Source organism: Telopea speciosissima, chromosome 9, assembly GCF_018873765.1.
Source record: "Telopea speciosissima isolate NSW1024214 ecotype Mountain lineage chromosome 9, Tspe_v1, whole genome shotgun sequence".
In the NCBI taxonomy this organism is placed as follows: Eukaryota; Viridiplantae; Streptophyta; class Magnoliopsida; order Proteales; family Proteaceae; genus Telopea; species Telopea speciosissima.
This window is the reverse complement of record NC_057924.1, coordinates 5819280-5942897: the sequence shown is the minus strand read 5'-3', so window position 1 is coordinate 5942897 and position 123618 is coordinate 5819280. Positions and strand designations below refer to the sequence as shown.

At 39.6% G+C, this 123618-nt stretch overlaps 5 protein-coding genes across 11 annotated transcripts; 3 read left to right on the top strand and 2 right to left on the bottom strand.

Moving 5' to 3' along the window:
- The first annotated feature begins 12182 nt into the window (after positions 1–12182).
- Positions 12183–13562, top strand: LOC122640007 (ATP synthase gamma chain, chloroplastic). Its single transcript, XM_043833082.1, has one exon. It carries the CDS (start codon positions 12240–12242, stop codon positions 13368–13370), a length of 1131 nt encoding a protein of 376 aa, XP_043689017.1. The 5' UTR covers positions 12183–12239; the 3' UTR covers positions 13371–13562.
- A 17585-nt stretch (positions 13563–31147) lies between these two features.
- On the top strand, positions 31148–39516 carry LOC122640142 (reactive Intermediate Deaminase A, chloroplastic-like). 2 transcript variants are annotated; one of them, XM_043833293.1, is made up of 6 exons: positions 31148–31370; positions 36469–36584; positions 36708–36752; positions 38116–38189; positions 38313–38362; positions 39087–39516. In XM_043833293.1, exons 1-6 carry the CDS (start codon positions 31181–31183, stop codon positions 39179–39181), a joined length of 570 nt encoding a protein of 189 aa, XP_043689228.1. In that variant the 5' UTR covers positions 31148–31180; the 3' UTR covers positions 39182–39516. The 2 variants fall into 2 exon arrangements, with proteins under 2 accessions (XP_043689228.1, XP_043689227.1); XM_043833292.1 differs by having other exon boundaries at positions 36463–36584.
- Positions 39517–40452: 936 nt separating this feature from the next.
- LOC122640141 (OVARIAN TUMOR DOMAIN-containing deubiquitinating enzyme 2) lies at positions 40453–86626 on the top strand. Of its 6 annotated transcripts, none has more exons than XM_043833288.1 (9): positions 40453–40458; positions 43092–43175; positions 43260–43305; positions 46827–46935; positions 48403–48494; positions 48589–48651; positions 49168–49286; positions 86162–86237; positions 86337–86626. In XM_043833288.1, the coding sequence occupies exons 2-9, from the start codon at positions 43111–43113 to the stop codon at positions 86391–86393; spliced, it is 627 nt and encodes a 208-aa protein (XP_043689223.1). In that variant the 5' UTR covers positions 40453–40458; positions 43092–43110; the 3' UTR covers positions 86394–86626. The 6 variants fall into 6 exon arrangements, with proteins under 6 accessions (XP_043689223.1, XP_043689224.1, XP_043689225.1 ...); XM_043833289.1 differs by lacking the exon at positions 40453–40458 and adding an exon at positions 42308–42369; XM_043833290.1 differs by lacking the exon at positions 40453–40458 and adding an exon at positions 42394–42474 and having other exon boundaries at positions 43089–43175.
- Positions 86627–100248: 13622 nt separating this feature from the next.
- Positions 100249–101151, bottom strand: LOC122640443. Its single transcript, XM_043833643.1, has one exon. It carries the CDS (start codon positions 100985–100987, stop codon positions 100322–100324), a length of 666 nt encoding a protein of 221 aa, XP_043689578.1. The 5' UTR covers positions 100988–101151; the 3' UTR covers positions 100249–100321.
- A 13704-nt stretch (positions 101152–114855) lies between these two features.
- On the bottom strand, positions 114856–118587 carry LOC122640442. The gene is made up of 3 exons (XM_043833641.1): positions 118124–118587; positions 117103–117231; positions 114856–116568 (listed from the first exon to the last, which is right to left on the bottom strand). Exons 1-3 carry the CDS (start codon positions 118559–118561, stop codon positions 114988–114990), a joined length of 2148 nt encoding a protein of 715 aa, XP_043689576.1. The 5' UTR covers positions 118562–118587; the 3' UTR covers positions 114856–114987.
- Between the last annotated feature and the right edge of the window lie 5031 nt (positions 118588–123618).

Here is a 123618-nt window from a genome sequence, read left to right as displayed (position 1 = left end):
TGAAACCCTCTAATGTCTTCTGATTTCTGTATTTTTTGTTCAACCGACATCTTAAATCTCCCAAACAGAGATGGAAGAAGATGAGAAGAAGCCCCAATATCTGATTTATGGAAAATAATGCAATTTTCTGCATAATTAAGCGAAGACATTGCGATCTATAGTATAAGGATTGAAAACCCAGAGTTCTCCTTAATTAGCTTTCATCTCTCTTTTATGGTTCTTCAAATCAGATTAGTCTAGGCATTTTCAACAAATCTGAATGAAACTACAGAAAGCAAGCACGATTGTGGCAATCTGGTCCCCATTAGCGGCCTTGAGAGAATAAAACTGTCCATTTGGGAAGCAGGATGGAAAACGGCGAAAGATGTCCCTCTCCGACATCCTTACCCAGGTACAAATCTTCTTCTCTGATATTCAAAATTTGATGATGAACGACGGCAATATTATTCGTCCAACTCTCCCATCTTTTTACCCGATTTGGGAGACTTGCACAGAGTAGTCTCCAATAACCCCTTTCTTTTTCAAAGCCTTATGGCCGAGGGTACCCTGTGAGAGATGAGTTGCAGGTTTTGGGAAGCTTAGGGACCGCACGAAGGGATGGGGCTGAACGACGGTGATGGTGGTGGTGGTGGTGGTGGTGGTGGAGGTATTGGGTATCTACATTTGTAAAAGAAGAAGAAGATGGCATTGATGTCATTTTACCCCATCAAGGGTATATTGGTCATAACAGGATTTCAAAATTGCTACCATTAGCAATTAACGTGTATAGTTAACAGACTGGGTGTTTTTGTTACTTAGGTCAAACCCCAGGGGAGGTATGTGAAATTTTCTAAATCTCACGGGTGAAAATGTAATTAGGTCATACCTCAGGGAAGATATGTGTAGTTTACCCAAAGAAAAACAACTCTGAAGGGTAGTGTAGTCCCTGCGCCCAGACAAAGGGGACACAAAATGACTACCTCACCCCCATGAAAGGAGGTGCTGGTACATGGGTCATGTTGTCATGGGCCATGTTGTCTTTCAGGAAACTCTCTCCCAAAACAAAAATAAGGGAGAGGGTTTCTCACAACTTCGTGGGAGGAATCTGCATGCCACACCTAAAGGTGTCAATTAGTTTGGTTTTTGGTCGGAGTGATCCACTTTCAGTTAACTAATAGGTCAAATTGAAACCAAATTGTTAAGAATTAAGACAAAGTTCGGTTTCGATTTGGTCTTTTATCGTATTTACTTAGCGGGCTTGTATCGCTCCATTATCATATTGTTTTTATTTTTGGCAAGTCCATTATCATATTGTTATATCCACATGCATGGATATACATGGAATTAGATTCTAAAATCTAACAAATGGTTAATCTATATCATAAAGGGTATTTGATTGAATTAGACTCTAAAATCTGACACATGGTTAATCTAGATCATGTCCTCTCTATTTAACGATCGGAATGGATATATTATTTGTCCACATGGCAAAATAAATGCTTTGATATATGAAAAATCAACTGGCCTTTATTACAATAATAATTCACCAAATAAAAATTACTAGACGAATGGACCTAGATCTATCATACAAATAATGATATGACAATTCCAACCAGTGGATATACTTTGAATAGTTTTGAAACTCAAATTCAACCATATACCCTCGCATGTATTGGCATGTATTTTTTTTTTGTAGTTCTAATATTTTCAATGCCTTAATTTAGCATTTGTAGTCACTTTTGTGTGGCCTCAAACTTAACATGTTGAGATGCATTTATCTACAATAGTTCGGTTCCATCCAATTTGTTGTGTGGCATAATATTTTGGATAATTTACATGTACTTCTCCTGAGGTAAGGCCTAATTATAGATCCACTCATGAATTTTGGACATTTACATATACCACTCTTGCTTTTCAAAATATTTAATAAGTAAACCCACTTCGTTAACCTGGGACTAAAAATGTTAGAATTTATCATATATTGATCAAATTGCCCTCAAAGCCATGGTTTTCGAAGGCCTCTTCTAGCAGATATGCAAGGATGTTAAGAAAACAACATCCAGGAGTAGCAATTTGCATAAGAAAATGAAAATGATAAATCACACAATGCACAATGCAAAGGGATTTATGTGGTTCACCCCCAAGATGGGGAGCTACGTCCAAGGCCGAGCAACAGAACGAGTTTCGCTGTCTCTGGAAATGTTACAAACCTTCAAATTTTACTCACACACCTCTCAAAGAGATAAAGACACTTTATAGAAAATCCCCTAACCGAGAAAGTACAGAAATGCCCCTAAACCCAAAAATTACCAACCGAACAAGGTTGGACCAAAACATAACATATGTCGAAATACATAGATGAGCCCAACACAACTCATCTCTAGAGACCCTAATGTATCCGCTTTTTAGGCTATCCAAGCTCGTTTCGAGACTGGCCCTCCGAAGATCCTCTAAACCACTTTCTAGACCGAAATCAAGCTTCACCAATAACAAGGGATTCTATTCTTCTTATTCTCTCTCATTCTTTCTCCTGTAAAATCTGTCTCTAAAAATTAAGTTTGTATGGAATGGATGGAAATGATGAATCTTTCCCTTACTTTCGGTTTCAACAGCCTTTCATGCTCCCTGTCTATGGCTACAACCTTAGTTTGATGGAATAAAGGAGAAACTAGGACCTCTTCTACCTGTTGTTTTGACAGAATATGATGATCTAGCCTATCTTCTTCAACTTCTTCAAATTCTATGAAGACTATTGTTGCTGCCCCTGTTCTGGGTGAATTATGTTTACTATTGAAGCCTGCTGATTCTCTTAGCTGCCTTATCAGATTGCTTCTAGGCTTTGGGGTTTCTCACTACATCTACTAAGGCTCACTCAGATCCATATTCTAGAGGTTTTCTACTACCAGATTTTTTTCGGGATCTTATTTGTCTGCACAAGGGACTGCTTCACCATTAATTTAGGGATCACTTTTCCCTGCATGGTATTTGTTTCAATCGTCTTTCTCAGGTCAATCATCTGGCGAAAGTCTCCTCACCTCTTTCAAGACCAGGAAGAAGAAGAAGAAGAAGAAAAGGACAATAATGTCAGTCTACCTTATTAAGGGTATATTGATCATAAAATGTCTAAAATACTCTTACCTTTTGCAATTAACGGGAACAACTAGCGGAGTGAGTTTACTCATTGATTATTTTAGAAAACAGAGATGTATGCGTAAATATCCAAAACTCATGGGTAGATCTGTAATTAGGCCTTACTTGAGGGGAGATACATATAAATTATCATAATATTTTATCCATAATTTTGTCGCATGATCTCTTGTAGTTGTAGTTAAAGTCCCACTCAGTAGTTAGATACGATGGAGAAGGGAAAAAAAATTAGGGTGCCAGTTGGTCAGTTTGGTATAGTTTCAGCTAGGTTGAGTTGGTTTCAATCTGTATTGGGCCAACTAGAATCCAAACCTTTAAGTTGAAGTTTGTTCTCGATTCGGTTTCAGTTTCAGCCCAGTTTGGTATTGTCTTTGGTAGGGTTTGCTGAATAGCCTCTTACCAGGCCATTATTAGTTCAATTTTGGTTTTCCATATATAATAAAATAATGCAAAACGTTTATATTTTTTTTGTATTTTTTTAAAAATTTTATTTGTCGTCTTTTTTATTGGTTTTTGTTTGGTTTCGGTTGGTTCAAATCAGTTTCAACTTACATCGTTTCATAAAAACCAGCTCAAAGCCGAACCAATAACGATTTGGTTCGTTCAGTTGGTTCGTATGGTTGGACTGCCATTTAACACCCCTAAATGAGACTCCAAAAACCCCAAAAAAGAACGATTTCTAAAATATAATTAAGAAACAAGTTATTTTGTCTACGTAGCTAGAGAACCATACAACCATCGTTGGCCATAAATATCTAACCCTATATACGAATGGTCGAAAATATCCCTACTATTGCACAATACTGTATGAACACCATTCGGTCAATGGAGAATCCATTTGATCCATATAATTATTTCCAATTGTCATGATTCATTAAATTTTATTTTTTTTTGGTGGGTACGCAAAGTATGGCATGTAATCTTAGGATCGGATCAGTCAATTTGGGACTGGTATCGACCGAGGTTGATTTCAAATATTGACCGATCCAATACCGATCCATTGGTACAACCCAAGGTTAAAAAAAATAATAAAATCAATTTTTATTAAAAAGCAGGCGCAACTCCATCAAATTAGGACCAATTCAGGGCAATCTGGATAGTATCGAGACCGTTCTCGATCCTCTCATTGTACTAAATTGTATTCTGAAGGCGTCACATGTTCACTTATAGAGGATAATGAAATAAGCATGGGAGAACACTCGATGATACATATAGGACCAACTCTCCAATAGATGAATGTCATGTGATAGGGACTCAGGTTTGAAGCCACATAAGCAAGTTCGCGCATGATTGGTTTGAGACCACGAGAAAACCATTAAGACCAAGATTCCTCACACCAAACTCATGATCATAATTAGTAAGTTCGGGCATGACAATAATACGGGAACGGATATGTACGACAATTAATCAGCCCACAGTCATCGCAGCCACCGTTGCGAGCCAAGGTTGGCTATTGGCTTTGCCTTTTCATCTCATGTGTTTCTTGACTGAAAGAGTTGTCGAATTATTTTTTTGGACCAAGTTTTCCTTGAGCCACGGTGAAGGGCAATCCCTTGACTGTGGCTTTTGGATGGGCGAGAGAATGTATTGCGCAACAATAGGAGGGTATTATCAACTTAAAATGTCCAATAGGGGGATGTTTTAGGACCCAAGGGTGGTGGCTAAACCCTACAAATCCAAAACCCAAAGGACCACTGTAGCTGCCGTGGTTGCTTCTTATGTGCCTCATAGGTATAGCCACCGCCCAATGAGGGTCATTAGTAGTTGTGTGGCCGGAGGTGGTGTTGACTGAGGACTATTGTCTCTGATCCCTGTTCGGTGCTCCTATGAGGGTTGGGAGGATAGATTCCTACTCTATCATGAAGGGTCTGGAGGTTTAAATTTTCTATTCCTATGATTGTGTTGGGAGCACGGATCGAAAACTTGACCGAAATCTATCGAAACCGTCGAGTTGTCTTGGTTTCGACAGGTTCCGAAACGAGTTACCGTGTAACTTTAAAAAATCCCAAAATTTGACATGGTTTCGACCATTTCGATCAAGTTTCGACCGAAACTGACAACTCGACATGGTTTCGACCGTTTCGATCAAGTTTCAATCGAAACCAATGGTTTCAGTTGAAACATGTTCAAACCGGTCGAAACCATAGCCTTTTGAATACCTTTTTCCTTGACAGAACCTTATTTCCCTTTCCTATCTTCTTTTCCCATTCAAAGCAATGACAGAAGCTCTCCTCAAACGACAGAAGCTCTTCTTCTTCTATCTTCTTTGGCATTCTTTAGGTGGATTTGCTCAGTTTTGATTGGAATTTCTTCATAACCTTGCCATACATTTTTTTTTGGGGGGGGGGGGGGGGGAAATACACTAGTAAAAGGGGTGAAAAGAAAATGCAATATCCAATGGACAAAGTGATTTTTCTAAAAGGTTTGGAAGAAGGTAACCTGTGATTCCTGCCATTTCGTGATAGTCCAAATTATTAGATCCACCCTCCATGTTGCTTAAATAAAGGAAAACCTAAACAAGATTGATTGAATTCATCTAGAATGACCATGGTTTAAGTTCATGGTATTGGTTCCAGGATCGGTCACCCTAGAAATCGAAATGAGATTGGATAAAGATCGGATTGAGCTCCTCTCCAAGGAGCCCAGCACGCCCAGGGGGGCATCCAGTCGTTTGGCAGTGCCGCACACATCCCTAGGCATGCACCGAGATGTCTGTGGCACAGCCCAACCCTTAGATCCCCTTGGGCGTGCCTTGGGCGTTGAGCTCCCGAGAGAGGAGCCGGATCCATAAAGATCAGTGTATCGGCCGGCATCGGAAGTTTTTTTATGGAAAGTTTTGAGTAAGGATTTGAGTACTAAGGTGAGAATTCTAGAATTTTAAAGCATATTGATACTTTGTAGCGTGTGAAAAAACAGATTGGCATATTGATACTTTGTGTCTGTATCGTATCAACGCATATGTTAGTAAACTTGGATCAATAACCACAAGTACCATTTTCAGTGATTTTTTGATGAAAGTAATTCATGGATTGTGTTTAAAATGTGGAAAATAGGCAACCTGTAAAAATCAAACCTAAAAAACCTTGTTTTGGGATCGAAACCTTGGTTTCCCCATCAATGGGAAAAAATCCTTGGGAAAAAACTCGGTTTTAGCCAGGTCGAAACCCAAGTTTTTTGTCCTTGGTTGGGAGATTAATTTTATGCATTCCCATGGTATTTTTTTGGGTAAGGACTCCCATGGTATTTTGGGAAGTTAGTTTTTGTACTCCAATGATGGTTTGGGAGATAAATTTTTTGTACTCCCATGATATTTTGGAAGGCTGATTTTCTGTACTCTCATTATGGTTCGGGAGAATAATTTTTTCATGTTTTTATGCTCTCTCAAATACATTTTAAAAAATCCGGCGCAATGAAACACATATGATAATAATTCGGTACATGTTTAATACTTGTTTTAATACGGTTGCTTTGTAAAAGCCTGGGAACAAAAGTACGGGTTTATCCTAATAAAAATCAAGGAGTAAATTGATTTTTTTGCAACTAAATTCTAATCGCTCATGCCTTCATGAACACTTAAAACTAATATGGCTTTCCAATTTGAAATCATTTCTCATCTTTTTAGATCTCTACATCTAATATTAATTAACTAATTAAGTTTAACCATGTCTATTAAAACAAATGTTGATAGGTAATCCATCAACCACATTCTATCATAGCAAATAATAGCATATATCAGTCAAAATAATAATAAGAATACTAATTAGACAACCATTTAACAAATCTAAATATCATCATTGAAATTATCTCATCAAACAAGAAAATCCACAAAACATTATCTATAACAATATCTATCTATATATATATATATTTGGTCACATAAGCCATAAAATCCACAAAATATAGTCCATGCCATAAAACAGAAAAAAACATCAATTGTTTATATCTGATGGTGCTTGTGTCTCTGAACTATATATAAAAGGAGTGTTAAGAAAACAACGCCCAGAATGGCGATTTGCAGAAGAAAAACAAAAATAGAGAACAATCAACACACAACACCAGAAATTTACTTGATTCGACCGAGCAATAGAACGAATTTCACTATTCTCTGGAAATGTTACAAAACCTCTTTTACAGTCCTCTCAAAGATAAGAACATTATATAGAGAAGCCCTAACCCGATGAAATACAAGAATACCCCTAGACCCAGAAATTGCCAAACCAGACAGGGTCGGACCAAAACATAACGTATATCCCATAATATACTGTTTCGAAGATCTCGACGAGCCCAACACAACTCCCAGCCTTTCGCAGGGATGTTCGCCATTTTTTGGCAATTCGAGATCGTTTCGAGGCCGAAATGGCCCTTCGAAGATCTCAACCGCATATTTTAGACCAAAAATTAGGCTTCACCAATAACAAGGAGTACTAGAGATATTGAGCAGCTGACTTAGAGTGCCACTATAGACTAGATTGTTAATATCATCAGAGTCAAATGCAGATTCAATCCTAAGTTCTCTATCAGGCAATGTCAGATCATCTTCCATTCTTGCACCCTCCTTATCTTCAACTCCAACTTCATAATTATCTATATCTGATGGAATCACAAGAAGTTTATTTCAATTAATTGAATCCCTATTGAACTTCTCAATGTCTTTTGATTTGATTTTCACAAGGGAATTCACCCTTATATAAATCAAATCTTCCAACATGTCAGGAGAGAGTTTGCTTCTTTTTTTGGTCTGCAATGCTTAAAAACACTCAAATTTCTCTCACATGATGATGAACTACAAGATTGACTCAAAATGCTAATAGCAATGTTTTGGGGGTTTTCTCATGCTCGACAAAGATTTGCTTGGACGATCGAAGAAGAAACATTTCAGGTTTGGGGGTTTTCTCACGACCTTTTGGGATTTTAGGTTTTTTTTATTTTATTTTTTAACTAAAACTCATAAATCCGTATTAATACACGATTAAACGTGTATAGTATGACATGTCCTCAAAGTCCCCTATAAATCCGACTAATTAATATAATACGATAACAGGCGACATTGATTCCTATGGTTGGATACGCGTATTAATACGGCAATTAATTCACGAACTTACTAACTATGCTCATAACTGAAACTTTCCATGTGGCCAGCCAACTTGAGACTCTCCACGATGCCAGCTGCAAATCAGTTCAATGATTCACGCTCAGATCTCTTGCCTAAACTCTAAAGTACGTGTTTCACATGAGCTCAGCACCACATGGACTTGAAGCTTACGTGAACTCAAGACATTCCTTCCTCGTCCTATAAATATAACTACAATGATCAAAGTACACATGGAAAAGCATATTGTTATACCCGCATCCGGGAGTATAATTAATTATTAATTCTTCCCCGTGACGTGTAGTTATCACTACCACGATGCTTGGTGAGTTGTTCTCACCGGTGGTCAAACCACTATATTGACCATAGTACGAGGTTGCTGTGGAAACTAGTCGGGACCATGGAGGTTGCCCCTTGACGTGTCGGGGGTAAGTAGTTGACCAAATTTTATTGTGTGCTTACTCCCTCTCAAAGCCCTCGAAGTGTGGTCCAAAGGCCCCGACCTCTTATGGTGGGAACCACCTTCCTACTCGCATCGGAGGCAAGGTTGTTGCTGCCTCCGACCACGCATCCAATGCCGCTAATAAGGACCCTTGTGGGTGAGACCTGTGGCTAAGGTACTATTGGCGCCCGCCATGTTTGACCCTACCCAAATAGACCCTAGGGTACACTATGAGGCCTTATCCAAACAGGCCATTAATAGTGGTTTTCTATTAGAGAGAGGTGGGTAGGACTATTCATTAGTCTTGGCTCATTTCTACCTAACCTAACCTAACCGTGCTTGAGAAGGGAGTTATGAAGAGAGGAGGCGGCAAGGAGGAGAAGGAGGAGAAGGAAGGGAAGAAGAAGAAGGAAAGACTAGCTGGGTTTGGAGTTTTAAAGAGGGCACATCTTGTGTATCTCGGACTGGTAAGCCAAGTGCCCCTTTCCCCCTTTTTCTCTCTTTCCCCTTGCTCGTTTGAGCTTGGGTGGTTCGTTAGGTAGCAGCCCCAAGATGGGGTTTTCCTTTTGAAACCCAAAGGGTTAGCTCGAACCATGTGTAGTTTCCCCTTGTAGGATGCTATCCCATTTTCATTACAATCCTATAAAGACCTCTATTTGACCTCTTCTTTGAATCTATTTGATTCTAAAGCTTTAACCACCAAAGAAAACCCCAAATCTGGATTTTTGAGCTTTTGATCCTTTAAACCCCCTTAAATCTTTGGATGTTGGGTGTTTCTAAGACCCAAATAGACTCCAAGACACCCCTCCCTTGTCCCTTGAGGCTTAGAGAACCAAATGGGACAACCCCGGGCTTTTAAAGACCTTGAAATCACACTTGGGTTGCAACGGAGGCAAGGCTGCAGTGGTCCGATGTTTGCCTCCGATGTGTCCACGAGCTGCAGGGAAGGTCGGAGGCAAGGTCGGAGGCAAGACTGCGTGGAGTCCGATGTTTGCCTCCGATGTGGCCTAAGCTCGCAGAGAAGGTCGGAGGCAAGGTCGGAGGCAAGCTGCTGAATCCGACGTTGCCTCCGATGCGATTTTAAGGCTTATAACTTATGTAAACGTGGGGTTTCTCTATGAGGCCTCCCCTACACTCTCTCACACTCTTATTCACTTCCATAGGAGCCAACATATGTGCAATGGAGTGATTTTGAGCGAATCGTTGCGCTTATACAAATTCCATTTGAAGTAATTGGTGAGTGGGTTTGGGTGACTGTTTGAGCTTGTTTACTATTGCTTATTCATGCATTTATGAATTATATTGTGACATTATCATTCAAGCATGATTGCATATTTGCATTTATTCTTATTCGATGATGATGATTTGGATGATATGGATTTGTGTTGGGTTACGGTGCTGGGAAGTATGGCACGGAACCCCGTGAACGTGGAATTGTATATTGCATCTCATTCTTGCATGTATGCGCCGTGTTGTCTTGGTACCGGGTGTTAGATGGAATGGGGCGTTGACACACCCGGATGTACCTCTCAACACGATAGGTTCATGTAGTATATCGTGGTTAGGCTCGAGTTCCTATGCTACGACCCTTACCAACGAGGGGTTTAGGTGTTGGGTAGCCAGGCACTCTTGCGCGTGGAGAGTTAGAGAGGCCAGGCGGTGGGTAGTAATGGTTATCGGGTCGCCTGCGGGTGGTGATGACTACGACCGGCGCGGCTCCATAGTAATAATTGAGGTTGCATTGTGGTGAGAATGGAAGGATCCACAATGTCTTCCCGAGTTATTGCGATGCATATACCCATTGACTTAGCATTGTGTGTTAGGTGGTAAATGAATTAATAATAGCATGCACCATGGACTATTTGTGATTGTGTGATTGTGCATCCTCTTTTCTCTCTCACTAGCTCGGTGGAGCTAACCCCGTGTACACATTCTTTTTAGATTTGGATGCGATGATTCTTGTGGAGCCAGAGGCCGGATCGAGGATCATGGCGATGGTTGCCCATGATGATTGTGCCCTACCGGTTGTATGCTATTACTTGGGATCGTTCCGCTTTATTATTATTTTAGAGCATTTTGCTTTGTATAAACTTTTATGTTTTACCTTTTTGGTAGCTACTTGATGGTCATAGGAATTTTGTAACTATGTTACTTATTATCATTAGCCAATGAACATCTTATAATCATTTCATTTACGCTTGCAAACTCGACTGTCTTGGAATGTAATATTCCTTTGTCTTTCGTACTGATATTATTGTATTTTAATATTGGTTTATATAGAGTTGCCTCGCATCGAGATCCCCGGTGAGGTGGGATGACGCGTGTCACCCCAATCATACCCGATATTGTATTCTATCCCTTGTTGAGATAGGGTGTGACACATATTGTCTTAAGAAGCCTACAAGTTTTCTACTCGCTCCATTACGTTCTCGAGATTTGACTTAAGCATGGAGTCCCCTCCCCCCACCGAGCTCACTTCAATTAGCTCTTGGTCATGTTTCTTGGCTTCGCGTGCGGGTTCACCTCAAGAGGATCTCAGTGCAACACTCACAATTTTAAATTCCATAGCTTTCTTGTTGGTTGCTATTAGGGTCGCAAGTTTGGCCTCGTGCCTATACCCGCCCTAGCTCGCGCTGAGCCGAACAGGGCTTGGGCTAAGATTTCGACCCTAAGAGGCGGATTAGGGCCGAATTCTGGCCCCGAGTCGGTTGAGAGCTCGGCTCATGACCTTGATTTTTTACCCTAATTTTGGCCCTGAAGAAAATTATTTATTTATTAAAAAATAGAAGTTAGTATACATATAAACAAGTGCTTAGTGCACTCGGTAGTTTGTGATGCTTAAAAGCCAATTGTTACCAAGAGGTCTTGGGTTCAAACCTCCTCTTTCACATCTTTCCAACACTTGTTATCTTAATTTGCTTATTGCAAGGCCAATCAGGGCGGGTTTGGGCTGGGCTTGGCCCGTCAGGATCAGGGTATTTAGGCCCTGAGTCAGTGTCAGGGCTGGGCTAGGGTTTTAAAAAGCCTGGCCCAACCTGACCCTGTTGCAGCCCTAGTTGCTACAGAAAATTTCTCTTGCAACTAGCAAGTTGTTCACTGGCTATTTCTAAAACAGTAGAACTTCAAGTGCTATGGACTTTCACAGCTGCAGGTTAATTGTGAAAGTGAAAACAAAATATCAGGTTGGGTGCGAAATTGTAGTGCACATCCATTTATATATATTCGCATTTAGAGAATATATGCCTTTGGCAATTGACCTCTTCCCTCAACCATCCAAATTCCAATCTCTCTCAGAAATCTCAGCAAACAACAAAGATGATTTTATGGACTAAAACACCCATTCCCCAAATCCCAAATCAAAAACCTTTTCCACCCACAATCTCAAACTGTCAAAATCCTTATCCCCAAACCCAATCCAAATCCAACCTTCCATGCTCCTCCGCGCCTTTCATTTCTCTCCACTCCTGAGCCTATGGAGTCCCTCCATGTCACCAATGAAACAAGACAAAAGGAAGAAGAGAGCTCCTCTTCCCTTCTCTGACTCCATCTCTCTGAGTCTGAGGAGTTTGTTTCAGCAAAACCATGTCCTGCTCCAATCTAACAATGTGGGCATCGTCTAAACCTTCTCTATCTGATCCTTCCACACTCTCCTTCCGCTCTCTCCTCAACCCGTTTCGTCACCCTTCTCATGGTTCCATGACCAGTAACCCCTCTCGCCCTCATTCCACGAACCCAATTCAATGTGGCCTCCGTGATCTTAGAGACCGTATTGGGTCCGTGACGAACACCCAGAAAATCACAGAAGCGATGAAACTTGTGGCGGCAGCTAAGGTCCGAAGAGCCCAAGAAGCCGTCGTCAATGGCCGACCCTTTTCCGAGACCCTAGTCGAGGTTCTCTACAACATCAATGAGCAGCTCCAGACTGACGATATCGACGCTCCTCTTACCAATGTCCGAACTGTAAAAAAGGTTGCCCTGGTTGTTGTTACGGGTGATCGGGGTCTCTGCGGTGGATTCAACAACGCAATCATCAAGAAGGCCGAGGCCCGGATGAGAGATTTGAAGGCTCTTGGCGTCGAATTCACTATTATCAGCGTTGGAAAGAAGGGTAATTCCTATTTCCTCCGCCGGCCATATATTCCGGTAGATAAGTTTCTTGAAGGAGGGAACCTCCCCACTGCGAAAGAAGCTCAGGCCATCGCCGATGATGTGTTCTCGCTCTTTGTCAGTGAAGAGGTCGACAAGGTGGAGCTCTTGTACACCAAGTTTGTGTCATTGGTCAAGTCTGAACCTGTGATTCACACTCTGCTTCCGCTCTCCCCTAAGGGCGAGGTTTGTGATGTCAATGGCAATTGTGTGGATGCTGCAGAAGATGAGTTGTTTAGATTGACAACCAAGGAAGGGAAATTGACAGTGGAGAGGGACACCATGAGGACAGCAACACCTGACTTCTCACCCATCTTGCAGTTCGAGCAGGACCCAGTTCAGATCCTCGATGCTTTACTGCCTCTCTATCTGAACAGTCAGATTCTGAGGGCACTGCAGGATTCACTGGCTAGTGAGCTTGCAGCTAGAATGAGTGCCATGAGCAGTGCCTCTGATAATGCGAATGAGTTGAAGAAGAGCCTCTCAATGGCCTACAATCGGGTGCGTCAAGCTAAGATCACGGGCGAGATATTGGAGATTGTGGCTGGGGCTGATGCTCTTACATAATTTCAATGATTTGGAGGTGGTTATTGCTTTCCCCTTTTTGTTGTAATCCTGTAATCTTATTCTCCCTTTTTGTTTCCTGGTGGATATTTTCTGATTCATTCAAATATCCTTGTTTAAGATACTTAGAACAGACAGCTTCTTAATTGAATAACAGAGCTGCTTTACAAGGAGAATTGCAAGGTAATTTGGGACTAAACAAGATATTCCATTTCACTGTTACCGTTTGCTCTTGTTTATATTCTTAGCAGTAATACTTGTATCATTTGATTTTGGAGTTAATCTGCTCCATGGATAGTATCCATCTCACTTTTATCTGTTCCAATATTATGGTACAAAAGAAATTATCCAATTGTCAAATCTATGCATGATTCAATACTGCCTTTTCAGCTTATTCTTCATTTTCAATATTTTTTTAATCCAACTGTAAGATGGAGAGTCAGTCTTGTTTGATTGTCTACTTTTAAACCAGATCTTTGGCTCTCAGGAGTTATTTCCCTTTCCAGTAAGTTGTTGGAATGATGACTATACAAATATAAAATTTAGATACCATTTTTAGTTTCCTAAACACGAATTATGAATGTCAACGAAGGTATTTGATGGATTAAACTGGCTAATTTCCTGTAATCTGTTTGCAGTTTTGTAGATTTGTTCCCCCTTGCATATTGACTGTTTCTGTGAAAGTTGATGTACTTCCTGTGGAACTTAACTAGATTAAAGGACAGAGTAGTTTTACAACTTTTGTGCATCAAAGAAACTAGTCTATTATAAATTCAAAATGTTAACTGCAAGATTCTTGTCTTTAGTCAAAAGAGAGGCCTAGGAATTAAATCCTCACACTCTAGCTTTGTATTAACATGAAACCGTCTTTGCCAATCTGATGGCTCATAAAGAAGAACTTCCTCTCATGTGAAATAAGGTTGCTCAATGGATCACAAAATAATTGTACCTTTTAAAACTGCTCTCTCACTCTTTGTGTGTTGAGAGGTAGTGGAAAGGGGTGCTTTGCTATAATTAACATATTTTACATGATACTCCCTCTGATTAAAAAAAAAATTCTGTTTGGAATGCATATAGATTGTTTTATGGAATGAGACAATGAAAGTAAAATTCTCTTGAGTGGTAATGTTTCCAAGCATCTTCTTTTAACCAGGAGATGTAGCAGTTCTTGTTAATTCAGATGGTCAGGAATTGATTCAATTTTACATTGAATCAGGTGAAGATGATCCATCAGCATCATGGGTATTGCATACTTTTACCTTTCAGACCAGCCCAATGATCATATTGAGTTGAAACCTTTCCCATCTACTCCAATGGAATGCAAGAATTGTCAAACATCGTTGTTTGTCAGAATCTGAACACGTAAGGATAAAGCTTAACTTAATTATTTAGTATCTATCTTATAATCATAGAAACTTCAACTTTGATCATCCAAGGATCTACTCAAGCATAACAGGAGTTATGATGAGAAATTCTCGTCGCAAGCACGTAATTATATCAAAAAGGCACTTATTGCCTACTGTTGTGCATATGTGCTAATGTTTTTGACTATTTACATGCTAGGATTTCATGGGATGTTAACAACTTCAACATCAGATTTGTTGAAGTCAAAGCACAAGATAAGCTGTGCAGTAAAGCTCTAGTAGGCTTCCTGCTTAGTGCTTTGGTGATCCTAGTTAAACAGGTTCTCTTTAGTTCTTCAAAAGAATCCAGAACTTATATTTATTCATTAGTTTCTTCTTTTAGTAGCCAGGGAGATCGCCTAGTTCTGTAGCTGTCATAGTTTTTTCCCCCCCTTCTGATTCTAAATATAGACAAGACTAGGAATAATCAAGATATGTATAAGCTTTTCATCTGCTCGAATTATAGCTTATGTTGTTGGGCAATATGTTTTGGATAATCAGGTGGATAGTAATGGGTAGAAGATGGTTTGACAACATGAAATGTGCTTATGGGTTTAGTTTGCAGGTTTACTAGTTTGACAAACCAAGAGAATGGCACTTAAAGGTACAATTCTTTCAGACGAACCAAAAGCATTACTTCCAAAATAAGCGATACAAAAAACAGCAAATGGAACAAGCATGAACTGAAAAACAATGTTAAGTGAAATATTTTTGTTTGTACTTTCACATGAGCGAATTTAAATGTTAATATCCAAAATTAGGGAGAGGGTACTCTAAGCAAGCGGAATAGAGGAACTCACTAATGAGGTACGATTAAAAGGGCAGCGAGGTCATTTCATGTGCGGAGAGAGAAGACCCTGCCCTGTTGGTTGGAGAATCTTTTCCCTAAATTTATAATCAATCATAACCTAGCCAAAATAAGCTTTCTCCCCCTCCCCCCAGAAAATAAAATGGCACCTGCCAAGAAACACTTACTATTCAGTGTTTGTTTACAGGCACTTATTAGTTGTTTGGTGGAGTGCGTAGACCCTTTAGGGCAAAATTAGTGATATTTGCATTGTCACATGTAAAATGGAAAACAAAGGGAAATAATCGTATATAAATAAAATTTTCTTATGCATTTTGATTAATTTTTTTTTAAGAGAGATGGGGTGTAAAAGGGGTTACTAAGCGTGGTTGGAACAATTTGGATCCTCTACTGCTGAGCTGCCAGGCAGGATTGTGTTGCCCAGATACAATGCTCCGTGCAATGACCGTCTTACCCCCACTCAGGCAGGGGTAAGGCGAAGGTTGCACACAGCACTGTGTCTGGGCAACATGTTCCTGCCTAAATGCCTTGCCCGAATGGGGGTAAGGCGATCATTGCGCACAGTACCGTGTCTGGGCAGCATGTTCCTGCCCAAACGCCTTGCCCGAATGGGGGTAAGGCGATCATTGCGCACAACACCGTGCCTGGGCAACACGTTCCTGCAGGGCAGCTCGGCAGTAGAGGATCTGGATCCTAATTTCCCATGAGCTTATTCGGGAGTTTGAGGAGAGGCCTCACTTTCATTTTGTTCTTTGGTGTATTGTCTTCTTTATCATGTATCTTTCATATCTATTTAATTTTGGCTTGAGGTATCTGCCAATGACAATGTCGAAGATGGATCTATAAGTCAAAATTTAAGTGTCTTGCACTCTGTTGATGGCCGATAGGTAGAATTCAAGTTTCAGTGTTTTTTGTTTATAAGAATCCCTGGTTTTACTCTGTACATCTTGCATATGGTTTTATAAAATCTTTTGTTGGTTTTTAACAAAAAAAAAAAAAAAAAAAAACCGTGTCGTCATAAAATACTATATATGATCGTTAAATTCAACTTTGTGACCACATCGTTTACAATTGGGATTGATTGGGATATGTCGCCTGAGAAGGCCTTCTCCCGATACAATTCCTTCTGCACACATCCTCCACATTAAGTTTTTTTTTAATCGTCGGGAGAAATTTACAAAACCATATACACTTCCAAGCTTCAAGAGTTGGTTAGACTTTAGAGGGGTTTGAGAATATGGAACATTGGATTAGGAAGCTTGGAGTTTCTTTAGATTCAACATATGATGTTCGATGCCTTAACGATGATTCTAATTTTCTGTGGAGTGTATTGGGCTTTTGAAAGAAACAAACAACCAATTTCTCTCTTTGTAATAATATATGCTTGGGAGAGCGTTCTATGTGGGGGAGCACAAGGGCTACGCGCGCGGTGCAGCCAATGAGAGCGTGTGTACTGGTATCTCAAAGGGTGGAATTTCTGCCTTTCATGGGGGTGGGCGGTTATTTCATCCCTGCTGTGTTTGGGTGTGGCCACGGCCCCCATAGAGAACATTTTCCCTATATCCTTTTACACATGCTGACCAAGTAAAAGGGAATGGTTCTCTGAACCTATGACGTTTACTACACCTCCTCATAATGGTATTTCTTATTCACTTTTCAAAGTAAAAGAAAAAATAATAAAAAACACTTATGTGAGAAGACATAGGGGACACATCTTAGGTTTAGGTTGTTTTATTTTTTTGGAAGGGAGGAGGGGTTACAATTTCTTCAAAGTGTAAATGAGATTGTAATGGGGCCTCTTGATATTTTAGGTGACTTTGGAAGATGATTTTAAGGGAGCCCAATATGCATGCATGTAAAAATCTGTTTTTTTATATTCATTAAGGGAAAATGTTGCGCACGCCTCGAGGATTTCCAGCAGGTGTCTTGCTCTCTCCTCCTCCTCCTTTGGAAAAGACTCTCTTGCCCTCTCGTTTCCAGCCTTATGATTGATGTATGCCGTTAGCTTATCGAAATCTGGCAACATGTCCAACTCTCTCCCATTCATTAATTATTTATTAGAAAAAAGATTGGCATGCCGTTAGTGTATAGTTTATCTCTCACATGATTTTATTTAGTAATTTTTGTAAGGTTTATTTTTTGGGTGGGCTAGTATAGTCACACCTCCTTTCGTGTTTCCAAAACCAAATTGGTAGTGTTGCCTTTAGGTGGAGTTGGACAGTGAACCTAATAGTTAAGTGATCACCGTCAGGTTATTGGATTCTGTTATGTCACGCCTTAATGGTATGAAATATATTGTTATGTGTGGACTTAAAGTATTATTCCTTTAATGGGAAAGAAAACCCTAATTTCCTTTTGTAAGGTTGGCCCCTACTTCACTTATTATAAATAGTTGACACTAGCACATTAAGTGATCAACACAAGAAAACCCTAAAGTTGAGTTGAGAAAAAGGTAGACCAGAGTGACATTGTTCGTGCTATGGAGGGAGCATATGAGAAGTGAATCATAAGAGAAATTGTTCTTCTTCAGTCATGGATTTAGGTATGCCATTATCCCCTCCGTTTTGTTATTGCATGCTTATTGATCTTCATGACTTGTATTCTGTATAGTTTTCCATCAATGGTATCAGAGCTTGACATGGTAGAATCATGGTTCACTTTGGTGGAAAACCAAAGTGATTCCACCAAAATGAACCTTATCAGAACCGAATCAGGACTGAATCGATCAAATGAGATTCGGCCACAGTCACCGGTTGACCCGATTAACTGTCAACCAAGTTGGGTCACGGGTCAACTAAACAGGTGAATAAGTCGGGTTGGTGGATCGGCCCGATTCGCGACGCACGTTACCACCACTTAGTAGCTCACGTTAGCGCTGACCTATTACTTAATTAAATAAAATTTTTTTTTTTTAAATGGGGAAATCTGGAGGGGGAATTTTACCTCACATGATTTTTTTAGTATTTTTCTCTCAACTGCTCTGAAAATGTGTACCCCCATACATACGATACATTTTTCAAGAAAACCATTGATGTGTCTCATAACAAAAAAAAAGACACCCATTGGTGTGGCGTGCAAATTCCTTCCCACACTGGCAACATGGGGAACCCTCTCCCATTGTTTATATAATAAGCAATCCTACACGATTTGTGTGGAGGGAACTCTCAACACTAGCCGACCTTCTTAAGCCATGTGGAGAGCATCTATTGGTCAAATTGGTATGGGAAGAACCCCTTTGATTAGCCATGTGTTGAGTTTCGGATTTCATATTCCCTTATAATCTCAGAAATTTTCATTGAGCAGTCTCATCTGTGTAAAACTTAGGAATTATTCTTCTAACTCGCCCAAAATGGACGGTATGGCAAAAAACATAAAGAAAACGAAAGGACGAATTTGTTTAAGAACTAAGTTTTTCCACTCCCCCAGTCAAAGATGACCAGTGGGTTCGGATGGTGTCCATAGGATATAAGGGGAACAATGAGGATTATTATCGATCATTCGTAAAAGACATTGACAACCATTGATGGTTGTAAGGAAAACTTTTTTTCCTTTGTTTAATAGTAATAAAAGGTGCCTTCACAAGTTTATCCCTATCTCAATTGGCAGCTCCTAGTCTCATCATTTCTTCTAAACTTCCTTGGTCGTCAGCCTTGATTTGTATGAGGTAAAAACTTGTCCCATGAACAATTTGGTGGCCGAGGCCAGCCCAATAGTAATAATGTGATTTAGGTCAACTAACACAAAGAAGATAGTTCACTCGAAGATTGACATGTTAAGATTTGGGTATAAGGTTTGTACAACGTTAGTTTAATTTTCAAATCGCATGCGCAACCCTTCATAAGACTCAGATTAATGTAGCACCACCTCCTATAGAATGACTCATATACCCCCTATTTTTAGTGTTTTCTCATAATACCCCTCCTCCAAGGCATAAAGCTGCACATTGTTCGTTTAGAAAACCCTCTCCCTTAAGATTTTTATGGTTTGTAATTTCAATGGTAGAAGGCATTATTGCAAAGCCGCCAAAGTTTAATTTGTATATTTCAATGTCTTTATATCTTCTTGTGGAACAGGGAGAAATGGATTACGTTGAAACTTTTCAAATTGATAAATGTCGATGCAACATGTTCGTATAATTTAATTGAAAGAACTAAGAAGTGATGACCACGACCATACTGGAAAAATGTTTTTACACCATTTTACATCTTGATCATGTGGATCTCGTATTGACACGCTCATCCCTGATTATAGTAGGTCCTCTATTGGAGGAAAATGTTCCCTATGCCATGATTGGAGGTAGAACATTTACCAAAAAATTAAAAAAGAAATTTGGTAGCAGTTATAAGGTCCCCCCACCTTTGTGGACAGCCATCTCCCCGCTCCCCCCACCCTCTCCAAGGGGGGAAAAGAAAATTCTTACATTTCCTTTTCCCGCCCTGTTTCTCACCCTTGTGCTTTGCTTTGAGTCTTTGGGTGCTTTTTGTTTGCTTTTGTAATTTTCACTCTTCAGGCTCTTTTTACTTTTCAACTTTCCAGTGAGTTGGAGCGATAAAAGAGTAAGGGCTTGAGCAATGACGACACCTGCCCCCTCAGATATCAGATTCGAAACCTCCCTTTACCACTTACTATTTTGGATCTTACCAAATTGGAATCAGTGAGATATGTTTCAAATCCCAATGAATCATTGTGCTCCAGATGGACCCCATGTTGGGACCCATTTAGTCATTCCAATCTAACGGTGGTTTGCTGCGATCCTTTTAATAAATGATAAAATTAATACATCATGTATGCTGCACTAGCGCGGGACTAATAAGAGTACATGCATGAACATTTAAGTGAATACGATTTTTTAATTCACTTAAGGTTGAGCGGTAATTTTGTGTGGTCCTATACTCCTATGTCTAGACGTAGGAACCACATGTTATAGTTCTTTTTCCTTGAAAGGAAAGGAGAACACCACTCGATTGCACAACGCATGCCTGACACAGGGGCACTCGAAATGAGTGTCGCATCCCTTGAAATCCCATAAATAATCGAGACGTAGGGACGGCGTGTCTGGCATGACCAGGTGGCTCCCTAATCCCATTCTATACCTCGCTCTCCGCTCCACGATTCAAGCCCCTCCGTTCGATCATACGCTCGAATTACCATTGATCTATAATGAGATGGTCATTTGTTGATGCAAGGCATAGATGCACATGAATCAAAGCTCCAAGATATATACACGAGTTGAGCTCGTTTCTAGTGAGCCCAGCACACCCAGGGAGCATCCAACCGTTGGGTTGTGCCGCACACATCCCTAGATGTGCATCGAGATGTGTGCAACACAGCTCCACCCTTGGATGCCCCCTGGGCGTGCTCTAGGCACTGAGCTCCCTGGAGAGGAGTCGAATCCTATATATAGCAACATACCATTAATAATTCCCCCAAAACCTATTTACCATTAATGCCCTGAAATGAGCCACGTGCTCGTCAAGGTTTGCACAGTTGGATACACTTAATAGGGCTATTTCCGTCAAATAGACACAGGTGGAGTTTGTCTATTGATTCCAATCGGACGGTTTAAATCTCAGACGTTAATGCTTATGTTTCCATCTTAACATTTCTCTATCAGTAAATTCGGTTTTCTTTAGACAAATCTGGTTCAGGCTCGTGACTAGAAGCTGTAGCGAGCGAATCCCGCCCAACGAGCCTCGTTTTAGACTTTCAGCCATGGTTTTGTGTTTTCAAAAAACAAAATTTTATTTTTCTCTCTCTTCTTTCTCTTCCCTCCCTTCCCTCCATCACTCCATTTCTTTCCCGCTCTCTCTTCGTCCTTAAAACCCTTCTCCCAATCTCATTCTCAACTCCCTCTCATCTCTCTATCTCTCTCTCAGCCTCTTCTCCTGTGCTCTAGCCACATTCGTCATGAATCGTAGAGTTCGAAGTTCCTGCAGATCACCAGTGAAAGGAGAGGAGGTTTTCTACAGATACCTAAAGCCAGGGGCACTTGCCCAACTTAGGGATTCGAGAATTAATGCCAGATCTCAGAGACGGGACTTACAAACTCAGATCCATCTTTATCGAGTCACTTCGTCGTCTTTGGCGTTGTCGACTGGAACTAATATTCAGCCTCAGGTAGCCACCATCGATGGCTTCCCTTGTTTTGTTGGGAGGACCTATGGCCCTAGATGCCCACAAAGAAAGAAGCTTGTTGCGGCTAAGTCTTTCTATTTTTTGAATTCTAACCCTTCTAGTCCCGTCTCAGACTCTCGAGATTCTCTATTGGATGTATTGAGTACCGATCTTCTTGTTTCTCATTGAGTATAGGATTTAAGATGTTGGCGGCTACATTTTTCTATGTAGATTGGTTTCGATCTTATGCTGGTCGATTATTCCTTAAATTTGTAATGGAAAAATATGCAGAAAGTTTAGAATGATCTTAAATGAATAAATCTCGTTATCACCATTTCTCATTGCACATTACTTGACTTATTTCTGCTATTGGCTTTTGTTTTACGGTGGTCGATTTGCATTGTTATGTATAATGTGCAGAACATCGAACAATGCAACAAAATTAACAATCTAATTATTGTCATTCCTGTTGTAGAGTTTCATTTACCGATCCATGTTAATTTTGTAGCAAAATTGTTTCTTTTTCTCAGCGTTTTTTAGTTCTAAGAAACCCAATGGTTGATCTTTGATTTCTTAACCAATCTTTGCCATTTAGATTCGTTTTCTAATTATACACACATGCGCACACTTACAGACGCAAAGAGATATTGTTGTTTCTGGATTGTGTTTGCGATTCTCTCAAGTGATAAAGAGATTCAAGGGGTTTTTCTCTTATATAGTTTCGAGTATGGATTCTCATCCCCAATACCCTTGAAAGTTTCCCTTTTCCTTTAGATATATTTTATAAGCTTCCTTTAGAAATTTTTGGGCGTCCATGCTTAGATCTGATGGAGGGTTATCTGAACTAAATTGTTTTAGATACATTGAGCTATGAAAAATGAAAATTCCTGTTTAATAATTTTAACAAAATAATAGTTTTTAGGAGTTCTTCCTTGGTTCTTAACTAGTTTGTCATTACATATTATCTTCCTTAGCTCAGCATGTATTTGATAATTTGTTCCTGCTTTCCCAGTATTGCATTTCAGTTCTCTTGGATGGTGTTTGCAGATCTTGTTATATGAGTTCCATCCATCATTGAGTAGCCATAAACTTGTTATGGTAAGTTGGGTTAAGTAATATCAAGCTCACTGAAATGATATATTTGATAGTAGTCTCCTACTTTGCCATGCTTCTATTTTTGGATTTCACGCTTTGTTAGTTCCTTTATGAAGAACATAAAAGGGTAGTAAAGGTTCGATCCATCTTCCAGTTGGTTTCAATTTTATCTGTTTCTTTTCTGTTTGCTTGGAGTTTCATCTAATGTTGTCAGGATATTATTTTTCTTTCAATCAATGTTCAACTGATGAAGTGCATTTGAATGGCTTTGTAGTAAGCTGTAAAAGAATAGATTCTCTTTATTGAACGCAATGACTGCTTAAGATAAATAGGTTTCTTTTACTGTCAAAGATTTGTTAGTTGATTTTAGGTTATTAATTGATTGTTGTGACATTCTTTTTGAGGAGCTCACATTACTATCAAGTTAAACTAGGAAAGAACATAGTGTTTCCATTAAGTTCCATAGATCATTGGGTTTGAATTATATGGTAACTAGTCTGAAGGTTTTGTTTGTACCATACTTTTTTTAATCTTTTGCCATACAAGTTTTCATTAGAATTTAAAGCTGAAGACTGGTCTTTCAGTTAGGCATGTGCAATTATTGATATTTGGGTTACTTACACCTGATTAAATGGCTGTCTACTTTTGGGTTAATTTCTCCTCAGTACGATCTAATTCATATTACCATATATATCATCAACATGGTGTAGATTACACATTGCAGGGGTCTTATGGTACTTGAACAGGGGTTTCAAGAAGAACTAAGGTGCTAATCATAGTTGTCACAGTGTCTAGGCGACCCAAGGTGTTGGAGGGAGCCTGGATACAAGGAGACAACAATAAGGTTTCTAGTTGCCTGTCTTGGTGACCAAGGCACCAGGATGCCTAGGCAACACCTTGACAACTATGGTGCTAAGCTGGTGTATATTGATAATATATCTCTGGTGGGTTCTGTGGTGGAGTTGGTAATGTGAACCTTTGAATGCCACTGAATGCCTTGTTTGGGATCTTATTTTAGTCTTGTAGTTTGAGCCTGTTGCATTGGTAGTTTGCCCCTGCTAAGTCTTCTTGGCATCAGTTTCCTGGAGTCGGGGATTTGATATTTGCTGTTACCAGTCACCAGTCACGTTTCCTTTGCTAGTTGTTTTGCCAACTTGGCCTGTCAGTTCTCAAGCTGATTCAAAGCTATTGTGATTGAGAATTGCTAATCCCTTTCTTCTCGAGTCCTTGTCTCCATAACTTTGAGGAGTTGGTGATTCCTCATTTCGTCTTGTTTTAAACTGTTGAATATATGTCACTTCTATAGGCAGTGCTTTCTTAAATTTCAAATGATAGAGAATCTAATGATTAATCAAAATATTTTTCTTGCTTCTCTGTGTCCTCTTGCAAGGGGACTCTTACTACAGCTTTGATGGAGGAAAACCAGTCTGTTTCTTGGTGAATCAGAAGTGGAAGGTATTAATGAGATAGATATTTGGAAAAAGAGGAAATTGGAGGTATATATATCAGGTAATCTCTCAATAGTAGCTTTGATTCTGATGCCAAGAATGTAAATCAGGGAAGCTAATAATACAAAACTAAATAAGAAACAGAGTGAATATTGAAAAGCACAAGATAATGCTGTGTATGTCGCATGACTTTTTCGGAACTAACAAGGGGTGTATTCTATTGCTTCATTTATAACTTAATGGTGATTTGTTGCACATAAGGAAGCTGATTTTTTAGGCTAACTTTTGGGATTGGTCGTTTGTTCATTTTCTTGGAGCTTTGGTTTTGTTTTATGTGTTAGGGGACTTCAGTAATTTGTCAAAAAATTTTCATTTAGCCTCTAAATGATGATATGTTAAAAAATTAGACTTGGAAAATGTCATGGTAATAATCCCTAGGGAGAGGGTTGGGCATGCTGCTGGCTTTTCTGGAGCTAACGGCTTTGCCCAATGGAGAAGGGTGGGGTGGGGAGGGCAGGGTGATCATTTCCTCTAGTGGGTGGGAGGGAGACAAGACACAGGCCGGGCACAGTAATGGCGTCCCCAGCCTTTACCCTAATCCTCATATGCACAATAAAACATTTTGTTTTCCAGCAAAAGCTGTTATTAAGTATATTTGGCATTTGATATGCTGTGAAATTCAAGAATCTAAGCTTTTCCTCATAAAGTTCAAAATTATTTTTGTAATGTTGATTATGAATCGGAAAATAGGGTCTTGGTGCACCATTATGTAGTAACAAGTATTTGGATTGCAAATCTAATTTTTTTACAGTTAAATACAACTTGGGTAGAACAGTGGAAGAAAATGGCTTTGTACTGTCACAACATTCTCTTTTTGTGGCAAGTTTTCAACCCATCAGCCATTGTCAATTTGTCATATGGTAGGAAGCAAGGGAAAATTAAAAGTGTATAATACTAAATATGAAAGTAAAAGAGAAAGAAGAAATATAACAATAAATAACTTTTGTATTTAATCTTTTTTGCTTGTTACATTATTCAGGGAATTTGGTTGCTAATCATATATTCACTTCACACTCTGTTGTATTAGTTCCTCTGATTGTTAAGCATGTGAATGCTATCACCTGCTAAAAAGTCCACAATAACTATTAGAAAAAAGAAGAGAGGAAGCACATCTTTCCCATAATGTAATTGATTAATACATTGAAGGGTAGTACTACTCACACCAAGAGATTTTACAAGAGAGGAAAAGGGAGGGAAGCCCATATAATGCAAAGGGTGAAGCATAAATCATTCCCCGTTCTTTGTTGAAACTAGCAATAGTGATTGCTAGCTAAGCTAGTTGGCAACTTCTTATTAGTTCAAGCTACTACTGTGTAAAGATAAACCAAAAGCTTAAGGTATGAGGTGGAGAGGGCCAATAGGTATAAGAAGAAATCCAAAGTCCCAGGTTTAATCAATGTGAGACAATTCTCTACATCTCCATGTGTGGGTGGAATGAGATTTTTACCAAAAAACAAAGTGGAATGAGATTGCATTGCATATGTGAAAACTCTTAATATTTTACCTCATATAATTTGAGAGGGAAACAAGGAATGAATAATAGAAGCTTTGGTATCATGTTAAAGAAGTTCAACTCAAAAGCTTAAATTATTGGGCATCTCTTAAATCTATACGATATCAATATGGATTGGCACAGATTTGCTCTAATTGGAGAGTTTGCCCCTATTTTTCCTAAATTGGAAATTTTTTTTAACAATTTTACCCCTAATCCGTACCATTCCACAGATGGGATCGGCTAGGTATTGGTATTGGCTTGTGCCGATGCTTTTATAGATCATCATCTGATCAGTTACCGATTCCTCAAACCATGTTCTTGCATAACTCCTTTCTCCTCCACTATGAAAATGAATTTTACCTGATCATTTTAGCTTTTTGGAGCCCTAAAATTTTTTTTTGGAATCCTAAATCAAGCTAGGTGAGAGAACGCCATAGGCTTACAATGATATTATAAGTTTTTTTTAAAAATGTAAAGAAAGATATAGCATATTCGGTTCCCTCAAGCCTTAATTAAGCTAATCCTCTTTTGAAGCAGGAGAATTGATTCCATGACCTCTTGGGTCCTTGCTACCTTTTGGTAGTAGGAGTACCACCAACCATGTTAGTAGTTTGTCTTCAAAATGCTAAATTGACATTCCTGACCTAAACACACAGGACTGACTGTCCAATAAATAATTGATAAAAAAAAATAAAATAAAATTCCCAGTCCCAATTCCCACCTAATTTTGTGATTTTTCTACAGAGGGTTTGGAACAAAGACAGTCAAACCACCTGTTAGATGGCTGGATTAAGATCCTGTCTCATTCACTCTCAACCTTGTATTAGATAATCAAAATGTTGATCATGTGGTCAAGTTTTGCCCACACCAAGTCCTCCTTAACCCAAATGTCAAGTTTAAAACCAAATAGAATAATGCGAAAAGGAATGCCACGTGGCCGTGTGCTGTGGCGTGTATCTGTGCCCAGACACAACCAGCTGTGAAAAGACAGAGGTGTGCAGGTCATTTTACACTCTGTTGTGTCTGGTGCAGGTACACGACAGGGTGGTGTTCTTTCTCCCTAGAATTATTTATAATTGTAGAAGTTGAAAATTTATTAAACTTACATGTAAGGAAAATAAAGTTATCTATATACCAAAAGGAAAAAAAGAAGACTCTCCGGCTGCGTGACACATGCCCAGACATAATAAGAAGGACGAAATGATTGCCCTATCCTAGTGAAATTAAAAATTCTCAGACCTATTGGATGTCCCACATGTACCCTACAGGGCCACGCGGCATGGCACCAATCTCCCTCCCATATCAAAATTAAAAAAGGGCAAAAGATCATTGCATGGTCATGTAGCTCTTGCACTAACGCATGGCCAATGAGAGCACACACGGAGGCATCAGCCTGGATGAGATTTTTTATTTCATAAGGGGTGGAACAATAATTTCACGTGCTGTTGTATCTAGGAATAGAATCCATGCAAGCAGACAGCTTTCTTTGTAAACATGCCAAACCAAATTGGACCAGATAAAACTTGATAATAATACGTTTTAAAATCAATAACAAATCAATTTGAAATTGAAACAGACAAAAATGAAAACTTCCTTAGCGATTTGGTTTCGGGTCGACTCAGTCACAGACCAAAACCAATTCAATATAATTGAAACCAGACCGATCGACACCCATAGTCATTGGTATAAAGAGGCCAACAAATGGTTTGAGGAATTGGTATTGGATCGGCCGTATTAGTATCGGTGGAGACTGATACAGATTCTTGATCGATCCCTTATTGATGGATCGATATAAGGGTAAAAATTTTCATTTTTTTTAAAAGGAAAATAAGGGTAAACTTGTCCAATCTAGATCGATATCAGCCAAGACCGATACCAATTATTAAAACCATGGGCCCCACATGAGAGAGTGTGTGTTGCATTGCCGGGGCTGGGAGGGTACACATCATTTTCCCTGAATATAAAGAAATATAAATAAGCTGGAGCTCCTGGACTTTGGAGCATTGGAAAAACAGGTTTTGACTTGGGCGAGTCACCCGAGTCGAGTCAAAATTTTAGAAAACCCGATCAAGAGTCATGTAAACTCGATCGGGGTTAAAAATGATTAGACTCGATCATGAAACGCTTGAGTCAAATGAGACTTGGTCTTTTTACCCGAGTCACCATGAACTCTGCGAGTCTGGTTATTTTTTTTAATAAAACATAGTTGACTACATAATTGATTAGTAAATAAATCAATAAATGTAATAATTACTAGCATAATTGAAAAATTATATTCTTTCTTATAACTCATAAAAGTTTTTTCTAACAAAAAAAAAAAGAAGGGGTAAAATACACGTACCCCCTATAATGCACCCAATATTTCTCGTAGCCCCCTAAGTAGCTCAATATTTCACATACCACCCTTCAATATTTCATGTACCACCTCTGCTTTACACCCCAAATGCCAGATAGGTCCAATCCGTTAAATACTACCGTTAGATGCCAAAATTTTGACTATTTTACCCTTTGCTCCATTTTCTTAAATCTGAAAAAACTTAATTACCCTCACTTATTTGTTGCCCTAACTAATTGAAAATGACCATTTTACCTTTTATTTTATTTTTTTATAAATGAAAAGACCTAATTGCCCTCATTTATGAATTATCCTAACCTAATTTGAAAATACTATTTTACCCCTAAATACTTGTTCCTAAAAACCCCAAAATGCCCTCATCTTCCCCAAATCATCATCTTCTTTTACATACCCACCACCACCGCCACCCACCATTGGCTTTGGGTTCTAAGACAAATGAGAGAAACAGAGTGAGGCAGTAAAAGAAAAAAGGAGCACTGAGACGAGAAAACTCGAAGCTTCCCTGAGCCGGGGTAGAAGACTCTCGTCCGACATCGTCTTCTTCTTCTCCACTCCTCCTTTTATTTTGATTTCTTTTCTTACCATCTCCATCGCATTTCTGAGACCTACCAAATCCATTTGTTTTTTGTTTTCCCATCTTTAAACCCCAATCTCCAATACCCTATTCTCCCTTCTCCATCTAAAAACCCATCTCTGAGAGATGAAATCCCTCTTCTAATCTCCAGCGAACCCACTTATTTATCTTCAATTCCTATTTTCTAGTTTTTATTCCATATCAAACCCCACCCATCTCTTTTCTCTTTCCACTCAACCAAACCCAAATCCAACACCGGAAACCTTTTTTATTTTCTCTTTGATTACCCCAATCCCATAACCAGAACTCCATCGTCCCATCTTCTCCCTTCTCTCATATTCTTCACCCCTTTTTTATTTTAAGTATTAATATGTCTGTAATAATTTATCTTCTCAGCAAAGGTGTTCTTCGTCTCAGTGATCGGTTGTTGCAAGTGTCGGATCGAGGAGAAGCAGGCTTGCAGGGTTTCAGATTTTATTCAAAAAAGGGTTCCCTTCAGTTCACGGCGGCAGCGGCAATTATTGATTGTCGATTGTCGAGTTGGGTGGCAGTGGTGGTGGTGGCGGTGGCGGTGGCGGTGGTGGTAGCGGTGGTGGGGATGTAAAAGAAGATGATGATTTTGGGAAGATGAGGGCATTTTGGGGTTTTTAGGAACAAGTATTTAGGGGTAAAATAGTCTTTTCAAATTAGGTTAGGGTAATACATAAATGACGGCAATTAGGTTTTTTCATTTATAAAAATAAAACAAAAGATAAAATGGTCATTTTCAATTAGTTTAGGGCAACAAATAAGTAAGGGTAATTAAGTCTTTTCAGATTTAAGAAAATTGAGCAAAAGGTAAAATGGTCAAAATTTTGGCATCTAATGGTGGTATTTAACGGATTGGACCTATCTGGCATTTGGGGTGTAAAACAGGGATGATACGTGGAATATTGAAGAGTGATACATGGAATATTGAGCCGCTTAAGAGTACGAGGAATATTGGTGCATTATAGGGGGTATGTGTACTTTACCGAAAAAAAACTCACAAAAGCTTCCAATAATCTAATTTATTCTTTTTACATTCAACTATCTCTCACTCTCCCTAATTCCCTATATATAGTTGATGATTATTTATTTGCCTTCCCAAGAAAAGCTTTTTCAATTCTCTCTCATATGTTAAACATATGTTTCATGTGTTCAACAAGTTGATGATTATTTATTTGCCTTCCCAAGAAAAGCTTTTTCAATTCTCTCTCATATGTTAAACATATGTTTCATGTGTTCAACAAGTTGATGATTATTTATTTGCCTTCCCAAGAAAAGCTTTTTCAATTCTCTCTCATATGTTAAACATATGTTTCATGTGTTAAACAAGTCTGAGTGGTTAACGTCATTCATTGAAGTGAATATATGAGTGATGAAGACTCTCTGCAGTTTTTTCCTCTATTTGTTTTTCATGTATTTCAAAGGATCTAAATATTGTTGTGGATATCTTGGCGAGAAAGGCATTACCTCTTGTGTGTGAGACAGATTGGCCAGTTTTCATTCCATGGCTTCATGATTTATGTAGAAATGAGGTCATTGATTGTACACACCCTGCTAATCAATAAAATTCTCGTTTACCAAACAAAAAGGACTATATGAATGATGAACGTCATTTATTATTAACATGCCATATTAAAAAAATGTGAATAAGTTAATATCATGCCATAGATGAGTGCTGCTTTCTCATACAGAATTAAATTTTGATGGTTCTACTTGAGGCTTATTCATTTTTTCATTAGATATTAAAACTTAATAGTATTAATTAATAAAAATATAATATTTTTATATTTTATTAAAAAAAAATGATTCACTTTAATTAAATTTGATCAGACCGAGTCACCAGATTTCCTGAAAACGAGTTGAGTTTCCAATAATGCTTTGGAGAGGTCTCTCCGAATCCGGACCCTCTCCTAGACTTAAGAGAGAGTTCGGATCCTCTCTTGGACCAGGTGAGTTACTCTCCTAGTACCATAATAAGCCGACGCATGGCAGAGATAAGATGGGATACCGACTCTTCCTTATTCTTTTGTTCTATCTTCCACTCTCTCTTTCTTTTATTACAATTTGTATTTTATTTAATCAATTTTTTATTCTTCCAATGGGATCCATTTGCCTTCTTTAGTTTATTTAATCAAATTTTTAGAAGATGTCTTCAGATTAATTAAATAAAGAAAAAATTGTAATGGAAGAAAGAGAAAGTGGAAGAGAGAACAAAAGAATAAAGAAGGAAGAATCGGTATCCCATCTTATATCGGCCACGCGTCGGCTTATTATGGTACCAAGAGAGTAATTGCTCACCTACTCTAGGAGAGGATCCGGACTCGCTGGATCTCTTGGACTTTGGTGAGGTGATCTTGACTTGTCCCTCTCTCTCTTTTCCCCATCCTCGGCACTGAGAGTAAACGAAACAATACTAATAGGCGAAGGGAGAGAATGGCGTGGAGTGTCGCAAGATTTTTCTCTGTGCCGGCTGCGGTGGTCGATCTGCGCGCACTGCGAACTCGTGCTCCCCTCGCAATTGGCTTGGGCTGCGCTTCTCTTGCCGGCTCCAGCTTGTGGCGCTCTTCATCTTCCTCGCTATCCCAACAGCCCTTTGCTTCAATGAGCGTATCTACTGAAGCCAGTGAGTTTGTCGTCACTGCCTTCGATCTTTGTTTATTCATTTCTCATCAATTCTCCAATTATTTGCTGGGTTTTATTTTGTGAATTCCAGATGATAGGTGTTGGTTGATTTATTATTCATCTTAATTGGGAATTCTGGGATGGGGTTTGTTTTGTGTGCTGTGCTGGAAGCCACAGAAAAATTCTGGCTGGAAGAATTGGGGCCCGGTGGTAGAGAAACTACGATTGTATTGTTTACTGGAAATTAGAACTCTGACTACTTAAATTGATGTTCTTTTTGATACTTTTGCCGTGAGCGAACTGAGACTAGGTCTCTCAATCTGTCTGAAACTCTAGTTCTCTAAGTCTAGCTCAGAAGACAAGTAAAGGACTGAATTTTACGCTTGATTTAAGTCCTTCGGTGTGAGAAGGTTGGGGGGAGGGTGGATTTTTGCTGAACTGCGTCGGTTCTGTATTTCCTGTATACTTCAATTTTCTGTAAAGAAGGTTGGTTGAATTAGGTTTCTTTGAGGGCCGTACTCGGTGAGGTCAATTTTCAATTGGGTTGAAATTATTAATTGGGTTTTATTCAGATAGATTATAAATTAGTTAGTCCAGAAAATGGGATGCTGATTGGTGAGTGTGCTAATGTTGAAGTTCGAAATGGAGTTTGGAGAGAATTGGGTTGCAGACTATTGGGGTGAGTAGGCCGAGACATCCTTTTTAAATGGTTTCACAAATTGCATCAGAGAGTGTTGCTTGTAGAAGTTAAAACACTGAATGCACTGCATTATTTTTCTGATTATTTGCAATCATCAGGACAGGATGATTTAAAATTAAAATATTGAATGTTTCATCCATTATGTAAATGCATCGGTACCTTATTAGCTGCGTGAAGTGGATCATTGTCACACTACTACCATGGCTCTTTGTCAATTGTGGGCCTGTGGTCCTTCATTATCTCTGTCCCAATCCATGGTGTATTTTTTTTTTAACTTCCTTTTGGTTGTAATACTTCAAACTGGACCAAGGTTTTCTGAAGTGAAAACCAGGAGGAGAAAACTAGCAAAGCTGAAAAGAAATTTGCATTAACAGATGCTTGCATGCCTTGCTTTGGCACTCCATGTATAACTGAAACTATCCAATTCCATCTAGAACTCAATTAAAAAGGACCAAACTGGACACACTAAACAACTGATAAAACAGTTCTGAATTGACTAGGAAAACAGAAGATTGAAATCTATTGATGGTGGGACTAGTTTATGAGTGGTAAAGGGCCGGTTAAGGAAGGGGAAGATTCTGAGAGGTCTCAGAATTGCAGGGAGGTAGAGAAGAAATTGCACAAGAAGGGGGAAGGGGGGAGAAAGCTCGCACACAGCCTGCTGTCTATTCAAACCATAATCAACTATTCCATTCTATTCAATCTCTGATTCTTTGATAGGTGCCAGCATGCATATAAATAGGAAAAGAAAACCCTAGACGTAGTCTAAAACAGAAATAGAAACATATCCAACTAAGAAACTACCAAGTTACCGTCCTATATGTCCTACCCAAAATAAAAGATTACATAATATTTTCCCAAGTATTTAAACTTCCTAAAATCCTACTAGATTCCAAAAACTCAATCTGGACCCGGTTCCTCTCCATCTGGATACCCATTTGGGTTTGGGTCGGTCCAAGGTAGTGTACCTACATCAATTCCCTGGGTGTTGAGAATAACTCGCCCATGAGTTCTGTAGAACGGTAGAAATAAAAACTCACGAGCGGGGGCTATAGGTTCCATGTCTGCAACTTGAAGAAAATCCAAAATATGAAGCTTTGGGGGTGCGTCCATGGCTGGGAAATCATGTTCATGATGTGTAATAACTTTCATTGCACTGGAGTCTGTTGTTACCTTATCCACAATCTTCTCGTCTTCCGTTGCCACTATTTGTTGTTCTGGTTGAGGCTGTATCAATGGTGCTGCCTCTTTGGACTTGGAACAAACATCATCAACTAACCCATGAAGGATGAATGTCTGACGCATTTGAAAAGGATGTGGGGTGCACAAGTTTCCGTCACCATCCATGATGCCTTTTCGTTCTTCCAACCATTCTCGACCCAATTTAATAATGCGCCAAGGAGAATCAAACACTTCACAATATGCACTGGCACAATAATAAGAAACGGATAATTTGACAAATACATAATCCTCAGAGTGAATAATGATCTGGTCGTTCTTTGATAACATCTCTAGCACAGATCGCGAGACAAAATTGTTGCTTTGTCCTTCATCGATAAACAACATAGCAAGCTTTCCATTGGGCAAGCGAACTCAAAACTTGAACACAGAAGAATCCATCGGTATGGACCCAAACAACTAAGAAGGAGACTCAAATCAAGGAGTTATTGGACTTATGATACCAGTGGCAGAATTGTAAATAAAGTGAAGCACAACTGTATGGCAGTTTTAAGACAAAGTACCAGCGGACGATATGGGAGGAAAAAAATTAAATTAAAGGGTAGAATCCAGCTGAGAAAGTGGGGTTTAAAGAGGCAATTCTTAAATAAAAAGGACTCAGGGGGGCAGTACGGGATCTAAAGTACTAAAGGTTGGGGTAATATAGGAAATACAAAGACTAAAGAGGGATAAATCGAGAAGAATGGGGAAGACAGAGGAGGTTTAAGTCGTCTTTAACCTTTGGAGAAAGAACCAGCAATGAAGAAGACTTCGACTTGGACACGAAACCATCAACTCGACTTGGAAAAGGAGATGTTGCGACTTAAAGGATCAGGGAACTGCGGCTTCGACGGAAGAGGTGGAGGGAGCTTCGACTGAGGGAAGAGTTCCTTTAATTTTCCGGTTCTCTGATTCTCGCTCTTTCTCTTCTTTTTGCACCCTTTTTTTTGGGGGGGGGGGGGTTTACCTAGAAGGTTGAATGCGGGAATCAAAGGGAGGGTTTATGATGGGAAATAAAGGGATGGTGGGATGGTGATAGCGCTGGGATTGGATGGGTTGTAATGTCAAACAGAGAAAAAGGGAAGAGAAATGATGGGGAAGAATGACGGATCTATCAGCTCTGATACCAAGTTGGTGGAGGGTCGGTTAAGGAAGAGGAAGATTCTGAGAGATCTCAGAGTTGCAGGGAGGTAGAGAAGAAATCGCACAAGAAGGGGGGGGGGGAAAGCTCGCACACAGCCCGCAGGCTGCTCAACCACAATCAACTATTCCATTCTATTCAATCTCTAATTCCTTGATTGGTGCCGCATACATATAAATAGGAAAAGAAAACCCTATACGTAGTCTAAAACAGAATTAGAAACATATCCAACTAGGAAACTACCGAGTTACTGTCCTATGTGTCCTACCCAAAATAAAAGATCACATTATATTTTCCCAAGTAAATAAACTTCCTAAAATCCTACTAGATTCCAAAAATTCAATCTGAACCCAGTTCATCTTCGTCTGGATACCCATATGGGTTTGGGTCGGTCCAAGGTAGTGTACTTGCATCAATGAGCTTGTGGAAGCTGGAATCTGGATATAGGCCACAGATTGGACTCAAACTTCAAGGATATGCCCTTTCAAATCTATACAGGTCGGTCTTGAACTAGAATAACCTGAACTGTAAGAGAACCAGTTTTCGGAATTCCCTGCTATGCCTATGACTGCCACAACCTTCTAACAGCTTTGGTTTGATCTCTTCTTTCTAACTACTGTGCTGCTAATGATGCTACATCAGGTTGATACCTCAATAACTGTGTGGCAATTTATGACAAACTACCAGCGGACGATATGGGAGGAAAAAAAATTAAATTAAAGGGAAGAATCCAGCTGAGAAAGTGGGGTTTAAAGAGGCAATTCTTAAATAAAAAGGGCTTAGGGGGGGCAATACGGGATCTAAAGTACTAAAGGTTGGGTAATATAGGAAATAAAAAGACTAAAGAGGGATAATTTGAGAAGAATGGGGAGGACGGGGGAGGTTTAAGTCGTCTCAAACCTTTGGAGAAAGAATCAGCAATGAAGAAGACTTCGACTTGGACACGAAACTATCAACTCGACTTGGACAAGGAGATGTTGCGACTTAAAGGATCAGGAAACTGCGACTTCGACAGGAGAGGTGGAGGGAGCTTCGACCCAGGTAAGAATTCCTTCTTTTTTTTTCCCGGTTCTCTGATTCTTGCTCTTTCTCTTCCATTTGCACCCTTTTTTTTTGGGGGGGGGGGGGGGGGCGGTTACCTAGAAGTTTGCCTGCAGGAATCAAAGGGAGGGTTTATGATGGAAAACGAAGGGATGGTGGGATGGTGATAGCGCTGGGATTGGATGGGTTGTAATGTCGAACAGAGAAAAAGGGAAGAGAAATTGATGGGGAAGAATGACAGATCCTTCAGCTCTAATATCAAGTTGGTGGAGGGCTGGTTAAGTAAGGGAAAGATTCTGAGAGATCTCAGAGTTGCAGGGGTGTAGAGTGGAAATCACACAAGAAGAGGGAGGGGGGGGGGGGAGCTTGCACACAGCCCGCAGGCTGCTCAACCACAATCAACTATCCCATTCTATTCAATCTCTGATTCTTTGATCGGTGCCAGCATGTATATAAATAGGAAAAGAAACCCTATATGTAGTCTAAAACAGAATTAGAAACATATCCAACTAGGAAACTATCAAGTTACCGTCCTATGTGTTCTACCCAAAATAAAAGATTACATAATATTTTCTTAAGTAAATAAACTTCCTAAAATCCTACTAGATTCCAAAAAATTCAATGTGGACCCAGTTCATCTTTGTTTGGATACCCATATGGGTTTGGGTCGGTCCAAGGTAGTGTATCTGCATCAATGAGCTTGTGAAAGCTGGAATCTGGATTATAGGCCACGGATTGGACTCAAACTTCAAGGATATGCTCATACAAATCCATACAGGTCGGTCTTGAACTGTAATAACCTGAACTGTAAGAGAACCTGTTCTCGGAATTCTCTGCTATGCCTATGACAGCCACAACTTTCTAACAGCTTTGGTTTGATCTCTTCTTTCTAACTACTGTGCTGCTAATGATGCTACATCAGGTTGATACCTTGATAACTGTGTGGCAATTTATGCGACGCCTGATAAACCATGTTTGTGTTGATTTCATTAGCTGTAGGTTTAAAGGAGGCAGTTCAAACTGAAAAGGCACCTGCAGCGTTGGGACCATATTCTCAGGCCATCAAAGCAAATAATATGGTCTTCGTGTCTGGTGTTCTGGGTCTTGTTCCAGAGGTTTCAGTCACGCTTAGTCTCTGTCATTGCTTAATTGCATTATAGTTTTATATTTTCTTATTGTTTTTGTATTTTTGTGTCTGCAATTGTGCTAATGAATTCTTTTTGGAACTCAAATTGCAGACTGGGAAATTCATCGCTGATGGTGTGGAGGAGCAAACAGAGCAGGTAACTAGATGTGGTTTCTAGCTTGCATTTATAGTTGGTAAAATCATGTTCAACTGCTCACATAAACCTTTACCAAAAAAAGATTCCCTTGATTGATAAGTTGTAAATTCATTTTATATATGGTCTGCCACATGGGGCTGGGTTTCTGGTCCCCTAAGTAAAAGGACACCTGAGGAAGCCAAAATGTGTAGCCACCTAAAAATAAAGTGATCAAACTTCAAAGAGCTTTCTACTTTGTGCATGGTTTTGTGATGATGAATTTCTTCAATTGTGAACCAAGAAACTGTGAGCGGGCCTTGGTGCAACGGTAAAAGGTTCCTCCATTGTGACCAAGTGGTCATGGGTTTGAGTCTGGAAACAGCCTCTCTGTGAAAGCAGAGGTAAGGCTGCATACATTATGACCCTCCCCAGACCCGGCAGTGGTGGGAGCTTCATGCACTGGGTACGCCCTTTTGTGAACCTAGAAACTGTGATAGATTTCTTCAATCGTCCTCTTTTGCAGATCCATGCGAAATGCCTTGAGATGAATCCTTCGTTGTATAGGATCTTCCATATTTGAAGTCATTCAAGCAAGATTTTGATGCTATTAGCAATTTCTGCCCTAAGTTTTCATACATATCCATCCATGTAACAAGGTGGAAATGTGGCCATCAAGTTTCAGGCTTTGGAGCCTGCAGTGATTAGTTTTTCCAGATACACGTGTAGCGATGATTTAAAAAATCCAGACCTTGCATCTGACAGCAACCCCCTAGTTAAGCCATGCGTGTGTCTTCCACATCAGCCATATCCCCATAATATATTGTATTCTCCCAAACAAATATCAACTTATGTGTCCATCCTGGGGTCCACATGGGTTAGAGAAAATTTACCCTTCTTGGAACATGACAGGAAGCAATGGGTTGAAACATACCTTGTAAATCGTGGCATGGGAATCTTAGACTGTTGGACATTCATTAGATTCAAAGCCTGTTGTGTTTAAATAGTGTACCTTACCTCATCATTAAAACTAAAAAAAATGGGTTTGATCTTTATATAATCTCAAGTAGCCTGACCCCATTTAGTTGGGATAAGGCTGAGTTGAGTTTGACTTATATTCTCAAGTATGGTAGCTTACAAAAAATAATCCTCATGAACAGTTTATACTTGATCTCTCTCTCTCTCTGTCATTCAGCTCACCAGTTTCTTCAGTTACCATGCTCCACCTCTTATGTAATATAAAACCCTTACCTTGTTATTTATATTGTTAGCCATTTCCATGTTATAAGGTTTATCCTTCTATGCATCTTGATCTTCATGTCTTCCCTAACCCTGAGCTCCCTTGCCAGTTGCTATCTTACAGCTTTGTGGGTTGGGAATTTTGCAGGTTCTCAAGAATATGGGGGAAATACTGAAAGCTAGTGGTGCTAGTTATTCTTCAGTTGTTAAGACAACGATTATGTATGAATTTCCATTTTTTCCTTCATGATCATGATACATAAAAATCTCAGAAGATAAAATTGTTTTGAAATAGAATAGATAATCTTTAATCTGACAGTTTTCTTCAAACTGATTCTGCTGCAGGTTGGCAGACTTGAATGATTTCAAGAAAGTGAATGAGATCTATGGTAAATGTAAGTCCACCCCCCCCCCCCCTTAAAGCTAGTAGGTCTCTTCTTCCGATCCTTTTTAGACCAGTTGCCCACCCCCAGACTATGGTCGACCTTCTTGCATCGGGACCCAGCTTCCTGCCCACACACACACACACACAAAAAAAAAAAATCTTTCATCAGGATGGAAGTTTGGGAGGAAGGCCTTGCAGGTTTAATGTTGGATCCTGCAATTAACCTGCTTAATAGTTGCCACCAAACTGTATTCCTTACTTTTCACAATTTTTAATATGCATTGTGAGGTCCAAGATTTGTTGATAGAGAACATCTACTTATTTATTGGGTGAGGAGCTTCTCAAGGGGATGTGTAATTGTGCAAATAGGGATGCAATATGAAAGCCTCACATGCTAACTGTTAAATGACACTATTTTATAATTGGAGTGAGGGGAAAAAAGAAAATACATCTAGGACTATGATGCAGCAAGGCCAATACTGGCTTGGCAGTAATCTGAAGGTGTATGTGAGCAGCATTAAGATTCCTTTTAAACTGTTAAGAACAGACTCCTGCACCATTGGCTTATAAGTTTTGGAAGAACTGCTGATTTTCCTTTGACACATCTCTACTCCCTCACCATTATCCATGCTCATGAAAGGTTGTATAGCTTGAATATATCTCTTTCTTAGGTATAACAAAGTAAGAATGCAGAAGCTTACATATTCAAGTGCCTGAGTAATTTTATGTTGCAGATTTCCCATCACCTGCTCCTGCTCGTTCAACATACCAGGTTGCAGCATTGCCTCTGAATGCAAGGATTGAAATTGAATGCATTGCTGCTCTCTAGCTCGCTAGTTTGATATAATAAGGTTGCCTGATTCACCAACAAAAGCTCAAGTCTCACCATGACCATGGGGAAAGAATACTGTTTTTGCTGAACCTTTTTTCTAAGAGTATCTATCAGTGTAGGCAACCTAGATAAAGATGAACTGGAGGTGAAAAGCTCCCTAATTACCTTTCTATGGGATATTCATGCCAGAAATTTTCCCTTGGGCCTTCAAGGTATGAAGAATAACTCTTCATTTTCCTGTTGTAGATTTGCCTGTCATGAGTCATGTTATGAGTCTTATGACCAAGTTCACTTCAACCATAAAGTTGAATATGTTTTTCATTTATGAAGTGTGGAGTTAAATAAAATCATAAGCAAAGGTAGAAAGAAACTTTCATATTTAAATTGCAATCTTATTCCTATTTTTGAAACCTTGGTTCCAATCATGCATTTGGTCAAGTTTCTGCAACTCACACAAGGTGGGGATTAGCCCACAAGCCAAATAAACCAAAGAATAGTGAGTTTTATAATCTTTCAACCATAAAGATATCATTCATTAAGTTTGAAGGATTGGAAAGTGTCCACTCCAATTTTTTTGTTTCTTAATATCTGGTATTAAAGCAAGCATGGCCGTACACCTCTTAACCCATTCAACCCCTTCACAGTGAAGTAGGAGAGTTGATCTCATGACTTGGGACTATTGCAACCTGCTCTGGACTTTAAGGGTTTGAATTACGAACCATTTAAACCAGGTTCGGCAACTGATGTACTAATTGGTTTGGTTTAAAAAAGTGAAACCGTACGGTCTGGTTTGGTTCTGAACTGATACATCGTCAGTCTTGAATCAATAAAACCAATTAGAATTGCTATGTTATCTGAATATTATACATACAAAAATCGATTTTGGAAAAAGACCGGTTAGTCCTTCAAAGAGGCATCTGGTTTTCCAATAAGCTGAGTGAAGAAAATAAGGGGTAAACCTAATATGGTGACTCTTCTTCTTATACCATACAGAGATTTGAGTATCTTTCTAATAAAGCTCCTCCTCTTTTTGTTTCAAATTTGATGCTTTTTTTTAATTGTCAACATGTTGGATAACCTCCTCAGTATGTTTCAACTTTGGATTTTCCTTTTGAGAGAGATCAACAAAGGAGGTTGCATGCCACTTTGAAATATGATAGAACGATTTTCCCTCATTTGATTCCAAACTTATCCTACATTGAATGGGATTCTCATCGACATTTGCAACCCGAGTCACATCATCAACTGATTGATCCAAGCTATCAATCACCGAGGTCTCATTATCGGAATCATAATACTCTAGAGATTCATCCTGCCCTTGGAGAGGTGAGTGGTGAGAGGGGGAAGACTTTTTTTCCTTCTTGTTCTTGAGCTTATCATGATGAGTAAACAACAAATCTTCGATCCACTCATCAGCCTCCTTGTCCTCCCTAACCGATTATGCTACCAAACCTACCATATTAATTGAACTTGGGGCAGCTTGCTTACCTTTAGTTAGTCTTAATGGATAAGCCTGGCCCATTACAAATTTGGAGAAAAAATGGATATGAGACATACCTTTTTTTATGGTCATCATCCAAGTGTGCCGCATGAAATGAGGAAATAATTTGCTTGTTTCGCATTATTCAAAGTAGGTTCTATCAATATCTCTCTCTCTCTCCACTTTCCAAACAAGCTGTCAAAGGAGGTGAAATCAAATTGGTTGATCAACTTTTCAAAGACTTCAAAACCTACCTCATTCTTCACCTCTTTTCCCATCCTTCTTTTTTATACTTTCTTTATCTTTTAGGTTTGGACTCTGGTTTTCCTATTTTGTTTTGTCTGAATCCATATAGTCGATCCCATTAAGTTAGGATAAGACTGAGTTTGTTATTGTTGTTGTTATTATTAGAACCATTTAATAAATGGTTCGATTATGGTCCCTACCCTTCATATTTTAAACCGAATCGAAATTAATCAATTAACTAGAACCAAATTAATTAACACCCTTAATTCTCTAATAGTGGTGGATAGGGGTGCAACAAACCGGGATGGTGGGATTTTTTAAAACACAAGCTCTACCCGAATAATTATCATCTCTAATTTGCGGGTACCTCCAATTCCTCCAATTCCTCTAATAGGGGGAGAGGACTTCGCCTTGGGCAGCGTTTTCGGGCAGTGGGTAGGATGATCATTTCCGCTCTCATGTGAGGAATTGGAGAAATTGGAGGGGACAGCGAATTGGAGGGGATAACGATTCAGCTCTACCCAAGGATCCTAGGTCGGCCTTGGCAAGCTCAATTGTAGTTGATAGTGTAAGCATAGATGTTGTAGATGGCCATAATAAGTTCAAGGGAGAAAGGGATAATTGTAGCATGCTTGTGACTTGTGACACACATGATTAATAACTCTTTTGGATATTTTTTTGCTATGATTCTTTGAGATAAAAATAAAAAAATGCGGGTGATGATGATAGATAATTTGTAAATTATATTTAGTTATGAACTAAGTTTCTCTCTATCCATAAAGGACGGTTCACAAACCCCTCCTAGGGTTTTTGTATATTCTAAAATGTTCTCTCGATCCCTTTCTCGCTTTATGGTGAATGGGTCACCATGAGTGGAAGGAAACTCAGTTCTTTAGTTATTGAGAGAAAATAGTCAGATACAATCGATACATATCGGCATTGGCCGAGACCGATAACCCTGGCCGGAGTTTTTTTGACTACTTGTCGGCGGTCAAATTTAAGCTGAGTCAGCCGGTCCAAAGTCCAAACTCAGCCGCAGCGCCACTTTAAAAAAAGAAAAAGAAAAAAAGTTGTTGTAACGGATAGAAGAAATCGAGACCAACCCTTCTGCCAATGACTCCAATAGGAACCGTTTTAACTGACCAACGTATCTCATCTACCGTTCGTTGGAGTATTCAAATCTGAAGCATCGAATGGTGGACATTTGTCCGACTGAAATCTGGGACCCACTTATAGAGTGGAACCATCCCTTTCATGCCATCCACGTGTCAAGATGCCAGATCATCCAGCGTATACAAGAAATGATTAATAAAGTTATTTTTGGTAAAAATTAATAAAGTTGGGAAGTAAGAGGAGAGGTGAGGTAAGGGATAAGACAGAATCACAAAGAGAGCAACAATGGCTAAATCCTTAAATTCGTCACACAGATTCGTCAAAGCTAAGACAACAAGTTTCTGTGGTAAGACAAGTAAGGAAATTTCCTCCTTTTCCCTTCTCTTTCCCATCTTTTTTATTCTTAATTTCTGCATGTCTTGTACAACTAATCTCTGAATCTCAATTCATTTCGAATTAGTATTGTGTTCTTTACTTGTGAATTCTCAGATTTGTTTTCGGATTATTTTTGTTTGTTTGAAGTGTGATTTTTGACGCCTTTTCCGTGAAATGAAGTTTCCTTATATGGGTAGAATTTCAATTTGTTGTAAGAAAAAGTGGTGTTTAACAAGATTACCTTCTGTTTCCGTTTACTTTCAGATTTGATTTTTAGTGGGTTTTTTCCTATCCTTGGATGTGTTTGTTTCTGATTTGAAGTTCGAATTCGTTTCTCATGTAATTCTTTTTCCTATTTATTTCCCTTACCAACGTGATGTAATTGGTTCATACGATTTTGGGCGGGTTGTTTCCTGTCACTGTTCGAAGCTCAGCCTCTGATTTTAGTTCAAGGGTTGTTATTTAAATCCTGCACTGTTTATTATTGACTTTGTTTTCCATGAGCGGATCTTACTTTGCTGCACATTGCCTTCTCTGTAGCTCATCTTTTATGGATATTTTAGTTTAAACTTTGAGAAGTTCTGAATCTTGTTTTAGAATTTAATTGAGGTGTCCGTTTGGACTACTAAACTAAATTTTGCGTGTGAATAGCATTTTGAACTGAGCGTTTTAGTTGTTGTTACTGTCTTCCAGGTTTGTGTTTGAGGATAGCATGGAAGGTATTATTGTCAGGCGGGTCATTCCCTCAGACAACAGCTGCCTCTTCAATGCCGTCGGGTTAGTTTTCTTTTGTAGTTTAATTTTGTCAGTTACATATGATGGTAAATATTTTCTCATCCTCTCTCTGCTGCTTAATTACAGATATGTTATGGATCATGACAAACACAAAGCTCCTGAACTAAGACAGGTCATAGTCTTATGTCTTTACTACCCTCTGCTGTTTTTCCTTTATATGTAAATTCCCTTTATCCTTTAACGTTCTCACTCATATAGGTGAAAATAGGAAACAAAAAATCCACTCTTCTCCACATGGGTATATATGTTTAAGTGTTTCTTGTTTCCTGCTTCTTTCTAGATGTTCTTCCCTCCCCTACAAAAAATGCTATTAGTTCGTGTTTACACTCTCCGGTTCCTTTTCTGGTAATTGTGCATGAATTTGGATGATTCAGTTTTCCTGGTGATGTATTTGTTCTTTGTGGTATATCCTAGGAGAAATGATTGTGACCATTAAGTCTTGGGATGTGCGACTTGGCTAAAATGGGTCAGCCAAATCGATACTGATACATGGACACATACATGGTAAACATATACAATTTCCAAGTAAGGAAGCAGTTTGACAATCTAGATGCACTCATTATTGATATCCCAAAATGAAACATTGGGCAACAAAACCATTTTTGAGCTTACTCAATGCCATTAATAATAGGAAATGAGGTTGTACTGAAAATCTTGTAATAATATGAGTCTGTAGTTTATGTTGTGTGCGTGCATCAGTAACGTGTACAGGTACACCCCATACGGAAAAAAAAGAAACAAAAGTGTAGGTTAACATTCTGAGGATTCTGACAACTATTCCACACCTATACCCATGCTGTGTCATGTCCGACATAGATACTTTGGTTAAGATCAAGGGTCCAATTATTACTAGAGTAGAAATTAAATTCAACAACTTGGCTTTGCATCAAGATATGCTATTTTGAGGCATAGTTATCAAGGCGGGAAGGCGACCATGGAGTTTTAGAGTGTCAAAAATCAAGGCGACACCGCCATGGCGGCAAGGCCCCCGCCATGGCGTCCAAGGCGAACAAGGAGCCTGGACGCCATGGTGACGCCTTGATAACTATGGTTTGAGGGGAGGAAGGAAGCAGGAGATGGAAGCAAACACCAAGGCAAAAAATTATTCCCTCAAATTTTCCAAAAACTACCCTCTACCAAATCATAACCCTTCGTTTGTAAAAGGCAAATTTAACCCTAAACAATAATGGAAATGACTAAAATACTCATGCTCCTGCATCATCTTACTTCCCAAAAAAAAAATCATGTAAAGTCTACCTCTCTTTTGTATGCCAGCAGAATGAATATAAATCAGTTTCATTGGTGTATTTGTTGCTGTTACAATTGCATAAATAGCTAATTGCTGTTGACATTAATTGTATTAGTACTTTTTTTGGGGGGGGGGGGGGTTCTTGTTTCATACATGTTGTATTACTCTAAATCAATTTAATAGCCCTTTATGGAAAAGTTAGATGAGATTTCTATATCTGCTTCATCCTCTTTGATTTCAGTTCAAGTTATACCAAGTTTTTGTGTTTTGATCATCCTTTTTCCAACCCGATCTCTATTTCTATTGTTTTTTAATTTGTAATATATGACCAACCCGAACTGTGTTTCTATGGTTTCTTAGTTCGTAATATATGTTCTATTATGCTATTATTTGGATTATTTATCTTTGATAGATGCACTATTGGCAACATATTTATCTACCACCAGAAATTTAGGCATTAATCGACTGTGTATGTAGTTCTTCTACAGCGTGGTCAAAACATTTTATCAGACATTGTTAAGAACAATTGATATAATCATAGCAAACATCACAGACCCTTCATATAACAAGGTTCAAACAGCATTTTTGTGAAGCCGCACTATGGAGGGATTTTCTTGAGTTGGGTTTTCTGGTTTGTATTGTCATGAAAAATTGAAACCGCCCCCTTTCCTTTAAATCTACAAAGTGCAATCAGTGAGAAGGAATCATAGTGCATATGGTAATAGTTGTGTTCTCTGATATGTTTCTAATCCTCTGACATAAGTATGTTAGTTGTTACTTTGCTTTCACATCTTTCCCTGCCTGTTTTCCGCTTTTAGGGTACAAGTGGTCTTACTAGATATTCAACTGGTTAACGAGTCTATTACTCAAAAGAAGTGCAAGTTCTTGGTATCTTAGTATCTTGTTAACCATGTGTCAATTTGTTAAGGGCCTACTGATTTAGAACCTTTTAACAAGCTTATTTCCTTATTTGGGTACTGAAGGATATCAATTACTGAGGAAGGAATGGCATATCATTGTGGTTGTAGGTGTCGGATTAATATTTAGTCCTTGTTATCCAGGTGCAGCTGCTGGTGCAGATTTCATTGAATGGCACGGGTCCAAGTGGCATAATTGAGCACTAAATCATTGTGCCAAGTATATGTTAATGATGTCTACTACCTATTTCATGTTACATTTATCTATTATTTTTCTCCCTTTAAAAAACATTTTTAATAAGGAAGAGAGATTAGCTGTTTGTGTAAATATGGCTCTGTCCGTGGGCCTTGTTTTTCTGCCATGTGGCTGCTCAGCTGGCACCAAACTTGTGGACCTATTGTTCAGGTCAGCCTATGGTTATGTGGAGAATCTCAGCCCAAATGCAAATTGCCATGCACAGAAGAATAAAAGTAAAAAAAGTCAATTATTTTGAACCAGGAAAATTGCTACATGGCAGGTCTAGACCATAGCCTATCCATCCAGCTGCCAGAATGGCCAAGACTGCAGTTCACCTGGCAGGAAACTGTGACACATGGAGAGATCTCTTTCTTCCTTTAATGAAGTTCCTAAAATACTTATGTAAATAAGATATTTTTTGTGACTTAGCCATGTTTGATATGGTTTCCATTTTCATAACCATCATGGATGGAGAAATATGTTATGTTTGCTACAAGTTGAGGTCACTCTGATCAGGAGAGTAGGAAAGATTCCAATCTTCAGCAGGCTTATTCATTTTAACTGACCCCTGAACTTCCTCACCATTCTTTCTTACCTTTTCTCAAAGGGAAAAAAATAATAATCTTCCAATTGTTCTTGTATGCTATGAATAAGGGTGACACAAACTTTCTAATCTAATTGTGGAGAAGCTCCTACCCACACTGTGGGACCTCCCAAAATCTTACTTTACTGCATGGCATACTTTGAACTGCAACACTGCTCCCCATTTTTCTTTTTCTTTCTTTCTAGCTGATAATTTTATAAACAAATTAACTAGTTTCTGAGCCTTCTTTTCATTCAGAAAGATGACTTTACTGACTATACAAAATATAGAAAAAAAAAAAAAAAAAATCCCGAAGAATCACTGGTAGATGATCTCCTGATTTATCATAAGCATTTGAAGTTGAAAGCATCTTTCCAAATGCTCTCATATATGACAGTTTCTGTTTGTTGGTCATTTATGTAACTTTCTACTTCAATTTAAGCCGTTTACATATTTCATCAGATTGAAATTTGTTATAAGTAGTGTGCATGCAAAATACAATGACATATGGAACATTGATTTATATTATTACTGATGTGGTGAATCCATCCCTCTATACACCGATGCATGCGTTCGTTCATCTTCCAGTATACCTTTTTGTTTCCATATTTTTGATATTACCACTTTTTATTCTTGTGTTTTGAAGGTTATAGCTGCAACAGTGGCTAGTGATCAATCAAAGTACTCCGAACCATTTCTTGGAAAACCAAATGACGAGTATTGTGCCTGGATTCTTGACTCGGAGAAATGGGGAGGTGTGATCAGTATCAGGTTTTTTATTGATATTTTTAGTCTTTTTGGATGGTTGCCATATTTATACTTCAAAACATAGGCCTAGAAATGAAGTTCAAGAAATTTGCCTTTTTGTAGAACTGGGTTACCTGTCTCTTGAGGTTTCATAACTGCATGTGTCAAATCTCTCTCTAAAAGTAGGGAAAATCCAGAATGCAGTTTCCATAAACTAAATTAAATTACCTGGTTTTGTAACTTAGTGGTGCAATTGAATGTGTCCTTGGAGATTTCAGGAGTTCGTTCATTGACTATTATTTGTCCAGTGCCTTTTGGCTGATGATAATGTTGTGATCTCTAGATCCCAACGGTGAGTTAAAGGGTTGGGGATTAAACTTAAAAAACCTGGTTACAAGATATTGGACAGCTTTGTTGTGTGATTCATAATTTTTCCACCAGTTTAATATTTCTATGTTTTAAAGAATCAAAATGTCGCATGATAGGAATTAATTTGAAGCACATATATGGGACTTCCTTAATCTTAATATTATTTATATAGGAATCCAGATAATGCAAAATGTAATGAAATTTCGAATAATAATAATTTTTAGAAAATTTTACCATAGATAGTATTTTTTAATTACAAAATTTTACCTCCTTGAGAATGAAAAGCAACCACCAGGAGTTAAGAGAACAAGTAATGGCAGTAGAGGAAGAGGAAGCTAGGAAGTATCTCTGCAGCATGTGGTGCTGCTATCGGTATATTATCTTGTTAATTTTATATGCTGGTATTTTGAAGGATGTGAGATCCTAGATTCTGGGTTTATTCCCAAGTGTTTGATTGGACTCAAGTCATCTATATACCCAAGAATATAGCTACTCCTGTGGTTAATCCCCAGTGTCCTGTAGAATACAAAAACACTGTCAAAAAGTAGGATTTCATCAAGAAGAATGGAAGAGAGTGGAGGTGTTCCGGTAGGGGTATGTTACCTTGGTTAAAAATCATTTGTATCAAGTTTAATAAGGCAATAGATGCATTGGTTTTATAATGTTGGTTGTCACATGGTTGTCTTTTTTTTTTTTTGTGCAAAGAGGATTTTGAAGACTAAGAAGACTGTAGATCAAGGTTGTTAGATATGACTTAAAGGTGCACTTGATGAAAATCTGGCAATGTTTAGGAGTACATCGCGTATATGTTATCATTTTTCTCAAATTTTCTTCTGATGGTCCCACCTAAATATCTGAAGTAGATTTTTCAAGGTCTATTTTAGAAAAAATTGTGAGGTAGTGTGAAGTTCTACTATGGCTATTATGTTTGGCCTAAGAAAGTAGGTGGCGTTCTTGATGTCTTAGTACAATCTTGTCCCAAGACAGTTCCTGTGTTTGATCTGATCAACTTGAAGCTTCCTCTTACTTTATTGCACCACTATCAATCACAAGAATATTGGTGCAACTTTCAACTGATGTTAGAATGTTTACTCTCTATCATGTAGGGGCCATTGAGCTTTCAATATTAGCAGATTACTATGGATGTGAAATTGCAGCATATGACATTCAAACAAGTCGATGTGATTTGTATGGCCAGGTTAGTTTTAGTAATATACTAAAGTCTAATGTAATTATTGTTAACCATTTTTCCTAATAACTGAGCATTGTTGTTATTTTGAATATTAAAACAGGAAATGAAATATCCAGAAAGAGTTATGCTGATTTATGATGGCCTTCATTATGATGCCTTAGCTGTATGGCACTTTCCCTGTTCCCCTTATCAGTCTTACATGTGCTAATTTTCGCTCTCTAGGACATAATAAAATAAGAATGTGTGGATAAGGTTAAGATATCCTTCTTGCTTGTGACATTTAAATGGCACACATGCTGGATGTGTAGGAATCTACCAGATGATGGTTCCTATAGGGGGGTCTGCTGGGTCAACTATTCACAGGATAGAATCATCCTAGAAGTTTGATTCTTATATTCCTTTCGGTGGCTAAGGAAGCAGTTTTGACAGGACATTTAGCTGTGGATGGTTTCATGTATTGGATTAGACCAATTCATTGCCCAGATCTCCTCTAGAGGACTCATCAAATGGTGGTTCCTAGGCACTGTGGATGACTGCAATTTGTACACCAGTGCTGTTGAGTATAAATATTGCCATTTCATCCTTGTTTGGCCAGTATAAATGTGGCTTTCTAGACATATACTAAATTTTTGTAGATTCTTCCCTTTATGATACTTGGTTTGCTTTCCTGTACCAACAGATGTCTCCTTTTGAGGATGCTCCGGAGGAGTTCGACCAAACAATATTTACTGTGCAGAAGGATAGGAGTATTGGGTCTGTTGAAAGGCTTGCTATGAATTTTGTTAGGGAAGAACAGAGGTGAAGCTTCTTCTTTGCCTTTCATTACTTACTAATTGGAATCAACTCACTTATGGAAATCTTACTACTAACATCTAAACAAAACCAAACAGAAAGGGGGAAGAGAGGGGGGGGGGGGGGAGATGGTGGATAAAGAAGAAAACTAATAATTGTTGTCCCTTGATATTGGTATGAACTAGGAAACCTCTTGTTTGAAGATTGCAGATCCTCCAGCACATATACTACAGGGAATAATCCACGCTTGCTGCATTTAGCACCAAGGGTTAGTGTGGTCCACCAATCGTGAATGTCCAAATCCAGAATTTTCAGAAGATCCCTTTAATCATTTTTTCCTCCCGTGAGTGTGCATGTAGGACTATCCCTGCAGTGCACATGACAGAGGACATCAACTCTTCTTTTTAGACCTCCCTTGTGAGTGTGGCATGTAGAGATATGTGATACAGATTGGTCAGACCTGATGGATCTGATTGGTCCATTGTAATGGGACCATTAATGGAGTGGAAGAGATACCAATCTGATGCCTAGATGTGGGCCAGATTGGGATCTCTTCCACTCCATTAATGGGCCCATTACAATGGGGTGTAATGGTGGAGATAGAAAGGAGGTCGATGGTAGATGGGGGAGAGTGAAGATATATAAAAAAAAAATCTTCTTAAAATATTATTTTGATGTATAATGGAAAGAGAGAAAATTATGTTTGTTGTGCACAAAATTAAGCAAAGAAATAGGAGAGAAAGAAAGAGAGGAATAAGGAGAAAAAATAGGAAGTAAAAGACAAGAAGGAAATATAGAAACATAATAGCAAATAAAGAGAAGGGGAAGTGATTACCAAAAAGTGAGCTTATTGGCAGTCTTCTCTATCAAGCTGAAGCCGTGACAATTATGAAGATTCCTCTTGCGCTCTTCCCTCATGAGGATTAGTTGGTTTGGGGGGGTTCTAAAGATGGCCATTTCATAGTGAATCCTGCCCATCATCTTCAGTGTAACCAGCAGAGAGCCAGAGACTGAAGGATAACCAGAGTCCATCATCTTCAAGGCTTAGTGCATGGCATAGTACTCCATCGTCTATTTGGAAGTGTCAAACTTTATCTAAAGTAACTTTCTTAGGCGAGCATGCACATCGGGCTTGACTTCGGCTTGGGGAGAGGGGTTGACACAGCGACAAATTCCAATTGATGCTTCATGCTCAAGATGTGGCAGCGTAGTGGAGATTACAACTATAGTTCAAAATCTTGGCAAGATCTCGGAAAACTCCGAAAACTCGAGCTTCTCGAGATGAGTTATTATACAAAACAAAAAAATGTAAAAACTCGATTGAGATTTCGAATATTTCGAGAATCTCGACCTCCTCAGTACTCATAGAGTCATAGTATTGTATTGTTAGGACTTGGGAGTTAAGACATGGAAGACTAGGGTAGTAAGGTGTCTATGACTTATGTATTATTCATTGTACTTAGGTTGGGTGTCTATGTAATATGCATTGTGAATACTTCATTGTATCTTGTGGTTTGTAGTAGAAACTTTAAGTCTTTAACTATTTTTTATATTATGTGCATAATTTACTTGTTATACTTGCCAATTATATCTCATATCATTCAAACAATGTGTAGAATAGGCAATATTACATTAAGGATTCGGCCTTTATTGCCAACCAAGGGTGCAAATCCAAAACACCAAATTGGGTGTTTTTTTTCTTCCCAATTTGAACCTCTAAGTATGTTTATTAAGCCTAAAACAAGCTTACCTTAAAGTTTCGAAGCCAACTATGGCCATATGCCCACCGAAACATATTAAAAAAAAATACACTGTCTCGCCGAGATCTTGAGATCTCGGAAAACTCAACCTGGTCGAGACCGAGTTTTAGAACCTTGATTACAACCCATATCATGTCCTTTTGCTCAGGCAGTATGGTTTGGCAGCTCGTTATCATGCATGGTGAGTGCTTCAGGCAATACTTCCATCCAATCTTGGATGCAGAGTTGGTCTCATTTCGATTGGTATGAATAGAAGCAAGGACGGGAGACCGCGGGCTTATGTGGTTTTATTGTATGGTATATATGGCGAGCGTGGAATGATTTGATCTTTGTGGGGAAGAGTTGGTCTCCAACTGAGGTTATAGAAATTGCTTAAAAGGCTCATTTAGAGTTTCTTTAGGCTCAGGGTCCTCCTGTAGTTACATCTATGAATGTGATTGCCAACTTTAATGCCAAGTTTGGACTCCTCACTTTCCATTCCGGAAACTCAATACTGATGCATCTTGGACTAGTGATCATCAGTAAGGAGTATTGGACTCCTCCTCACTTTCCATTCCAAAGACTCAATACTGATGCATCTTGGAGTAGTGATCATCAGCAAGGAGTATTGGGGATTGTGATAAGAGATCACTTAGGGAAGCTATGTATTGCAAAGTCTGAACCAGCAGGTTTTGTGCTATTCTTCTGGTGAAGGCAATGGGGTTCGAAGTGGTTTGTTGGAGGCTCTAGGGGATTGCGTAGAGAGGTTTATAGGGAGACGAACTGTAAGGAACTTTATTCATATACCGTTGGCACTGGCCCAAATATTCCTTTATCTGTGCAGCCTGTAATTGGAGACATCTTACATTTGGCTACCTATTTTATTTCATATAATTTCTAGTATGTTTCTAGGGATATCAACAGGTTTGCTGATTCCCTAGCCAGGAAGGCGCTGTCTATGACGTGTACGACAGTTTGGCCTAATTCCACTCCGTGGTTGATGGAGTTATGTACCTTGTCAACTACGTGCTTCTCACGTGTTTCTGAATAAATGGCTTTCTACCAAAAAAAAAAAAAAAGAGAGGAGGGAGAAAATATTGAGGGAAGAGGGAGAAGAGCCAGCTTGCAAGTTTCTAAACAAAAGTTCAATCCATTAATTCCAAATTGTGGTGGGAGGGATTGATAACATTCCTTAATTTTTATAGAAACTGAAATAAAATCTCATAGATTGACTCAGCTGCTAAGACTTTCCTAACTAGACATCTAAGCAGGACTCTAACTTTCCTAAACTAACTCAACAATAGCAACAACAAACTCAGCCTTATCTCAACATAATGGGGTTGGCTACATGGATCCAAACAAAACACGTAAGGAAAACTGAGTTCTAACCTAAAGAAAAAAAAAGGAAAGAAAGATTAGAAAAGAGGGATGAAGAAAGAGAAGAGAAATGAAAAATTGAAAATGACAAATGAAAGATGAAAGATAGTAAGAGGAATGAGGCACAACCCAGCACGACATGAGAATCTCAGCTAAATGGGGTTTGCTACATGGATCCTTGCCCCCCAATATGCTCTATCCGAGGTCATACTAGGTACAAGACCTAGACTATGCATGTCTTTCCTCCCTCACCACTTCTCTTATGGTCATTTTAGGCCTGCCCCTAGCTCTTTTAGCTCCTTCAATCGGAATCAGATCACTCCTCCTTACCGAGGCTTCCCTAGGCCTCCGTTGAATATGACCATACCACCTTAAACGACTCTCTCGGAGCTTGTTATTGATCGGGCCGACTCCCAAGTCCGCTCTAATATGTTCATTTCATACTTTATCCCTCTTTGTTTTTCCTCACATCCATCTTAACATCCTCATCTTTGCTACGCATAGCTTATCGATACAACATGGGACAAAGTCCTACTAATAAAATAAATCAAAGACTAATAAATCCTTACAACATGGGACCAACTAATAAAATAAGTATTTTTTTGCACCCGTTAAAACACCTGTTTTGGGCCTTATATATCAGTCCCTTGCAACAATAAACCCAAAAACTATAACCCAACCCAAACCTATACTAAAACTTGGCCCAAATTTAAACCGGGCCTTAAACTCGGCTTGCATTATCCCTCCTAGACGAGTCTTTTAATGAGGACAAATCTCCACCATTCGATTAACTCTTAAGATCGTCAGCTTTGCTAGTACAATGATCCGGAGAGGCCCTTTTTCCCTATGGATATAGAACCCCAAAGGAGGATCATAGGGACTACTTTCTTTCCATAGACGAAAAAAGAGAGGCCATTGACAAATCAATCGAACGAGATTAACAAAGAAAGTAAATGCATCCTACCCCAGGGTAGTAGGTTGGATTGCCTAAAAGCAATTTCCCTACTCTCAAAAAGAGTCTTTTGACAGTTTCCCGACGTCAATCATTCCATCTTGATTTCTTTCCATAACGATTGACAAAGTGGCATAAAAGGGCATTGCACTTTCACGTTGCACATCCAATATCGCTGAAGTGCGAAATAGCGCTGCTTGGCTGCAGCTCTCCTCCCATCCCATCCCCCGTTTCGCTCCGGCCATCCACCTTCTAGAAACTGAAATAAAATCTCATAGATTGACTCAACTGCTAAGACTTTTCTAACTTTTCTACATTAACTCAAAGACTAATAACTTGAGATAAGATAAATCCCTACAACATGGGACCTACTAATAAAATAAGCATTTTTTTGCACCCCTTAAAACCCCTCTTTTGGGCCTTATATTTCAGTCCCTTGCAACAAAAAAAACCCAAAAACTATAACCCAACCCAAACCTATACTAAAACTTGCCCTAAATTTAAACTGGGCTTGCATTATCCCTCCTTGTTAAGACGAATATTTTAATGAGGACAAATCTTCATCATTCGATTAACTTCTAAGATTGTCAGCTTTGATAGTACGATGATCCAGCGCATCTCATGAGTCATGATTAACATCAGCAATGATCTGCTTCCTCACATCCAAGATTTGTGAAGGAATAAGGAAATCAACTGTCTTGATCTCCTTATGAACAATGCCAAGTGGTGTCTCACCAATTGGTATTTGTGCTTAGGGCTCCACATCTTCAATCAAACAGTTAATTAATTACTTTGCTTTAATCTCGTCATCGGGATCATAACCAGGCCGATCTGGATCAAGAGAATAGGATCATAACATTCAGCTACGGTTCTTGGTCGTGGATATTCAAATATAAACAGCCTCTTCATAATCTCTTTGAGTATATGAATATCATCTTTCATGGAAAGTAATAAGTTGTAGATATATTGATCAACCCCCATGATGAAGAGTTTCAGGTTCAGCTCTAATAACAAACTGATGCAGATCGCTCAGATCTGACGGATCTGATTGATCAATGGTAATGGGCTCATTAATAGATTGGAAGAGATCTGAATCTAACGGCTAGATATATGGGCCAGATACGATCTCAGATTTTGATGTTTCAGATTTCAAGAGAATTGAGGCCAAAACCCAATGATTAATACCTAGGAATAAAATCAGAAACAAATTATCCTAAAATATAGGTGTCGATGAGGTGTAATGGTGGAGAGAAAAAGGAGGTCGATGGTAGATGGGGAGAAGGAATATTATAAGAAAATACCTTTCTAAAATATTGTTTTGATGTAGGAGAAGGGGAGGAGAGAAAATTGTGTTTTCTGTCCACAAAATAAAGCAAAGAAATAGGAGAGAAAGGAGAGAAAGAACGAGAAGAATAAGGAGATAAAATAGGAAGTACAGATAAGAGGGAAATCTAGAAACAGAATATTTCTTTTTGGAGTAGAAAGTCATTTATTCAATCAAATGTGATGAACACACAATTGTTGGAATACAAGTTTATTCCAACCATGGAGTGGAATTTGGCCAAATTGCCTTACTCGTCAACGACACTGCCTTCCTAGCTAAGGAGTCAGCAATCTTGTTGACCTCCCTAGGAATAAAGTGGAAAATACAGGAACAGAAATATGATGATAAGTGTAAAAAATATCCTCCACTACCGACTGAGCAGAGAGTGGTGCAGCTGTCAATGATCCTGACAAATAAGAGATTAATTCCTTGCAATTCGATTCCATAATAAGCTGCTCGATTCTATCCGAAATTGCCTCCAACAAGCCACTGTGCATGGCCATAGCTTCGCCTATGATAATGGAAGCGAAAACAATCAGTTCGGATTTGGTGAGGCGAACCTGTCTGTGCCAGTTTCTGATAATAATACTCAACCCATCTTTATAACAATTCGGTCCCAAAGATGCATCACTGTTCAGTTTCCAGAAGGGATGAGAAGGGGCTGTCCAAACTTGAGCAGCTTCACCATTAGATTCTGTCATGAGTGAGGTTGGTTGTAGATTCTGGGCTTGAAGGAATTCAGCTTGGTGCTTGATGAGCTCCTTGAATTACCTGAAGAGGTGTCCAACTCTTGGTCCCAAACACGAAGTCATTTCGAGATCGCCATAAATACCATGCGATAAAACTATATAGACCCGTGCTCTCTACTGAGCTTCTTACCACGATGATCAAATTGGTGCTAGTTTTGAGTCCATTTTTGAATAGAAGTACTTGATGGATTGTCAACTCGATGAGATAAGGAGCAGCCAAACCACACCGCTTGCGCAAAGGAGTATGATAACAGCACATGAGTTGGGGATTCCACCTCCATGCCACATCTCTGGCATAAGGGGTCAATAAGGATTTGGCGTTGAACCAAGCCTTCACAAGAAGCCAAACCTGAGGCACATGGTCGCCATAGGATCTTATTTTTGGCAGTGTTTGGCATCTCCATATCCTCTTCCACACAGCAGGCGATGTACTTATCCAACTTCTGATCCTCGAAGTTGAAGGCTCTGAGTTTTCTATAGGTCTCTATAGATTACATTGGAGGTGCTAAATGGATTTAACAGAAAACGTCCATGTTTTAAAGTACCCTGCACCAATTGATTTTCTCGAGGAAATAAAGATAGAGGGATGGCCAAGATTGTAAAACTGATTGAGGAATGAAACAGAGATTTTTAACGAGTTGTACCACCTAGGTACATGAATGCTGATTTATGAGCTCGGACACCAAAATCACATTACAATCCGCAAGTTATGGTTGCTGTACCATATAATCTGGTAGGGTCAGGGTTTAAAGTGTTGGACCATATCATATGTATCGTATTGGCCGATACGTATCTGTATCGATCGGTACCGATACGATATAGACCGATACGTCTCTTTAAAAAAACATATTGTATCGAATCGTATCGATACGATTGATAAATGGATTTGTAGGTGCATTAATACTTATCAAAATGTATCGATACGTATCGGCTGATACGTATTAATACATACGATACATACCAATACCATCGATACAATTGATAAATGGATTTGTAGGTGCATTAATACTAATCGATATGTATCGATACGTATTGGCCGATAGGTATTAATACATATCGATACATTCCATAAAAAACCCCTTTTAGTGCGTATGCATGAAACTTGTTATATGTTGCTTATTGATATTATTTTTCTGTTCCAAAAATGTATTTCCGTGTGTATCTTGACCAATTCCATGCGTATCCGTAGCGTTCAATACGTATCGCTGATACAATATGATACGTCTCTTAAAATCACCCGACCGATACGATATTCGATACGTATCGTTGATACAATACAATACGTCTCTTAAAATCACCCGACAGATATGATACGCGATACCGATACTTTTAACCTTGGGTCAGGTAGGAATCTACCAATCCACCCAAATGCGGATATTCTCCCCTATGCCAATCTTCCTTAAAAGGTCTTGTAAGAGAATTTTCCTACCTTCCAAAATACTCTGACACGCCCAAGAAGGTTGGTTCCCAAGATCTGCTGTAGAAAGTCACAACGTGGGAAATACACTGATTTCATGATGGTAGCCCAATTGGAATGGGGTTAATGAGACAGTCTCCAAGCCACTTTAGCTAACATGGCACGATTGTGAAGGCTTGGATCTTTAAAGCTAAGTCCCCTAATGTCTTTGGAATTGTACAATCTTTTCCAAGATATCCAATCTTTGATGCTTGGTCGGTTGAACCCCAGAAAAATCTAGAAGACTCCTTACGAGTTCTACTATGATAAGCTAGAAGTTTGAAATGAGTAGCAACAAAGTTGGACATTGAAAGGGTGACTGTTTTCTCCTCCGTGTATCCTATGGCTTGTTCTATCACCGATCTCATGAAATAATTCCACCTTTGATACTCCAATTTCTGCTGGTAGGGCTAGATATTTCCTTGGTCCATCAATTATGAGATCTTTAGAACCCTAGAAAACCATTTTTGAAGCGGGCAGTTGTATTAGGACGAAAAAGAAATTGACGATTTCTTGAGGTTGATTGCTTGACTGCTAGCTCAGCAGTACAAATCCAAGCATTCTTTTAAGTAGCTGAGCTCATGAAGATTTACCTCAGAAAATAGCAAACAATTATGAGCGAAGTGGAGATGTGTAATGGCCTGTCCTTGATTACGCACTTTTATACCCTTAATAAGGTCTTCAGATGTACCACTATCTAGGACACTACTAAGCGCTTGAGAGCATAGAATAAAGAGTGCCAGTGATAAGGGGTCGCCTTGATGGATGCCTCTTGGAGGAGTGAGTGTGCCTCGCACCAAGCCATTAACAAGGAAGAAGTACTTGACTGATCGAATGCATGCTATGATAAGAGTCACAAAGCTGCTACAAAAGCCCATTCTGAGAAGCACTCTCTCAAGAAATGTCTATTCCACTCGATCATCCGCCTTTCTATGTCCAGTTTAAGCACCAAAAATCATTTCTTGCCTTCTTCTGCTTGATGTAGTGGAAGGTCTCATGAGCAGTGGAAATATTGTAAAAAATGAGCCTCTCCGGAATGAAAGCCGATTGAGCTGGTGAAATTAGTCGAGCAAGAACTTACTTTAATTGAGTGGCCATAATCATCATGTGACCTTCATAGTCACTCCATAGAGACTAATAGGCCGAAATTGATCCACCTTTCTGGTTTCCCAATTTTCGGAATGAGACAAACATGGGGTTCATTACAACTGCTTGGAAGAGATCTTGTGGGGGAAGAAATCTACAACAAAAGCAAAAAGGTTTGCATGAATTAAAACCTGGTATTTATGAAAAGTTTGGAGGAAAACCGTCTGGAATTGGTGATTACAATGGGCTCATCCTGAATAAGGCATTCTTAACCTCCTCAAGAGACGGTGGTTGGCACAACATAAGATTCTCATCTGACAGGACAATTGTTTGGATAGTTTAAAAGAAACGTGTATTTTTGTTGCCTCTCTGCAACCATGACACCCTTGATTTTTAGTGCCAAAACAGTTCCTCGCATGAGCTTCTTCCAAGCACTTAGACACCTCATTCCCTTTGGTATGTGAACCCGCAAATGCTGACAGACTTTTTAGCCGAGCCAATTCAGCTTTAAGCTCTTGAATCTTAGTTTGTAAGTGCCCAAATATCTTAGAATTCCATTTCTTCAGTCTATCTTTGCAGTATGATAGTTTCTTATGGAGAATTGGAGAGAGAGAGAGAGAGAGAGAGAGAGGGGGGGTGGGTCTTGACCATGGTACTAAATCTCGTTTCGTTTCGGTGTTTCGGTCTAACCGAAATTTCCGAGATACCGAAATTTCGTCGAAATCTCGGTCGAAATATGGTATTTTTCTGTGGGTGTAAAATGCCAAAAATGTTCGAGATTTCCGAAATTTTCGAAACGAGATGACCAAAATTTCCGAAATATTGCATTTTTTCATATCGGACTTGCGTTTCGTTTCGGACAGGTCGAGATACTCGAAATATTCGATATCTCGACCGAAATTTTGCGAGTTTTAGTACTATGGTCTTGACTGTGGGGTCATCCACACACCTGAGACTTCATGGGCACAACGCTCATGTCGCAATCACATGGCTTCAAATCTGAATCGGCGATGAGCTTTAGATGTACGACCTTGTGTTTCTACTATAATAGAGATGTGGTCAGAACCAATGGAGGCCACGTTAAAACTATTTGATGCAGGTTCATCATAGATATTGGCTTATTTCTTTATAAATAGGCCTAGGGTTGGGTTATACACATGTTGGGCCTTTGTTCCCAAGGGTTTTCTATGTAATAGGCCACTTTAATGAGCCTAAACTAGGGGTACATAGGTTGCATACGGGATTAGCCCAATACTTAGTTTATTTTTATGTTTTCTAATTGAACCGGTTCAAATTGGTTGCATTCAATTGGTTCAATTTAAGTGATCATGTGACAACTTAAGTGGTCATGTGATGTAAGTTGGGCTGGATTAGGACTCTATAAGTCCAGCTATGTTTTGAGTCTATTTCCTTTAGTATTTTAGTTTCCTAGTCAATTTAAATTACCTAATAGGTTAGGGATAGGATTAGGCCTTTCCTTTTTAGTGTCTAAGTCTATTTTTGAGTCTTCTATATAAGTTTGTAAGGGAGGCCAGCATTGTACACGAATTTGATTAATGAAAAGCTTTTGCTTGTTGGCTGCCATTGTTGCTGATCCTGTGCTCCTTGTGAGTGTGCATCCTTGTGGATATCAAGGTGGAAAGGGACTGGTGGAATCCGGTTGACTCCTTATGCCGTGACGGCTGGGAGGATCTTCTTCAAATTCGAAGGTGGCTTTATCCTTCACAACTGTTGAAGCTTGCTGCCAGTGGAATCTCCAGTAAGTGTGACGCCAAAATTCTTCTTCTAATCCTCTAATCCTTTCCCCCAATTGATCCCTTTTATTTTTGGTTTGAATCCCGTAAACCCTAACTCCATTAAACCCTAGATCTTGCTGCCCAGCCATATTTAACCATTAGAATTATTTCAAATTCAATCCACAGCCTCTCCTTAACACCCCCTACACTCAACCTAAGCTGCTGCCCCTATTTGCCTTTCAAAACCCCTAAATTTGACCTAATTTCTAAAACTTGAAACCCTAACCCTAATTTCTGGAATTTTGAATTCTCATCTAAACCTAACCAAATCTAGCTTTCTAAACTCCCCAAAACCTGCCTAGTTTAATCGTATAAACTATATTCCCATTATCCTACCCTAACCCTAGGAATTGACCTAAATCCTAGTGTTGTCCATTCGAACCAGCAGCCCCTTTTGTTATTTGATCCTGTTGTTTGGCTCCTAGTAGGTCTCCTACCTATCTAGGACTACATTACTATTGCATCAACAAATGTAGTTCTCCAATTTAGGTTTGAAAATGCACGGTCCAGTTCAATTCTGATATTGGCTGCACCTACTCGCTTATTAGTCCAAGTGTACATTGGGCCATGAGATCCCAAGTACATGAGGTGACAGGATTCCACAATTGTACGAAATTGCACAATATATCTGTACCCCCACTGATTTTCTCCATTCTTCTCGTGCCAAGAGAGGAAAGAATTAAAATTATCAAACATAGCCAGTTTTCATGTCTACCACCACCCAACTGGATGATTCTTTCTCACATGTGTTGCTGAAGGATCGCACTGGGTCTCCCCAAGGGATCACACTGAGTCTCCCTACACACAAGTCATGTGTTGAAAGTTGGATTAGAACTTGCAGAAATTTTACAATCAATAACTCAAGAATTAGCATGCAAAATGTCCACTGTAACATGGTCCTTCCACAAAACTAATAGTCCCCCCTCCCCCGGGCAGATCCTTTAAGAGCAACCAAAAAAGCACCACCCATTTGTAATTTCCTATTCAACCTCTTCAGCTTGTTATTGCTAGATTTGGTTTTCATTAGATAGATAATGTCTGGCTGCTCAGGCTTGGAGAGGTGCATTAGTGATTGAACTGTCAGGACCTCCCAAACCCTGACAATTCCAACTTACTACCTTCAGTGCAGCCCGTGGGGCTGATCCTCCCAGCCACCATGGGGTTCTGCAGTAGAAAAGGCTCCATATGTTAAGATAAAGTTGTTGAGGTTTTACTTGCTCCCTGCATATTCTTTTCTCAGTTAGTTTTAGGTTTCAATTGAATAGGTTCACTGGACAGTCGATGTCGAGCTTCTTCACCAGTAGTAACTTTTTTGATTCAGCCACATGAAGTTACCAGGATGATGAAAGCTGGCTGGCCGAAATGGGTCTATCTCATCCATAGATTTTGTGAAGGTCTGGTTCAAATCGGGATTCACAGTAGTGCTTAGGATATTGGCAGAAATAGATGGGGAGTGGTGTGTTTGTGCCAAATGTACATGATGAAGTGAAGTCGGGTATGGCATTTGGGTTTCAGATATGTTGGGCAGGGGGCTTGATAAGGTAGTATATGAGTGGGTGGGTTAGGAAGTAGGTAAGCTGATGTGGGTTGACTCAATGATATAAGCAGATTTGGTCCACTTAGGGATATCCCGGATAAGTGAGGTGATTGGGAGAGGAGGGTGGATGATTCGTTATTTTGGGTAGCATGAGGTGGCATGAAGAAAGGGAGATTGTGGGAGGGTGGTGTTATATGGAATTGAAGATGCATTGGGAAGGGTGGATAGTTCGTTATTCTGGTGAGCATGAGGTGGCATGAGAAAAGGGAGATTGTGGGTGGGAGGTGTAAAATGGAATTGAAGATGCATTAGGAAGGTGGGATTCTAATTGATTTGGCTGGGCTGGATATGTATCGAGAACATTTGTTGCAGGATTTGAAGGGGGGAATGAGGTGGCCTACGAAAGTGGACAGGCTGTTTATGATAAGATTACCGATTTTGTTGGAGATAGTATGTGATAAGGAAGTGAGTTTATCAATGGCTGGGTGCCATGTGTAAGGTAGACAGTCGTTATAGGAGAGGAAAGACTCGTGTTGGCAGAATCGTGGGCTAGAAAAGAGAGAATGAGAGAATAATTGCTTAGCTTCATTGATAGGTAAGCCCCTCTATTTATAATAGAGGGGAAAGTTACAAGAGACTAAAATAGGCGATGTGGGATTAAAACCCACATAGCCGACTTAAACTTAATAACATAAAAACTACCCAAAAAGACCGGAATACCCCCACGGTATTCTGGAGTACATATTTCAATACTCCCCCTCAAGCTGGATTATACAAATAATTAAAGAAAGAAGATCCAGCTTGAACTGAAGAAAAAAAGAACTCCATAATAATGCTAATAATGCTAATAATCCTAACACTCCCCCTCAAGTTGGCGCATACAAGGTACTAATGCCCAACTTGAACAAAATGGGAAAAAACTAAGTTGTAGCAGAATCCAGCTTCAAGACGAATGCAGCTCCCAAATAAACCTTCAAGAACTTGAAAAAATAGATCTTCAAAACTTGGGTAGACTTGATCAGCAAACCGGGACTGGAATGTCTTCCAAAAAAGGCAGCTTTCACCAATCATCTATTGCTGTCCAGTGTGAATCTCTGAATGATAATCTTGAAGATAAGTAACTAGGGTAGCGAGCAGATGAATCAGGCAGTGGAACAAATCAACCCAACTGTAGAACCTTATGTAGGCAGGCAATAACCAAACATCTTCAATACTTTAATACTAATCTCCCCCTTACGGCAAACTCAACCCAATAATGAAGGATACCCAATAGCAATGGTGGAAACACTGATCTTCTATGTATTGCACCAAGTGTTCCTGCAAGTTCTGCTTTCTGCAATGGCTGCAGGTGTACTGTACATAATCCCCCCCTCACGTGTAGTGGTACACGTGGACAGAAAACGGAGATGATGTAAGAAATAGTGCAAAGGTATAATATTCCAGAATTTTCCAAAAGGTGCTAAGGCTAATGGAAAGAGAAGAAATGGCAATTTAAAGAATACCATAAACTTCCAAGGTGGTTATGGGTATATGCCAAAGATATGATATGGGAGGTGGTGAAGTGAAAAGAAGCAGTGGGATAATGAACCATAGACAAAGCAACACAATAATCTACAACCTTCTTTTAATCGATCAAACTAATTCCAAAACACCAATCTCCAATGTTCAGATTTGAATTATAAAAAACAGGTCTAATTTGTAGAAGAAGGCACCATTCTTCAAAAACTTGATCGATCTTCACACAAGGAAGAACCAGTGTGCAAAATTCCAAACTATAAACTCCCACATGCAAAATAGAACTGACGAAGATATCTGGACAGCAATTGATGTAAGAAGCTTCAACAAAAACTTAGATCAGATCTGAATTAGTGAACATTGCTAGGATCAAACTCTCAAAGTAAGCTGGATATGAACCAGAAAAGCTTCACATAACTGAATAGGTTCGTAGTTGCAACCAATAACCTTGGAACACACTGTTGTAATCCCAAATAAGCTGATATCCAGGGTAGTAGATTCGAGTCTTCAATAATGAAAAAAATTCAATCTCTAATAGTAGGATACTCGATCTCAATAACAGGGCAGCAGTAGTCCTCATAAAGGCAGCAGTAACATGTCAACCAGTCATGCTTACAAAAGCCAATCAATAAAACTAGTAATATATATAGTAAAGCTCAATAGAACCAACAAATATAAGATAAATAACCCGACAGATCCATAGGTAGTTGAAGTAGCCAGCCACATAGGAACAAGTTAAAAAAAAAGGTTGCTAATTGGAGAAACCTAGCCATAAGAATGAACCTGAATTTTTTCCAAATATAACTGATGAATGATGTTGAAATATGGGTTGAATACTCCTTTGATGGTTATAAAACTCTCCTAAAAAAATCAGCGAGAGAGGACTGCCCTAATCCTTAGATCGATTATAGTCCGGGTTTTGTAAAAAACCCTGAAAGTGAAGATTGATTGTAGGGAAGGAGGCTTCAACAAAAGTGATGATGACTTGTCAAAGGTGATGTCTTCTGGTAATAGATGCTGACCTCAACTGCGGGAATGGATCTCCAGTTCGAATAACCAATCTCCTTGGTGATTGAGACTTGATCTTCAAGTGGGAGAAACACCACAAAGTGCAGAAAAAATAGGGCAGCAGCTATCTTGTGTAAAATAACTTCTTCAAGCCATGAATAAGAAACACCTCCAAAAAACTCCAGAATCAGCAGGTAATCCCATCCCAAAAAAAATCGATTTATGTCAGGGTTTTGAAAAACCCTGAAAGGTAGAGATCGATTGGTGTAGGGCCATCTAGAAAACTTGGATATGTGCAAGATTGAGGTCGAGTGGTCCTTGATGTTGAAGTAATCATCCCTAAAAAAATCAGCAAAAACTGAAACCTGTAACCCTAATTTCGATTTGAGTCAGGGTTTTAACAGGTAACCAAAAATAGCAGGTTGAGAAGGTGTCCAAACTTAGGGCGAGTAGGGCTTGTAGTAGTAGGGAATCACCCCCAAAAAATCAGCTGCATGCCTGCATCTGAAAAGGGAAACCCCAAAATCGATTGGAGTCAGGGTTTTGAAAACCCTGACAAGTTGAGATCGATTTGGGTATGGAGGCTGGAAAAGTTAATAAAAGATGGAGAGAAAGAAAAAAAGGGAAAGAAGACTATGGAATAGGGTAGAAGAGTGCTGGAAAAGGCTGCATAGGAGGCTCCAACAATGGAGGATCAGTCTTCATTAGGTAGAAATCAGATCTCCAAAAATTCTGGACAGCTCCAATATCGCAGGTATGGCTCCAGCAGATTTCGAACAGAATTTTTTTAATAAAAAAAGGTAGAAAGGGAGGGGGGCAGCAACTAAATCATTGATATGCTGTGTTTACCTCATTAGTGCTGCCCCTTTACAAGGTTGAGAGGAAGAAGAACAGAAGAATGAGAAGCCGAGAAAGGGAGAAGAAGGGAGAAGTCAATTGAAGAGATGGAGTAGGGTTTTCTTCTCTTTTTCTAACCTAGATCAGACCAGCTTTGATACCATGTTGGTAGAATCGTGGGATAGAAAAGAGAGAATGAGAGAATAATTGCTTAGCTTCATTGATAGGTAAGCCCCTCTATTTATAATAGAGGGGAAAGTTACAAGAGACTAAACTAGGCGATGTGGGACTAAAACCCACATAGCCGACTTAAACTTAATAACATAAAAACTACCCCAAAAGGACCAGAATACCGTGGGGGTATTCTGGAGTACATATTTCAACAACTCGACAGAGTCAAGTTACCTTCTCCAACCACGGTGGTGGGTAACAGTGGTGAACCGGATGGAGATGTTGATGGGGAACTGCTCTGAGAGACCTTCTAGTAATGCTGCGACTCCATATACAAAAGTGAGGGAGCATTCTCTGTTAACTTTTTGTCTGGAATCTGGCCACTTAAGGCAGGGCCGTATCTACAAGAGCCCCGGGTTTCACCGGGAACATTAACAGTGGTTGAGTTCATCTGGACCGACTCTCGGTCTCTATGATATATAGAGTAATGAAGCGAGATTCCTCATGACCCAACATGCCGCAGTGATCACAGAACATTGGTAATCTTTCATACTTCACAGATAGTTCTGAGCGTACACAAGAGCGACGGCAGATGGGGATCACTGCATGCACCGACTTGGTAGTATCCGGAGTTAAACGGCAACGTAGATACTGTACACCTTTGATTATCATCGCCTTAAGAGGATGGTGGTTGCAACCTGAAGAGCAAATTCAAGAGAAAGGAGTTCTCTAGGAAAATCATGCTACTGGACCAATAATTCTACTTGTTTGAAATTCCATTCTCCTTCATCACGCCACCTTTCAAGGGCCAGATGATTACCAGCCACGCTCCATGGCCCTTCTGCAAGAATGTTTTGAAGAACATTATAATGGAGGAAGCGGAAGAGATACCGGTTATCATCCATTGACGAAACCTCAACCTCGCTTTTAAGATTCCATGCAGCGATCAAGGCTTCAGTGACTACCTGGCGTCTATGAGGTTTTCCTGGTAGAACATAGCCAACGAGAGTATTTTCCCATGTTTGACGGATATTCTCTTCAATACTGTTAACAAAATAGGTTTGTGGAATAATGCTTGAATGATCAATGAGATCAGTTAAGCTCTCCATTTATAATAATAAAAGAGATTACAAGGGAAAAAACACTATTCACGATACTGTTCATGTGAACAGTGTCACAGCCCTAATTACATTTCTACCCTTGCTCATAAATACATAAATAAAGAATAAATAAAACACCCAAAGACCAGAATACCCCCATGGTATTCTGGTGTATTGATGCAGTATTGGATATGGCTGATCGAGTGGACCACGATCGCAACCACCCCAAAGAGCTTAGGCGTTCCACACAGGCGCGCCAACCGTCCCGTCGCCTTCGCCACATCACCTAGGCGCCACATCATCCCTTGGAGCACAAGATATCGGAGCCTAGCATATCTTCTAGATTTTAGAATATTTACCTTCCTATTTATTAGTTTCTATATGGATGTAGGATTATTGGCTTTCCTAGTTACTAGTTTCCTTATGTGCTTAGGATATTTTGTGATATGCAACTTGGGTTGCAAGTTTTAGTAGTTTAGGAAGGTTTCCATTATTTCTAGATTTTATTTTCCAATCTTACCAAATATTTGTAACCAATTCTTGGGCTATAAATCCCCAACCATGGAATGGAATTGAGACAGATTTTGAAGAGAATTATTTGTGCAGCCTTGCCCAGCCGATCCTTGAAGAGATCGCCCCCTTTGGCCTTGAAGAGCCACCCTTGGCAGCCTAGAAGAGCGCCACCCCACGCCTAGAAGAGTGCCCAGCCACTGCCTAGAAGAGCCGTAGCTCCTCACCACCAACCCTCCACCGTGCCACCTTCACACTCCCACCATTCCATCTTCTTTCCCCTCTCATTCTCACCAGCTCACTCTACCCCCCTTCCATCTCTCTCTTTCCACATTCCTCTTCCATCTCTCTCTTTCCACATTACCCTTCCATCTCTCTTTCCACGTTACCCTCTCCATCTCTCTCTCTCTCTCTCACATTACCCACTCATCTCACCAGCCCTCACACGCCCTTTTCCACATAAAATATTAAGCCTTCCATCCCTTTTACCGTTGCACGTGTTAACAGCTCGCCCTTCTCAATCCCTCTTCATTGAGCGATCCTAGATCTCTCTTGAGGAGATCCCATTATTTGGTATCAGAGCCGGATCGAAGAGGAGATTACTTTCATGGCACCACGCCGAGGTGGGCGCACAGCCCGTATCACAGAAGTTGAGACGCGCGATGATGCTGCCCAAGCCGAGTCAGCCCTTCTTCGACGTCAGGTTGCGGAACTCACCCGCGAACTTGAGTTGATGTGCGCTGCTTCGCAACGGACGAGCCAATCAGAGGAAGAAATAGGAGATGGCGATAGCCATTCCTCCACAGATGAAGACTTGGGCCATGTTCGAGGAAGCGGACCGCAGGCCAGAAACACACGCCCCCCCTCAACCTCCACGTGAGCAAGACTGGAACCGTAAGCCAAAAGGGGACATTCCAGATTTCACGGGTAATGAATCGCTTGATGAAGTTGTTGACTGGCTTACCCTTGTGAATGAAGTTTTTGAGCACTGAGAAGTCCCTGAAGATAAACATGTAGGCCTCATAGTCATGCGACTGCGAGGCAAGGCGATTGCATGGTTTCGGCGAGAGAAGCAGACACGTTGGAACGCCGGTAAGGATCCTATCACCAGATGGTAGCACATGGAGGAGAAGCTGCGAAAACACTTCCTCCCCACTAGCTACAAGAGGGAGCTCTACCAGCGTTACCAAAATCTTCGGCAAGGCACCCGCACTGTTGACCAGTACACCAGTGAATTCAATGAGTTGCTTACCCGCAATAACATTGGTGACACCGAAGAGATGCTCGTGAGCAAGTATTTGGGAGGGCTGCAACCCCAAATCCAAGAAGTGCTTGAAGTCCTTGATATATGGGACCTCAAAGATGCGCATCAGCGTGCTGTGAAGGTTGAGAAATTGCGGCAACGGAGACAGTCTACAGGTAGCCAGCGATTACCCTCTTCTAAGGGTACCTACAACCCACTTTTCAACCAAGCAACCGCAGGCCAACAAGCAGCAACCAAAGCATCGCAGACCCCTGCATTGGCTACAGGCTCGCAGATCAGCAAAACTGCGACCCCGCAACCCACTTCTTCTCTCAAGTGCTATGCTTGTGGAGAGTTGGGACATCGTGCGAGCAACTGTCGCACTGTAAAGAATAGACCGGTCGGCAAGGGACTTTTGTTGGAGAATGATCCTGATGCGCCAGAGGATGAGGAAGCCAACTTGGAGGATCCCTAGTATGACAGCCAGGGTGATCCAGAAGGCGAAATTCTCCATGCAGATTCTGGCGAATTCCTCATGATGAGAAAGGTGTTTCTCACCCCCCGTCATAAACCTAATGACCATTGGCTCCGCAACAACATATTTCACTCGGCTTGCACCGTACCTGGCAAGGTGTGCCAATTGATCATCGACTCCGGGTGCTGTGAGAATGTTATCTCTGAAGAAGCGGTTCGGAAATTGCAACTTGAACAGAAAGAGCACCCTACCCCTTACAAGATGACCTGGTTGAAGAACGGTATTGAGGTAACTGTTTCGAAACGATGTCTGGTTGCATTATCTATTGCCTCTACTTACTTCGACAAGATTTCGTGCGATGTATTGCCTATAGATGCCAGCCATATTTTACTAGGGCGCCCCTGGCAATTTGATAGAAAGACCTTGCATGATGGGTATAAGAACACATACTCTTTTATGTATGATGGAAAAAAAATTGTTCTAGCCCCATCCAAGGAGTCCTTGAAGTCCCCCCTAGCCGGATATGGCTCCTCCTCTAATTTACTTACATTGAGGGACTTACGGGGTGCCATGACAGATGTGGACGTTGTGTATGTGTTGCTTAATAAATCTGAAAGTGATGGTGCTTCACATGTTGTACCTGAAGAGGCCAAGTCTTTACTGGCCGAGTTTCATGATGTGTTTGAAGACCTTCCCATGGGTCTACCCCCTATGAGAGATATCCAGCACCAAATTGATTTGGTCCCTGGAGCTCAACTACCCAACTTGCCTCATTATCGGATGAGTCTGGCTGAACATGCAGAGCTACACCGGCAAGTCACGGAGCTGTTGAACAAAGGCTTCATTCGTGAAAGCCTTAGCCCTTGTGCAGTACCGGCCCTCTTAGATCCAAATAAGAACGGCACTTGGAGAATGTGTGTGGATAGCGGAGCGATTAATAAGATCACTATTAAATATCGCTTCCCTATCCCACGCCTTGATGACCTATTGGACCAACTTACTGGTTCCACCATTTTCTCTAAGCTGGATCTCAAGAGTGGATATCACCAGATCCGGATTAGACCAGGGGACGAGTGGAAGACTGCATTCAAGACCCGTGACGGCCTGTTTGAGTGGATGGTAATGCCCTTTGGTTTATCCAATGCTCCTTCTACATTTATGCGTTTCATGACACAGATCTTGAAGCCGTTTTTGGGACATTTTGCTGTAGTGTATTTTGATGATATACTTGTGTTTAGTAAATCTACTGACGAGCACTTGCAGCATCTTACCACCATTCTCTCTGTGTTGAGGAAAGAGCACCTGTTTGCAGCTCCGGAGAAATGTTACTTCTTTCAAACAAAAATCCTCTTCTTGGGATTTGTTGTTTCTGGTGAAGGCATTACTGTTGACGATGCCAAGATCAAAGTCATCTGGGATTGGCCTACTCCATCTTCCATCTTTGATGTTCGTAGCTTCCATGGTCTTGCTTCCTTCTATCGGAGGTTTATTTCACATTTCAGCTCCATTGCAGCGCCACTCACAGCTTGCATGAAGAAAGGTGTATTTGAGTGGACTAGCGCAGCCCAGAAAAGCTTTGAACAGTTGAAGGAGAAGTTGATTTCTGCGCCAGTTTTAGCCCTACCTAGCTTTGACCTTGTGTTTGAGGTTCATTGTGATGCATCAGGTACAGGTATCGGCGCAGTTCTTAGTCAAGGTGGTCGCCCCATTGCTTATTTTAGTGAGAAGCTTAGCGGCGCAAAGCTTCGTTACAGCACCTATGACTTGGAGTTCTATGCGATTTTTTGCACTCTAGAGCACTGGCGTTCTTACTTGATCCACCGGGAATTTGTTCTCTACATTGACCATGAGGCGTTGAAGTATCTTGCAGGACAACATAAGCTTAATTCCCGGCGCGCAAAGTGGGCAGAGTTCCTTCAGGAATTCACTTTCAATATCAAGCACAAGGCTGGCGTTCAAAATTAAGTGGCGGATGCTCTTAGCAGAAAGAAGAGTTTGCTTACCACCATGCGCAACACCACCCTTGGCTTCGATACTTTTCGGGATCTCTATGAAAGTGACCCTACTTTTCTAAGGTGTTTCTTGATGTGCAAGGAAGGACCACTACCGATTTTATCATCCAGGATGGATTTCTGTTCAAAGGAAATCAGCTGTGTATTCCCGACTGTTCCCTTCGCCTGAAAGTGATTGCAGGCATACACAATGAAGGACACTTTGAAAGAGCAAAGACTCTACAACTGGTGGGCTCTCGCTATTTTTGACCTAAGCTTACCAAGGATGTGCAGCGTTTTGTACAGCAGTGCCAGACTTGTCAGACTTCGAAGGGGCAGTCCACCAATGCAGGCTTATATATGCCATTGCCCATTCCTACTGCACCGTGGACTGATATCTCCATGGACTTCGTTCTTGGGTTACCTATGTTGGAATATATAATCCAGAATACCGTGGGGATATTCTGGTATTTTTGGGATAGTTTTATTATTCTTATATTATTAAGTTTATGTCGGCTATGTGGGTTTTAGTCCCACATCACCTAGTTTAGTCTCTTTGTAATTTCCCCTCTATTATAAATAGAGGGGCTTACCTATCAATGAGATAAGCTATTCCATTATCTTATTCTCTCTTTCTAACCCGCGATTCTGCCAACATGGTATCAGAGCAGGTCTGATCTAGGTTAGAAAGAAAGAAAATTCCCTTTTTTCTTCAATCGACTTCTTCCTATTTTCTCTTTCTCACTCACTCTCGGTTTCTCCTTCTGGTTTTTAGCCTCTTTTTTCTTGTAAGAGGGCAGCACTAATGAGGAAAACCTAAACCAATGATTTAGTTGCTGCCCTCCCACAACCAACCTATCGTTGAAGGTGCAACCAATTTTTTTCTCCATTTGCCGTTGATCGAGGGGCTGGAGTTCAGGACTTGCCCTATTTTTGCTCGGTTTCTCTTTTCTTGTCGTGAGGAAGGTCTCTGATTTCTCTTTCAAAGCTATCGTTCTATTGTTGCTGTCGTTTGCTGGAGTCGATTGAAGGTGTTGCTCTCGATTTGATTCTGAAGAACCCATAAATTTGGTTTTGCTGCTATCTATTTGCTGACTGGTTTTGATTGGGAACCTTATTGTTGTTTCTCGGCTCTGTCGAAGGTTACCGCTGGTTGTATGGTTATTGATTTCTGGTTGCATGGGATCCTTTGCTTCTTCTCGATCTGCTGCTATTCTGGTTCTTCTACAACCCTCGATTCATCTTCCTTGCTAAGTTCTGAGATCAACATCAACGAAAGCCTTGCTGATTTATTAATCTTGGTCGATTGGCTCTGAAATCTGGGTTGAAGGAAGCTCATCTACTGGCGATTTTAGTCCCTGAACCTTGGCTCCAGATACTTCTCCTTTGAAAATTTTCGAAGTCTATTTCAGACTTGGTTCTGTTTTACCACCAGATCTGGTTTCAGGTCCCTTTGGTTCCTCCTCTGCTCTACATCATTCCAACTGGTTACTTGTGCTTTTGAGAGGCCTTGGGGTATGGATGTTGCCTTCCAAATTTCAAAACAAAATACTCACAGATGAGAGAGTTCTAATAAGAAGTTTGAAGACCTGTTCCGCCTTGGCTCTGTTGATTAGAGGTAAGGGATGAGAGTTCCTTATCACTAATCTGTTTTCCTGATTATTTAACCTTTATTTCCCTTTATACCCCTCTCTTTCTCCCTTATTCCCTCCTGCCCTTTTTCCCCTTTTTTTTAGTTTTTTTATTTCCTAGTTTACCCTTTCCACTAGTACGATACAAACCATTACTTTTGTTTGGGAGTTCTAGATAATTACAATTCTGCCATCCCATTATAAACTTCAACTTACTTGCAATTCTGCCATTCCCCTATTTGACTACCTAATTGACCCTTGAAAATTCTGATTTATTACCATTTTGCCCTTGGGCTTGGATTGTATTTACAAGTGGATTTCCACCAAATTACAGCCATGCCATCCTTTTTTTCCAACACCGTTCCCTTTCAATAATTCTAATTCCCTTCATATCCCATACCTTAGGTATTTACCCATTACACCTTTGGAAACTTCTGGTAAGTTACAATTTTTGCCATTCCTTCCTTTTTAATTACCCATAGCACTTTTGGAAAATTCTGGAATATTATATTTTTGCCCTATCTCTTACATTATCTCTGTTATGTCCACGTGTACTACACGTGAGGGGGGGGGGATTATGTACAGTACACCTGTAGACATTGTAGAAGCAGAACTTGCAGGAACACTTGGTGCAAAACATAGAAGATCAGAGTTTTCTACATTGCCAATGGGTATCTACCTTGTTATTGGGTTGAGTTTGCCGTAAAAGGGAGATTGAAGTATTGAAGTATTGAAGATATTTGGTTGTTGCCTATTTGAGGACTTTCAGTTGGGTTGATACAGTTTTTTTTCCGCTGCCTGATTCAGTTTGTTTTTGCTGCTTGCTGCTCTTGTTATTTCACTTCAAGATTCTATGTCACTATGACAATTTGAGATTCATCACTGGATAGCTATTGAAGATCGTTGAAAGTTGTCTGTTTTGGAAGACATTCCAGTCCCGGTTTGCTGATCATGTCTGTCCAAGTTTTGGAGATCTATTTTTTCAAGTTCTTGAAGGTTTATTTAGGAGATGTATTCATATGTCAAGCTGGATTCTGCTGCACCTTAGTTTTTTCCAATTTTGTTAAAGTTGGGCATTAGTACCTTGTAGGCGCCAACTTGAGGGGGAGTGTTAGCATTATTATGGAGTTCTTTTTTTCTTTAGTTCAAGCTGGATCTTCTTTCTTTACTTATTTGTATAATCCAGCTTGAGGGGGAGTGTTGGAATATGTAATCCAGAATACCGTGGGGATATTCTTGTCTTTTTGGGGTAGTTTTATTATTCTTATATTATTAAGTTTATGTCGGCTATGTGGGTTTTAGTTCCACATCGCCTAGTTTAGTCTCTTTGTAATTTCCCCTCTATTTTAAATAGAGGGGCTTACCTGTCAATGAGATAAGCTATTCCATTCTCTTATTCTCTCTTTCTAACCCGCGATTCTGTCAACAACCTAAGACTCAAAAGGCCATGGACTCTATTTTTGTGGTGGTAGACCATTTCTCTAAGATGGCGCATTTCATTCCTTGTCGGAAGACGATGGACGCATCTCGCATTGCAAATTTGTTCTTTAGAGAAGTCTATAAGCTGCACGACTTACCCCACACCATTACTTCTGATAGGGACACCAAGTTCCTTAGTCACTTTTGGCGGCAATTATGGAGGAGTATAGGGACGGCCCTGCAGTTCAGTTCAGTTTTTCACCCTCAAACTGATGGTCAAACCGAAGTGGTGAACCATTCTCTGGGAAACTTGCTTCGTAGTTTGATTGACGACAATCCCCGCTCTTGGGAGCGTCGACTATCCTTGGGTGAGTTTGCATTCAATAGCTCTGTGAACCGCTCCACCAGCCTTAGTCCTTTCATGATTGTTTATGGACGACAACCTACATCTGCAGTGGACCTAGCTCCAATCCCATTCCCAGACAAGCCACTAGTACAGGATGAAGAAATTGCATAACAGTTGTGGTGTATTCATGATGAAGTGCACCGAAAGTTGGTGACCAGTATAGCTACCTACAAGCAAGCAGCTGACCAGCGGCGTCGACCGGTTCTATTCGAGCCCGGTGATTATGTGTGGGCTTACTTGCCGCCTGAACGTCAACCAGCCGGTACATATGGCAAGCTCAATGATAGGAAAGTTGGACCTTTGGAGGTCTTGGAGCGTATCAATGACAACGCCTATCGCTTGAAGTTGCCTTCCCATATTCGCACCCATGATGTATTTAATGTGCGACATTTGACCCCTTACCATGGTGATTCCTCCGATGATGGTACTGCGAATTCGGGGACGAATTCTTCTAAACCGGGAGGGAATGATACAGTATCGGATATGGCTGATCGGGTGGACCACGATCGCAACCACCCCAATGAGCTTAGGCATTCCACACGGGCGCGCCAACCATCTCGTTGCCTTCGCCACATCACCTAGGCACCACATCATCCCTTGGAGCACAAGATATCGGGGCGTAGCATATCTTCTAGATTTTAGAATATTTACCTTCCTATTTATTAGTTTCTATATGTATGTAGGATTATTGGCTTTCCTATTTACTAGTTTCCTTATGTGCTTAGGATCTTTTATGATATGCAACTTGGGTTGCAAGTTTTAGTAGTTTAGGAAGGTTTCCATTATTTCTAGATTTTATTTTCCAATCTTACCAAATATTTGTAACCAATTCTTGGGCTATAAATCCCCAACCATGGAATGGAATTGAGACAGATTTTGAAGAGAATTATTTGTGCAGCCTTGCCCAGCCGATCCTTGAAGAGATCGCCCCCTTTGGCCTTGAAGAGCCACCCTTGGCAGGCTAGAAGAGCGCCACCCCGCGCCTAGAAGAGCGCCCAGCCGCGGCCTAGAAGAGCCGCAGCTCCTCACCACCAACCCTCCACTGTGCCACCTTCACACTCCCACCATTCCATCTTCTTTCCCCTCTCATTCTCACCAGCCCACGTTACCCCCCTTCCATCTCTCTCTTTCCACATTCCTCTTCCATCTCTCTCTTTCCACATTACCCTTCCATCTCTCTTTCCACGTTACCCTCTCCATCTCTCTCTCTCTCACATTACCCACTCATCTCACCAGCCCTCACACGCCCTTTTCCACATAAAATATTAAGCCTTCCATCCCTTTTACCATTGCACGTGTTAACAACTCGCCCTTCTCAATCCCTCTTCATTGAGCGATCCTAGATCTCTCTTGAGGAGATCCCATTATGTACATAATGTAATACTCCCCCTCAAGTTGGTGCAAATACATCAATCATGCCCAACTTGACTAGAATGGGATGGAACAATTTCCCAGATAAATCCCTTAGTGAAGATATCAGCAACCTGATCAGCAGACTTCACAAAGGGAACACAAATCAACCCTTCTTCCAGCTTTTCCTTGATGAAATGTCTATCCACTTCAACATGTTTAATGCGATCATGCTGTACCGGGTTGTGTGCAATGCTGATTGCAGCTTTGTTATCACAGTACAACATCATGGGAAGATGAACAGGAACACCAAGATCTTGTAGCAAGCCTTTCAACCGTTGTAACTCACAAATGCCCTGTGCCATAGCCCGAAACTCAGCTTCAGCACTAGAACGAGCCACCACATTCTGCTTCTAGCTACGTCAAGTGACCAAATTGCCTCCTACAAAAGAACAGTACTCAGAGATAGACTTCCGATCTGCAGAACCAGCCCAATCAGCATCGGTATACGCCTCTACCCGTAGGTTACCATTAGGAGACAGAAGAATGCCTTTTCCAGGAGCTGACTTCAAGTAGTGGAGAATCTGAAGAATAGCCTCCATGTGAGAAGAAAAGGGATCATGCATGAATTGACTCACAGTACTCACAGCAACAGCAATATCTGGACGAGTGTGTGAGAGATAAATCAGCTTTCCCACTAGGCATTGGTACCGGCCTTTATCAACAAGTTCACCCTCCTTTTCTTTGAGACGAACAGTAGCCTCCATAGGAGTATCTGAAGGGTGACATCCTAACAGACCAGTTTCAGCCAACAAGTCTAGGACATACTTCCTTTGGGAGAGAAAGATGCCTTTAGAAGATCTGGCAACCTCAATCCCAAGAAAGTACCGTAGCGGCCCTAGATCTTTAATCTCGAATTCCTGCCCAAGAAACCTCTTCAACCGGCTGATCTCATCCCCATCATTGCCTGTAACCACATTGTCATCCACATACACTATAAGAACAGTGAGCTTCTCACCAGCCCTCTTTATAAAGAGAGTATGATCAGCATTATTTTGCTTGTAGCCAACAGATGTCATTGCCTTGTGGAACCGACCAAACCATGCTCGAGGTGACTGCTTCAGCCCATACAATGCTCACTTCAATTTGCACACCTTGCCTTTATTATTGTCAGAAGAGAAACCTGGTGGAATATCCATGTATATCTCCTCACAAAGTTCCCCATTTAGGAAGGCATTCTTCACATCCAATTGTTGGAGATCCCATCCAAGATTAACTGCACACGATAGTAAAACCCGAACTGTATTCAATTTTGCAACAGGGGCAAAAGTCTCCTGATAGTCAATCCCATATGTTTGGGTGAAGCCCTTTGCAACCAAACGTGCCTTATACCGATCCACAGACCCATCAATCTTTTGTTTACCACAAACACCCACTTACATCCCACTGGTTTTTTTCCTGGAGGGAGGGTTACAAGATCCCAAGTGTTTTTTTTTTTCTAAAGCTCTCATTTCTTCCAACATAGCTGCCTTCTACTTTCAATCTGTATATGCTTCCTGCTAGTTTTTAGGAATAGAAACAGAAGAAAGAGAGGACACAAATGCACGAAAAGTGGGAGAAAGAGAACTATAAGAAACAAAGCGAGAAATGGGATGCATAGTGCAAGTCCTAGTACCTTTTCGATGAGCAATAGGTAGATTAGAAGGAGAGGTCTCACCGCAAGGAGGAGAAGGATCTGACTCCTGGGTCGACAATTGAATAGGTATTGGTGCCACAGTGGATTGATGCTGCCCTCTGTCGGAGTGTCTCTTGTAGGTGATGATATTAGAGTTGTCAATTCTCTTCTGAAATTCACTGATGGTTCTCTGGACTGGAGTCAACTCCCCCTGACAATGATCATTACCACCATTATTTCCTACACACTGCCCCTGTAAAGGAGTCCCTACAGATGAAGGGACAGCAGCCAAAGGAGGTTGGGCAGTAGCCAAAGGAGGCTGGACAACAGCGGTAGGAGGCTGAGCAGCAGCGGTAGGAGGTTGGGCAGCAGCCAAAGGAGGAATTTCAAGGGGAGGAAACACAAGCACATCTTCAATGGAATCAGAATTCTCCCCCTGAAGATGTGTAGACTGATAATAGGCAAGACTTTCATGAAAGACCATATCTATACTGACCATAGTACGACGAGAAGGAGGGTGGTAACACTTATAACCTTTCTGGGTTGGAGAGTAACCCAAAAAAATACACATTAACCCACTAGGATCAAATTTGCCATGAGGTTTAGTGTCTCTGGCATAACACACACAACCGAAAACTTTGGGAGGAACTACAAAGGTGGAATTCCCATGTAAAATATCGGCCGGACTGCGGGAGTCAAGAACACGGGAAGGCAACCGATTAATAAGATAGGTTGTAGTAAGAATAGCATCCCCCCAATATTGGGAGGGAACATGGCGCGAAAACACCAACGCCCTAGCCACTTCCAACAAGTGTCGGTTCTTCCTTTCAGCCACACCATTTTGGGTTTGGGTATCAATACAACTTGTCTGATGAACAATCCCATTATCACTTCTCAAGACTTTGAGAGTAGCATTGAACTGAGTTTTGATCATGTTATGGAAATGCTGAAAACAAGAAAAAACTTGACCTTTGGTGTGTAAAAGATAAACCCATGTGTGTCTAGAATGACAATCAATAAAAAAGAGAAACCAATGGTGGCCAGAAACCGAAGTCTTACGACTGGGGCCCCCCAAACATCAGAATGTACTAATTGAAAAAGTGAAGAACTCCTTTTATTAGAAATAGAATAAGTTGAACATATCTGTTTGGCCAGAACACAAGCCTCACAAAAGAAATCGGTCTTATCACAATGTTTGACCAAAGTAGGAAATAAAGATGCTAAGATGCCTAAGGGGGGGGTGACCTAATCTAGAGTGCCACTAATAAATTTCATAAGATACTAAGGAATTCTGATGTAGTGGTAGTAATGGAGGTGGAGTGAGACGTCCATCGTCAAGCAGGTACAGGCCACCATGCACTTTACCCAATCCAATCGTCTTCCCAGAGTCCAGATCCTGAAAAACACAATGGGAAGGAAAAAATGTTACTTTTCAGTTAAGATCACGAGTTATATTACTAATAGAAAAAAGGTTAGTAGTAAAATTTGGAATATGCAAAACATTGGACAAAGAAAGGGAAGGAGTGCAGTTAATGATTCATTTTCCAGAAAAAGGGAACCATTAGCCACCTTGACTTTGTCTTTCTCAGAGGTAGAAGAATAACGATGGAAGAGGCTAGAGGACCCGGTCATGTGATTTGTAGCTCCAAAATCAATGATCCAAGGATGGGAAGCTACAGAGGCACAATGACCACCAAATGAAATACCTGACCGAGTAAAGTGTGAACCTGAGGGAGTAGACGAAGTGGCAGTAGCTGGTGTAGTAGAGGCAACAGCAGTGGAAGACTTTAGCACACGTAGGAATGCCTGTAAATCCTCCTGAGATAGGCCAGTGTCAGTAGTAGGGGCTGTAGTGACAGACTCAGAGTGATTGGCCTTGGTTTTTGGTTTTCGCTTGGCAGCCCGTTTAGCCTCAAAGTCAGCGGGCTTCCCATGAAGTTTCCAACATTTGTCCTTGGTGTGATAAAGCTTATGACAATGCTCACAAGTAATGGTGCCGATAGTAGTACCACCCACAAAGAGAGTGCCAACTGGTGTAGAAGGAGCCGGTGCAGTAGTCCAGAGGGCTGATCTGTCAGGGACAGCAGGGTGCAACATAGCAAGGTTCGAAAACTAGGGTCTCGGAGGCATCTCGGCCCAGCAAAAAACCGAGTTGGGCCGAGATCTCGGCGAGTTTGTGCATTTTTTTTTCCGGACTCAGAAGCCCATCTTGGTGGGTTTTAGACCTCTTTTGGGTCTGAAAATCTGTATACAGCCTATTTTAGGCCATTTAAACACAATGGCATTATTAGATTTTGCAAAAACAAAGTCCAAATAGAAGTTTCAGTTAGTGAGAAAGCAGGACAGATACTTACTTATTCTAGAAACCAGGACAGACACAGGACAAACAGTCTTATTTATGCCTAATATCATTTAAGTAAATGCTTTTGTATTTGTATTTCATTTAAGTAAATGCTTTCCAACAAGTCCAAGATTGCTAAAATCTTATTTATATTGAAAGAGTTATGTACCGGTTAAACTTAATTCGGTGTGTGCGAATGCTGTCAAAATTGCTCTGAATGAAAATAATTTTTTGGACGTCAAAACAAATGAATATTTTACCGCACTTTTGGTTTTTAGCAATGTTTTACCATAATAAGATTTATGGAATTTTTAGATTTGAGAAAAACCCCAGCATTAGAAAGTTGAAAATTACACCTATTGCCGAAAATCCAGTTTTTGTTCTTGAACTGGGGGGTTGACTTTTTTTCCTTTTGGAATTTGATTTTTTAACTATTTTTATTGGGGGGGGGGTATTTGCTTATTTATGAATAATATCTTAAGTAAATGAAATACAAATACAAAAGCATTTACTTAAATGATATTAGGCACAAATAAGTGTCTGTCTTCTCTGTCTTGGTTCCTGGCATAGATAGGTGTTTGTATACCAAGAATTTCCAACAAGATCTCGAGATCTGGCACTCATATAAAGGACCTAGATGGGCATTTTCCTATGTCAAACCGAGATCTCGGAGAGATATTGACATTTTAAGTTTCGTAGGCCATCTCGACTCGGGAAATTGGAAAACTCACGAGATTTAGGACTATGCAACATAGCAGCTCGGCGATTTTCTTCAGAGGAGACCAAGGCATAAGACTGCTCAAGTGTGGGAAAAGGGGAATGGGCCAGCACTTGAACACGAATTGGGTCATATTCAACATTCAATCCAGCCAAGGAGTCATAGACCCTGATGTTATCCACATGTTTCTTATAGGCAACCAGATTAGTAACATTATCAGGTTGGTAATCAGAGAAGTGGTCCAACTGTTGCCAAAGGTTGCGCAGAGTAGCATAATATTTAGAGACTGTTAAGTCCCCTTGAGTAGCATGAAGAACCTTCTTCCTGAGTTCATAGACCTATGCATCATTACCAAGCTGTCCGTACGTTTCCTTACAGGCTGACCAAACCTGAGAAGCTGTATCAAAAAGGAGGAATCCATGTGCAATGTCCAAAGTCATAGAACCAATCAAATAAGACATGAGAACACCATTGTTGGCAAGCCAGCAAGTCAGGGCAGCACTTGGGACAGCAGGCATGGGAACAGTGCCATCAATGTGGCCAGTGAGACCACGGCCAGCAATAGCAAAAGAGGCTGACCGAGACCACAATAGGTAGTTGCTGCAATCAAGTTTGATGGGATTGGGCTGAAAAGTATGATAATATGATTTTTCATGTTCAGGTTGATTAAAAGTTGCAGTGGAATCAGCAGAGTCACCCATAGTTGCAACAAGGCTGTGGAGAATGAAAAACCAGCAATTACATCAAACCAAGAGCTGAAATAAAGGTCGAGTGGGCCAATATGAAGGGCAAAACAGCTCCCAAAAAATCAGTAGCAGCAGAGATCCCTTCCACAGAGATAGACAATGTCAGGGTTTTGGAAGAGAACCCGAAATTGGAGATCGATGTGGTGATGGGGATCCAAAAAGAATTGATGAAGAAGCTTGATCGAATCTGTCCAGGAACCTGTAGAGGATGTCCTTGATGAAGAGAAGAAGCTCCAATAAAAAAAAGCAGCAAACAGCCCAATTCCCAAAAATCGATAATGATCAGAGTTTTAGAAAACCCTGAAAAAGAGGAATCGATTGGGAGGAGGGGTCTTCAACAACCAAAAGAGGCTTGAGGGCAGCTGGTCCAGATCGCAGATGAGTGTCCAATATGCAAAAAACCAGCTTTGATCAATGGTAGTGGCTAGGGCTTCAAAATTCTGGAAACTCAAAAAATCGCAGACAGGAACCAGCAGCGATTGAACCAAATAAATTATCTCATAAAGGGGAAAAACAGAGGTGGGAATAGGAATAGGGCAGCAACTAGATCATATGATCACCTTTGTAGTGCTGCCCTTAGGAAAGGAGGAGAAGCAAAGGAAAAAAAAGGAGAGAAGAAATCGAGAGAAGGGGAGGAAAGAAAAAACGATAGGAAGGGGGTGGGTTTTGAAAACTTAGATCAGAGAAATTTTGGCTCTGATGCCATGTTAACAAAACAGGTTTGTGGAATAATGCTTGAATGATCAATGAGATCAGTCAAGCTCTCCATTTATAATAATAAAAGAGATTACAAGGGGAAAATACTGGGCACGACACTGTTCACGTGAACAGTGTCACAATCCTAATTACATTTCTACCCTTGCTCATAAATACATAAATAAAGAATAAATAAAACACCCAAAGACCAGAATACCCCCATGGTATTCTGGTGGACATAATTTAACAAATACCATCACCCACGATAAACTCCTCCTTTTCATCAATAGCAGGTGGAGGATCAGGTGAGGGTGGAATAGTATCAGCAGCGTGAGATGCAGATGGACTAAGCGGTTGAGTTTCCATGCGTGAGATGTGAGATGTGGTATCCTGGAATGCACTCATAGGAGTCATAGCTCGTTATACCCAGAATCGGGATAATAATATTGAAACAAAGTAGAAAATAAAGAAAAGAGGAAATTATTTCTGAGAGAGAAAGAGAGGAGAGAAAATATCGAGAGGGAAGAGGGAGAAGAGCCAGCTTGCTAGTTTCCAAGCAAATTTCAATCTATTAATTACAAATCATGGGGTGAAGGGTTGAATACAGTACTTATTTTTTAGAAACTGAAATAAATCTCCTAGATTGACGTCAGCTACTAATACTTTCCTAACTAGACATTTAATTAGGACTCTTTAACTTTCTTAAACTAGCTCAAACTAACAACTTAAGATAAGCTAAATCCTTACAACATGGGACCTACTAATATGATAAGCATTTTCGTGCACCCCCTTAAAACCCCACGTTTGGGCCTTATATTTCAGCCCCTTGCTAGAAAACTTTTTGTTTTATGCTGTAATTAATGTAGAACCAATTCAGGTTAGAAGTTGTCCCAAATAACCCAGGAATAAGGCACAGCAGCCCAGCAGTAATAACCCTACAGCAGGGTACAAAACAGGTCTGAAAATAGGACTTAGGGTTCAGATCAAACACAACTTTCAGCCACTTAAAGGAACTGTAACTAGGGCCGGTTGTAAGGCTGAGAATGCTCAGCAAACCCTGAGAACCCCCGCTGATTTGGATGACCAGAAACAGTAGGAACAGGAGGTCACCAAATTAGAAAGTAAAGGGATTAGGTGTAGAAACCAAACCAGCCTGTAGAAGGTTTCCAAATTCTGGTCGAGTGGGATGAGGTTGAAGAAGGGTTGCACTCCAAATTTGAGCCAATTCTGATGGCTAGAAGTTGAAATATGAAGATAATCCCAAATTAGTAAGGTTTGGAAAAACTTGCAAAAACAGCACTGCACTTGAGCTCCAGGCTGGATTGAGTGTAGGGACTATTGAAGGGAAGCTTTGCTGCAATTTTGGTGATGTTCTGATGGAAGGAGGTGGAGTTATGCAGGTGTGCTGAAAATAGAAGGTTTATGATTATGGAAGGTTCCAGCCAAAGAAGGGAGGTGGGAACAGAAAGGGGTATCGAGTGGAGTGGAGGGTGAGATGGAATGGTGTTTTAAAACGCAGCAGGGTTTGATGGAGGGATATGGAAATATGGGACTCAGATGTTGCAGCAACCTTCCACTCGCAGGAGCAGCACAAAGGTCTTCAATCGATGGGTCACAACAGCAGCAGATCTGGAACTTGTTCGTCACTTGATCCTGACTTTCAAGAGGTCCTCACAGCACTTGTAATAACCTTCGGATGGCAGCAGCAGTAAAGGGAATCGAGCAGGGGAAGCAGAAAAGGGAAAAGAAGAAAGGGGGGTAGGGGATGGCCTTCTCAGTCTGGGCCTCTCACCTACAGCTATCTCAGCTGTTGAACATAGAAGAAAACTCCCATAACCGATGGCTACGTGGCCAAAATATTCTTTTCTCTAAAATTGATCATTCCTTACAATAGGGGGCCTATTAATAGCTTAGGCAAGCTTACAAAATAGAAGGTAGAAAATAGAAACTTCCTAAAGCCAAAATAGAAGGTTGTAAAATAGCAACTAATGAAAAATAGAAAGTAGATGAAAATAGAAACTACTAAGGCTTTATAGATCCAGCCTTCTAAACAAGCAAGCAAACAAAAACACAAACAAACTGAAATTAGAAGCTACCTCTATGAAATAAAATAACCTTCCTAAAACTGAAAATAGAAACTAAACTTTGGCAGCATTAGGATGGGATCTTTCTCCACTTAATTGGGTATTGCTCCGTGGACGTAGGCATATTGTTGAACCACGTAAATATTGTATTGTGTGCCTGGTTTTGATATTTGGAAGTGTGTTTGATTGCAGAGTGGGTGTGCATCCTGGTAGGCCTTACCCAGTCTAGGGTTGGAAGGCGGGGATCCATTCTATTGTGTGTTCATTGATATAAGATCACAGTCAAAGTACAAATAGACAGTTTGAAAAGCGAAAAAATATATAAGCACCGATTCACCCCCCTCTCAGTGCAGAGGCCTGTTCAACATAAAGGTCATGTCCACCCAATTCCATTCCCTTTGAAAGGGCAAAATCCTTCTCCTCCTTGGGCAACATTTTGCCAGAAGCCTATACCAAATCGAAGAGGAGAAGGGACAAGCGAAGAAGAGATGATCAACATCTTCCAAGGCATTCCAGCAAAGACAACAGGCTGGGGAGCCTGGAATCTGCCGGTGAATCAGAAAAGACTGTGTTGGGAGGCAGTTAGAGAGGGTCTGCCAAGCAGAGAAGCTGTGGCTGGGATGTGGCCCTTAAACCAAACCAACTTCCGCCAAGGAGAGATAGGTCTGCAAGTTCTAATGAGGTCCCAAGCCGATTTAGAATTGAAGAAGCCTGAACGAGGAGACCAAATAACAATATAACCTGAACCTCTAGGTCTTCTTGGGATGTTAGGCAAGGCACTCCAAATAGCAGCCACATGGGGGGAAGGGAGAGGAGCCCAACCATTATGGCAAAGGGTGTCCCCAACCATGGACTGCTTGTGAAGCCCCGAGCTGTAGATGATTCTGGCACCAACTAAGGGAAGGAACACACCCATAGGGTGCCAGTGGTCAAGCTAGAGACTAGTGGAGGCATCATCCTCAGTCTTGGAGATCGCAACCCCAAGAGAAAGAGATGGAGATTGAGGATCTTCCTCTAGACTGTAGAAGGCTGGAAGCATCTGAACATAGAGCCACAGTCCACCCATAGAGCTCAAGCTTTTCATTAGGCCCTGGACCATGGATTTAGATACACTTAATCTCACCTCATTTTGGGGTGGATATTAGAGGGGGCTCTGTTGGGGTTCCCCATGAAAGCAACAATGAGTAGCCTGATGTGAAGGCTTATAAGGACTTGAGCACCATTTCCTTAATGGCTAGCTTTTAAGCGTGAGATCTACCCAAGTCCCAACAGGTGGTATCAGAGCTGGGGCTTGGTAACTCCTGTGTGTGTTCGAGGATGGAGAAAATCTCGGGGAAGATCTCAGTTTTCACGTGCTCTCTTGTGTGGAGAGAAGATTGTTGGGGTTCCCTGCGAAACCAATGTTCCCAAAACGGATATGAGTAGCCTGATGTCAAGACTTATAAGAACTTGAGCACCCTCTCTTTAATGGCAAGCTTTTAAGGGTTAGTTTTACCTGGGTCTTAACAGGCTCATGTACTGTTATAGGTTGGGCCAATGGGAAAATCTGTTAATGAAGTCTTATTATCCTCCTTGGCTCCTTGCTATTCAAGTTGAACATGTCGTTCACTTGGACTCTGAGTTCAGCATGTCACAATGAGCTTTCAAGAAGCAGAATTCGGTTGTTGATTTGGGTTCTATGGATTGTGGGCTTGAGTGTGAATGGCTTCCTTCCTGTTGGTAGGCTTTGGTTCATTACTGTCGCAGTCTGATTGCCTTTGGATTTTGTGATCCCTCTCTTACTTTGATATGATTTTATTATCATCTCATTAAAAATGCAGAATGAGATTTTAGGACATGGGAAAAATATAGTCTGGGATGTCGAAAGAAGCCAAGTGCAACCTGCCTAGCCAAATTGTCACTTCTTTTGCCCTTTGCAAGAGGTTGATGATAGGAATATTTCAAACTTCTTAGACATTTTTATTTCACTTATCCAGGAAACTGTTCCAGCCCCAACCCACACACACCCCCCCCCCCCCCAAAAAAAAAAAAAATGTATATAGAATAAAATAAAATGAAAATCTACTGCCTAGAATCAGGGTCTTGGCATGAGATTCCTTTTGCCAAAAATGCCTATTGTTAGGATAGGTTGCATAGTTGTCAAAGCGCCTAGGCGAACCAAGGCGAGTGAGGGGGTCAGAAACCAAGCGACACCAGAATTTAAGGCATGACAAAGGCGCCTGGACTCCTAGGCGACGCCTTGACAACTATGATAGGTTGTATCTCTTTGACCATGGTTTGCTCTAGTTTTGGTAACTGTAGGTAAAATTCCCTACTATTAGTTTGTTTGCAATTTTGACATGTCTCATGTGATGGAATTTAATACCCAAGAAGAAATTTGTACAAAAATTTCTATTTAGAGTTTTTCCACTTTTAATAATGAACTGAAATTTATTACATATATTTTGACTATATATAACACAGAATTTATGTATTATGTTTATATGCAATAATAAGTGGGTGCATCTTATTTCGTTTTTTCGAGGAAGAATTACTGAAAGTTTGATTTCTACGGGAAAAAAAAAAAAAAAGACTTAAATTTTCTTCTGTTTATAATCCTTGTTTGTGATTTAGTTTTCTATCTCCCTTCCTCACCCCCCCCCCCCCCAAAAAAAAAACAAAAAAAAAGAGTCGCTATCCATATTTTGTTTGGTGTGGAGCCATATCATGTCTCAATAATCTATATAATGTATGAGCACCTAATTAATAATTTAAAAAATAAAAATCATTAACTATATAAAACTTAAAATTAATTTATAGATTGAAAAATATATATGAAACATGGAAATCCATAAATTGTATTTATCTTCAAGTATTTCTAACTTTGAATTTTCTGGATTCCCATCTAGATAAGAATTTTAAAAGGCTTTTGGATGATATTTGATCAAATTTGATAATATTGTATGTTAGGAAGAGGAGATTTACAGACACTGCGAATTTCACACTACGATGTGGAGTATGCCAAATTGGTGTTGTTGGCCAGAAGGTTGTCTCATTTATCTAATCACTTCTCTTTTTCTTTGGTGGTTCTTGAATATTTCTTAGTCTGATCCATCCTGCAAATACTTCATATGGGAATATGCAGGAGGCCATGGAGCATGCACAGGCAACTGGCCATGTCAACTTTCAAGAATACAGATAGGGATTGCATCTAAGGAGAGATTAAAAAATGAGAGATCCCATTATTCCCTTGGTGAGCTCCTCAAGATAGCTACCTGATTTTTTCTTTTTAATAATAATTTAGACCCTCATTGGATTGGTGGGGTGGAATTAATTAATGGATCCTAATTTATTGGGGGTAACTGTTATTTAATCGAATGTGTTACTGTTTTAGAATACTTATTGTGGTTCAATTCAAACATGTTGTAGCGAATAGAAAAGGAGAATTTAGAAATTTGGGATATTGGTTTTAGAGAAAGAAGTTTGGGATATTTGACTTTGAAGAATGAGTTTGTGGTCCCACCTTTTTTTTTTCTTTCTTCTTTCTTTTATAAGGTGGGGAGGTTGGGGAGAGGTTTTGAGTATTCTTGCTTTTCTAAGGAGTTAAAATGTGTGTTTTGATTGATTGGTCTATTGCATCAAATCCTAGTGGATAGGCCTTGGTCAAAACCTGGACTTGCTAGTGGATGTTCTGCCCTTTTTCAGCATTTATGGTCCAGCATGGTATGATTCATCAATCTTTCCGTTCTAACACACCTCAACAGAATGGTGTGGTTGAAAGGAATAATCAACATTTAATGGGAGTTACTCGCTCTGTTATTTGAGATGAAAGTACTTAAAATCTTTTGGGCTGATGCTGTGATGACAACATGTTATCTTATTAATCGCATGCCATCTTCTATTTTGAAGGGAGAAATCCCTCATTCCCTATTATTTCCTATTGAGCCCGGTGGTTCGTTGAAAGAATCGGTGTTTGATCCGATTGACAACTTGCGGTGGGAAGCCCAAGTGGTTCGAATTGGTTATTTGTTTTCTCCATTGCTGTTACGTTCAAGTTCTGATTTCAAGAGTGATTCTACATCATCAAGCACTGTTCAAGTCTACAACATCACCCCAAGTCTGATCCAATCTATTCTTCATCCACAAGTCTAGAACTGAAAACCTGCAACCAAGGTTTAAAGTATTGGTATCGGGTATCGTTTCGGTCGGGCGATTTTAAGCGATGTATCGTATCGTATTGTAACGGAGATACGTATCGATCGGTGTAGAAACGTATGAAAATTATCAAAATACATATGGAAATACATTTTTGGACACAAAAAACAATATAAACAAGCAATATGTCATATATCATCATATACACTAAGAATTGTGAATAATGTATAACCAGATAAGTGCGGCACTTCTAAATTGTTATAAAAGATGAGATTTCTTACATGTAGAGTCACTCTATTGCCATGAAGAATGTCAGGGTGGATCAAACTCATATCTCTAAGGGTCTTCAAGAATAAGAGCAACTAGGATGATGTTGTATACTGACCGAACATAAGCACAATATTGACCCTTAAAGAAGCTATTTTCAATTTTGGGTGAAAAATGGTGGATTTGAGTTCAAATTTTTGCAAATGTATATAAAGCATGTATTTAATAGTTAGTTGAACCTATTCTCCTTGAATCATAGCGCAACAACAAAAAAAAAAAAAGAAGAAAAAAAAAAAGAGAACTAAAATGCAAGATTTGAAGTAGAAGATCAAGTTTTTTGAAAAAAACCTATCTTTTCCCTTTCAAGTGTTGAGTATGTCTTGTATTTCAAGGATTCGAGTGCGATGTGGATCCAACCCGACCCGACATATTGTGTGGCGCGACCCGAAGGGAGAAAATTTTGAGATTTAGTTCGTGACGCGAAGGGTTGGGCCTCTCTTTGGTGGGGTTCAGGGGCTATGCCCCCGAAATTTTTTTTGGGGGTTTTGGTTCGTGTTTGGTGTAAAATATGAAAAAGGCGTGTGTATCGATACGTACCGATATATTTAAAAAAATAATGAAAAATGAAAACAATACGTATCGGCTATATCGATACATATCGACCGTTTCGTATCGTATCGACAAGTATCGATCAATACATATCGATACATTGTTTTTTTTTTTTTAAATAGATATGTATCAGTATGTATTGTATCGACAACGATCGATACCGAGATGTATCGGTCGATACGGTACGATACGCACCAATACTTTAAACCCTACTTGCAACTATTCTTCTTCCCTTCTAGAAGGTCACATGTAAGGTCTTTTTCGCGAGAATTCTGCATAGCCAAATCTAACCGTTAGAACCTGTTAAAAATTTAATTGAATCTTCCACAAACCCCAAGAGAGACTCGATCCAAATTTCATTACCATCCACCCAGCTGATTGTATGAAATTACACTTTTACCCCTCTCTCCTATCTCTACTAGGAAACCTCTATAACTCCATATTTAGCCATCTGATTTAGTCGTAATTTTCAGCATGTATTCCCCTCCACCCTATCCACATGCAACCTAAATATTAAGCCCATTCCACCACCAGATTTCCTGTTATTATAAACCTTAGATTCCATCATCTTTCACCTTCGAAAAGCCTAAACCTAACTTGTTGCCAATTCATTCCAACACACATTCCTCCATCAAAACTTAATATAACCTTCACTGATAGACTCTCTTACACCTGCCTAGCATAACCAACACCTCAAATCCTAACACTAACCCTAATTTTGACCTAAAACCATATTCTGTCCCAATCGGACTACAAATTCATATAAGATCCTACTGTAGTAGGCTCGTAGTTGGTCCCCTACCAATCTAGGACTACATTAGGTAGTGGGTGGATCAATTAATTTTGAACTAGCTGAGCATTATTGATATATATATGCTTCAACTTGAGGGGGAGTGTTAGAAGTGTTGTGTGGGGCCCATTAATGGGTCTCGGGATTAACGTCTGGCACTAATACCGAGAGCCCTTATGGGTCTCGATTTTTGTTCTTTTCTCTTTTAGTTTTTCCATCTTTATCCCTAGCCCTATATATATATATATATATATATATATATATATATATATATATTTGTAACTCTTTCATTCATTAATTGATTGATCACTTATGGATGCAAATTCTTCTTCTCCTTCTCTTCTCAGTTTTTCGCATGTAACAATGTAAAATCACACCATAAATATGAGTGTTGGAAAATTTTGCTCAATGAAGAATCACCTACAATACTTTTCGGTCATGTGTTATAAGCACAACTCTTTTTTTTTTTTTTTTTTTTTTTTTTTGGATAAAGAAGAATCTAGGGTAGCTGAATTATGGCATCAGTTCTACAGGAACTAGCCACCAAGCAAGACACAAACAGCAAAGAACCCTCAGCAGTCCATCTCAAAACTCCTGAACATAATTGTCAAGCCGTCAACGCCTTCGCTTCCAGGCCACCTCCAAAGCCTTGGGTTGCCTAAACATTGTGACTAACTATGCTCCTGAACCTACTTAAACATCTTTGTTTTGTTTCTTGCAGATACATCAAACAAGAACTAGAAGAATATAGTAACACAGCATTCAAAACTAGTTTTATCAGCAAACTGTACATATACAGCTACAAAGATTCATGATAAAATATATATATATATATATATATATTCTTGAATCAACCATCAACTATAAGGAGATACTAAATCTATCCGTTTTTTATTTATATAAGTAAAGGGGTAAAATGGACATTTCAACTTTGAGTGCTAATTGTGCTTAACGTCAGGGGAATGGTTGATATTGTGACAAGATTTAATTGGTATGTTCATGATATATTGTATACTTACAGGGGGTGTTCGTGAAATTAACCCCAAAAAATATATTCTTGAAGCAACCATCAACTATAAGGAGATACTAAATTTAACATATGAAGGGTCTCTCCAAATGAAGCAATATAAACCAATCACCCCAAATATATTAATCCAATCGCCTGTAATGGACTAGAACACAACCTGGTGGACCTTCAAAAAGCACAGCACGAGGTCGATCTGTTGGACTCAATATCATCATATACTTCAGGGCTATAGAGAGCCAGCTGTATAATGTCCTCTATTTCACTTCAGGAAGAACTAAGAAGATCAATTATTTTCTTTTTCGTTTTCTCTTCGCTTCAGTTTACCAATTAAAATGTTATTTCACTTTCATTTCAGTTCTAACCAAATGGAATCTTAGTGAACTATGAAGACATTGCTTGCACATACTTATCATCACAACTTGATCAAAAGCAAGTAGGCAACAAAACAAATTTGACCACCTACCTTCTTTCCCTTAGATACAACACGGGCACAAGTAGAATCGATAATGGTTTCCGAGCCGAAACTCCTTAAAGTCATTCCATGGAAATCTGTGCAACAAGCAAAACCTCGCGCAAACCCCTTAACACCCTTAGTAAAACAGGTACGGATACATACCGCAATTAAACGGATCAAACGGCAATAATACTTTTCAAAAATCCGATCTAATAAAACGTGTATGGCACTGATACCGTGATACGAGACGTGTTTAATATGACCGTGTAAACAAAAATGCGAGCATATATTCACTATGTAACAAATATTCATAACCTAATAAACAAAATAATAATTTTATCAAAAGAAAACCTCATAACTGAAATAAACGCAATAAATATAATATTCACTATGTATTATGTAACAAACATTTTACCAAAAAAAATTTGTTATGTTTCTCAGTCTGTTTCCTTACAAATCTGCTTAAATAAAAACCAATTTTATAAAGAAGAAATTGAAGGAAAACCAATCCTCTCTACATAAATGAAACGTATCAAATAAAAAAAAAAACAAAAAAAAACCGGTCTCGTTTATGAAAAGAATGAGATCACGGCATCACAACTAGAAGTGTTTCGTAACCCAGTTTGCAGAAGTTATTAGTTTTGGTTAGTTCTTCAACAAATGTTAAACCTTCTGAGAGTTCTACCTCACTCAGGCAGCTGATTGACTACCATAGAATGATTTGAGAAAATACTTGTAGATGGAGACGAAGAAGAAAAAGACTCGCTTTTGGGTTCTCGTCGCTGCAATGACGGAGATGAAGGGAGAAGGGGCTTAGTTGCCGCTGCAATTGCAGACCGATCGGAGATGAAGAAGAACTGAAACCGTGTGATTCGAAATAAGGAGGAGAAGATTGGAACTCTACTATTTTCCCGCCACTGTAGTTGATTGGGAACGGAGACGGAGAAGAGAAAGGGGGCAGGGGTTATTGAGCTTGAGAGGAAGATTCACTGGCGCCGCTGAGCTCCAACGAGGTTGGAAACGGAGAAGATGAATGGGGAGGGACAGCCGCTAGGGTTGTTTTGGGTTGAGTTTCAGTATTCGATCGAGAAAGGGCGAGAGGGTTTTGGATAAAAATCTCTGCAGTGCACAATCTGGTTGTGTAGCCTCCAGTGAGCGCCACGTGGACTACAGAGGATCGTGCGGCTGTTAAACGTTTGTTGTACTTCAAGCAATACTACCCGTTAAGGACCCGATTGGAATATTTGAAATCGGATTGCTTAATGGGAAAAAGCCAAAGTCCAATTGATGGACTCATCTGCTGAGACGTATCATCATCGTCGTCGTCTTCAATGTTCCACCAATTTCCTCCAATTTTTCACATAGGAGCAGAAATGGCCACCCTATTCCACCTTGGGCTAAGATTTCTGGCCTTGAGGGCGGGTTAGGGCCAGAAATTCCTAACCTTGAGTCAAAGTCGGATCGGGTTAGGGTTGAGACCTCAGGCTCAGCGCTACCCTGATTTTGGCCCTAAAAAAAATTCTTTATTTATTATACATATAACCAAGTGCTTAGCAAACTTGGTATTTTGTGGTGCATAAAAACCAATTCCTATAAGAAGGTCTGGGGTTCAAGCCTCCTCTTTCACATCTTCCCTACATTTGTTATTTTAATTTGCTTATTGCAGGGCCAGGGTCGGGGCCAAAAGGTCAAGCCCGGCCCAACCCGACCCTGTTGCAGTCCTAATCTCAAGTGCACTGTACTAACAGAAGGCACAGAGAAGAAAGGGAAACAGTCTAGAACTCTAGAGCCTCGGCCTACATTTGAAAAACATGTGAGATCTTATTGCCTACATTTGAAAAACATGTGAGATCTTATTTTAATGCTGATATTGGCACTCCTCATCGACGTTTTGATGATACACAAAAAGTCAAACTTGAATTGAAAGAATATGATGGCAGACATGATCCACATGTATTTTACGATTGATTATTTGTTTTAGATGATTATTTTGGTTGATATGATTTGGATGAGTCTAGAAAGATGAAACTAGAGTTTGTTGTTGTATAACCTTTGGCTTGGCCATTGAAAGAAAATATTGAGCCCTTCTGTCTCAAACCATATGGAATAGTGGTATCCAACCTTAAACCGAACCACTCAAACCAATTGAACCTGATTGCATAAATCTGAATTGAATCAAACAAATTCCCTATCGGGTTGAGAACTAAATAAATTGAAATTAAACCAAACCGAAACCGAACCTTCCTTTATCAGTCCAACCCAAGACCGGTTCAACCAGACTGAACAAACTGTTTGAACTAAACTCACCATCCCATAAAATTATATCACAAACCAAACCCGGCCACCAGGTTGCAGATATTAGAGAGTCTCAGACCAAGAAAGTAAACAAAACTTCCATTTATTTATCACAAGAACTACACTAAAATAATGGATTACAGAATCTCCTCAAGTTGTTGGTTCAAACTCTATATGTGGTTTACAGCATCTCCTCAAGTTGCTCTACTAAGTACATATAGTGCATAGATAAGGACACAGTGTGGGTTTGGGTTTGTCTGCAGGAATCTCATATATACATATATGTTCAAACTGTGGGACTCTCATGTCATAGGTGGGCTCAAAATTTTTTGACTTCTCCAAGCTTTTGTTACGTCATGTTATGGGCTCTTTATGTCTTAGACTTTATCATTATTTTGTTGTAATAAATTCTCCCCTAGTTTGTCTTAGGCTGATATCATCAAATGGGCTATGTACGGCTCCTCATTGTGAGGATCCTAGGCAACATTTACTCTCTCTCTCACAGAGAAATTTTTTGAAGAAAAGTGGAGTTTCAGATGTTTCAAAGGACATTACACTTTAATATTTCAAGTTTGAACCCACACGCAAATTGAAACAACCACAAGTGTCACAATCAAGTGGCCATATGCACTTATTGAATGTAAATATATATTGACAAGGGGGGCTGGATATCAATTACATCTCATCCATGCATTTATCATTTTTCTTGTTATCTTTTAATGTCATACATTGTTTTGCCAGCCCTCTTTAACATCTTTGCAATGGGAAGATGTTAACAAAAAAAGTTCTTTCTGTCGTAGTCTCTCTGTCACACCCATTGTAAAAACAAGATTCTCATCCTTGTAGGTTTGGGAGGGTGTAGGTTTGGGAGGGTGCAGGGTAAGGTTGTAAATGAATAGTTGAAATCTGTTTTCGTTATCTGTTTAGCACTATTTGAATCAGTCCGAAAGCTAAACGGATACGAATACGGATAGGCTATAGCTATCCAAAAAGCTATATTTATATATAAACGGATAAAATATTCGATCTGTATCCGTGTCCGTATCCATTTAGCACTATCCGAATCAGTCCGAAAGCTAATCAGATGCGGATGCGGATATAGCACTATCCGAGCCGAATCTGATCCGTTTACATCCCTAGTGCAGGGTCTGAGAAGGGTCAATGTGTGCGGCACAGTTCAGCTACTAGATGCCCCCTGGCAGCACCCTGGGCAGTGGGCTCCTTGAAGACGATCCTGGTCCGTTTTTTAATTCAAACTCGTGATCACTAGGTTGTAATGGAACAATCTTACAATTGCGTCGAGGTCTACCGTTTTTTGACATTTCCATTGTATGTTTGGTTAACTTGTATATGCTCTATGGGATCCTAGACTGGTGATGTAGTTAGCATGTACATATCTTCATAATCTTGGTGTAATGAACGTTTAGGAGTAAATGGAAATGAAGAAAGTTTTCCTTAGTTGTGGTTAAAGGAAACAACCACAAATCTAGGGTTAGTATTATTTCTTTCCCTAGTTGGTGAAGGTTCAAAAAAACCTCTTATTGTTCTTGCCATCTATCCAAGGCCACTGATGGCCATTGAGGAAGGAAGAATCATGGGTGAAGGAAAACTCAGTTCAAAGAAAACCATTATATTCAGATGACATATCTTTTATCTACCCCTCCAAATCAAACATCTAATTAAGAGAAGGGAAAGGGTTTCTCAAGCCGACAGTAGCACAAGAAACTGCTTCATCTAGTAGACAAACCACAAGGTCAGAGAAGAGAGAGAATGTCATTACAAGACCCACATGGTCAAGAAGGAGAGAGAGAGCGTGGGGATCTTTTCTCTTAGCTCCTCCTTGTTCTATTGTAAAATTTTCTTTACAAATGATATTTTACATGAAAATTTTTCTCAATGTAAAAATTCTTAGTTTTCAAATTTCTTTTTTTTTTTTATAAATATTTCACACAAAAACAAAAAAGATTAAAACTTTTTCACCTTATTAACATAGAAACTAGGAAACAAATGGCAAAAGCTGCAATGTTATAAGGTATATCAACAAGATCTCTCTTCACAAAAAACAACTGAAATAATAAAAGCAAAAGAGGACACAATCCAGACTCAACCACTAACTAGTTCCCAGTTCCCACCCTATAAAGATTGCTGCTGCAAGCTACACTAGGGGGGGTCATGGGGTCATGAAATCATGGTCCCCTCAGCATTGTTTGGATCCTCTAACTCAATCTGGATGGCAGAAGCAGGGGCAGCAAGAAGTGTATGGCAAGAATTAATCTGGATTTGGCTTGAAGAATATTACTCTCAGGAACAATCAGTGTTATCATTGGCAAATGGATTCTGTTCTGATAGAGGACACTAATTAAATTTCTCTAAGTATAGTTAGTATATTTATTTAGGGATAGAGTTCCTCACGATGTTTGTATGGGAATAATCTCGCACACCACACTAATGGTAACACAGAAAATGGTATCATTCTCATTGGACCCACATGGTCATGACATAAAAAAGATAAAACAATAAAAAGGAAAAAGAAGCTTGTCTAGAAGCATGAGAGCGCACAAGGACATCGACGTGAGAAGCCTCTCCAAAAGCATGAGAGATTGAGAGCGCACGCGGATATTGACCAGGGGAACCAAGGGCACCATAGTCATTTCACATGTCCATATGTTTGGACGTAAGGGCCACGCTCCCCTATAGAGAACGCTCACCCCAATAAATAAAAAAAAACCATGTCAAAGAGTGAGTACACCGGCATTAGGGAGTATTTTGTCCCCTTTGTGTATTATTTGCTCATCATTTGATTGTTTTATAGCATATACTGAATGATATCTTTTCGAAGGGAGAAATATTGCTACACTATCCTTATATACATTCCTTCTTACACTACCCTTGTAGGAAACTCTCACCCATTTTCAAAAATATGTTGGGAATTCATGTATGTTTCACTTTGACTATATTTTCATCTAGCTTTTGACATATCATTCTAAACTATTGCTCTTCTTTTTTTTTGTCTTGTACGTTTTTCGTTTGAGTGACGTATCATGAGTATTTTGTGATATTTTTATTAATGTGTTATGGTGAAAGTTTTTCTTCATCCACGATCAAGGGTTCACCCGCAAATCTATCGTCATCATTATTCACTGCTTTTATTTTGGAGATCAAAAATGACCTTCATTGTTCCTCTATGTTTATTCAGATGCAATGATAACTATCGGTGAAAGAATTCATTGGCTTAAGAAAACTAGGTCAATGCAATATTATTATACTAAACAAATTCATATCCTATTGAAGATAAAGACATGTTTGTAATATGAGCTTTGTACTTTACTTTTATAGCTAAGTTCAAATCCCTTTTCTTCTTTAAAACAAACAATGGGGAAAAGTACCATTGCCCAAAGATGGATTTCATAAACACAAGCAAAAATTCAAGAAAACAAAATCACTTGGGAAAGAACATGAAAAAGTCACAATAACTAAAGACATTCAATAACATCCCTTTAAACATTTTCTAAGGAAAAGCATGGATGGGGATTGCTTCAACAATTGTGGATGAGAGGACAATGAATGTGAGAGCCAAACTAAATAGAAAAGCTAGAAAGCAATGTTGTGAAAGAAAAGCTAGAAAGCAATATACTCCATAATCCATATGGGTCCTATACATGTATACTAAAAGTCTAGTTTTTATGTATGGTGGTGTATGTATACAACTGGTGCTTCAGCCTTTCATCCAAGAAAGGGTCATTAAAAGTCTGTAAAGAGTGGCAGCCGCAGCCCCCGAGGAACATTTTTAGGGTTTACATGAGAATAATTTCAGAAATTGTATCTTTTTGTTTTTCCTTTAAATTTTTAGTAATGAGAATTGTTCTCTATTACTAGTGAAAACATTCTCATCTCATTGTGGACTTAGGCACCTTGTCGAACCAACGTATTCATTCCTTTTGTTTCATTGTACGTTCTACATCGTGCTTAAGTTTCAGTTTCTACAATACACAACCGCGCACAAAACCTATCACCATATAAGAAAGTAAAACTCTGAGACATGGCTTCTTTTCTAATAGGAGATTGATGGAGATGGTTAACCTAACTATGAGAATCAAGACTCAAGAGAACCAGCAACTCAGGACCCATTGTTCATGTGGTCCTTCTTAATAGATTAATGAGACCAAAAATCATATAAATTCCATCAGACATTAATGTACTCTTGCCATTATGTTGCATTTACTAAATTGGAAGAGAGAGAGAGAGGAAAGTCTTGGATGATATGGGAACATGAAATGAATAATAATTGCATAAGTCAGATGGGGTTCATTCAATTGTGTAATTGTCCTGACAACCTAACACAAGTTGCTAAGTTAATGGGACCTAGGTCTAATGTAATGGCTCATACAAGAGGACCCAAGAGGCTATCTTTAGTCAATTAATAGTTTTATAGGTATACACCTTTTTTGCCTTACAAAGAGGGGAACAAAATCCCCTTTTGGTTTGTTTGGGAAAAAATTAATTAATTTATGTGGTCATGTGGAATATTTCTTATTAAAGAAGCAAAGAAACAAAGAAACAAAGAAAATGAAATCTGATTGGAATCTTCAAAAGGAATGGTTATTTTCACTCCTTTTTTTTCTTGGTCAGGTGGAAGATTCTGTTTGAAAAACTATGTGTCCACTAAAAATAGAAAAATGGATTATTTTGACAATAATAATAATATTTGAATCTTGAGATTGAAAATAAATTTACAGGAGAAATGTTCTTGAGTTCACATGCTTTTTATTTTTATTTTATTTTTTTATATTCTTTGGTGGCCATGTGAATTTGAGGTTGGGAATTTGGGATTTAGTACTATTTCTTCACAGTCTTTGTAAATGTATAAATTATGTAACAAGTTTAAGTCTAAAGGCATAGAAGAGATGTAAATTCAATAATTTAAATAATTTATTCATATGGGTCCTTTTAAGTGTCACTATGCTTAGTGAAGTATAACGCTTCACTATTTGTCACTTTGGAAGTACATGGGTTAGTCCATGTGATAGATGACCCAACATCCATTTCAATGACAAAATTTTAGTCTAAAGTAAGCAAGGTATGTAAGTTGTTCAAATTTTGATTCAAAATTTTAGTAAAATTATCAAAATAACATCAAATAGAGATGAATATTAAATACAAAATGACACCTTTTGTAGGTTTAGCTTATTCCTCTACTTATTTTAAGCTGAAATTATACCAATGAGATGCTTGTCTGGTCTTATTACATTGACTAACCAAAGTACTGTCATGTGGTAAATAGTGAAACATTATACTTCACTAGGCATATATATATTGACGGGCCAAAAAGAAAACCCTATTAATATATTGCTGATCTAATTAAATCATAAGAACAGCAAAAAATGAAAACCTTGGCCTATATTTTCTTCCAATAAATGAAAAGGATGGAGAAGCATCGGTTAGTAGACAAATTAGAAGCAATGAAACTTCCTTCTCTCTTTTTTGTCCTTTAACCAAAAAAAAAAAAAAAAAAATCTAAAAGGAATGGATCATTTAACTTGAAAGTGGAGGCAGTGTGACAAATATTTTATTTTTTTAAAATGGATGAATTAAATAGAATAATCTAATTATTTTTCCTTTTTATTTTTTTTCCTTCTCTCTCTTTATGTGGAGGAGGACCTTGGCAGGAGGGAAGGACGTTTTATCGATACAAACAAAACAAAACCCAATTTGAGAAATCAAAAGCACCCATCAATGTCAAAATGCAAGAATCAGGAGAAGAGTCTGAAATCTGAGTTGAAATAATCTTCCTTCTAGAATTGCATTCTTCCATCCACTCTTCTTCTTTTTATTTTCAGGAGAGGGATGGGTATGCTAACGATATAGCGTAAGCTAGCACCTATGTGTGTCTCTCTTCCCCCCCTCAATTGACATGACTCCCTTACCCTCGAAAGGAGGAAAAGAGAAATAGACACATAAGGTGCTAGCTTATAGTATTCCACTAGTCTATCCAACATTTTCCCCATACTTAAATCTGAATTGAAATAATCTTCCTTCTAGAATTCCGTTCTTCCATCCACTCTTCTTCTTCTTACTTACAGGAGAGGGATGGATATGCTAGCGATATAGCGTAAGCTAGCATGGATCGTTATCCTCTATTATCTGTTGTCCGAACAACACCTGCTATCCCCTCACATGGGGGCGAAATGACAACTTAACCTCCCTGCCCATGTGAGGGGACAACACAGTACTATTCAGACGACAACAAACAACAGAGGATAAAAATTCAAGCTAGCACCCTATGTATGTCTCTCTTCTCCTCCCCCACATTGAAATGACTCCCGGCCCTTACCATCAAAGGGAGGAAGAGAGAGATAGACACATAGGGTGCTAGTTTACAGTATACCGCTAAGTATACCCAGCCATTTTTCCGTACTTAAATATGTTAATAATCATTAAATTACTGGACTTGGGTTTCCTCCACATGGAGCCCACCTGTGAAATGACTCAAACACCCCCAACTCCCACAACAAGTGTAGGATATCGAGCCAAAAATGCCCAAAATGGAAATACTTAACTCTAGTTGTTCAAATCAAAGACGACTCTTCATGGTCCTACACAACACTCTCTCTCTCTCTCTCTCTTGAGGTCTGAGTCATCACACTCAGAGTCACAGCTTAGAAGAGAAGCTGTCCTTTTCTTGGAAAAAGGTCACCCAGAGACGGCACTCACTCACTCACCCAACCATCTCCCAATCGTCCATCTTCATGTTGTTTTGTTTTCAATCATTTCTTTTTCCTTATCTCTAAAACTTCGTTTTCTTTAATTAATTAATCTTTCTTGTTCTTCCTTTCAGATCCATTGCACCCATCTTCACATCCGCCATCTCTTCTAACCAGCAGTGCGGCTGCAGTGAGAGACTTGAGAGTGAAAGACAGGATTGAGTTCATGCATGAGAGACTCCCCTTCTCCCACTCTGGTTTTAGGAGCTTTTGTGAGGTTGTGGGACCTCTCACTCTCTCTATCTCTCTCTCCTTCACCACATATGGGCTAAGGGCTTAGGGTTAAGGGTCCCCTTAGCTTGGATTCTTCCCAAAAAGCTAATAAAAGTAGACCACATTGTTTTGCTGCAAGAATATAAGAAACCAAGAACGTTTAAGTCAAGAGTGTTTGTCTTTTTACATCTCTCCAAGAACCCTAACCTCTCTCTGTACACTTCCAAACACACTCATGGCCGGGTTTTCTGGAAAAGCAAAAAATTAAATCAAAACAGTGAAGTGAACAAGAATTCCTTAAACATTACCAGTTGGATGGATGGATTAATCTTTTAAATACAATTTCTCATTTCAATTCTCCCAGAGAGGCTCAAACGTTGCCGAGTGATTTTGGTTCACTCTTCGGAATCATTGCCCAAGAACAAATTTAAATAGAACTAATAATTAATTACCCATAAAATTAGAATAAAAAAAAAAATTCCACCGTCGATCGTTATTTGAATTCTTCAAAGCTCACGTAGAGTGTTTTTCATGGATCTGTAAAATTGAAGAACTGAAATCAACCATAGAACCCGGTTTGACTCCAAACGGCATCTCGAACCCGGCTCATATCACGACCCTTAAGGGTTCGACCCACACCTTCCAAAACGGAGGTGGCAGTCATCTTACGTGTCCTTGCATACTCACGTGCCAGGTACTCATGTGGTGGAACCCATTCCGCCGACTCGCCATCCTCAAACTCGTACTCGTCCGAGTCATGCATCGATTCCACCGAGTCAACTCTAAGTATCTTTGGCCAGTCCGGCACGTTCACCGGCGCCGACGTCGCCATATGATTGTTATGGTGGCTTTCCTGCCCTCCTCCTCCTCCTCCTCGGAATTGATGAACGATCCTTGATCCCTGTGCGTTTCCGTTTCCGGCGGAATCGTTGACGAAGGCCATCGATAGTCCACCTTGCACCACCAACCTTCCACTCCTCCGGCGATTTCGGGTTGAGCTCCACCCGTTTTCGTTGGTGGTGGCCATGGATGGTGATGGGTGTCTCGTATGATCATCTCGATCGGTCAAGTCCATGTTCTCCATGTCATCCACCATGGACCATACATCCTCTTCCACTAGCTCCGATATTTCCGTCGTGCCGTTCAGTCCATCACCACCATAGCTAAAGGTCCCAAGTAATCGATCTTGACGACTACTCAACCCGAGTTTCCGGCCTCTCGCCATTAATTTATAGGAATCGGTAAGAATCGTCTTCAATTATATCATTGTCAGGCTTTTCCGGCACCGGAGTTGGATATTTCCGACGATCCTCGTCGGAATTCTATGCCACTAAGGCACTAAACCTTAGAGGCTTAGAAGCTTTCCTCCTCCTTCACCTTTAAGCAATACTAAAAATGGCTCTGAGCATCTCTATATGAAGCTGAACTCTGTAACCCATGTGGGTTTTATATACTATTTTCTGAATTCTCAGTCTTTTTCTTCTTTTCTGCATTTCATTTCGATTTCGATTTCGATTTCGATTTCGATTTCATTTCAATTACATTTCATTAGAGTTCTCCAATCATATTGGAGATATATAGTACGACAAGAAAAGAAGAAACTGTAATTTCCATTTTCAAGTATTGGGCTTCAGAAGATGGGCCCCCACCTCTTCACCAGATGGGCCCTTATCTCTCTCTCTCTCTCTCTGTCTCTCTCGTTTTGGCCATCCATCTGTCAAGTACTCAAATACTTCCTTCCGCCCAATCAGATCCTAAACTCCACGTGGGTACGTGAGGCTATATGTACCCCTACCTACTCTAACCTTTCAATTCACAACACGTGTGTCCTCTCTATCCCCACTACGTCGTCCTTAAATGATGACACGTGGATGAAAAGTGACCTGTTCTTTCATGAAATATATTCGAAGTCTCCAATAATATGCTGACAATAGTATCAGTAGTACGTGTAGTCTTGTATATTTGTATAAGGGGAATAAATAAAGGGTCAGTGTTTCTCATGCAATTAGTGTGGCGAAAGATGTCTACCAAAAAAAAAAAATAAAAAAAATGTGGTGAAAGATTTCATCTTCCACACCATACCAATGGCGATGTACTAAACAAAATTATTATTAAGACAAGGATACTAAACTCAGAATCGGGATTTGAATCAGGTTTAATTGATTGTGATCCAAATCAACGGGAATCAATTGCTTCTGCCTTCTGTAGAAACAGCTTAAGGTGAAGGTCATCTGCTTTAGATCAACCAGGATCAAATTAGCCTCAATAGATCCGATCCTAATTCTTGAAACCCTGCAAACAAAGGTTGACAAAACCAGGGAAGAGTGTCATTGTGAGACTCACATGGTCAGGGTGTAAGGCAAGTTTCTAAGAATCGAAACTGATTGATTAAAATTGATAAATCTAGTGTTGAATCGACCAAGGCCTATTAGATCTAATTCAGGTCGATCCGTATCATAATCAATCAGGACCAATGCTGATCAAAATCGACCAAGACCGATCTGAATCCCGATTCTATGTTTTTAAACCTTGGTACAAGAGATTGTGTGAATCATTCCCACACAATCTACTTAGGGATTTTTTTTTTCTTATAAATAAAATAAGGTTCTGATGATTTTTTTTTTTCTTAGGTTGAAACTTGAAAGGTTTGATTAGTTGACGTAATTGATTGTTGTGGGAAAAGAAGTGATGGTTTTATATAATAAGCTTTGTATAGATAAGACTTAAGAGTAGACTAAGAGGACTAATTAAAAAATTAATTAAATTAAATTAAAAATAAGCACAATTATGATTGAAAAGCTTGGGCTGACGGGCACATTGAACGGTGGAGAAGGGGTAAAGGGTGGGGTCCATAGGAGGGCCGGTTGTCTTTTGTGGACCAAAAACAACAAAAAAAATTAAAAGAGGTTATCATCATTTCACGATCGGAGATCGCTATCAGAGAGCTTCCTGGGCCTGGGCTTGGGCCCTGGCCCTCTGGAGAGAGATAAAATGCTTTTTAGGCTTCTAGCCATAACAATGACTGCAAAACATGGGTCGGGTTCTCGGGTTTGGAGTTTTTTGGGTTGATGGCACAAATCCATTTTGGTGATTAGTGATATGGAAGGTGGTGGTGTATTATTGACCCAAGGCTCACTTGATCACCGGAACAGAATCACAAGATATGGAGTCCTCCTATCTGCCAGGCCAGCCGGTGGAGGTGGACCCGAACCTGACTGTAACCCGACTATTTCTAGACTTGACTTGGGCCCAAATGCCCAATCGACCACAAGGTCGGCTTTGCCAGTTGTTGACCCTACTCAATTATTTCAGCCACTCTTGGCCCCAGTTGTTGCCGTCAATAAAAGACGAATTGTTATTATTACAAGGGTTTGTTATTTATCCAAATGTGACAAGGAATTTATTTTGCCACGTGGAGAAATGATATGTTCATTCCAATGGTTGAATAGAGAGGACGTAGTCTAGATTAACCACACGTCAAATTTTCAAGTCTAATTCAATCAAATACCCCTTCTTATATTGACATGAATCTCGTGTATGCTCATGCATGTGTACTAATACTCTAGACATGGGTAGGAGAGAGATAGACTCATGGGAGTGATGGCATAAGCCACACTTCTGGACAGAGTTCTTTTTCCCTTGTAAATAATTTGAGGGACCAGGTTGGTCTCTTAAGAAGGTAAGTAAGGTTGTGTACGGTTGGAACGAAATAATGCTAACATAAAATTAAAAAAAAAATTACCCAATTCCATATCCTTATAATAATTTGATGGATTAGGTGTGTAACTCTGATACATGATAAGCTAAGAGAAAATCGTTTAACATGGTTGCCATGTGTAATGGAAGCCTTGAGATGCGCAAGTACAAATGAGTGATTGAATTGATTTAAATTGAATGAGCTAAAAAAAGTAGGGGAAGGCCTGGTATAATCATAGGCGAAATGGTGAGGAAAGACATGCTTAACTTAGGACTTGGCCGAATAGAGTTTTTTTGGAGAGCAAGGATTCATACAACAGATCCCATTTAGTTGGGATAAGGTGATGTTGCTATTGTTGTAAAGATTATGTAAAAATAGGTTATTTTGGTATTAAGAGTTAGAATTGAAATCCTCTACTTCCGCCTGCCCGGTATTGTCGTGTGCGCCTTGCTCGAGCAGGAATAAGGCGGTATTTTTCACCTTGCTTATGTGTGGGGCGCACAACAATACCGGGCAGGCAGAAGTAGAGGATCAGGACTCTAAGAGTTATATAGTCTCACGGCCTAACAATGAAAATACTAATCAATAATAAGAAAGGAAAAAAATTGCTACACTGTCTTTGTACAGATTCATTTATACCTTCCTCATATAAATAACCGTGGGATCAATACTAACATTTCTCTCTTCTAGACGATCTGGGTCCTATGTAGACCCCATATGGAAGATACTATTTTCCAACCCCTCATTGGTTGTAACTTGCAGATTTCTTCTTCCACGTACTGCCCTTGTAGGAAATCTCTCCTTAAGATGAGTTGGTGTTTAGTGACTTTAGTCTGTACCATGTACCTGAACCTGAGGATGGGGACTCTACAGTATTAAAACTGAAATTGCAGAATGATGAGGAGCCACAACCACCGACCTCTCCTCGTCATGTTCAGGCAACGCAGGAGCAGCTGATGCTGTCTAATTACATTTTTACGTACTGCCATGGCCGTGGTGGTTTCAACTTTCAATCAATGAGACTGGACCCGCCCCCCACCCGTGTCTGTACATGAAGAGGAATAGTAGTAGTTACAGCCCAAATTAACTATCATTAAAAGAGAGGTAATTTTCGTCATCCATTAGGATCTGATCTCAATTGAGGAGAATTCAATTCATCATCTTTCATGGGAGTAGTGATGCTAAAGACACAAAAGATCGATCTTCTTGGTTGGTTTCAGAATCAGAATCTCACCTGCTACTCACAGCTCGACCACAAGCTACCCACAAGCCTCCAAATCTAATCGCAGAAGAACAATAAAAGCAAAAGAAACCCCACAATTGTTTTCCCATGTGGTTCCAAGTTCTATGATTTTCAAGTTGCTTCTTTTTAAGTTTTAACACTATCCTTAGAGGTTATCCTTACTTGGGTTTGTTTATTCTTTTGTGTACTACAACTGTTTGTTTAATTGTCTGTGAGAACTCAGGTGGGCTATAATTTATTTAGATCATGAATTTGTTTCTGAGCTTCATTTGCCTCATTAATTGTCTGTCTCTCTCTAGTTTGTACTAAAGATCTGATCACAGAGTCTGTGATTTTCTTATGAAATAATCTTTTTCAAGAGCTGCTGTACTGGCTCTTTTATTTGAGTTTATACTGAAATAGTTTAAATTTGTCACTTACTATATGTAATTCCAAGTCCACTGGCTACACACTTATGGCTTCATATAAAACCAGTGGCTTATAATGGGATCCAGGGAGAGATGCCTAGGCCGTAGGGTGGCCCCTGGCTAGTCTCTGCCCATTGAAGTCCAAAACCAGCTTGTATAGGTACATAGTTACAAAATTTATGTTTTGCATAGAATTTTTAAAAAAAATATATAAAAAATGGTGTATCTTTTCAAAAAACATCTATAAAAGATTTCCATAATTTATATCTTGGTTGTACCATTCACAAATTTTCTGTCCATTTCATTTATAAATAGGTAAAAGCTTTCCTGAACAGCACATCCACTACAAAACCATGGATGGTCCACTAAGTTAGGCTTCATGGATGGATATGGTAATAATCCCTTAGGTTGAATATCTAGGAATGATCTGGGTTTATCATTTACCAAAAAAAAAATTCTGGATTTATCACATAACAGATTTTATTCAAATTCAGTTATATAAATTCTTATCTATTCTTTATTTTTCAGCCATGGAATTTTTTTCAATATCTTCTCAAAATTTCGATTAAATTTCAAAGCTTTATTTTGTCATGTGAAATTTCTTTCAGACTAATGCTTGTCATGTGAGAAGATATGGGTGTCAAGACAAATTTGTAAGTTACAGTCTGATTTCGGTTTGATTCTTATTAATTTTTCTTAATGAGTTTTTATCGGTTGGATGTCGATTTTTGGTCTGGTCTGGTTTCGGGTTTCAATTTATATAATGAAAAACTGATAATTTTCCGATTTTTGTTGGTTTGTTGTTGGGTTCTGTTTGGTCCCGTTTTGGTCAAGTCATCAATCGGTCAGTCAATTCGATTTCTGTTTTTGATTTGGGTTTTTTTTAATCAGTTTTGGCCGGCCCGACCGATCGGGGATGGAATTTTTCACCGATGTGAAAGAAAACCTTATGTCTACACATCCTCAAAATATCTATTTCATCCAACCTATCATGTAGCAAATAAGGTCAGATGAAACTTACTCTAAGGCCTACTTTATCTTGTGCCCATTTTTACAAACCCTAATAGAGTGGAAGCCTATAAGTGGCCTTTGGGGGTTGTCTCCATTATTGCGAACTTGGGGTTACTATAGAGATATGTGTGGTTGGTGTTGCAACCCACATGAAGGTTGGACTCGGAACAGGAAACAATTTTAGTTTGAACCAAGACAATTGGTTGATGGACCCGGGCCTTGATTTATTTGGGCCCACAAATATCACCACTTCTCAGAACAGGAATTGGGTCTTTTCTTGATTCCCTGATCCCATCCCTCTCAGAAGAGAGAGGATCAACTTTAGATCAGATACCCATTAGGTGGTGGGCTCCTTAACCATGAACCATCTTTTTATGGGTCTCTGTGCAATTACTTTCATCAGGCCCACATCATAGCACAAGTGATACCCTTGGTGGGCCAGGCTATTTATCTATATCACTGCCACTTCAATATTATTTTGATCCCCTTGGGCTTTAGGTCCAGTGATGATCAGCATTATAAGCTTTTCTTTCATAGTGAAATGTCATGGTTTCAGCTTAATTGGTTACATGGATAGGTGTGATCCTAATCCTGTTATTTTCAGTTAGAGTGACAGTTACATGACCATTTCACAGAGTGTCCCCTAACAAAGAGTAGAGACCACATAGACATACTAGATATCATTTTGGGTTAGGTGCTCCACCCACTTGATGTTGTACTTGACCAACGCTTTCATGTGGTATGGGCCCGAACCGAGGCCGGGGCCGGGGCCTGGGCCTGGGCCTGGGCCAGGTTCCTTTCCTCCTTCCTGGTTAGGTGGTGGTTCTGAAGTTGGAATCAAACAAGCAATTATGTCTATCGACAGTGAGACCATTACATATTGTGTTTTCTACGGAATGAATGATTCAATTGCTTTGGCTTTTCCTTTTCACTCAGCTCAGCTCTTGGAGGAGATATTTTGTACCATCATGTTCTTATATTTTTAATCCTTACAATTATTTCTCTATTATTCATTTTGCCATCAATAATACTTTTAAAAGCACAACCAGACCGGGTGAGACTAAACTAAACCAAACCGATCTAAACAGTTCTGTTTTTTTTTTGGAGGGGGGGGGTGTTAGGTTCATATCTTTCAGTGTGCAAAATTTTTCATCCCTAGGGGAAGAGATACACGGTGATTTGACGTTATGATTGGACTCTTAGAATAGTGAGTCTCATCTAAACTCTTGCCCTTTACTAGCAAAGGTCTGAAATACTCTTTTTGGATTCAATCGAAGGGTCAGATTTGTGGTTGGTGAGATGTTGAGAGTTATAGTCTTATAGAGGTATAATCCCACATCGATTAAGTGCAGTCTTTGGTGCCTTCATATACTTTGAGGAGCTATCTCCACTTAATCTCTTGTTATTTTGGGTTGTACCCTCCAACATTGTATCAGAGCTCAAATCCATTTGTTATCCTCCCTAAGCTATCTAGGTAAACTCGGTCAAACCCCTATGTAGTTCAACACCTAAGTCTAGTTTTTAAAACCAAGGCTTTGTTAAGAAAACAACGCCTAGAATGACGACTTGCAGAAGAAAACGAAAAACAGAGAAGACACACAACACCAGAGATTTACGTGGTTTACCCCCAAGATGGAAGCTGCGTCCATGGCCGAGCAATAGAACTGATTTCACTATCTTTTGAAAATGTTACAAAACCTCTCTTACAGCCCTCCCAGAGATAAGAACATTATATAGAGAAGCCCTAACCTGATAAAGTACAGAAATGCCCTCAAACCCAAAAATACCAAACCAGATAAGATCGGACCAAAACATAACATATATCCCAAAATATCCCAAAATGTACACCATTTTTCGGCAATCCCAAGTCGTTTTGAGGCCGAAACGGCCTCTCCGAAGATCCCAACTACACTTTCTGGACCGAATTTAGGCTTCAGCTTTTCCTTGAGTTGGCCTTGGATTTTGGGTTAACCTTTTTTTTTTTTTTGAATGGAATTTTATTGGTTTAGATTGAATTTATTAAACCTGAAACCAAACCCATTTCATATAAAAAAGAAGGGAACCCTTTGAAGCATACATACATGTTAGTCCTGTGTGCATTATATCAATTTCAACCAAAGACTGGAAGTTAAACTGTTTGGTTTTGATGGGTGTTAACTGTTAAGTGCTTTGATCAGTGTTACACTGTTACCTATACACGACCTATCACTGTCATGGGCATTAATGGCTAGGGTTTTTTTCACAAATATGGTAGCTTTGATAAGATTGGGCTTGGGCTTGATAACAGTTAAGCAGTAAGCGTAGATCCAATACCAGCCCATTTGTTTATGGGCTTGTTTCAAAGCTGAACGTGGCAGAAGAAGTTGGCATTGGACCTGCAATACCCCTGATCCTGCCCAAAAAGGCAAAAACCAATGAATAGGAATATTTGATAGTTAATACTAGCAACAACAACAATGATAACAGGACCGAGTTTTCCTTCACCCATGGTGTGCAGAAAAACATTTTAGGCCACAACATCTGTCCTTTGGATTGGACTGGGGAAGGGTGTTTTCGATTTTGTACAATAGGGGCGGGAGTTGATCATGAAACTCACATGCCCAAGAGTCAATCATAGGATCACATCATGGTGGATGAAGAGATTCTCTCACCATCTTGAGTGACAGAAAAACTTTTTCCATAGCATAAACCCACTATAGCACGTAATTTTCATAAACTGCTCATAGAAGTTTAGGCACTCGAATAAAGGAAAGAAAGAGAAAAATATTAGGTGACATTGGATTGTAGTTCATGGAAATTCCATATTGCAATGTTTTTTTAATTCCGAAGAAATGTCTTTACAAAATTTTTTTTTAAATGAAGATGAAATGAATCTCTTCCGCTGTGTTTAGGTATGCATTCTCATAATAGATTCTATGTCTAAAATGCACTCTGAAGCAAGAAAATAGAGAAAAATCGGGTTATAAATTTAAAATAAAATGAAATTCTTAGACCAAAAAACCTTACTACCTTACTATATCAATAAACTAATGAATCAACTATCCATGATGTGAATTTGAACTACATGAAATTGATCACTGTACAACAGTGTAGAAAAAACGAGAACCTAAAACGATGTAAGATACAAATGGGAATCGCAATAAAATATCACACAAAGCACACAAGAATTTATATGGTGTCATGGTTTAACAAGATTGTCTACGTCCACAGTGAAATTAGATCTGATTCACAATCAATGAGAAAGAACCCACACTACAAATATAGCGAAATCCTGTATGGATAATTTATCAAAATATCCTGTCCTTCGGAATCAGCCCAATAATACAAGCGACAGAGTCACAGAATACAAGACATTGTACCCCCAACATATTAGCCCTTACCATACAAAGCCATGACCCATTTTCCATAATATAAGAAAAGGAAAAATAAAATTTACTCCCATGGTGGTTGCTGCGACATCATTTGTAGAAAAGATTGGAAGATCTTTCCAAGTACAAGAAAAGCCATCCATGAAATGGATACAATGTGCAAGAGAAGGCAACTACGAAGTACCAATAAGAATATGCAAAAGCACTAAGGAGTGGAAGAGAAACTAGTACACAAAAGGATGGTGGTTACTGGTTAGCAGAGCCTCACAAGAGTATTGGATATGGAAGGCCAGTTTCAGAAACTAGTAGGAGGGGAATCAAAAAAAGAAAAATCAATAATCTTTACAATAAAAGATGAGATGGGTTTCCTTCTTTGCTTAGTTGGGGTTGTAATTGCTGCTTACAATGAAAGAACAGTTATTGTTTTGATGTTTAATGGTCCTCTGGAATGGTTTCCAGTTCTGGCTTCCAGCCAACGCCTGTGCCGCCTGCTCGGACTTCAGGGATAATCCTACCACTCTCCTTCATGGCGTTTAAGAAGTGCTCGATGGAGAAGGACGATCTGGACTTGGACTTAGAACTGGAACTGGAATGTTGCTTCTTGTAGTTCAGTATCTGGTTCAGTTCTTGTTGGGTCACCATAATTCTTAACCTCACAACACCACCATTAATCCCCTTCCCATCCACAGCTTCTAATCTACTCCTCACCGTCCCTGCCGCTGCTGTAGGGAAAGGGAAGCTTTTACCTCTGATATCTTCTGCCATTGATGGTGATGGTGTCTTCTCTTCTTGCATTAAAACATTATTGTTAACTGCCATGCAGTTACCCATATTGGTCTCTGGGGCTCTAGTTACTCTGACTCACAGAGATGAAGCTCTGCACAATGGGTAGTACAGGAAAATAAGGAGAAGAGAAGAGGGAATAGAAAAGTGTTGTACAGAGGAGGTCCAAATAAAAGGGGGAATAGATAAGAGAGCACATGGTGTGCCGGTTTTTATGCCTAACAAATTCATATATGAAATTAAAGAACTTGTTGACTCCTCGGTCCACCGATAAGCTATTGAGACAAACTATCGAACATATAGAGAGCAATTGAGAGAGACAGAGAGGGATGGGACCCCTCACCCCAAAACGATCGGGTTCTTCCATATGTGTGAAAACGGAGAGAGATTTCTTTAGAAATTAGATTATTATCTGGGTCGGACCCATATAGTTGATCAACCCAGAAGAACTATTAACTAAACTCGGAAGAAGCCATGAATACGATATTGGAGATTCACACTTCTCCACTGAGCTAGAACGAAATCAGTGCCGGGTGTACCGGAACTCAATCGACCAGGTTCATTCACCTCTCTCTCTCTCTCTCCGAGAGGAAGGAAGGGCAGGTTCCATGAGACGAGGGAAGAGGGCATGTGAGAAGGCGTAAATAATGCTTCGCCATTAATAGGGTATTAGTACTGTAACTTAGTTTCCGTTACGTGACGGTCTTTGTGAGTGTTTTTCTTTACTTTGATGGGGTTGGACCGTTGGAAGTTGGAGCGATCTCTCTCTTTCTCTCTCTCTCTCTCTCTCTCTCTGCAGGTTTGCACATGGTGTTAGGTAACCGCGACTAAATTAGGGGAACCTAATTTCTCTCTGTGCATGTGGATTCTGAACTGTTCTCCCTTTATATTTTTTCCATAATAAATTCCTTTTTTTAACAACCGGTTTTTTTTTTTAACCAAAATAAATAAATTCCCTATTTTATTATATAAAATGATAGGGGAAAAGATCTCTACTTGGTGGTGTTTCCTCCATCCTTTCACAGGGTATCGTGAGATGACGTCTCTGCCCCTTGGAGTAGATACCCAGACGTGCTCACCCATTGGCCTAGACTCGGCAGCGAAACAGTTTCATAAGGGTGTAAAAATGGAACCAAAACCCAATATCGAAACTTGATTCAATCATTTACACCTTGTCAAAATGTAAACTGAATCAGACTCAGACTGAATAACCGATCTAGATCGATTGATATCCTTAAGATAAAGGATAAATAGGCCATTTCATGTGAGAAAGAGAAACATAGAGAGAGAGAGGATGCTAGTGTAACCTCCACTGTAGACTCAAATAGCCGCCATGGATAGGGTATGTTAGCATCTCTATGTTTATCTCTTTTCTCACATGAAATGACCTTACTGTCCTCCAATGTAAAATCCCTTTTTTTGTACCTTGGTGTGTTACCCTATGCCGCTTGCTCACAGAATATTCTCCCAATAATATAACATTGCAAATCTTAAAATATGATTAAGGAATTAGTAATTGGATGACTCGCCTTTTAGGGCATAAATAATGAAAGAGTAATGATTGGTGGATTACCACATACCATGCAAAAAAGATTTCATTTTACACTAAATACTATTTTCAATATTTCGATACCCTTTGGCTGAGAAAATCTCACCCTAACTATTTACTAGACATAATTCTAATAATATTCATCGAAGAACGGCATAATCAAGCACCCAAATGTAGACTCAAACCTTAACAATTGGAGCTAATTAAGTTCTTTAAAAGTAATCAAGTAAGTCAAGATATCAAGTAATAGGGATTAGCAGCTAGGTATGTTGCTCCTATATTGTCATAGAAAATTATGGTAGGTGGAGAAAAACATTAGCTATTTCCTTTTTGAAAAGAAAAATAAATTTTGTTAAGATCGAGCTGTAGTTTGTTGTTTTTTGGAGCTCCATGAAATCAAGTTGGATCCAAAATTAATGCAATAAATGCGAATTGTTCGATCGTCATTAGGTAATCAGTTCAATCAACATCAATGTAGGCTCGATGTTGAGAAGGAAGAGAAGGGCCGGTAAAAAAATAAAAAACCCCAAAAAAATGATGTCTTTGAGATACCATAAAACTTGTTTGGACTTAAACCCAATGATTTGAAGTTGGAGAATGCATAAATTGGCATAATTATTAATAGAGAAAGTAAGGGAGAGGGTTCCATTCGATGTTCGTTTCCTTATGCAGGCATTGATCTGAGGGTTCTCCCTTCGAATCTTCTAGTAGGGGGACTATTTTAGACTTTTCACTAGATTGGATGAACAGTGAAATGTGACGGGAGTGCAAAAGTGATCCGCACACTAGCGTTGTGAAAATCTTTTCCCCTAAAAGTAATTTATAGAGGTGCTCTGCCATCAGCCCATCCTGTTCGTGTAAAGAGAATGGAGAATGCTTGATAATGTTCAATAGATCCATCTGATCATCCCTTGATATGGTATACGGTATACCCATCCAAAACTAGTAAGATTCAATATAAGGGTGATAAGGTATTAGTTGCCACAAGCCATTTCAAGGTTAAGGCATTAAATTTCTCACTCATGGAAAATCGACAGGACCATAATAAAAGACGTGGGCTCTTCTTATTTAGAGAAGGGAAGAGAAGAATGAAGAGCCTCTAGAGGGGGATACTTTGCCACCATATGACGTAATACAAAATAAGTGAGTTAGATATCGTTCTAGTACAAACGATCCTTGAATCCATAAAGTAGAAGATAAGGCCGAAAATGTTTAATTTCAATAGATTTCAAGCTGAAGAGTACAAACCCTAAAGTGACCTTACATAATAGGTCGAATATAATTTGAAATTCAAAAAAAAAAAGAAAAAAAGAAGGGACTAAATTTCAAATTTCAAAATTTCAGCGGGCTTTTTCACTTTCGAAACATGCCCAAACGGCTAAAAAAACACATACATCAACGTCGTAGGGGCCAACTCCTGAAGAGCTCCTCGAGATCTTCGATTTGATATATGATTCGCATTAGGGCTGCAACAGGGTCGGGTTGGGCCGGACTTTAGAAAACCCTACCCCAACCTTGAGTCCCCTTAGTTGGGCCTAAGCCCCAAAAATCCAACCGACCCGTCCTCAGGGTCGGGCCGGGCTGACCCTGATTGACCCTGATCATAGGGAGGGGGAAGGAAATGCATAGGCTCGAATGGGCCAGGGAGAAAATTATGAATTTTACATAAAATAACACAATAATAAAAGGTACTATATCACTTATTATCTTCAAATATAATATAGTATAACTTAAACCAGGGGCGGACCAGGCTTAGCCTAAGGCTTCAACGCTGGCCCGACCTGACCCTCATTAAGGACCAGAAATTTCCAGCCCTGAACCGCTCTTAGGGCCAAATATCTCAGCCCAGGTCCTGTTCAGGAGGATGGGCCAGGGCGGGTTCGGGCCGGCCAAACTTGCAACCCTAATTCACCCCATTTCACCCTAATACCTCCAACCATTCTGGATGGACAAGAACTCATATGATATCTCCAACCCTAAACTGGCTCAAGAACTCATATGATATCTCCTTTACATCATCATAAGATTGACCTTAGAAATGGATTTTGTTACAACCTTCTTAAGCCTAGTCACCATAGGATTATTATTGTTTTTTATGAGAGAAGATGAGGGTACAAGAGGTGGTACGGGTTGTGGAGATTGGAGGAGGGGATGGAAAATTGATGTGTAGAATCCAAATTTGAAAGTCACTATAACCAATCAAGGAAAGACCATTGTCACTTTAAGGTAAATTGAGAGACTGAGGAACAGTAGACCCTAATAGCTGCAAGTTTGAAGACCATTTGTAGATGAGATGTATAACATAGTTGGGTCAGGAGGACACTGCTTAAACACAGATTGAAGAAAATTAAAGGACATAGCAGTGAATCAGTGATCTAAAGAAAAACCGATTTCTCACCTTAGTCAAATTAGACTTGAATTATGAAATCATTCAACAGAACTAAAAGAGATGAAAGAGTATTACAACTTAATATGCAAACAGATTACAACATTTTGGGTTCACTGACTTCAGACCATTTGCATCAGCCCCTTCAATTTCTCACATCAGTTGAATCAGATGAGTAAAAGAAAATATGGTGTCCGAACTGTACTGTTAACATCAGAAAAGTGAAAGATTGATTTCGCTAGGATAAATATGATATCCGGCAAATACAAAGACTTTCTCCTCCCATGTTTAAGCTAAAAATGTGTATATCATTCAAAAGTTACATGAAACTACACAGATAAATTTTTCATAATATACCACAGAAAGAGACTACTCTGTAACACTGAATTGTATTCCTTGGTCGCATTATCCAATATGCAAAAATTACACAGTACAGATTACACAGATTGCTTCGGAGTCCTGAATTACATGCTACACTAGAGTGGGGAGGGGAGAACTTATGGCTGTTTCATTGCCAGGGAAAATAATGAAGCCGTGTGAAGTGTTAAAAGAAGAAATTTGCTAACCAAGGAATTCATCCCTCAAGACTACAAAATGGAGAGCTAAACCAGCTGGCTAATTATCAGGTGTCTGGTTCCTGGATTCCTCCGCATAGGACAATACCTTAAACAGTGGAAGGATGAGCCCTGTAAATGTCACTTTTAGTTTTGTCAATAGCCAACTTGCATTGGTTGCCTATGCCTGAACTGCAATTTTACATAATTTCAGACACTCGGGACATCTAAATCTTCTGCTTAAGAACATGGCGCAATTGGATTTTCTGGCTTTCTGTCCTGGCCTCCAAAAGCTTTGCCTTCAAACTGTTCTTCTGCATGCCCCGCGGCCATTCAATGCATCCTTTTATCCCTCTAGTTATATGTGGATTGCCAGAGTCAGGTGAGGTCCAATGCCCCACCATACTCCGGGGGCTGAGCCCATCTCCACCTGACCCTCGGTCTGGAGAAATGACCCCACCATTAGAAAGTCTGCCATTCAAAATCCTTCCCTTCATCCCTTCAACAGTAAACATCTTGCAGTTTTCACCATTACTTGGACGTGATTTCCAACGCCTAGCTATGGATGAGACCACCTTCTTTGAATGCCTAGATGATACAGAATAGACATCACTGCAGGTTTCTGTATTTGGGGTATCATGACCTTCATCAACTTCCCATTCTGTTACACTCCCTGAAACATTAATGCCGTGCCAGATCTTATTGATAGATGGGTCACTACCGTCAGGTGAATAACTTGAGCCTTGATATTCAGCATGACTCAGAATTTCCCAGCCACTCTCATCTTCTTCAATATCCCCATTCTGATGAATGAACCCATTTGAATATCTTTGCATGTGGTTTTTTTTAAATCCGTTGACATCAGGACTCACAGTGTGGACTTTGGATGCACGGCTAGCAGGGCTGTAACCAGCGCAAGGTTCAATCTCCCTTTCATTAGCTTCACCAGGTTGGAGATCCTCGAAGACAGAGAAAATGTCCTCTGAATTTGGTGGTTCGTAAGAGAATTCTTTGATATCTTGAATCTTCACCGAAATGGCTGCCTCTCGAAGGAACTCTGCCTCTCTCAACCCTGTCACATCTGGGGTTGCACTTTTTGATCTTAGAAAAGCCTCCAGGTCTGCAATAAGTTTGCTCAACTGGGAGTACTTTTCTTCAAGTGTCAATTTGGCATCCACCAATTTCATTTGAACCCTTTCTTCACGCCAGACCTCGGCCATTTGCAACATCTTTCTCTCTTCATCCACTTCTTCACGGAATTTCATGGTTTCCCTCCTCAGTGATTCAACATCAGCCTTGTCTTCCCCAATTTCCTTTGCAAGCTCGTCGCATACTTCTTCCATTAGCTCTCTACCTTTTTTCTGCTTCTCATAATCTTGCATAAACCGCTTTGCTAATAACTTGGCTTCAGCTAGTTCATTGACTAGTTTTGAGTTTACAATTTCCAGCCTCTGACGATTTTTCCTATCCCTGTTCAAGTCATCCTTGAAATCATCAATTATTGCACGCATCTTTTCATGCTCTCTGCTTCGCCATGATGCCTTTTCTTCAGCAAGTTTTCTCAAGAAGTGTTCAAGTTTCTTCTTTGAGGAACAGCACTCACTTTCAAGTTCATGAATACGGTTTCGAGCCTGCTCAAGTTCAACTTGCAAAGCTGAAACGACTGAGATAGTAGTAACTGGTTGGTCTTCTAGAAATTTCATGCGATCATAAAACTGGTAAACCTCATCTGATATTTTTGAGTATCCGGGGTCCCATTTTGTTGCCCCTTCTATCGATGAATTGGCAAACGGCAAAGAAGGATCAACCTATATAAGAGGCAGGAAAAGAAGGTCAATCAGGATTAAACTTTTGGTAGCTTTTGGGGTAGGGAGGATACTAAAGAAACGATTCATTCCAGATATATAAAAAGTGTCACAACATGCCAGTTAGGGGGGAAGGAAAGTGGTCAATACCATATATGACAGTATGACTACCAGCATGTTTGTAACCATAGAACCAAGAGATATTTCCTGGATTACTGTTTCTCATTCTACTTACTCTTTTTGTTTGCTCTCCTTTACCATGAGGGGGTGGGGGGAGATGGTGCCAATAATTTATCTGACAGCTCCAAACAATGTAATAGATCAGAGTTTTCTGACAATTGGATAATCTGACAGGATTATAGAATGGAATAGGATAGATCCAATGTGGGATCCGATGCAGGTCCCAGTATGTGGAGAAAATATTAAATGCACAAAACAAAGGCACAGAGCTTCCTCCGGTTCTTCGATCCTTCAACATTACTCCACACCCAATTGGTCATGAACTATTGATGATTAGACGAAAGAAAATTTAAGTACCTTATACAAAACTCCATTCTTCGAGCCAGAGAAAGAATGTGGACTCTCTAACAAATCTTTTGCTTCTGCACCATATTCTCCACAGTTGAAAATACAGAGAAACGGGACTCCCTTATAGCTAACATGAGGTTGCAGATAAGAGCAAACTAATGAGCACCAGATCCATATGGAGTCATAGGTTTGAATTGCAGAATCCAAATAAATAAAAAATTTTCTAATCATTCAGAATTTCAAATCTGTAGAATGGAACTTCCTCTAATCTTCCACAGTATGGATGGAATAGTCCAGCCAAAACAAAATATACAGAGTACAGACCCAAAAACGTCATGAAACATTGAAAAATTAGTATGGGTCTTATTTCTTTTTTCTTGTGAATATAATGGAATCTGTTCTGTTCAACTAAAAGGTGATAACAATGCAGTCAAAATTGCAAAGAGTACATGATCTAGAGGATTGAAAAAAAGAGGACCAGCAAGATCGAAATGTAATGAACAATTTCTCTCTCATTGCTAGTTCAGATTTCGAATTGGCACTATAATTATATTACAGGAACTTCTATTGAGTAAGATACTGAAATACGCTAGACGTGCACTTGTAAGTTGTTAAATTGTTGGCCGATTAACATCCCAAAAGCACAGATATGAGACCCTGAAAGGTCTGCAAACAGTGATCGATAAACATCAAAAACTTCCTTTTCTTTAAACTTATTGACAAAGAAGGTACAATAATGATGCTGATTACATCCATGCAAAAGGCCCCTCAAACAAGGCATGGAGGAAGAAACAGACTTAACATTGCAATGTTTTCTACTGATATCAGGTAAAGGAGAAAAAGAAGGGCAATAAAAATAGCATTAACACCCTCAAGGATCACACATTGCTTCGTTTTGTCCTTTAAACCCCTAAAGAGTGAAACCATAGCAATCCCCAGTGACAACTTCCGTTCGTCAATAAAAAAATGTAAATCTGCTCTTGAACCCTACGTTTTCAGAGATCCTACGTAAGCATCAAAGGAGAAATACCTCAAGCCCGAGTCTATCAGACGATTTCCTCTGCTGTCCTCGGCCGTCGCCAGCATCGTCGGAAACCGCCGGCAGCTGCAACTGCCACAAAGCGGCACCAAGCTTCCTGGACGAAACCGGAATCTCTTCGGCATTCTTCATTTTTCGGCTATCTTTTCGTGCAGGCTCCGGCGCCTTATCATTTTGAACAAATAAATTTGCATCGTCAAACTTCCACCGCAAGAGTGGAGTTCCAGGTCCGCTCCTCTTTCCAACCGGAGCTATATCCTTCTTCAATCGAACTCCTCCAGAAGCAGAGAAACCAGGGTTCCTGATCTTCCTCCTTTGAGCCTGAGTCTTTTTATCGCTCTTTCTGTCTCGAATGTCTGAATCAGGCGACTTTGAGTTTATGGATTTTGAGAGCACAGCCGGAATTTCAGTTCTGCCGGATATCTTCATCTTTGCCGGCGTAGCCCAGCCGCCATTCGCTGCTTCTGGAAAAGCTCGACGGAGAGCGATAAAGTTTTCCGTGAGGAAATGTGAACAAACTGTGGAGAGAGATAATGACAGTTTCAGGGATTTTGTCGAGACAACAACGCGTATATGTAGGGTGTATGTATACGTATAGACATTTCGGGAATGTGACATTACCAAAATATTTCTCAGTTTTTGTGTATTTCTCGATTAAATATAGGGGGTAGTTTCGTAACTTGGGGATTTTTATAATATATCATATAAAAAGCATCCGAGGCGATATCCACGTGGATAGGCGTACCCACGTCAGATTGCAGTGAAACTAGGGATCTTTATCACCTCCAGTTTGCTGACCGGTCCAGTTCCCCAGTTCCTCTAACAAAGGGGGGCTGAAATGACCTCTCTATCCATGCCCAAACACCCTGCCCGGGTGGGGTCCACCTTCCCCCTATTAGAGGAACTGGGGAACTGGGCCGGTCAGCAAACTGGAGCTGATAATTTTCCGTGAAACTAGGCGACGAAATGGGCACGAGATGAGGACCGAGAGGAATAATTGTGGGGCCCACCTTGATTAGCAAGCTGAACTAATGAAGGTTTTAGATCTAATTCAGATAATTTAATGGCAATAATCTTTCTCCAAATACTAAATATATTGTAGAAAGGGCCTGGGAATGGGGAGTTAGTTTAAACTCTAAATCACAAATTCGGTTTTCCTTTTGGAAAAACTAGAAGTAGTTTTCTATGCGGGAATGTGGCCTATGCCACCACTCTCAAATGCTCAAATGACATTCTAAATTACAATTAAGGGAAGGCATTCTTTGTCTAGGTCACTAGGTGCATGGCCCCAGCACCAGTATAGAGGTCAATGGGAGCACACACGGAAGCATTTATTTGGGTGACATTTATGCCTTTCATGGGGAGCAGGGTGGTCATTTCACCCCCTTCTATGTCCGAGAGTATGACACATTACAATTAATTGATCAAATGAATAAAATCTGCAAGTGTAGCTAACATTCAACTATTCAAATGAAGAAGACTACAACTAGCCTAGTAAGAAGCAAAGGCCCCAAGAGATAATGAGATCGAGAGAAATGTAGGGATTCTCTCCCACGTCCTTCCACTCTCACGCAATTAACACTCTTTCCTCTTGACATTTTATCTTTTTCATGATTTTATGGACCCCAATTGATGAAACTAATTTTCGCACAGTGATTGGTTTGGCATAGGAGATTCCCCCTATGCCAACAGCCTAAAGAACACTTACCCAAAAAATATCCAAGTGAATAGGCATAGTATAGTATCCCCCCCCCCCTCCCCCCTCCCTTAGTGGAAACTGAAAAGATGATTTTAGTTTTTTTTTTTCTTTTCTGTGGCAAGCATCATGTGAACCTCTTTAATAAACACCTCTCATTAAATTGATATACTAGTGTAATGAGGTATTTGTGACCAAGAACAATAGGGTAAAACAAGAGTCAAGTATAATGCATTTATTTTAATCTAACTTCAATCAAGAAATCTTACTTAAGACTATGTTCAATTGTTTGAATTGAAAAATGCTAAAGTAAAATATTATTAAAAAAATATTAAAACAGTAAAGGTTAAATATATATATATATATATATATATTGGTTGAAAAAGGTTAAATATATTGACATTTATAGTTTATACATGTTTATAAAAGGATTTTGAGTAATTAAAAATACAATTACAATGCTAACACATGGTAAAGATCGAGGGTTGTGTAGACAGTAGATAAGCTCATTGTAGTAGATAAGCTCATTGTTGTAGAAGGTGAAGGAAACTAAAACTCATTAATTAATATTGATTAGTGAAATTTCTAGGTCTCAGGTTCAAGTTGGGAAATAATCTTTCCGCAAAGTGGGGGGGGAATATTGGGTACATTATGATCCTCTCCAAACCCTGCAATGAAATCTCTATGATTATCAACCAATATAGATGCCTCACTATTTAAGTATATTACATTTTGTCAACTCAATATAAAGATAACCATTTCTCAATCGACCACAATAACTTTCACATGAAAATTATATAAAAAATTAAGTTTAGTGAATATGTTGCTGACATCATCATTTAATCATATTTTTAAATACAAGTTAACCTAATTTTTCATGTGTTGTTATCATATTTTTAACATTTGTTTAAGAAGTTAGACATAATTCAATAATAGGGGCCATTAAAAACAAAGAGAAAAGTCATATACACGGACAAGGTTATCCATAATATTTAGATGGACCACGTCGACACAGAGGGGGCAAAATGACCACCCCACCTCCCATGAAAGGTGAAAATGCAACCCCCCATGATACCAATTCATGTGTTCTCATTGACCCCCATACATGAGCAGGGACCATGCTCTACCAAAGAGAACATCAACCCATGGTCTATATAGCGAAGTTACAAACTTCCCAATAGTTAAAACAACTACATTTCAAATCATCTTGGCCACATCAGGAAAAAGATGAAGGGCATAGGAAGGGAAGGATTCCCACAATGGGTGAATATCTACGTAAATTTTCATTTTGCAACATATTAATAAATGAAAAATAAAATCCTCTTCCAAGTGCGATCTGTTTTTCCTTTTCTTCTCCCCTCCTCGTTAAAATGATATTTGTTGAAATATCAACAATTGGCATATGCAACAAAATATAATGGGAAAGATATCGATGATTGGGCCTCTAGAGGATGCACATGCGTACTGGTCAATCGGAGGGCATACAAGCATCGCCCTGGAGGGGATTTCTACCTTTCTATGAGGGCACGTGATACTTTTGCGTGTTTCCGTGTCTAAGTGTAGGAGCCATGCGGGCCATGCAACCAAGTAGTGTTCTTGTCTCCAAATATAATATATGGGAAAAGACTATTTGAGCCAACCATAGAGTGTATTCTCTCGCTCTCTCTCATATTATAATAGTGTGTTTTCCTTGTGCCACTTACTCAAATAATCCTCTCCCATAGTAATGGGAAAAAGAAATTTGTCTGGTAGGCCAGCACTCCCATGAGTCTATCTCTTTCCTCCCTATATGAAAATACACTTCTACCTCCCTTGTTTTAAAGAGTTTTCTCTCAAATCGTTATCCTCTCCTGTTACAGCACGGTGCTGTAACGCATCGTGCGGTGCTGCAGTGGCCATGTGGCACAACGGACCCCACATGGTGCACATGGCCTCTGCAGCCACCACACGATGCGTTACAACACCGTACTATAATAGGAGAGGATAAAAATACATTCTCTCTCCTCCTTAAAACAAGGGGGCAAAGGTATCTTTTCATATGAGGAGGAAAGAGCTTGACTAATGGCAGTGCTACTATAGGCCACACTCAGACAAAAAACTACTTCCCCATAGTAATTAATATACACTAATCTCAACCCCTCTTTCCCCTCTCTCTCTCTCTCTCTCTCTCTCTCTCTCTCTCTCATGAAGGTGCACTCTCTATGCCGCTTGCTCAGAGAACCCTCTCCCTTAATTTAAATACTAATTCCACTCTTCTCTCCCTCTCCCAAAAGTTTGATGTATCTATTCCTATAGATTAATCAACTTTTTAATATATTTTGCATGTCGGCTTTGCAATGACCAGTAAGCACGTTGGATGGGATCTCCTTGTCAATATAAAATTTCTAAGGTATAGTGTAGCTATCATGAGAATTCATAAATTGACCATAATGAATACTTAAAATAAAAAAGGTAATATGTAGGTGCCGACCTTAAGTCGAAGGGAACAACTAACATGCACCCACCACTTACTACACGTCTCCCACTCTTCTCCTCCTCTACCATCTATTTTTTTTTCCCTTCTTGCTATTTGTTTAGGCTCCATTTGGACTTGGTTGTCAGCGAAAGAGGAAATTTTTGTAATCATTATCCAGCATAATTTATGAGAGTGTTCTTTTGGTATGACGGTAAGGTTACTCCATTGTGATCAAGTGATCTCGGATTCGAGTCTCTAAAAATAGCAGCCTCTTTGTTCCCTTTCCTTTTATTTCTCTTTCGATCAAACAAGAGCATAAAATCTAGCCACCCTATACACTAAGCCTATCTGAGTTGCACCAAGTTCTCAATTCATACATCTGAGTAGGTTTTGAATAAGTATGCTCTTGCATGTGACTGATAATTGGTGAGAATTATCAGTAAAGTGCAAGCTCCAAGGAGGTCATGTATTCGACTCTCCTGTCTTCACCTTGTGCCATAAGGCACTCCCTTTCCCCCTCCCCACTTATGTTGACATATACAATTCATCTAAGAAAGTTTATGAGTCACAGCAGTTCAAAGAAAACAAATAGTTCTACTATTTGTTTCAAGTCTTTATACAGAAGTTGATCTGTATCGGCTGATACAATATACCAATATCAAAACCCATGTTTAGACCTTCATTACAAGGAGTGAGAGTTACTAATGAGATTCATTGTTCTACTAGTCCAATCATAGCGTCTAATCACCTTGGATGAAGAAATTTTCTCTTCACCCCGGGTGACAAAAACTTTCTCTTACTCCGAGAGATGATATTCTAGGGTTTGCTTACATAATAGAATGACAGCTTCACTACTTCGACTTAGAATTAATGTTGAGGTATCATACACAAATTAAGCCAATATTTCATTAATGCGCGATCCTAAAGTATGACACCATGACTTAGGTTGATCACAACTAACAAGAACACCTCGGTTGTGTTTGGTATGTATTCTTGGAATGCATTCTAAGAATTTAGAATGCATACCTAACATAAAATGAGAATGTGGTTTGGAATAGATTATTTTCATTCTTAGCCACAATGCATAGTGGGTTAGATTTTGCGTTTTGGAATAAGTCGCAAAGAGGTACTACTTGTAGTTCTTCTCCCAATTGATTAGATGATGGTTGACTCAATTAAATCATGGTTTGATCAGAATTTTGGATATAATCTTAAAATTGCTTCTCTCTATTATTTCTAAAACAATATTGATTGACTTACCTAGGCATATGGACCTGTTAATTAGGCTTATATTTCTTTTCCATGGAGGATGGTGTAACAATAATAAGGTGCTTA

Excerpts from the sequence above, each read along its gene's own strand:
- LOC122640141 (XM_043833286.1), top strand. Across the intron at positions 43,176-43,259 it reads TGCCTCTTCAATGCCGTCGG|ATATGTTATGGATCATGACA; the intron begins GTTAGTTTTCTT and ends GCTTAATTACAG. Across the intron at positions 46,936-48,402 it reads TGACTCGGAGAAATGGGGAG|GGGCCATTGAGCTTTCAATA; the intron begins GTGTGATCAGTA and ends TCTATCATGTAG.
- LOC122640442 (XM_043833641.1), bottom strand. The coding sequence starts at position 118,561 with ATGAAGATATCCGGCAGAACTGAAATTCCGGCTGTGCTCTCAAAATCC. Across the intron at positions 117,232-118,123 it reads CTGATAGACTCGGGCTTGAG|CCTCATGTTAGCTATAAGGG; the intron begins GTATTTCTCCTT and ends TCTTATCTGCAA. Across the intron at positions 116,569-117,102 it reads AGAATGGAGTTTTGTATAAG|GTTGATCCTTCTTTGCCGTT; the intron begins GTACTTAAATTT and ends CCTCTTATATAG.
- LOC122640142 (XM_043833292.1), top strand. The coding sequence starts at position 31,181 with ATGGCGTGGAGTGTCGCAAGATTTTTCTCTGTGCCGGCTGCGGTGGTC. Across the intron at positions 36,585-36,707 it reads TTCTGGGTCTTGTTCCAGAG|ACTGGGAAATTCATCGCTGA; the intron begins GTTTCAGTCACG and ends CTCAAATTGCAG. Across the intron at positions 38,363-39,086 it reads GAATGAGATCTATGGTAAAT|ATTTCCCATCACCTGCTCCT; the intron begins GTAAGTCCACCC and ends TTTATGTTGCAG.
- LOC122640443 (XM_043833643.1), bottom strand. The coding sequence starts at position 100,987 with ATGGCGAGAGGCCGGAAACTCGGGTTGAGTAGTCGTCAAGATCGATTA.
- LOC122640007 (XM_043833082.1), top strand. The coding sequence starts at position 12,240 with ATGTCCTGCTCCAATCTAACAATGTGGGCATCGTCTAAACCTTCTCTA.